The 130,390-nt window shown below is 60.4% G+C and overlaps 14 protein-coding genes across 21 annotated transcripts in view; 7 read left to right on the forward strand and 7 right to left on the reverse strand.

Moving 5' to 3' along the window:
* Positions 1 to 5,433: 5,433 nt before the first annotated feature.
* On the forward strand, positions 5,434 to 21,930 carry CPLX2 (complexin 2). 2 transcript variants are annotated; one of them, XM_063349448.1, is made up of 5 exons: positions 5,434 to 5,588; positions 10,245 to 10,343; positions 19,506 to 19,613; positions 20,107 to 20,282; positions 20,446 to 21,930. In XM_063349448.1, exons 3-5 carry the CDS (start codon positions 19,583 to 19,585, stop codon positions 20,641 to 20,643), a joined length of 405 nt encoding a protein of 134 aa, XP_063205518.1. In that variant the 5' UTR covers positions 5,434 to 5,588; positions 10,245 to 10,343; positions 19,506 to 19,582; the 3' UTR covers positions 20,644 to 21,930. The 2 variants fall into 2 exon arrangements, with proteins under 2 accessions (XP_063205518.1, XP_063205519.1); XM_063349449.1 differs by lacking the exons at positions 5,434 to 5,588; positions 10,245 to 10,343 and adding an exon at positions 17,122 to 17,246.
* A 1,287-nt stretch (positions 21,931 to 23,217) lies between these two features.
* Positions 23,218 to 27,079, reverse strand: THOC3 (THO complex subunit 3). Of its 2 annotated transcripts, none has more exons than XM_063349439.1 (6): positions 26,588 to 27,079; positions 25,991 to 26,147; positions 24,928 to 25,132; positions 24,431 to 24,592; positions 24,240 to 24,340; positions 23,218 to 23,890 (listed from the first exon to the last, which is right to left on the reverse strand). In XM_063349439.1, exons 1-6 carry the CDS (start codon positions 26,792 to 26,794, stop codon positions 23,727 to 23,729), a joined length of 996 nt encoding a protein of 331 aa, XP_063205509.1. In that variant the 5' UTR covers positions 26,795 to 27,079; the 3' UTR covers positions 23,218 to 23,726. The 2 variants fall into 2 exon arrangements, with proteins under 2 accessions (XP_063205509.1, XP_063205510.1); XM_063349440.1 differs by having other exon boundaries at positions 23,225 to 23,890; positions 26,612 to 27,073.
* Positions 26,920 to 35,039, forward strand: SIMC1 (SUMO interacting motifs containing 1). Of its 3 annotated transcripts, none has more exons than XM_063349434.1 (11): positions 26,922 to 27,054; positions 27,805 to 28,020; positions 28,582 to 29,319; positions 29,564 to 29,784; positions 30,514 to 30,583; positions 30,988 to 31,133; positions 31,578 to 31,757; positions 32,211 to 32,339; positions 33,308 to 33,464; positions 33,546 to 33,630; positions 34,591 to 35,039. In XM_063349434.1, the coding sequence occupies exons 1-11, from the start codon at positions 26,932 to 26,934 to the stop codon at positions 34,809 to 34,811; spliced, it is 2,286 nt and encodes a 761-aa protein (XP_063205504.1). In that variant the 5' UTR covers positions 26,922 to 26,931; the 3' UTR covers positions 34,812 to 35,039. The 3 variants fall into 3 exon arrangements, with proteins under 3 accessions (XP_063205507.1, XP_063205504.1, XP_063205506.1); XM_063349436.1 differs by having other exon boundaries at positions 34,388 to 34,734; XM_063349437.1 differs by lacking the exon at positions 27,805 to 28,020 and having other exon boundaries at positions 26,920 to 27,054.
* A 1,817-nt stretch (positions 35,040 to 36,856) lies between these two features.
* KIAA1191 (KIAA1191 ortholog) lies at positions 36,857 to 44,644 on the reverse strand. Its single transcript, XM_063349441.1, has 7 exons — positions 44,444 to 44,644; positions 44,171 to 44,361; positions 42,735 to 42,861; positions 41,003 to 41,127; positions 39,585 to 39,691; positions 39,129 to 39,265; positions 36,857 to 38,691 (listed from the first exon to the last, which is right to left on the reverse strand). Exons 1-7 carry the CDS (start codon positions 44,469 to 44,471, stop codon positions 38,483 to 38,485), a joined length of 924 nt encoding a protein of 307 aa, XP_063205511.1. The 5' UTR covers positions 44,472 to 44,644; the 3' UTR covers positions 36,857 to 38,482.
* A 355-nt stretch (positions 44,645 to 44,999) lies between these two features.
* Positions 45,000 to 48,150, forward strand: ARL10 (ADP ribosylation factor like GTPase 10). 2 transcript variants are annotated; one of them, XM_063349446.1, is made up of 4 exons: positions 45,000 to 45,481; positions 46,042 to 46,204; positions 46,411 to 46,586; positions 47,055 to 48,150. In XM_063349446.1, exons 1-4 carry the CDS (start codon positions 45,266 to 45,268, stop codon positions 47,229 to 47,231), a joined length of 732 nt encoding a protein of 243 aa, XP_063205516.1. In that variant the 5' UTR covers positions 45,000 to 45,265; the 3' UTR covers positions 47,232 to 48,150. The 2 variants fall into 2 exon arrangements, with proteins under 2 accessions (XP_063205516.1, XP_063205515.1); XM_063349445.1 differs by having other exon boundaries at positions 45,350 to 45,481; positions 46,016 to 46,204.
* A 272-nt stretch (positions 48,151 to 48,422) lies between these two features.
* On the reverse strand, positions 48,423 to 51,187 carry NOP16 (NOP16 nucleolar protein). Its single transcript, XM_063349447.1, has 5 exons — positions 51,028 to 51,187; positions 50,714 to 50,828; positions 49,955 to 50,024; positions 49,141 to 49,247; positions 48,423 to 48,871 (listed from the first exon to the last, which is right to left on the reverse strand). The coding sequence occupies exons 1-5, from the start codon at positions 51,132 to 51,134 to the stop codon at positions 48,728 to 48,730; spliced, it is 543 nt and encodes a 180-aa protein (XP_063205517.1). The 5' UTR covers positions 51,135 to 51,187; the 3' UTR covers positions 48,423 to 48,727.
* A 117-nt stretch (positions 51,188 to 51,304) lies between these two features.
* On the forward strand, positions 51,305 to 52,486 carry HIGD2A (HIG1 hypoxia inducible domain family member 2A). The gene is made up of 2 exons (XM_063349450.1): positions 51,305 to 51,494; positions 51,795 to 52,486. Exons 1-2 carry the CDS (start codon positions 51,380 to 51,382, stop codon positions 51,959 to 51,961), a joined length of 282 nt encoding a protein of 93 aa, XP_063205520.1. The 5' UTR covers positions 51,305 to 51,379; the 3' UTR covers positions 51,962 to 52,486.
* A 1,717-nt stretch (positions 52,487 to 54,203) lies between these two features.
* On the reverse strand, positions 54,204 to 61,094 carry CLTB (clathrin light chain B). Of its 2 annotated transcripts, XM_063349442.1 has the most exons (6): positions 60,898 to 61,094; positions 59,148 to 59,194; positions 57,712 to 57,829; positions 57,305 to 57,416; positions 56,830 to 56,883; positions 54,204 to 56,334 (listed from the first exon to the last, which is right to left on the reverse strand). In XM_063349442.1, exons 1-6 carry the CDS (start codon positions 61,079 to 61,081, stop codon positions 56,163 to 56,165), a joined length of 687 nt encoding a protein of 228 aa, XP_063205512.1. In that variant the 5' UTR covers positions 61,082 to 61,094; the 3' UTR covers positions 54,204 to 56,162. The 2 variants fall into 2 exon arrangements, with proteins under 2 accessions (XP_063205512.1, XP_063205513.1); XM_063349443.1 differs by lacking the exon at positions 56,830 to 56,883.
* A 667-nt stretch (positions 61,095 to 61,761) lies between these two features.
* On the forward strand, positions 61,762 to 78,636 carry FAF2 (Fas associated factor family member 2). The gene is made up of 11 exons (XM_063349438.1): positions 61,762 to 62,003; positions 69,450 to 69,518; positions 69,954 to 70,088; positions 70,798 to 70,874; positions 72,033 to 72,171; positions 73,502 to 73,587; positions 73,668 to 73,759; positions 75,207 to 75,384; positions 76,859 to 77,030; positions 77,251 to 77,394; positions 77,848 to 78,636. The coding sequence occupies exons 1-11, from the start codon at positions 61,941 to 61,943 to the stop codon at positions 78,028 to 78,030; spliced, it is 1,338 nt and encodes a 445-aa protein (XP_063205508.1). The 5' UTR covers positions 61,762 to 61,940; the 3' UTR covers positions 78,031 to 78,636.
* Positions 78,637 to 79,910: 1,274 nt separating this feature from the next.
* On the reverse strand, positions 79,911 to 89,552 carry RNF44 (ring finger protein 44). The gene is given in 13 exon segments (XM_063349199.1): positions 79,911 to 82,949; positions 83,235 to 83,334; positions 83,418 to 83,539; positions 83,682 to 83,769; positions 83,941 to 84,065; positions 84,149 to 84,310; positions 84,516 to 84,692; positions 84,878 to 85,045; positions 85,592 to 85,808; positions 86,195 to 86,375; positions 89,129 to 89,258; positions 89,261 to 89,440; positions 89,442 to 89,552. Coding segments are annotated over 13 exon segments (1,824 nt in total). The 3' UTR covers positions 79,911 to 82,886.
* A 9,881-nt stretch (positions 89,553 to 99,433) lies between these two features.
* CDHR2 (cadherin related family member 2) lies at positions 99,434 to 110,193 on the forward strand. The gene is made up of 33 exons (XM_063349466.1): positions 99,434 to 99,488; positions 99,803 to 99,880; positions 100,342 to 100,400; positions 100,817 to 100,882; positions 100,975 to 101,108; positions 101,380 to 101,433; positions 101,671 to 101,760; positions 102,368 to 102,457; positions 103,013 to 103,135; positions 103,213 to 103,356; positions 103,499 to 103,574; positions 103,736 to 103,842; positions 103,922 to 104,152; positions 104,244 to 104,399; positions 104,607 to 104,774; positions 105,040 to 105,101; positions 105,195 to 105,435; positions 105,541 to 105,777; positions 106,039 to 106,108; positions 106,196 to 106,807; positions 107,057 to 107,128; positions 107,413 to 107,462; positions 107,577 to 107,728; positions 107,941 to 108,043; positions 108,125 to 108,213; positions 108,447 to 108,521; positions 108,640 to 108,717; positions 108,803 to 108,863; positions 108,971 to 109,095; positions 109,256 to 109,369; positions 109,538 to 109,615; positions 109,721 to 109,781; positions 109,986 to 110,193. The coding sequence occupies exons 3-33, from the start codon at positions 100,355 to 100,357 to the stop codon at positions 110,103 to 110,105; spliced, it is 3,885 nt and encodes a 1,294-aa protein (XP_063205536.1). The 5' UTR covers positions 99,434 to 99,488; positions 99,803 to 99,880; positions 100,342 to 100,354; the 3' UTR covers positions 110,106 to 110,193.
* A 2,083-nt stretch (positions 110,194 to 112,276) lies between these two features.
* On the reverse strand, positions 112,277 to 115,153 carry GPRIN1 (G protein regulated inducer of neurite outgrowth 1). Its single transcript, XM_063349528.1, has 3 exons — positions 115,114 to 115,153; positions 113,903 to 113,999; positions 112,277 to 113,712 (listed from the first exon to the last, which is right to left on the reverse strand). The coding sequence occupies exon 3, from the start codon at positions 113,670 to 113,672 to the stop codon at positions 112,293 to 112,295; it is 1,380 nt and encodes a 459-aa protein (XP_063205598.1). The 5' UTR covers positions 113,673 to 113,712; positions 113,903 to 113,999; positions 115,114 to 115,153; the 3' UTR covers positions 112,277 to 112,292.
* Positions 115,154 to 119,275: 4,122 nt separating this feature from the next.
* LOC134521892 (glutamate dehydrogenase 1, mitochondrial-like) lies at positions 119,276 to 126,349 on the forward strand. The gene is made up of 11 exons (XM_063348981.1): positions 119,276 to 119,315; positions 119,814 to 119,869; positions 120,349 to 120,412; positions 121,048 to 121,142; positions 121,349 to 121,528; positions 123,127 to 123,264; positions 123,437 to 123,574; positions 124,268 to 124,348; positions 124,873 to 125,088; positions 125,460 to 125,522; positions 126,196 to 126,349. The coding sequence occupies exons 1-11, from the start codon at positions 119,291 to 119,293 to the stop codon at positions 126,310 to 126,312; spliced, it is 1,173 nt and encodes a 390-aa protein (XP_063205051.1). The 5' UTR covers positions 119,276 to 119,290; the 3' UTR covers positions 126,313 to 126,349.
* A 1,387-nt stretch (positions 126,350 to 127,736) lies between these two features.
* SNCB (synuclein beta) overlaps positions 127,737 to 130,390 on the reverse strand; it is a 4,287-nt gene continuing 1,633 nt past the window's right edge. For both annotated transcript variants that reach the window (XM_063348991.1, XM_063348992.1), the window contains 4 exons: positions 130,101 to 130,139; positions 129,643 to 129,761; positions 128,722 to 128,811; positions 127,737 to 128,498 (listed from right to left, as the gene is read on the reverse strand). In XM_063348991.1, coding sequence (XP_063205061.1) covers positions 128,466 to 128,498; positions 128,722 to 128,811; positions 129,643 to 129,761; positions 130,101 to 130,139 — 281 coding nt within the window. In that variant the 3' untranslated portion in view covers positions 127,737 to 128,465. The remainder of the gene's footprint in view (positions 128,499 to 128,721; positions 128,812 to 129,642; positions 129,762 to 130,100; positions 130,140 to 130,390) is intronic.

Here is a 130,390-nt window from a genome sequence, read left to right on the forward strand (position 1 = left end):
AATTGTCTAATTTGGAGCACACCATTTATCCCTGATGTGCACTTGAGCCGCCAGATTTTGTTTTCAGGTGCGTAATTAATTTTTTTTAACGTGATTTCTCTCCTAGGAAACTGCAAACAAACAGTTTTGGCTTTCAGGGCTGGGCGGCTCGGGTGAGCGTCAGGGCAGGGAACGGGCAGGCGAGGAGCCGAAGCCGGATCCTAGAGGACGCGAGGAGCTTGGGGTTTGCAGCAGCTCCCCGTCCTTCTGCTTTCCAGCTGGAGCCACATCCTTCGGCGCAGGCCTCTGCCTCCTCCGACACCGCCACGCTCCCCTCAGGCACCGGCATGGACTTGGGAGGGGAAGCGACAACCACTCCCCGTTCCCAACTCTATCTGCTGGGAATTACCACTTTTATTAAGACCTAACATGTCCTTGGCCGCAAGGAATGTGATTTGCTCCTGGAATGAGATTACAGCAGCTCCTGGGGAGCCCGTATCGGCATCCGCCTCACCATGATGATGCTCCCATCCCCGGTCGGAGCCGCTTCCACCGTCGGGTGCTCCCCGTTGTTATACGATTTTTACCGCTGGTTTTCCAGATGAAAGGAGGTGAAAATCACCCACCCACCCCCCCCCCCGCCCCGGGTTCGTTAGCTGGCCAGAGGCAGGCCGGAGGATCTACGGAGAGAGCGCTTTCGGAGCTGACTCTCCGCAGGTCCCAACCCCCTTGCCCCGCCAGATCCCCCGGGCGTGGGGTAGCAGTTTGGGGGCGCGTGAGATGCTGCTGTGCCACCCCCATGAAGGGACTCGGGCTGGGGGGCCGACGCTGCGGGAGTTTGGGGGCGGCTGGTGCAGAGCAGCCGTACGGCTGCTCTGCACCAGCCGCCCCCAAACTCCCGCAGCGTCGGCCCCGAGGATGCTCTACGTTGTGCGGGCTCAGCCAGCAGCAAGGCTGGGGGTGGGGGGAGTGGGGCCACAGCTTGTGACACCCCCGCGACAGGTCCCCTGCGCTCCTCTGCTTGCTGGCCCAAGCTGCTTGCGAAATAAAGCCACTGCTGCATCCCTCCCCCCCAGAAAAAATGATCATCTGGCAGCGCTTCCCCTCCAGCAGCGGATGCCACCGCGGCCACCGTGACATGGGCAATGACCTGCCGAGGGGGGATGCCACCGCCCGGACCCCCAGGACCACGAGCCAGGCTCCTGGGGATTTCTTTTCCTGCATTTTTAATTCTCTGTTGTTACTTTTGGGGAAGGACGGTGCGGTCCCCGGGGGGCCACGGGAGGGGGCTGAGCGCTCTGCTCCCGCATCCCGCTGCCCTTCGTGCTTTGAAACTGCCTTCCAAGGAGCCGCTTAGCATTCGGAGCAGGCACCCGCGCCGTTTCAGGGCAAAAGCTCCCGTTTGCCTTCAAAAACACATCGATCTTCTGCCGTCTGCCACCAAAACGGGACAGCGGGCACGTGAGGGCCTGGCTTGGCTTTCCCAAGGGCAGATGGGATGGAGGGACCCTGCTCCGTGCCCTGCCCCCCAGCAGCACCCTGCCGTCACACCGGAGCTCCTCGCCCCTCGCCGCGCTCGGCTCTGCAAGCCCATGGGTTCAAAGGGAAAGGCATCAAAGCCCTGATTTCTTTGATTTCCCTTTGCTCTTTTTTTCCCCCATCCTCCCCTGGAGGAGTTCAGCTCCCAGGTGCTACCCATGCAGGAGCAGGGATGAAAATCCCCGGGAACTGCTGCTGTCCCTGGGAAATTCCTGGCAGGGGTCCTGGCAGCTGAGGTGACGCCAGCTGCGTTTTGCCGCTGGCAGGACCGTGGGCAGGTTCCATCCTGGCTGCTCCCCCCCCCACCGGTGTCCCCTCCGTCACCTTCTGACTGGGAACCGGCACCTTTTCCTGCAAGATTTGGTGCCACGTGAGTGTTAAAGGCTCATCTGCCTAATGGGCACGGCTGATTTATCTGCCTTCCCTCTCCTGATAAGGGCCCGGCTGCAGGCTCTCCAGGCGGAGGAGGTAACGCTTAAATAGCTTCTTTTCTTACACTTTACGTGGGGATTATTACGCCTGACTTAAGTCCCCCCTCCTCTGCTGCCAGCACAGGAAAAATCCCCGTGGTGGCACTGTCAGCAGCGCTGCCACCAGGCAGGATGGGACCATGTCCCCTGGCACCGCAGCCCAGCACCAGCTCCGTGGGCTTCCCTCTCCCACCCGTGCACAGCGGGTACATCCTGCCGGACACCCGCGGTGGCACAGGCAGAGCCGTGGAGCTGAGTATCTCCTCCTGCATCGCATGCACCTGCGCAGCCAGCGCCAGCTGCCATGAAGGGTGAAACCTGTCACCGCAGGGAGCAAATTTTCTGCACACCACGAGCCCGGGGATCTTTGCTCCAAAGTGTTTGCTTGTGAGTAATCGCGGTTACCCCAGCCAGGGACCGGTGCCGGCCGTCCCTGCGGCCTCGGCAGAGCCGTCGGGCCCCGGTGCCCAGCTGCAAAGCTCCAGGCTGCGGCACACACCACGGCTCTTGGAGATCATAACCCTGCAAACGCGAAGGAGAAGGAGGATGCGCTCCAGCCTGCCCATGGCTGGCTCCTCACGGCTGCTCCGGGGAAATGACAGGACCGGTGGCTCCCATTAGCAGGGCGAAGGCTGGGGAGAAAAACGGCTATTGATCGCCCCTGCGAGTTCAGCAGTGAGGCACGCACAGCCCACGGCTGTGATCGATAGTGCCAGGGAGACATTTGCTCTTGCTCTCGCTGTGGTCTGTGTCTCTATCCGGGGCTCCGGGAGGGAGCCTGTGCCACACCATCATCCGGCACAGCTCCTGCGAGGGTGCATCCTCTGCTGGGCTCTCTGAGCCGGTATTTCCATCCGTAGGAGGCAGGAGAGCAGGGATGCTCACTGGCGCATGGCAGGGGTGAGCAGGCAAAGCAGCGGTTCCATGGCCAGAGCCTCTCCATCCCCTCGGTTCCCAAGCTGGTGACAGAGAGACAGCCCCGGGGACCCTCTGCCAAGGGATGTGGCGGCAGGCAGGGCTTCCTCGGTGTGAAGCCACCCTCACGCTCTCAGCCCCTGCCCCGTGCGGTCCCTTCTCAGCCAGGCATGCCCCACGCACGCAGGCTCCCATCGGAGCCACGCTCCTGGCCCGCTTCCCATCCCCAGGACCGGCTGCCCTGGTGCCCCACGGGACACACAGCCTTGGTGTGACAGGCGGAACAGGGTGAAAATCGGACATTTCTGTCCCTCCAGGAGCCGCTGTCGGCAGGGAAGGCAGAACTACACTTCCCAGAGTGCTCCTGGCCCTGCCTGCCGCCCGGGGAAAGGCTGAGGGACCCGGCCACCAGCTCCTCCCTGCTCCTAAATTATTCTCCTTATTATTTATTTGTGGTTTTTCTGCACTTAACTGTCTGCCTCGTCCACTTAATCGGGGGATTATTGCCACTACCTGCCCGTCCGCCAGAGCTCAACTCATTAGTGGGGCTTATTTATTAGCAGCGAGGCAGTAGAAATGCACCCTGCAGCTCGCTCTCCTCCGGCGCAGGCAGCTGGAGGCAATGGAGGAAAACGAGCAGGAGCCAGGACAGGGACAGTGACAGCGGGCACGGTTTGGCCAGGTCTGGGTCAGAACCAGCCTCTGCCGGCATGGAGGCATCACAGCAGCCTCCTCCCGTGGCTGGCATCAGCCCGGGACACCGCTGCTCCTGGCAAAGCACAGGAGGAGCAGCGAGAGCCTGGCTGCTCCTTAAAAGTGCTTCCTGAGCTCGGGAAAGGTCAGTCGCACAGTGCCGTCCTGCTCACAGCGAGGGACCTCATCTCCTCGGCACAGCGCAGGAGTGACAGCCGCACGGCAGGGCGACGCCAACCGCTCGTGGGAGCCCACCGTGGGGAAGCGAAGGGGACGGTGCCCCCCGGGCCCGGGAGGAGCCGGCAGCACCCCGTGGCCCCTCTCCAAACTGCTGCTTCCATTTCCAGGCAGGAGAATCCAGGAAAAATGTGGGACAGCGGGAGCGAGCCTGCATATCGAGCGCTTTGATAAATAAAACATGGCGAGAAGGCAATCAGAGCTGCCCACTTGGCTGCAGGCGGCTCTGTCTGCGGCGGCTGCATGGGGGGAATTCACAAGTGGTGCCACCCCGGCCGTCAGGCCGCCGGCCCCGGCGCTGCTCCTCCTTTTGCATCCAAGTTTTGCTGCCTCAGCACCGAGGGGGATTGATTTATTCATCAGCCTCTCCATCCCGCAGCAGCTCTGCAAGGAGGAGCGGTGCAGTGAGCTGCTGTGCGATGTGACGAGCGGCACGGCAGCGAGCAGGGTGGGCTGACCCCCGGAGGTGGCTCCCGGCTGGCCCGCATCCCACCTGCCATGATGCCTGGTGGAGAAGGGCGTCCCCAGGGTGGGAAACATGAGCAGCAAACTCCCCCGGGGCCACGCTGCTGTGCCCTCCTCAGGCACTGAGGCACGGCCGTCCTGCACCCCCCTTTCAGGACAGAGAGGCAGGACCCCATTTTTCCGGAGATCGGATCCCAATGGCCAAACCTATCGCAAAGACGAGTTGCAAAGCGAGGAGCTGACCCCAGAAAGCTCGGCAGGAGCCATTCCATGCACCCACAAACCCAAAGCAAAACCCAGGGAAAGGAGTGCTCTGCCAGGGCAGCGAGGGCAGCAGCAGCCTGCGGAGAGGGGCTGGGCAGGGGGAGGACGAGCCCCAGCCCCCCAGGCCAGTGGGGCTCTCAGGAGCCTCTGGGCCATGCCCAGCCCTCCATGTCCCATCCTGGGGACACCCCACAAGAGACCCCGGGCAAGGGCTTTGGCAGGTGCAACAGGGGCCTCTGATTTGAGGACCGTGGCTGGCACCCCGAGACACCCAGAGATGTCCTGTCTAGAGACCCCTCCTCCGGCGGGGGGCTGGCAGTGCCGTGGGAGGGGAATCACTGACTCTGGGGGAGAGAAGTGCCGGGCCCTGGGAGGCGGGGGGGAGGAAGAATATTGGAGGGAATTGCCAGATGGGGGGGAATGGCACGCAGGGGGTGGACAGGTACTGAGGGGAATTGCTGGGTACCGGGGAAAGGGGGGGGGGACCAAGAAATGGGGGGTACTGGGAGGCATGGCCCGGTGCTGGGGGGTGGCTCTTACGGGCACTGGAGGTGCACCCAGGGGCACGACCGGGTGCTGGGAGGGATGCCCGGGTACTGGGGGGCAATTGCTGGGTGCAGGGGGGCATAGCTGGGTACCGGAGGGATGGCTGGATAGCAGGGGGGCAACTGCGGAGTACCGAGGGGGGCGGCTAGGTACCGCGGGGGGGGGGGGGGGGGGGGTAATTACCGTGAACAGAGGGGACCCGCGGGGGGCAATCGCCGGGTACCGGAGGGGAATTACCGGCTGCGGGGACGGCAGGCCGAGGCCGGGGGGCTGCCGCCGGGGGCGCGGGGCGGGCCGGGGGCGGTGCGCGGAGCCGGCCCCGCCCGGGAGGCCGTGCGGCGGAGGGGGAGCCAGCACCGGGTGTCCCCCCCCCCCACCTCCTGCCCGTACCGTTACGGCTCCCGCCTCCCTTCCGGCGGCGGCTCCTTCCCTGCGCCGGGGGCGGACGGGGCGGACCGGAGCCGCGCCGAGCCCAGCCAGGTGGGTGCGGGGCCGGGGCCGGGGCCGGGGCCGGGGCCGGGGCCGGGGCGGGCCCGCCGTGCCGCAGAGCCCGGGGGGGGGCCGGGTACGGGCACGGGGACCGACCCGCCGAGCCTCCCGGGGCCGCCGGCTTATGTAACGGGGCGGCGGCCGCCGGGATGCGGCATGCGGGATGCGGGATGCGGGGAAGGATGCGGGGCGGGATGCAGGATGCAAGGTGCGGGATGCGGGTGGCAAGATGCAGGGCTGAGCGGTGCGGCCCCGGACTGGTCCCCCCACCCCCCTCTCTCCCCCCGCAGGGCTGGGATGGCGGGGGGACGCCGATGCGGAGGGGATGGCGGGAGGAGGGATGTCACCCCCGGACTATGCTTTGTATTCCCCCTTCCAGCCCCTCCGTGCCTGGCCATCCCCTGCGGGGGGCGATCTGCAGCGTGGGGCCGTGAGCAGGGAGAGGAGACGACCTGCTCCCCCCACCACCCCCTGCCTCCACCCGGGGGGGGCTCCACGCAGCCTTCTGCTGTGGGGAGCTCCTGGTACCCACCGGGCTCTTCCCACGCCTGCCCATCACCGGCTGCCTCCTCCATCCTGCTCTCCACCGCTAAGTCCAACCACTCGTGGAGCATCCCTGCTGCACAGTTCCCCGGGCTCCAAACCCTCTCCCTGCTGTACCACCCTTACGAGGTCCCTCCCATGCCCCACACTGCAGCCCCTCTCCTTGCCATGCCCCCAGCGCCATGGCTGCAGCACACGGGGCAGGTGGCTGCTGCGATCCAGGCCTGGCAGCACACGGTGGCACTGCCACCCGCGTGGCACGAGCGTGACCGGGCAGCCGCTGCCCGAGGCAGGCAGTGCGGTGAGTCAGAGCAGTGAAGCCGGGCTGGCACCTTCACTCAGGATGGGGCTGATGGCTCAGGGCTTCTCCATGCCACCAGCCGAGCTCTGCGGGTAGTGGTAGCTGCTGGCTGAGGTTGGTGAAGGAGCCGGAGTGATTTGAGTCAAGCCGAGGTGCTGGGTTTGGCAAATAGAGGATGAGGAAGGATGGGCCGGGCTCAGAGTGCAGAGAGGTGTCCTCCCTGCCAAACCTTCCCTTCTCCCCCCCCAAGGCCGCAGGACCCCAAGGGTTGGCAGGACAGACTCCAGCGTGGCCGGGAAAAACCGGGATCTCAGCCCCTGGCCCACGGCACTGCTCCAGGTGTCTCCGACCCCCACCATCCTGGGGAAACTGGTGACAGCTCAGCTGAGACAAACCAGCACAGAAAAATGTCTCAAAGTCTCCCTTGGCTATGGGCCGAGTGTTTGTTTCTTCGATTGCCTTGCGTGATAACATTAGTATTGAAATGACCCCAACCAGACAGATCTATTAACACCTCCCAGCGCTGGAGGATGATTGTGATTCGCACCTTCGCTCTTCCCCGGGTTTCTGCAGACGCTGCTGCCAGGCACAGCCCTCCCAGGCCCGGTGCTGTGTGTCGGGAGCCGAGGGGGGCCGCATTGAGTTGCCCGGCACGGTTTAAGCGCCAGAGCTGAGAGGTCCCAGCACATGTCCGGTACTGCAGAGAAACCCTCTGGGGAAGAGACAGTGACCACTGGCAGCATGGCACGTCTCCGTTCCCACCACTGGGCACCAATGTGCCCCCATGAGCTCGAGAGGTCTGGTCTGGCAGGTGGGCACGGTCACTGCAGCCCAGGCTGACGCCCTTCCCACCGAGCCCAAGCCCGTCATGCGCTGCCCGAACAGCCAGAGCCGGACCAGACCCCCTGCCCAGAGAGGACCTTCCCGGCAGCTGGAGGATCTCTGCTCTCACCCACAGCCTCCGCATGTTCCTGGCCAGAGCTCCCCGTTTGTTCTTACGCCAGCATCATCCTCGAGTTTAAACGATCCTTCTCCCTCCCCGGTGTTTACTCGCCGGGTGTATTTATAGAGAGCAATCAGGCCTGCTCAGCCAGGGTAAACAAGCCGCGCTCCTGCGGGCTGCTCTCGCGTGAGTGCTCTCTGCTCGCTCGTCCCAGGAGCTTTCCCCTCCGCCTCTCCCGGCTACGCGGAGCCTTCCTGGCCGTGGAGACCTGGACCATCTGCCTTGTCCAGCCGTGGGCTCTCCGGGACGTGCCTCCAGTCTCCAGTGTCTCTCTAGGTCGCCCGGTGCCTCACCAGGAGCCACTGTCACCTTTCCCGTGCCATTCTGCACCGCAGGTGCCTGCTCCTCCTGTAAGCAGCCAGGCCGGCAGGTCCGTCCCCCCCTAGCTGGTGTCGCAGCTCCTGCTGTAACACTCACCAGAGGTTCAGAAATATCGCTCATCTCAGACAAATCCCAGAGCCCCGTGATGGTGTGACCCAGAACTGCGCTGGCCCATGGCAAGATGAAGTCCGCAAGAGGCGCTGAGATTTTTGAGGCTGAGGGTCTGCTATTTGAAGGCAAGGCAGGTTGGCTGGGGTCCAGGACCCCAGCTGGGAAGTGCCTGCGGGGGCTGGCCAGTGCAGCGTGGCACCCCGAGCCCTTTGCATCCCTGTGCGAGAGCCAGGACGGCAGACTGCCAGCACTGAGTCCGGTTTGATGATATTTTCCCCAAGCATTGTGGCTCTGAGCCTCCCTTCTCGTCCCGGTGCCCGGCCACGAACTGATGCCAGCCCCGAGGCAGATCACAAGAGCATCTCCCTGAGACAGGAGAAACACTTTGAGATGTGGCCCAGAGTTTCCCAGCCCGCGCACCCCGCTGCTTCCCTTCCCCAGCCCACCCTCCTCTGCAGACGTTTGGATGAGCCCAGCTATAAAAGCAGGGTGCCAAGAGCCAGAGGTGCCAAAGCAGAAGAGCTGTGGACTCACTAACGGTCTCTTCTCGAGCATTAAGTTTTCTGTGGATACTGTGTCTTGTGTCCGGAGCCCCAGCTGGACGAAAGCAGCCCTGCCAGCGCCTGGGGGCACCGCAGTCCCCGGAGCTGGGGGTGTCCTGGCACTGTCACCCTGCTCTGCTCTTCCCTATCCTCTGCTTTTGGCTGCGGTTGGTGTCTGGTTGCCTGGACAGACAGGCAGAGAGGCTGAGCCAGCACAGCTGTCCAGGTGAGATGCATCTTCGTGATGCTGGTTGCAAAAGCAGGAAAAAAAAGGAAAAAAAAAAACAACACACTTTGGTCTGGCCCAGAAAAAAAATATCCTGCAGGGATGGGAGCAGCACCCCCAAGGACCCTCTGCACCTTCTTGGGTACCTGAGCAGGGAGTCCCCGCTCTTCCCATCCTCTGGGGTTTCAGCAAAGAACGGCTGATTTGCGCCCCAGGACATGGCCGACAAAGCAGGGGACTAATCCTGCTCATCTCCTCGGCGCTGAGCTGTCTGGAAACCAGCCGCCCCCAGGCATGCGTCCCCGCAGCACTCTGCAGCCCGTCTTACCCCGTTCCCGAGCCTTCCCACATCCCGGAGGAGGCAGCGGTTGTCCCCAGCAAAGGTCACCTTCACGCTGCTGCCGAGCCCTTTCCAGGCTGCGCTTTTAGCGCTGCGTTTCCCAGCGAAGCAGGTGCCTTTCTGGGGTCTCCTCGGGGGTCCCGCCGGGGACCCTCTGCCCCTTCCCTGCAGACCCCAGAGCTCGGGGTCCCCGGGGTGAGCCCGCACCCTCCCCAAACCCAGCGCTGCGCCCGGGGGCTGGCAGCGTCTCCTGCCCCCAGGGCTGGGACGAGGCATCCCAGCTCCTGTAATGCTTTTAAAAACGCAGGTTCCGTCCGTGCCAGCCCCTGCTCCTCCAGCGTCGCTGTTTGCCTGTGTTTCCCCCAGCTCCCCTGGGTCATATATTTGTCTCCAATTTGCCAAAGCCTCCCTCCTTCCCCAGGGTGGAGGAAAAGCCTTTGCTCGAAGTCAAGATGAATTTGTAACTTCCCCAGGAACCCGTTCCTCGAGTCGCAGAGCACAAATCACACTCGTGGCACCAGCCACACCATGGGGACGGACCACCCCAGACACTGCCAGCGTGGCACCCAGCACCCTGGTACCTGGGTCTCCGCGCAGCCCCTGCCCAGGCCAGCAGCTCCCCGAGCATCACAGAGGGATTTCAAGGACGTTCAGGGAAGGGACAAGATCCCTGGGCAGAAGCTTCCTGAGGTCGCAGGAGTGGGGAGCCGGAGCGGGGCCGGGCTTTCTCAAATTGTAAAGTCTGAGCAAGGGCCTTTGTTTGGCAGCTTGTTTTAACTTGTCGTTATGTTCTCCAAAGAAGAAATTCGTCATTTGCAAGCTGAGGAAGGCAGAGTTAATGTGAAATTTTAAAACCCTCAAAGAGTTGAGAGCCCTCTAAATATTTAATGAAGGCATCCAAACTGCTGGGTTCTGCAGAGGCGGCCAGGAGCCCTCAGCCAGCAGCGGAGGTGGTGTCCCTGATCCAGGAGAGGACCAAAGACCCCGACGGGCTGCCACCTCGTGCAGCCTGACGCCCTCTGCGCGCCCCGCTGGGCTCCCACTTACGGGGCGATGGTGGCTCTTGGTAGCAGGTTGCTCCCACCCTTGGAGGTCGGGATGCGGGGGGGTGCACAGACCCACCCTGGGCCCCCCAGGTAGGGGGAGAGGGCAGTGGTGTGCTCCGTCCATCCTCCAGCAAGCGATCCCAGTTTGTCCATGCCATCCGGTCCCGGGTCCCCACCGCGGAGCTGATCCTCTCGCTGTCGGTGTCTCCCACAGGCCCCGCTCTCCCTGCGATGCCCAGCCGCCCCCGCGAGGTCCTCGTCCCCCTGTGTTAGGTGCCGAAGCCTGCGGACGCCCGGCGCTGCACACACCAAGGTAGGCAGCACTGCCCCGGCTCCGCGCACCACGGCTCCTGGGGGGCCACCTCCCTCCCCACGGTACGGGGGGCAGAGTGCAGCCGGGGGATGGATGGGGGGGGGCAGAGGTACCACCTGGGGCTGCCTCAGCAGAGCCAGTTGGGTCCCCCAGGATGGGGGGGGTCCATCATGGGCATCCTGATGAGACCCCGGTGCGGGACAAGAGGCGTCCGGACCAGCTCAGGACCAGGCTGAGGCCACGGGAGTGGGGAACAGCTCGGACTCTGGGGCGGATGCTGGGCACGGTCCTGCCTGGGGACCATGGCAGGTGACGGTGACTGTGGAGCTGGCACAGGGCCAGCGTGGGGTTTTTTTTTTTCTTTCTTTCTTTTTTTTTCTTTTTTTTTTTTTTTTTTTTTTGCCTTTGAAAGCCCCCAGATGGGAAAGGTACGAGCCAAACCCCACTGAAAGCAGCCAAGAATGAATTTTCTGGCCAGAGCCCCAGCAGCTCTTGGAGCGGCGCCGTGCCCGTCCGGCGTCACGCCGCAGCGGAAACCCCGAGCGCAGGCAGGCTGGGGGGGGGCTTAACTGGGGTGGGCAGCAAGCCCCCCACCCATCCCAGCTGCCCCCCGGTGTGAGGGTCTCACCCCTCCCTGCACCCCAAGCTGAGGCAGCACAGGCTCATCCCGCTCCCACCGAGCTGCAGCTTGGCAGGAGCCCAGACACCCAGATGTACCCCCCCACGCTGCCACGGAGCCCCCCACCGTGCAGCCATCTGCTGCCGTCGGAGGACAGGGTGTCCCCAGCGTTGTAGCCCTCAGGCAGCTCTGTTGCCCAGGGCACGGGGCATCTCGGCTCCCAAAACTCCCCTCCTATAGGATGCGATGGGAAGGATGCTCCCCCGGCAAGGCAGATGCTCTCCCAGAGCCGGGCTGGGAGTTTGGGTAGAGCAGGACCAGCCATGACGGCATCCCCGCTCCCCTCTTCCTCCTGCTCCCCAGCCTCGGCGGTGCAGGGGGGCAAAGCACCCCAGGCTCCCTGCCCTCCTCTCGGGAGCCCCCCAGAGCTTGCAGGGTCTTTGCAAAACCAAGACCTGTACCGGCACAAGGCTGAACCCCAGGGGAGCAGCACCCGGGGGCTCAGTTTTGAGGGCACTTTTCCTGGAGGGGGGACAAGGGGGTGCTGCCACTGCTCTGCTGTGATCTGGGTGCCCGGTCGTGAGCTAATCGTGCCCTTGTCCTTCCACGCCTTTCCCCTGACGGTGAAGTGCGGGTGGGTTATAACCCCTCCGAGGCTTTCTGCAGGGAGCAGGTGCCCAAATCTCATCCTGACACAGAGCCAGGAGGGGGCCGTCGGGCATCTGCTCCCCGCACAGTCCCAACCGCCTCCGTCATCAGCGCCTGCACGGGGCCTGCCTGTCCCTGCCAGGGCGGCGGGGATGGAAATCAGTATGTGCACAGGCTGGCTCCTTCCCTAAAGGCAACGTCTGGGGCGATGGGGAGGGACGGGGAGGCAGCGCAGGGGCTCGGGGGGGGCTTTTGTCTGCCCCCGGAGTAGTGCCTGGTGCGCGGCGCCCAGCCCCGCTCCGCACCGGCCCCTGCAGAGCTGTGCGGGTGTGCGTGCCTGCCATAAATATTGATGGGGTGGACTCCGCGCAAGTGTGCCTGTATAGACGGCGATTGGGATGTAAATGCTGTGAGTACCTGCTGTGTAGGCAGGAGAGAGCCGGGTAGGTGACAGCACCAGGGCTGAATGCACAGTGGATTTTTACAGGCAGGTGGGATCCGTCCTGCGTGGGGTGGGGAGGTGGGAAGCGGCCGGGTGAGTAACCCCAGGGGTCATAAACCTGTTTGGGGAATCGGCCAGACCCGCAGCAAGCCGAAATCTTCCGGCTGAGATTGCAGCGAGCCACAGCGGCTCCCGCAGCCCGCTGCCCGCACAGCCAGGCCGGGATAAACAGCGAGGGGCTGCAGCGCCTCTGTTTAATAATGCGTGGCACAGAGGCACCGGACGCACGCCGAGAGCCGCGGGGACACGGAGTCGCCACTGCAGCACTCGACCGGTGGGGTCCATCCCGGCGTCCCCCGGCACTCACGGGACATGGACGTCTCTGGGTGGCCCTGAGACTGGGGCCGGGTGAGCAGAGGTCCCCGTCGCAGGGGACAAGGCAAGGCGCTCAGTTGCGCAGTGGCTGACATCCCGGCCGCGCCGGATGATCCTTAGCTGGAGCCTGGAGCTGGGTCCCTGTCCCCTTGTCGCTGGGAGATTCAACCCTACTGCCACTCTTGTACAGATGTAGGCATAGGTGGTCTTTCTGGGGAGTTCTGCGGGGCTGAGCAGCGCTGGGAGCACCGCTCCCTCTCTGGCATCCTCCCGGGACGCTGCCATGCTGGGAACAGCTGGAAGCCGTGGGCTCGGTCCCCTCCTCGCCCCATCCCTCCTTCAGCCGCACTGGCTGCCGTGCCCGGGATGAGCAGACGCGTGCCAGGGCCCCGCGGGCACCGGTTCACAACCAGCTCCTGCAAACGGCCCCCCCGGGGGACGCACGCGTCCCTCATTGTGTGCGGTGCCGGGATCCAGCCCCGCCGACCATCTGCCTCGGCAGCTCCCCCCACCACCCACTCCCCGTCCCACGCTGTGCCCCACGGCATCGAGCTGGGCAGGGACGCGCTGGAGGTGCCCAGTGCACCCCCCCCCGCCCCACGGGCAGGAGCCCGGCAGGAGGAGGCAGATGGGTTTGGAGGAGCGGTGCCGACGGGGCCGTGGCGGCAATGCAGATGGGTCTGCAACACTGATGCCGAGGGGGCTGTGGTATTAATGCAGACGGGCCCGTGACAGCGATGCGGGAGAGGGGGAAAAGCCGCAGCATCAGCCCGGAGCCCCTCCGGCTGCAGGGGTGCTTTGCTGTGCCCATGGGGAGCAGGGCACGGGGAGGGCAGCAGGCAGCAGCCTCCCCCCGCCCATCCGGAGCTGGGGAGACCCTCAGGGCATTGGGCCAGCAGAAGTTATCCTGTGAGGGTGGCTCCTGGGGTGGATTTGGCCCATTTTTCTCTGTCCCTCTCTGGTGAGCTCAGGGGGGGCTGCCACCCCTGGTGCCCCGCCGCAGAGCTGCTCCCACAGTCGGGCAGAGCATGACGGCAGAGCCGGGGTCAAGCCGTGGCACAAGCCCACCTCCCTCCGCGCCAGCCCCAGGGCTCGTGGCGCGCTCCCACGCCGGCCCCGCGGTGAGACCAGCGTTCACACCCCGTGCCTGGGATGGGGGGATGCTGGGGGGGCACCCACGTGTGCTGGGGGGGACAGGGGTGACTTGCTGCAGGGACAGAGCGGTGGCCCCGCTGTCGCCAGGGGCTGGCCCCCAGGCACCGCACACTCGCCCTGCGCACGGCGTAACACGGTGACCCCGGGGTCCCCTCGCCTCGCGCGGTGTCACCGGCAGCAGGGACAGCAGGGGTGGCGGGGGCTGTCCCCGCAGCCTGTGCTCAGCCGCCACGCTGGAGGGTCCGGCTCCCGCCTGGTGCTACAGCCCGCTGGTGCCTGTCCCCATCCCCGTCCCTGTCCCCGCCGGGTGCCAGCCCCAAGGGGCTGGGGCTGCTCTTCAGAGGCTGCAGCTGCTGCGTGTTTTGTGCTGCCTCTTCCCCTTCTCCCCGCTGCTGTTTTTGTTTTGTTTAAGAGGCTGGGTTACGAATTTTAAACAGGCTCCTGAAAAACCCAATTACCTCCAGAAGACAACCTGATAAAAGCTGCCTAAGTGGCACTGTGGAAATCGCCTTGCGCAGCAGCCGAGGGAAAACCAACATAACAAAGCCTTTGGAAATGGAGTTAACCACTTTTAATCCCTCGTGCGATGAGGAGGACCAATAATTATTTTCTGCAGAGATGGGGGGGGGGGATAAGTGAAATAACTGTCCTGTGCTAATGGGTGGCGGTGGCAGCAGGCTGGGCTGGCGGCGCTGCAGGGATGGGTGCAGGGATTCAGGCACCTGCTTTCCCTCTGCCCGGGAGCTTTGCAAGGGCCCGCAGAGGCTTGTGACCTTGCAGGGTCCCCATGCGGCTGCGGGGCCTGGGGACGATGCTGGCAGCGGGGCGGGCAGGTGCCACCCGGGGGACGCTGTGGGCCATGCGGCAGTGGCTGCCAGCCCCGTGCCCTTTCCCCAGGCGCTGGCGGGGAGCGGAGCGAGGCGCTGCCGGGGCCCTGGCACCCGCTCTGGCTCCGTCCCTGCCACGCTTCCCCCGCGAGCCGGCACGGAGGCAACTTGCAAGGACTTGGCAGCGCTGAGAGCTTCCTCCTCCATCTGGCCACGGCGCTGCCCCCCCCAGTCCTCCCCATCCCTCCCTGTCCCTTCCCTTCCTGCCTCCCCCAGCAGCTCCAGGCAGCCACCGGGCAGGTGACACTGCCCAGGACGATGCCAGGGGACAGCTGTGCCTGAGGAGTGCCCATGCCAGGCACAAGCAATCTCCCAGCACCAGGAATCATCCTCCAAACGCCTGCCAGAGCCAGCTCGGCTCTGGGACTGCGGGGGTCCCCTGGGACCGTCCCCATCCCGGGAGCAGTGTGTCCGCAGGGGCGTGTGGGGCAGGAGGACGGAGGCGATGCCCAGGGCTGGTGACGAGCCCGCGGCTGCCCTTCCCATGGGAGCCCGGCCGGCAGGGCAGAGCTGGGTGCCCGCCAGCCCGTCGGCTGCGGTTGTGCTGCCGGCACCGGCAGCTGGAGTGCCGGGGCGGTTGGCCACAGCTCACACGAGCCTCGTGCTTCCCGCGGCAGCAGGGAGGGGGGCTGCTTCGCCCACCTCCCCCCAGCCACCCCGCGCCCCGCGTGGGGTCCCACGCTTGGGGACAGCACTCCAGGCCACCGAGCCCCAAGGAGGGCAAGCCCGGCTTAGTGCTGGGTGCTGACAGAAGGGACGGCCCTGTTGGCTTGGCCACAGCCCATACTGGGAGCAGGCCCTGGGCACACTGGGAGCTACTGGGGGAGGATGCACTTAATGAGCTGAGGCATCTCCAAAGATTGAAAGACTCAAGGACCCATCCCAGGAACAAAAGGAGGCGTTTGTCAGGCGCTGAGAGACGGGCTCGTTAATTCCTCCTGGCTGTCACACTTATCTGTAATGAATTTGTGCTCCGCTGTATTATTTTTAATACAATAGGAGCGGTGCCGCCCGCCCACCGCCCGGCTGCCGGGAGCGCTGACGTCAGCGCCCGGAGCAGGGCTGCCGCAGGACAGACGGACGGACGGACGGATGGGCCAAGCGCAGGCCTGTCTTGCCGCCCACGCGCCCGTCCCACCAGCTGCCAGCGGGCAGAGAGGGGCCGGGCGCAAGGGCAGGAGGCATTTTTTCCATGGAGGTGGAAAAAGGAGTTGTTGGTCTATGCCACGGTGGAAGGAGGCTGAGGAGACAGGGTGCAACCGAGGGGGATTTTGGGGAGTGGTGAGAGGGGCTGAACAAGAGGGTCATGTCCTTGATGTGTTGTCCCCGTGCTGACCCATGGTGGTGGCCATGCGTCAGGGCAGGAGCTGACAGTGGGTGCACACACAGGGGTCTGTTGGTGCCGCGTCCTTGTGGAGGTGCTGGGCTGGCATTGCGTGCTGGCCTCCGGCCCCCCCGGGCTGCGGGATGGCTCCCCACTGCTGCCCCACATCCTGCATCTCCCCCGTCCTCCCTACGGCAGCCCCGGCAGTGCCCACCAGCACCTGCAGCATCTCCGCATCCCGCACCGCCGGGCTTGTGGGGGCAGCAGCAGCCTGTCCCAGCTCCCCTCAGCCTCCCACGTGCAGAGGTGGGGGGTCCCTGAAAAGCCCCTGCAGCACCCGGACCCTCTCCAGCGCTTTTCTGTGCCGTAGCCGCAAGATTCCCCGCAGGGCTGCTCCTCCAGAGCCTCACCATTAAACACCAGCTCTCCCCAAAGCCTGGCTCAGAGCACCACTAATCTGATTTGCAAAGGGCTCGTCTCGTTTCTAATAACCCAGGGCTGGATTAATTAGGAGGCGCCGGCTGCCCCTCTGCGGGGTGGCAGGGCTGGCGGTGGGGCACGCGCCTGTCCCCAGCGCCTCTCCGTGTACCGGGACGAGGATGGGACACCCGGGAGAGCATGGGACACCCGGGAGAGCCCCGTCCTGCAGCCGGGGGGGGGCGGGCGGGGCAGGAGGGGCCGCAGGAGCCCGTCTCCCTTCGAGCAGGTGCGGGGGGGGGGGGGGTGGACAGGGTGATGCCCCCCATTTCCTGCCCACCCCCCCCCCCCGCTGAAGTCCTGAGCAATGCGTGTGTCGTGGCCTCGATGCCCCTCGCAGCATTCCCTGCCAGAGCACCCCCCCGCGGTGGGACACCCCCCCCGCCCCGAGGCGGGGGACAGCACCAAAAATCCAAAGCTGGGGCCTCCGAGCGGCGGCGGCGGCTGGCGCTGGGGCCAAAGTCATTTATCGGGGACTTTAATTAAATTCCCGCAGCCGCCCCGCACCGCTGCGGAGGGGGCCGGGGTGCCGCGGATCGGGGTGCCGGGTGAGGGAGCACGGGCGGGGGTGCGGAATTGGCGGGGGGGGGGGGGGGGCAGCGCCCCGGTGGCTCCGGCTGATTAACGCCTCGTTTCGCCCATTAATTGCCGCGGAGGTGAATCATTAACCCCGCGCAGGACGCGCTCCCCCCATCCCCATCCCTCGGAGGGGTTCGGGTAGGGGGGGGGGCCCGTCCGCATCCTGAGGAGCGGTGCGGGGCTCCCCGGGCACCGGGGTCGTGCGGCGTTTCTCCGGTGTGGGGGTCCCGCATCCCCCCCTCCCAGTGCGGGGCCGGGCTGCGCGGTGTCGGGGCGGGGGGGTGTCGCCCCGGGCGGGCCCACGCGTGCCGGCGGGGGCGGGCGGGGGCCGGGCCGCGGCGGGGCGGGGCGGGGCGGGAGGGCGGAGCGGCGGCAGCGGAGAGCGGCGGCGGAGCCGGTGAGTGCCGCGCCGCGCCGGTGCTGAAGGGACAGCGCCGCCGCTGCGGCACCGGGCGGCACCGGGCGGCGGGCGGGGCCCCGCGCCGCAGACACCGCGGGGGGGAGGCGGGGGGGGGGGGGACACGAGATACCGGGGCGGGGGGGGGGGATGGCGGCGGGTCCCCGCGGCACCGCGTCCCCTGCGCGACCCCCACCCCCCCGCCACCGCGGCTCCCGCCCTTCCCGTGTCCCAGCGCCCCCCCCGTCTCCCTGCGCCCCCCCCTTCCTCAGCGTCCCCCGTGTCCCCTGAGCCCCCGGTGCGTGTCCCCCGCCCTGTGTCACCCCCCCGCGTTCTCCGTCCCCCCCGCGTTCTCCCCCCCCCCCGCCCCCCCCACGTTGCGTCCCCCCGGGTTCTGCAGCCCCCTGCGGTCCCGCTGTCCCCCGCATGCCGGGTGTCCCCTACGTCCCGTGTCCCCGCTGTCCCCCGCCCTCCCGGCGCCCCCCCGTCTCCCCTGCGTCGCTGCAGCCCCTGCGGCCCCGGTGTCCCGGCGCTTGACGGTGCCTCCCCCCCCGGCTGCTGTGTCCCCCCGCGTCGCTTGTGTCCCTGCACCCCCCGCTGTCCCCCGCGTACTCCAGTGTCGCTGTGCCCCCCACCAAGCGCGCCCCGTGTTCCGGTGCCCCCCCGTGTCTCAACGGCCCCTGGCGTCCCCTGCACTCTTCCCTGCGGCCCCGGTGTCCCCCGGTGTTCCCGCATTCCCGGTGTCCCCCCCCCTACAGCCCCGGGACTCTGTGCCGTACCTCCTGGAGGAGGCCCCCCCCCACGGTGCCGCAGGGTGCCCGGGGGCTGGGAGCAACAAACTTCCCGGGGTCTCGGTTCATGGAGCCCCCGCGCTGCCCGGCCAGGTCCCAGGGAGTCGGGGTGGGGGGGACCCGCAAGGCTGCGGCACCCACACACATCCACACACATCCACACACATGCACACACGTGCACACACGCTACAAACCGCACACCCAGGCTGTGAGCACAGCCTGCAGCCCCCCACCACACACACACAGGGCACACCGGGGACACGGGGACACACACCCACATACACACACCCCCCTGCAGTCCCCCTCCGGCACACACACACACACACACACACAGAGCATGCAAACAGCCTGCAACACCCCCACACATACACACGCGGCACAGCCTGCAAATTTGTGTGCAGAAACCCCCCCCATACAGCCTGCAAACCCACGGACCTGCACACACAGCCCCACACACACTAACACAGCCTGCACACCCCCCCCCCAAGTGTGCAAACACATACACGCAGCACAATCGCACCCAGCGCACACAAACACAGCCCGCCAAGCCGTCTGCGCACACACGCACCCGTGCAAGCCCTTGCACGCACATCCGCAGAGCTTGCAACCCCCAAAACTCAGGCACGCACGCGCTCAAAGCTTGCAAACAGGCTGCAAACCCGCACACCGTGCGGGCACACGCAGCTCGCAGCCCCACAAAGTTACACACACACGCGCACGCACAGCCCCCCGTGCAAACACAGCCTGCAGCCACCCGCAAACACACCTCTTGACCAAACACAGCCCGCACATATGGCTGGCACACGCACACGGCGCACGCAAATGCAGCCGGCCACACGCAGGGTGTGCACACACGCACTCCGTCCCACACACGCAGTGCCCCTGCATGCTGTCACCCATCCCCAGCACCCCGCAGGGGTCACACACACGGCCGCAGGCTGCTGCCTGCAACCCCTACAGCCCCCAAACGCTGTCACAACCTGCCAACAGCCTCTTCTCCATCCCTCTGCAGAGCACATGCACTGCGACAGACACACACGCACACACACAGCACCCCGTGTCCAGCTGCGCCGCACTGGCATCCCCAGGCAGGGTCTGTGTCTCCCCTAACGAAGCCGGGACACGTGGTGGGTCCCCATCCCGCCAGCCCCCAGGCAGCGCTGTGGGGCTCCCGGGCTCCTGCTGCCCCACCGAGGGCAGCGCTGGGGTGGGAAGTCCCTCCGCAGGTCCCCACGGCCAGCGAGGATGTGGGGAGGGTGCCGAGGGGAGGAGGTGCTGCCGGCAGGCAGATCTGCCCACCCTCTGCCTGCAGATCCCAAAAGCTCCCTCTGCCCATCCTGGGAGGCATTTGGGGCTGGAGACGCAGAGGGTACATCCTGCAGCCCGAGGGAACGTCCCGGCCCTCCCACCTGGGTGGTGGGCACCCTGCGCACGGTGTCCCTGACCGTGTCCCTCTCTGCCCACGCAGGTGGCCCTGGTCGGCGAGCCCGGACAGCAGTGGATGAGCGCTGGGCACTGGCCTAGCCACACGCACACACCGGCACCATGGACTTCGTCATGAAGCAAGCGTTGGGCGGTGAGTGGGTGCTGTCCCTCATCATAGTCCACCCTCCGGGAGCGATGCCGGCCCGGCACCACAGGGAGCGCGGTGGGAGAGACATGGCGGGGGGTCCGAGCTGTGGGGAGAGCCACCGGTGGCGGGGAGCTCCTGCCGGAGCCCTCCGGGGCTCCCGTTCCCAGCGCCAGCAGCGCCTGGCTGGGGAATCCCGGCTCTCCTGACGCTAAGTGGGATTCCCCGGCGGGTCCCCTGGGTGCCAGCGCCGAAGGAGCTGCTGGCGTCTCCCCCGGCTGACGCTGAACTAGGACAGCGCAGCCAGCCTGCGGCATTCCCCATCCCCGCAGCCTCCGGAGCCCGTCTGCAGCCAGCCCTGATGAGGGTGGCCCTGGGGACATCCCGGGTCGTCCCTGCCCGAGGGGCTCCGGGTCATCCCTGCCTCTGCTGGGGCTTCGGCAGCCAGCGCCGGGCTTCAGCGCCCTTGGGGACCGGCCGATGGTCTTGTGCTGCACAGGGGCCACCAAGGACATGGGGAAGATGCTGGGGGGCGAGGAGGAGAAGGACCCCGACGCGCAGAAGAAGGAGGAGGAGAGGCAGGAGGCCCTGCGCCAGCAGGAGGAGGAGCGGAAAGCCAAGCACGCCCGCATGGAAGCCGAGCGGGAGAAAGTCCGGCAGCAGATCCGTGACAAGGTGGGCACACGCTTCCCCTGCGCCCAGCCCTGCCCGCAGCACCCAGCGTGGGGCTGGGACAGGGAGCCGGCATGGCCGGGGAGGAGGGCGGCCCGAGGCGGTGGTGATGGGCACGGGGCGCAGCACCCGCTGCCTGCCCTGCTGAGGGCCTGTGTCCTCGCAGTACGGGCTGAAGAAGAAGGAGGAGAAGGAGGCGGAGGAGAAAGCCGCGCTGGAGCAGCCGTGTGAGGGCAGCCTGACGCGCCCCAAGAAGGCGATCCCGGCGGGCTGCGGGGACGAGGAGGAGGAGGAGGAGGAGAGCATCCTGGACACCGTCCTCAAGTACCTGCCCGGCCCGCTGCAGGATATGTTCAAGAAGTAACAGCACCGCCAACCCTGCCATGGGGTGCTGGGGCACGGGCGCCCTCTCCCTTCCGACCCCTCCATCAGTTCCCTTGGCCCCGGGGGGGGTCCCCGCACCCCCTCCCCACCCCCTCCTGCCCTCCGCCCCCGACCAGACCAAAAACCCGCCCCGTCCCGTCCAGGCAGGGCCCCCCCACCACGCCGTGCCAAAGGGGAGCGGCCCTGGCCGGACAGGGCAAACCGGGACCAAATGCACTGATGTAACCTCGCGGCAGGCTGGGGGCACCCCAAGCCCTACCGGCCCCCCCCGGGGTGGCTCCCCGTGCCCCCTGCCCTGCCCTTCTTGCCCTCCCGGGGGACCCTGGCAGGCCTCCGCTCGCCTGCCCCCGTCCCCAGCACTGCCATCCCCCTGCCCCATCCCACCCCGGGCCAAGCCCGAAGCACAAAGCCAGGCGCCCTGCCCGCAGCTCCCCCATCCCCGCTCCCCGGGCACGGGGGTCCCCCGGGGCTGCCCGCTGTGCCCCAGCATCGGGGGGTTGGAGGGGACCCCCCCCACCCCTTTCTCCCCTCCCCGCATCTCTGGCCCCATAGTTAAAGCCATATCAGTTAGACTGCAATACTTCAGCACCGGGAGGAGCGGGCGCCGCGCTCCGCCGACCGTGTACAAAGGCGCGTGCGGGGCAGGGACACCCCCTGCCTCGTCCCCCCCGCCCCGTCCCCACCGCTCGCTCGTCCGTGTCTCGGCCCCCGCTGGCCCCCCGTTCTCGCATTAGTGTGTCTGTGCCAGGGTGCGTCCCGTCGCTCCATGCGTCCTCGTGTCCGCTGCTCACGCTCCCGCCCGCCCCGAGTCCCCGCTGTCCCCCGGGGGCTGCCCACGGCGTTGTGCCGAGAGCCCCCCGACACGCTGCCGGGGTCCCCCCGCTCTGTCCCCTGCAATAAAGCCAGTGCGGGGCCGAGAGCTGCTGGGCCAGTCCCAGGCTGGGAGCGCCTGGTTGCCCCCCGCCGAAGCTGGACACACTGGCCCCCCCGGGCCTGGGAAGGGATCCCTGGGCAAGCGCCCTGGGCATGTCCCAGGAGATGCTGCTTGCACCCCAAGGGGGGGACGCGGGGGCATGCCATTGCCCTGTCCCATCCCTTGCCGCACCGTGCTCCCCTCTCCCCGTGCTTCCTCCGCCACCACCCCCAGCCGCTCACCAGGGCCCTTCCCAGGAGGCGGTGGGCAGCTCGGGGCCCCGCAGACATGCTGTGACCATCCTGCTCGAACTAGTCTTTGACAAACTAATAAAATAAAGGGATTTGTACATTGCTCCAGCCTCTTCTCAACCATTGCTTCCCTGGGGCCCCGCGCCAGCTCCCTCACCCCTCCATCCCCCTCAGCGCTGAGACCTGGCAGCTCATCACACCAGGGCTCACCCCAGACGGCACCCAAAAGCACCCAAGGTGAATGGAGAGGCCAGACGTGGCTCACAGAGCTCTGCTCAGTCCAGCTGCCTCCCCACACCCCTGTGCCCACCCTAGAGGCGCCCTCTCTGGGGTTGAGGACAAAGTAAAACGCATGGGTGCGGGTGGGCGCCCGTCCCATGGACATCGCAGGGGCGCTTCTGCCCCTTCCCCCTGACTCTGGGACTCCCCTCACAGAACGACTGGGGATATCTCTGGGCTACAAGGGCTGTTTCTGGTGGGTCACAGCCTTCTGCCCCAATAAGAGCAGGGGCACGAGGCAACAGGCAGGCCCTGGGCAATGGGGTACCTCACGCGCCCCTCGCCAGGCAGGGCCCCTGGCAGTGCCTGGGCTTGGCACAGCCCTGGAGGCCTCCGTCAGAGTCAGCCTCAGCTTCGACTGATTTGCCATCATTTACCAGCAAAGAGCTCAGCTGTTACCCAGGCGGCATCAGCAGAGCAGTCACCTGGAAAAGCCTCTGTCAGAAGAAAATATTGGGGTAGGAAATGATAGAGATCTTGCAGGCAAGGTCTCCATCGCAGGCAGGCTGCGCCCACACCTCCTCCGCAGCGACTATCTTCCCTGTGACCCAGCACGCCGGGGGGGGTCAGAGCCCCATGGCTCTCCCTGGGGAGCGAGGATGGGGGAGGCATGACTCGTCACCCCGGCAGGGGTGCAGGGAAGGGCTGTGCCCGGGGCCGGTGGCCGTGGTGTGGGACAGGTGGCATCTTCTGCTGGAGCCACGGCCCTGCTCCATCCCTGCGGGGTGCTGCCAGGCGGGAGAGGGGTTACAGGAGTGGGACAGGTCCCTGCGGCTGTCCCCATCCTCTGTGCGGCTGTCCCCATCCTCTGTGCGCCCTCCTTGGTGTCACTTGTCCCCAGCGTGGGGGCGCAGCGCCCCCTGGTGGGGCGACAGCGCAGGACACTGGGGACAGGCAGCGGGGACAAGGGGGACGGCCCCTCGACACAGACCCCTCAGCCAGGGCCCTGCCATAGCCAAGGGGAAGGAGAAAGGAGAAGGGAGAGGAGCTCAGCACCCCCCTTCCGCCCGCACAGCAGCCACAGGCACCTTCATTATGGAAGAGGATTTATCAAAATTAGAAAAAACAACCACACATACAAAAAAAAGAAAGGAAAAAAAAAAAAAAGCCCCAGCTGGGGAAACATCCCCCAACTTGCATCCCCCCACCCCTCCCCTCACTGCCCCAGTGCGGGGAAGGGACACCGGGACACTGGGAGGGGAAGGGGCAGGCTGTGCTCCTGGGGCCGCCCTCGCCACCAGGCCATGCGGCAGAAGGGGACGGTCACGCAGCTTATCAGTGCTGGGGAGCCTGGAGCTCCTCTCTGGGGAGCCACCTTCAGTGACTGACTTTCTTTGGCTACTTGCCTTTGGAACAAGCCCCCCATGCCCCACAGAGGAGGCGGCGGCAGCCCTGAAACAGCGAGGGGGGCTCTGCTCGCATCACCTCCCCTCCTCCGCGGCACACAAGCTGCTTCTGTTATAAATGCTCCTGAAAGCAGCGCGCACAGAGCTGAGCCAAAGGTCGCAGCACTGCCAAGCGGGCAAGGAGGGGGGCCATGTCCTTACCCTGTCCTACACTAACTAAGCATTCTCCCATCCCCGAGAGCAGGGAAGCGTTGCCTCCCCCGGTGTGGTTTCATTAGGAGTCATTGGGGAGCCCAAAGAGCTTGACAGTGCCTGCCTCCCGGCTGCTGTCGTATTTGCCATCTTTGTCATCACAGGCGAAGGCCAGCAGCGGCCTCTTCGGGTGCCAGGCCACTGTGAAGGTGGGGGACTCGCACTGCACCTCCCAGAGCTTCTCTCCTGCATGGAAAGAGGGCCACATCAGCCTCTGCCCCATAGCACGCCCCTGCCACGTCAGCACGCTGCCCCGCAGTGCGCACCAGAGCCCAGCACCTGCTTCTTCTCTCCTGCGTAGGGCAGAGGATGAACACACACTGCTTCAGCGCCTTTTAATCACCTGGTGACAAGGCACAGACATGACAGGCACGTCTACCGCAGACTAACGAGCCAGAGGCTCCCCCTCATGGCGCTCTGCTCTGCACAGCCAAGCGGTTCCTTAGTAAACCAATACTCCCAGTGCCCTCCCAGCTCCACCAGCACTTCTCCCTCCAATTCCCTCCTTGCTGTTCCCCAAAAGCAAAACCGTTACCTGTCTCCACCTCTGCAATATCAATGAAGTGATCTTCCGATGCTGATGCCAGCATCTTCCCATCGTGGCTGAAGCTCAGTGTTCGCACAGGCCAGTCAAGCCTGCAGCAACAGAGCGAAGCAGACGGTGAGCCATCTCCCGCACGGTCACCGGAGAGGGGAGGAAAACAACTTCGGGACAGCACTACTTACCTTGAGAAGCACCTCACACACACCAGTTCATCCACGTCCCAGAGGCTGACTAACGCGTCAGCACTACCCGTGGCAAAGTACTTCCCCATGGGATCGAACTTGATGCAGATGCAGTTTGAAGGATGGGCATTGATGGACTGAATGGGTTTCAGCTCTGGGTAGCTGTGGAGATGAAGGGAGAGGGCAGGACGCAGTGAGGAGAAGAGCGTAGGATTCACCGGCAGGTCAGACTGGGGCTGTGAGAACCAAGCTGGTGCAAGGCCAGGCTCTTGGAAACCTTGAGCATTGAGTGACCGAGGCAAAGCATCAGGGTCACTCCTGGAGCCCAGCCCAGAACTGGGGCAACCTCAGCTCCACGCAAGTTCATTCCCACCAGAGGGCTGGGAATCACTGGGGTGTGGGACTCAGGTTCCCGAAAAGCAGCAAAGGGGCTGGCAGACTGATGTCTGCCGCAGCCAGCTCAGCTACCCTGCCCACCCACTGCCACAGGCGCCTACCTGAGGATGTTGATGCAGCCGTTCCCATTAGTGAGGAAGAACATGTTGTTATCGTTGTTCCAGGAGATCTCATTCACCTCAAACTTGAACTGCTCCTCAGCTTTGGAGCGATGTGTCTTGGCATCAATGAAAGTGACCACGTCATCCTTGTTCCCCACCGCAATGGTCTGTCCATCAGGGCTCCAACAGATGTTGATGTTCTCCCCTGGAGGGACAGAAAGGCAGCAGGTCCTGTTTCCACCCAACAACCCACAGCAGCCACAAATTAAGCAGACAGGCAGCTTTTAATCCTGATCCAAGGCCACAAACTGCTCCGTTAACTCCAAACCACTCCCAAAGGGGAAAGACTGCCAGGTCTGCAGTCTAACGCACAAACCCTATACAGCAACTGTCCAGCAAATACATACAGTTATTGAAAACTGAAGAGGTTCAAGCCCAGATGACTACATCACTGCTCTTCCCATTTCAGCTAAGATGGGACCACAGCAACCACCAAACAAGATCAGCTCAAAGATCCTCTAAACCCAGTGATCTTCAAGATCCAGAAAAACCAGAAGCCAACAATAAATACATATGAATAACAGTAAGAACAAGGCAGGTTTCTGTTTGCCATCTTACAATGCCATTTCCAGCCCTGACAATTAAAAATTGGAGATTTCCAAGGGCAAAGATGGTATCTGGGTTAACCAGCCAATGAATTCGAATAATCGCTTTCTGAATCCACGCAAACTTTTACTTCCACCATGGCTCTCTGAAAACATGACTTTCGCCAGTCTCCAGCCTTGCAGCCCACAGACTCCAGATACAAGTACACAAGACGTTTTAACAGTCAGCATCATATTTCAGTAGTTTCTCCAGTCCTGACAGCAGAGTAAATCAGCCCTCACGTTCACTGCTGCTCCTTACAGATGAGTGCAACACAAAGATAAACGCAATCAGCAAAGATGCCCCCATCGCCAACACCTAGAAGAAGGATCCAAGGCGCTGTGCTACTGCAGCTGGGTCCCACGCAGCAGAAGTTCTGCCAGGACCCAACAGCCCTCCCGGGAAGGCGGGGACTCACCTTTGGTATTGACAGTGGCAATGCACTTGGTGGTGCGGACGTCCCAGATGCGGATGGTTTTGTCCCCCGACGCCGTGACGAAGAGGTCAGGGTTGCTGGGGTGCCAGCAGAGCTGATCCACGCTGTCCCCATGGCCCCGGTAGTTGTTCTCCTTCACCTGGAGGGAGAGGACAGCCATTCAGGGAGGGATGAGCCCAGCTCTACCCGCCTCCTGCCCCGGATCCCGGTATGCTGCACCCTGCTCCGCTGTCGGTTACCGGATGGGGCAGGAGCCCAGCCCAGCGCCCCACCACCATTTCAGTCACGCTTCCCACCGGCCTAGAGGAGCCCCCCCGCCTCCCCAGCCAGGCACCAGCTCCAGCCCCGGCTCCCCGGCCCCGGCCGGTGGGCTCCTCTTCCCGGTACAGTCCCCGTTTCCAGGCCTAGTACCGACCACCGGGGCCCACTCCCGGTTCGAGCCACCCGTCTGAGCATCTAGACCCGGGAGAGGTCTTTGGTACCGGCCCGAATCACCAGTCCCAGCCCAAGGGTTCCCTGCGTGCCCCGGTACCGGCCCGAGTGGCCGCTCCAGGTGTCCCCCGGTGCCCGGTAACGAACCGCGCGGTGCCGGGAGGAGCTCACCAGCCGGTCCTTCTCCAGCAGGAAGACGCTGGCGGTCTTGTCGAAGGAACCGGAGGCGAGGCGGCGGCCGCAGCAGCTCCAGGCCACCGAGTGCACCTTGGCGCCGTGCGCCGGGAACTCGCGGCTCCGCGTGTTGGCGCGGAACAGCTCCTGCATGGCCTGCACGTAGGGCGACAGCGCCATGGCGGCGGCGCCGGGGCCGCCACCGCCGCCGCCACTGACGCAGTTTCCGCCGCGCCGCTAGGCCCGACCCGGCCCCCGGACCGAGCGCTGCCCCCCCCCGCCGCCGCCAGCCCGTGGGGGGCGGAGCTGCCGCCAAGATGGCCGACAGCGTCGTCCTCATAAGCGACTCGGAGGCTGAGGGCGGCCGCTCGCCACCGCCGCACCGGCGTCGCTGCCGTCGCCACCCGTCGCCGCGGCGGAGCGCGGTGCCGCCCCCCGCGGTGAGTCGGCGGCCCCCGGGGCGGGGCGGGGCGGCGGGGCCTCCCGCCGGGGGGCGCGGCACCGCCTGCCCCTCACAAAGATGGCGGCGCTTCCGTCGCGGCCGGGGAACGGGAGCCGCGCCGGGACATGAAGCCTCGAGGGCCGTGGAGGGGCGTAGCGTGTGTCGCAGAGCCGCGGCCGTGTGTTCCCGGGCAGCCCGGTCCCCTCCGTCACCTCCCTCCTGGCCCTAAGGAGGGCTCGGGTCCCCCCGGCCACGTCCCACCAGCAGAGGCCTGGTCCCCAAGCGTGTCCCCCTGGGGGTCCCAGCCGTCTTGGCCACAGCCCCCCGCCATGGAGCGTCTTGGTCCGAGGAGGGTCCCAGCCGGCCAGGACTCAGCCCCTCGGTGGGGATCCAGCCCTGGGCCATGGTGGGGCGGCCACTGTCCCCCTCACCTGGGCCACCCTGTGGACAGGGCGACGATGGGCTGGTGTGGTGGTGGTTCAGGGCACATTTTCCGTTGGCCCCAGTTATGATGCAAGTCTCTAACACCGGCAGTTCCGTGGCGTCCGGGGCAGCCCCCGGCCCTCCAGGGCTCCACCGGCATCCCGGAGCACGCCGGGCCTGCTGGGTTTTGTCACTTCCCCAGGCTACACATGGCCTCTCCTCGGGAAAGGCAGCAGGGCTGAGTCAGGGGAAGAAAAAAAGGATTTAAATTGTCCGCAAAACATGTTCCTCCTTTAAGACGCTGAGGGGTTTGTTTTTTTTCAAGAGCAAACAGGCTCTCACCCCTCCTGGGCACGTCGAGATCCCGAGAAGTGCCGTGTCCTGCCTGCCGGAGGTGCGGACACAGCTGCCTTCCCCTGCCCGCCCCTCGGACAGGCGCGTCCTTGGAGCTCCGGGTGCTGCATCACCCGGCGAGGCCCGGATGGGAGACCCCAAAGTCTCGGGGCTGCCTCAGCTCTGGCCTGGTGCCGTGGATGTGAAGGTAGCTCTGTTCCCGGCCGCTCGGGTCCGTGCAGTGGGTGAGGCTGTGCCGCAGGGGCGGGGGTGACGAGATTCGGATCCTGCGCTGCTCCTGCCAGGAGCCCCTGGGGATGGGGGATGGCAGCGCTCGCAGGGCTCCCCTTGCCCTCCCTGCGCACCGCAGCAGGGACGGCTTTTCCCCATCCTGGGAGGAAGCTGAGCGGGCAGCCAGGCGCGCTGCAGGCCAAGGTGAGAGGTGTTTGGAGCAGAAGACACAGCCATTTGCTGTAAGGAACCCAGGGGGAGCCGGGGTTTGTCTCTGCCGGGAGCTGGGAAGAAGAGCCCGGGCTGGGCGCAGCCATGCCGCCAGGGGAGGCCAACGCTAGAGCTCGGGCTGCTGCCTCACAGACTGCCCCGTCCCCTCAGCCGGGCAGCAGCGTGTTTGTCCCTGGTTTCTTGGTCTGCTGCCAATGGGCCCCTTTTCCCCCTTGGGCTGGGTTGTCAGTGCCATCGCAGCAGAGATCCCTGGCAGGGGAGGACCGAGACACCATCACTGACAGCGCTGGCCCTTCTGTCCCCACAGGAGATTATCGATCTGACCTGTGAGGACACGAGCACAGACCCGTCACCGTGGAGCAGCCTCACCATCATCGACCTGACGGAGGACACATGCAGCCCCCCCACCACTGGCTGGGCTGACCAGGGCCCCGGGCAGGCTCCTGCTGCCCCAGCAGCACACACGTCCCATCCCCAGCTCTGCTCCACCACAAAGCAAGAAATAGAGGCAACATCGGGGCCGAGCCCTGCTGCACCCTCGCACGATGCTCCCACGGAGCCCAGCGCCACCACGGACATGGCAGAAAGCGCAGAGAACTGGAGATGCTTCTCTCCCATCTCCAGCTGCCACAGCTGCTCCTGCAGCCCGGAGCAGAACTGCAGCACTACCACTTTTAACAGTGACTTGGGCTCCCTGGCCAGCATGCAGCTGGGCTCGGACCTGCTGTCCCCGTCCCCCTCCAGCCGGGACAGCAGCAGGAGCTGGAGATCCTGTAGCCCAGAGGAAGAGCCTCCCCACCTCGGCCAGCAAAGGGAGCTGCCCCCAAGGCTGAGCCCTGCCCCAGCCATCCCCCCAACGCCAGTGAAGGCCCAAGAGCCTTTGCTGGAACCAGGTGACTTACAACACGGAGCAATCCAGCAAGTGATCCCAGCCAGGTCCAAGGCTGACAGCAAAGCCTGGCTGAACAAACTGCAGTATTTCAGGAGGAGCGGAGTCCAGCACCTCTTCCTCCAAGGCATAGCACCCAACAGGGAAACACAGCAGGTAAACAGGGTTCAGAGTAGCCACTGCCAAGCCTGGCTGGAGCCTGCTCAGAGCAGCCCCTGCAGTAGAGGACGGAGCAGGGAAAGCTCCTGCTCTGCTTCCCATTTCGGGGGAAGCTTTGCCAGGCAGTTGGGATCTCTGGTTATTGCAGTTCCCTTCGCGGTGGGCCCCACATCACAGCTGGGTTCCTCTGTGTTGGGGAGAGCTGGTTTTCACCCATTGCCTTGCCTTGCCTTGCACGCAGCGGAAGCCTGACCTCATCCCCAGCGGGAAGCTGAGCATGGTGCGCACCACCATGGAGGAGAACTTCCTGGAGGGCACCTTGCATTTCCTGGGCGAGTTCGTCTCCTGCCAGCACCGTCCCCCCAAAGAAATCATCTCCCACCTGATCAGACAGATCCTGTTGAACCCCCACCAAGGGGAGATCCTGAAGGACACCTACATGCTGCTGATGAAGATCCAAATGTACGTGTTCCTTTTGCAATGGTGCCCTGGGGCTGTCTAGGTGCTCCGGGGGGCCTGCCCAGCATAAAGGTTATTCTTCCTGGTCCTCACCCATGCAACAGGCAGCGATTTCCCCTGTAACCCAGGATGATCCTCCTGTGACCAGCACAGGCACACCCCGGGCTAAGGGTGGGTCAGGACCATTGCTGGCCCAGACAGCAGCAGCTAAACCCCTGAGTGGATGGAGGAATGGGGGCGGTGAGAGAGGCAGGGGATGCTGAGACAAGAGGGAAAGCAGCTCCAACTATATCATGAGCATGCTTTAATCCTTTAGTAGCAAGCCCACACAGTGCAGGGACAGCCTGTGACACTAGGGAGCATGTTTGCCTTGCTCCTGAAGAGATCTCGTTCTTCTCTGCTGTGACATGGCAAAAATGCCTTCCCTGGGCTGCAGCAGGGGCCATGGGCTGGAGCGGTTCCCCTGCCGCCCTCAGGGTTCCTGCAGAGAGGCCCAATGTTTTGTGAGGCCACAGGCCCAGGAGTGTCGATGTTCTCCATGGAATACCGCCCCAGTCAGGTGCTTCTGAAAAATGAATGTAGTCAGGGGAGGAGAAAGGGAGAGGGCAAAGGTGGAGAGGAGAAGGCAGGGCAGGCCCCTGAGCGAGAGGGCTGGGGAAGGGCCAGGGGCTGCCGTGCTTCCAGGCAGGTGGTTGGGCAGTTCAGCACAAATGGACAGTGCTGTCCTTGCAGGCTCCATCCAGCCAACGTCGCCACGGTGGGATGGGACTGGACGCTGCTGAAATACATCATGGAGGACCAGGTACTTGGCACCGCGTGTGTCACACAGGGCAGGGATCATCCAGTATGCGGCGCCTGAGGGTAAGCGTTGCCCCAGGGCCTCATGGCCATGCCCTGCTGCAGAATGGGCCAATGCAACACGCAGTTTTATTGCGGCCGCTGAGGGCAGCGAATGCTTAGTCTGCTGCGCAGCTGTAGGCACATTGTGTCATCTGAAGAAGACACAGCAGCAGAAAAGGCCTCATTGCCCCAGTGCAATGGTACAACAGGTCCAGCCAAGCCCCTGGAGCACGGCCTGATCCAGGCAGCCCCTCCTAGAGCTATTCCTCGGTCATGTAAATCAGCCCATTCTTGAGACAGCCAAATTCCCAGATGCTTCTTGCCCTGCTGCTCTGCCAGGCTCATACCGTCTCCATCTGCCCTCAGGAGAAGCCCCCTGGCTGGCTCCTCTTCCTGCAGTACGTGGTGCAGACCCTGGAGGACGACTTCCAGGAGAACCTGAGGTTGCGCCTGCTGCAGAAGTCAATTGCCAAGAAAGTGCTTTCGTGTGACACGTGCTTCAACAACGTCAAGTAAGGGATGCCTCGTCCACCCCTATTCTCTAACCAGATGCTGACAGGCAGGGGCTCAGGGAACACTTGTTGAGACTCCAGGTTAGACTTTCCAGGAAACCAGCTTGGGAGACAGAGGGAGGTGTAGGGGCCAAACATAAAGAACAGGAACAGGTTTACAAAAACAAACCCCCAGAGATAACGCAAGACATTTGTGGCCACAGCCTAGTGGGCTTTTCCCAGAAACAAGGTCATATTTGCATTGCTCAGGACAGGACTGAGGAGGAGGCAGTCCTGTTGACAACTGCATAAATCTGCTGCTCAACAGAGCTGCTCTCTAGCCTCTCCAAGCAGATGAAGAATGCATCCCACCCTCGGGGTCTTTCCTTGAACTCCAGGTGGATCTATTGGTCAGAATGCAGCAAACCAGGCCTGTCCCTGCTAACGTTCCTGTTTCTGTCACAGGGAGGTGGTCGAATGGTTGATCACAGCAGTGACAGGAGTCGGGTTCTCCCAGCCCCAGGAGCAGCCACAAGAAATTACATCCTCTTCAACAGAAGCAAGGGCTGAACACAGCTCATCTGCACCATGTCTGGCCAGCACTGACCAGGCAGAGGTGGCTCCACCAGCTTTCTTTGCCCAGAGGTAAGCCCCAGAAGTCCTGGCTGCTTGCTGTCAGTATCGTGGGGCCCAAGTCAGGGAGAAGCCAGAGTCTCTCCCTGTCAGGTCAGGGAAGCCAGGCTGAATGTAAAGTTCTCCTTTGAGGTAGACGTACGCTCGGTGAGCAAGAGACTTCCTCACCTGGTAGGAAACTCTCAGTGAATGTCCTCCTCTTACATGTAGCATAAGACTGGAGCTCTTGGCCCACCGCCCAGGCTGCCTCATGCTTCTCCACCAACACCCAAGGGCCCACCTGGGGATTAGCTCTGCTTCCAAAAGCATCAGATTCAAAAGCCACCAAGAGACACCAAATCTAGCCTGCTACGTTCCCCTGCGTCTTTCCCTGCAAGGCGTGAGGCTGAACTAGGTGCCATCCCCACTGCTTTACTTTGCAAGCCGAGGGTAGTGTCTCCTGGTGCTGACTGTCTCTCTAACTAGGGTGATGCTCCTGCTCCAGCGGATGTTGTCCATCGCAGTGGAAGTGGACAGATCTCCCAACTGCAGCTCCTGTAAGATCGCAGATGTGATATTCCCATTTATACTGAGTATTCCCCTGAGGAGCCAAAGGTGAGACAAACATGTACAAGGCAGCATCTGCCTGTGTCAGCAATAGTCTTACTCCTGATCTACATCCAAGTCTGGATGCATAAAATACCAGAGGGTGTAGAAAGACAGGCTCATTTATGACTAGCCAAACACATGGTTGTTGGACTGACAGATCCCATGGAGAAAGAACATCACCAGCTGAAAACATCTCCCCAGCTTGTGTGTTTCTGAGAAAAGTTGATTCTCCCACTTGTTAAAGTTGCAGGACCTTAAAACAGTAAAGTCGGTCTGAAAAGCAGTACTCTGCATCAGCATGGTCACGTACTGGCAAACTCAGCACTGATTCCCAGGGACAACTGAGAAGCTCACCAAAAATATGATGCAGTTCCTGCAGCTTTGCCTTGACATGCTTTTGTTTGCTTTTCTGAGAAACACAGTATTTGAAGCCAAAGCACAAGGGCCTGACTGACTCTAGCATAGACGTGAGACCACTAGACCCAGAGACGTTTCAAACCTACGCTTGCCAGCCCCAGCAGGCAGCCCTTTCGGACCCTTTTAGCAGAACTCTGAGCACTCTGGGTCTAACCAAGACAAACTGACTCTAAACAAGCTATTGCTCCTACCAGGACAGATCTCCTAGATCCGGCTGGCTGCTGACCCCACTTCACACTTGCTTGGCTGTGCTCCCTGCAAGTCAGCAGGAATGGGTAACTTGTGCACAGGCTGCCGGGCAGGGTGAAGCGAAGCAGCTAAGCTTGCTTCACAGACTGTACCGACCTCGAGTTGCCACAGGTCAGACCCAGTGACGTAAACATGCCCGTGGCCAAGCTGCATAACAAATGTCGCCCTATCACATCTAGTGATTTTCCTTCCACTGCACTGCTGAGCACCACCAGACCAGCACCACTGGGACACCAGGAACATGCTACAGCAGTTGTCCCTGGTCAGGCTGTGCTGTCTCACTCAGAGTAAATCCCTTTATCTTCCAGGGAAGCTTTCTTAAACACCATGGAGAGTCACCTCCTGCGCTGTAAACTGCTAGAGCTGCTGTTCCAGCATAGTTGCGATGTACCCACAACCTTGCCCTTGTCTCTGGCCAAGATCCTGTACTTCCTGAGCCACTCCTCTGTGCTGCTGCAATACCAGGTATCCAGTCCAACCTCTCCTTTGCCTTATTTTCTCCTGAGAAAACCTCTTCTAATAACCAAATACTGTTTCCTGTCATAGGATGAAACAGCAACATGGCAAAGATGGGATGAGATGCTGCAGTACCTGAGTTTGCTGCTGATGAGTTACCAAAACGTAATACTGGGTAAGCAGCCTGTTCTGGCCTTGATAAACACAATCTCATCAAGACGCTGCAGTAAAACAGCCAAAGTACCCTTCCTCCTCTCTTCTCATAATTCTTGAACTCCTGGCCACTGAGTCTTAGAAGGATAGTGTGCCTTCATCCACGCCAGTAACTATTCCCAGCAGTCAGAGCAAAGAGCGATGTTGCATCAAGCAGAGCACCCAACCTGCTTTGGGAAGTTTAGCCCCTAAAAAATAACCTGCTTCCTAAAGGATCAATCCCAGCAAGTACACATGGGGGTGCGTTGTACCCACTGTTGTCTAAGTTGCACACCCAGTGGGTGGAAGAATAGGGTGGTTTAGGAGGAAAAGCAGAAGTCAAAGGCATGGTAAAGCCAGGACACACTTAGCAGACCGGGCAAGGAGCACCACCCACAGTAGCCATGGAAGGAGCAGTATTTCTGACCCCAGGAGAGCAGCACAGTCACAGAATACTCCCTAAACTCCCTAAAGTTGTTTTACCAGAAAATTCTTAAAGTCCCTTCCCTACTTCAGCTGCTTTAGCCCAGGGTTAAGGCTCTCGTGGAGGAATGTAGAGGACAACCCACCATCGCACATGCACAGAGTTTTATTCTCCCTGAAGCCCTAGATGATCACTGTTGTTAAGCTCTTTGGAGACACTCCTTTGCAGCTGGAAAGCTGTCCAGTCTGCCACTAGCACAGCAGAAGAGGATGCTACAAGCCCTGCCCCCTCCCCATTTCTTGGGCTCTCTCCACAGGCAGACCAAGCTCCAGGAGGGGAAAGTACCTTCTTCCACCAGGCTAGTCTTGGGCAGCAGCAGCAAGGAAACCATGAGAGGATCAGCACAGTTCCCAACCGCTCCTCACCACGGTGCTGCCCATGGCATGCTGCGATCTGTCCCTGAACAGGTCAGGCAGCCCACTGTGTGTTGCCTCTCCACACCAACATTTCCTCTTGCAGGGCACTTGCGGAGCTCACTCAACGACCGGATGGACTTGATCATTCAGAAAGCCAAGCCCAAGCTCCAGGACAGCGATGACATCAGCCATCTGGATGTTCAGCTGAAGATAGAGGACTTCATCAGCCGAATGCAGGAGGCCCTGGGGCAGCCTTTTCCCTGGCAGATCATGGAGAAACTGTGCATGCTTCGGGAGTTGTTCCTTATTGTCACTGCTACCTGATGGAGACAACCACTGCGGCAGGGGGCACACAGAATTTCATGTTTCCTCTATAAAACCCCATCAGAACCCCCATCTCATGCTGCAGTTGCAAGTGTCATACATCTCATGGGTTTGTTGATACATTTCTTCAGAAAAATGCCTGGTTTACACGGTCCCAGAATTGCTTCATTCTAGTTTTACAAGGAACTTTGTACACTTTTAAAAAAATAAATTATTTTCGTATTTGCCGAGACTCTTCCATCTTGGTGACAGCCCTGCCCAAGGGAAGCACAGAGCTCTCAGTGTACCTTGGGATAGCATTACACAAACACAGCCATAAACTGACAATAGTTTGTACAGCCAGCAAAATGCCAAAATACCTGTTCAATATTTAGGGAAAGGTGATAATATTTAAGAAAAAGAGCAGGTGTGGGCTGCAGTGAGGGCATTCACAGTGCAGAGATCCTCAAGCTGTGCTAATCAGGAGAGGAACATCTCTGTTCCAAATCCAATACATCTACATGACTTTGCCCAAGGTGATTAGCACGTCAAGAGGGAGGACTGGATAGCAGCATCAGCTGAAAAGGCTGCGCCTCTTCCAGAATGCACTGAAGTGTCTGCAGTGCGGACAAGCATGCGTGTTATGATGGAGATGAATGTTCAATGCAAATACACTGCCATCAACTCCAATCACAGCTGAGGCCAGAGCACAATTAGGCATTTCTATAGAAAGCCTGCTCAGGCAGTTCAGAAGCAACAGAGGCTGGGAGAGGAGAAAGACTCCTGTAGCTGCCCCACCACCCCTTTATCTGCCTCTGTGGCAGGCAGCCCTTGGCAGGGTCCTACTGAGGAGACCAGAACCTAGGAGCATCGAGCAGCACAGTCACGGCCAGGAATGGAGCAGTCCTGATGTTAGTGCTGCACACACTGAAGACCCAGCAGCTGCTGCACAGCGAGACCTCCTCCAGCAGCCTGGCTTCAGTGAGCCCAGAACTGTTTGGAAGGATCTGACCTGGGACTCTCAGGTTTGCTCCTTGTTCTTTAAGGAAGCCTCTTCCCAACTGCCAGATGTAGAACAAACCACTCATCTGCATGACATTGCTCCTAATCCAGGAATAAGCCATCCAGGGAAAAATGACGTCTATTTTGTGCGTAGTAGCCAGAAGCATTCCCAACAAGTACTCCCTGCTCTACAAAGCTGCTCTTCCTGCATGGTATGCTCACCCAGGTATGTTCTCCAGTTAAGTCCTTTTAACTGGATTAGATTTGTCATTAGATTAGAAAAGAAGCTGCAATCCAGCAAGAGGTCCAGAGTTATGGATGTTATTTTGTGATATGTTGGTCATATCCCCAAGAATGATGTTGGAGTAAAATACAGAAAGTAAAATGAAATTATCACACTAAGAGGCCGCACTTTAACCCAGCCCTTCCAAACTAAACCATGAGATTAGCCTGTGTCACCAAGACCTGCAGCAGTAGCCTGTACCAGAGTACTTGGGTGCTGCAGGATCCGTTTCATCCCTTTTAGTTCTGCTAACGCTCTAGAAGCACAGGAAACACCAGTGTTCAGCTCAGGCATCCCCAGCCCAGGAGAACGGTGTGCTCTATCAGCAGTACTTTGGCAGCTACAAGTGCTACCGCAGCACTCAAACCAGAACTTTTCAGAGGAAGGCAAAGCAGAGACGGCCACACCACTGGGACCTGGGCACCTCTAGGCAAACAGCAGCCTGGCTCTCACACCCATGCCCACCTCCACAGTACGGGTGCAAACACAGCACACACGCTGCAAGAGAGGCAACCTCACGAACATGAAGAACACCACTGGAATAGCTCAAGAAAAGACAAAGACTGCATGTTTAGTTTCATCTGCACAAGCACTAAGACAGGACTGAGTCCGGCTTTAAACCCAGTCTCCCTGTCAAAAGGGAGTTTCAGAGAGCTAACATTTTACCCTAGTGCAAGTGCTGCCAGAGCCTTGTTAGGCAGAACCTTGACCCCACACTCAACTGGACAGCCCCACGTTTCTTCCACAGCTGCTTTGCCAGCGCTAACGCACACCAAGGACCTCCATTCACAACGATTTTATTTTCTTGTAACAAACAAACAAAAAAATCATACACATTAGAGACATGAATACAGACAACAAATAAATTAATGTCAAATGACAGACTGATTGCCAAGGTGCAAATGAGCAGTGACAGTGAGAACTGCTGGGTTGGGTGGGAGACTTTCAACACAACACACCATTGGCAGTTCTGTTGAAGCTTGAGAGGAAGCAGAGCCACAAAACGTGCTGCTTCAGAGGGGAGAGCAACTAGCCAAGCGAGCCAACCCTGCCTCACCCTCCAGGAGGAATGTTTGGTTTAAGGCAGAAACCCCAGAGCTCAATGGTTACCAGCTGTTAAATAACCTCTGTATAGTGTCCTGGCAACAGAGAAGCTTCCAGTACCAGATGCAAGGCTGCTGCTGCCACCTCGCCACTAGAGAAAGCCTGCTGCTGGCCGAGGGAGCTCTGCAACACAATCGTGAGATCAAGAGAGAGGAGACCTGTTTGCCACAGGACAGGTGAAGGTTACAGAGCAACACTGCCTATAATGCTTAAGGGATTAGATGTGGAAGTTCCTTCCACTTTTCATGAAAGCAAGTTTTATCTGTTCCCAGTAACTGGTTCTGACTTGGCCAACAATTACATACAGCTGTACCACAGCAGGGGGGAATGTTTAGCCTTGATCTGCCCTCAGTCCTCCCCCAGCCCTGCAAAATGCATTTAATGATGATAAAGAAAACCCAACTATTTGAGAAGTGCCTCTGGTGTCCAATACACTTCTACATGATTCAGAAAAGATACTAGAAAAAAAAAAACAAATTAAAGCAGCACCCAGAGTGCCAGAACATCAGTAAGTCTGTTGTCTAGGAGAAGGCAGGACAGTGTTGTTTTGCAAAAAGAACAGAGGAGGATTACTTGGTTCAAGCCACATCAGCTCTGGTCATTTCCACCTTTTTGGAGGAACAGGAAGAGTTGGAGGAGAAGCAATTCTTCCTTGTTACTGCCAAGCCCCATTAGATTCTGCTCCCTGCCTTTCTAATACGAGCATCTTAGAATGGTCACTGCTCCATTTTTCCTTTAAAAATATCCAAGAACAAAGACGTACTAGGTGTTGAACTATAAGGTCACACTGGATACTAAGGGAGCACCACATTTAAAACTGACCCACTGCATTCCCAGAGCAACTTCTTTCTGGCAGTTAATGGTCCAGTTGCTTGTTTTCATCATTTTCTGCTGGCGTTCTGTATATGCCAGACAGAACCACGGTCCTCCTGAGGATACTGCAGCACTGAGCAGGACAAGACAATCAGACTACAGGCAGACAGGCCAACCTGCTTGCACACCACATGCAGTCCTGTCCACAAAACATGGTTCAAGGTTTCACTGTGGTGTAGTGTACCGGGAAACACATCTAGTGCAGCCTAGCAGACCGAACTGGTGCAGTGCAGCAGACAGGATGGTTTACATTGGTTTAGTACTAGTGCAGGAGTTTTTCCAAGACTGGCTTTAGGAGGACAGTCACAGCTGTGTCCTTTTGAGATGAACAGCTGGAAGGGAGACTTTCCTATTTTACTGCAGCACAATGGGACAGGGAAGCAGAGCCTAAGACACCCTGTAGCCCGCTAAAGACACCAGAAGCTTCTTCTCAGAACCCGGTGGGAGTGAGCACATTCAGATCCCGAGGTTTGATATTATGGGACCGTGGAGATTGTTTCCTCCCTTCTGTGATTGGAATGTCCATTTTGGGTGGCTTGAAGGTGACTGGATCCTCTGGCATCCTAGTAGCCTGAGCACGCATCAGCTCCATTGGGGATGGCTTCTGGGCACCCTTATAGGATTGGATGGTAAATCCTCCTGATGAAAAAAATCACAGCAAGTAAGACCTAGGAAAAGCCGCCAAGTCCCTTTTTCTGCTGCTGCCAGGAGTGAGCTGTGTCACTGATGTTCAACACTGCAGAAAGCCTGTGCAAGACCCAGCAGCTTCATGTCATCTAAAGCCTATTCCACATCAGTGGCTGGCACTTCCAGTTGTGGTTCCAGACAGCAAAGACAGAGTGAAAATCTGTCACCTTCACACCCTGCCCTTCCACTGCAGCTCAGTGCTAGTTATGGCTACTTTCAGATCCTTGGCATACGTTTTACCTAACTGCTTTATATTTAGGCACAGCAATTATATGAATAGCACGCATTCACAAGGCAAGCAGGATAAGACTCCAGAAATGGCTGGCAAGTTTGCTCTGTGACAATTCTCCCATAGCTCTTGCAGGGCAGAAGATTTTTAGAGGACATACCTGGATCATTGGTGGATTTCTGGATGGCTTTGGGTCCAAAAAAGCTCCATCTTTCAGATGGCAATTTGTCCCCACCAGCTTCCATGGCAAAGTCTGGGCCAGTGACAGAAGTAGAGGATCCCTGACTAAACCAACCCCTAGGAAAGAATCATTGAGATGTAGAAAACATGAGAATAAATACTTCAAGTGGCCCCACTGTGCCAGGAACTTTACATATAGTTATCAGGGGCAATTTAAACAATCTTAATAGGTTTGTTACCACCCAGGATGAAGATATGTATGCCCAAGTTCCACAAGCTTTCCAACATTTGGATCTATCCAACACAAATCCACAGCAGGGGCTGAATTTCACCCCTCAGACAGTCCCTCACTGGTAAGAATGTTATTTGTAGCAGCTCCCACCTCAGCAGCCTGTAGGAAACCAAAGGCGGCAGTGGTCTGCCAGGAACAGAGTACCTGCTTTTATGCTTGGGAGAGGAGTGGGGGGTGCTGCTTGGAGTGGACTGCGCAGAAGAAGCCTGTTTGTCATCTTTTGTTGTCTCTCCACTCTGCATTTTTAGCTTCTGTTAGGAGAGGCAAGAGAAACACAGAAGCAACAGAGCTTAAATACAAGACATAAGGAACAAACAGCAAGTTTTATTGTCAAAACTGGACTATTGTTTATATCACAGGTGATAAAAGATTTCAGTGTCACTTCACCTAAAGATAACCCAGTATTATAATACTTGCATGCACCCCTCAAGCTTCTTTCCAGATCAGATATGAGCATTTCAGAAGTGCACTACACTCAAGACATCCTCCAGACTAGAGGAAGGAAAATCACACCCATAGCTCACTCTGCAATTCAGAGTCGCCACCCAGCAGTAACGCGCTGCCTCAACACCAGCATTCACGGGGAGGTTGTAGACGTAGCAGAGCTACCTTACGCATTAGTTCTGGTACCTGCTAACAAGCCTAAATGCCACAGCCACCATTTGTCCGCAGCACTTTTCAGAGCAACAAAGCTTCCAGGCACACAAGTTCTTTAATGAAGGTGAGACCGGACCTCGTACAGAAGTCTCGAAGCACTAGACCCTGAGAAGTAACTCACTACAACAGGATGGGAACACTGCTCTAGAACACAGCGCTGAACTGCACTGGGAGAGTACGCCTGGTCATGAAATAAACAGGAACTGGGTGTATGGGAGCCAGGTTATTACAAGTCAGACCGTACAAACTGAACTTTGAAGAAGTCACTTGAAGGGCAGTTATAGTTCAAACACCAACCACAGGCACCTTCTCAGAATGTTTCCTGTGCCTATCCACGCCATGCTAATGCAATTCACCAACACTGTTATTGAAACTTTGACCTTGTGGGAGTACACTCAGAGTTCACTATTCAACTCCAGCTGCAAGATTACTGTGGGCAACTGAGCTCACCAGAAACATGTTGATTCAAGACCTTTGTCTTTATTTCCAGTAAAAGGCAAGCCCATTTCATCTTTCATCTGGGAACTTCCACATCAGAAATGCAGGGTTTACAAGTTCTCTTGGAACAAACAGTTACAGCAGTCAACTGCACAGCACCATGCAAAGGTACAGCAAGAAACTAGATTCTGGGTAGGGTTGTCCCCACTTGCAAAGACGACTGTGATAGTCTGGCATGACTGTGCAATGTGACAGATTTCAGAAAAAAGTTTGTTTCAAAACTATAAAAGGCAAACACTAACTTTAAAATACAAGAGAGTAACCTTTGTTACACAGTAAGCTAAAAGCCTTCAGAGGAAGCACTTTATGGAGAGTCCTAGCAACATGCTCCAAAAGTTATGTCACCAGATAAGTGTTAAGCTAGTACACAACCTACATGGAGAAAGGCAATGCAAAACAAGCCTTACGTGAACTGCCTCTGCCACTCGGTGATACTTGGTCTCCTCCGTAGTGAGGCCTTTGTGGGGAGTGTAGCCAGCATCTCTCAGGCCTGCCTGCTGCTCAAAGCGCTGAATGCTCTCCTGAGTCTGCTCTGGAAAGGACAAGAGCACATCTTCACACAGAAATGCCACCACAAGGAGTTCTGGCAAACAAAGGCAACTTCAGCAACCAAATGCAAGGCCTTTTTTTCATCATTCATACCGAGATATTGTGGCAAGTTGACAGAGGCAGCAAAATGAAGCTAATGAGATATTTTGACTTGAAAACTATCCTGAGTCATAGAGCTAAATCAGATGAACAGCGATTTGTCCTAAATCACCAGATGTATTACAAATGCAAAACCTGCAATTAAACCCATCTTGCCCCAGAAGCTGCACTCCTAATTACAGCTTCCTAAATCCAGGAGACCCCAATAAGCTGGACATTTTAAGTGGCCCTCTAGATTCAAGGGAGGGTTTTTTTGGCCAACAAAAAAAAAAATGAAGTCTTCTGAAAAGACTGACCAGACTTGGCTAATCTGACAATCACAGCCTTGCAGAACAGCTGGTAAAGACTCCCAGTGATTCTAGATAGGTAAAATTAGCTATTTCAGCCAAATACAGAGCCAGCATCTAATACACAGATATCAATTTCAGTTATGAAATATATAAGCACTTCCACCCCCCGGCATAAGATGCTCACTCCCTAGTGAAACTAAGAAAAAAGTCAAAAGGAATTCAGGCACAAAAAGATTACTGGAAAAGCTCAATGACTTCTCTAAAACAGATAACACTTCCCATGTTAATGTTAAATTATTTTCAGGGATAGTGCACTGTATGTATGAGAAAACTAGAAGACCTTTGTCTGTTTATTTCCAACTTGTGACTGAATGTTTTCCTGGGAGGTGGAGGTTGGGGCTCCTGACTTCTTACTGCAGAAGAACATTTTCAGGCCATCATGGTTTTAACTAGATTAGCATTTTATCATTAGACTACAACAGGAGCTGCTTTTTCCAGAAGAAAGTCCGTATTCCTGAAAATCTATAAGCCTTTGGAAGCATTGCTTGGATGAAGCTCAGATCCCAGCTGCTAGAAGAGGAGGCAGCAGGGACAGATTAACACAGGAATAATTCCTCTTGCTGCAAATGGGCATGTCTTCTCTGCAAACGTAACTGACCCAATTTGATTTTAAAGCATCATGATCTACGAGGTTTGTTTTTTAAAAAAGTGTTACGGTTAGCAAGACAGCTGCTGCTGCTATTAACTAACACAAATGCCAGCAAGTGCTCCATTAGCACAGTATATCAGCTCTCCACACCACTCCGGTTAATTTTTAGAGCTTTACCTGTCATTCAGAAATACCAAGTTAATAAGCAAACAGAGTAGCAGCAGCTGCCTCTGCACTCCAGCAACAAGGTGGCGTGGACTGCAGTGTCCTATCAGCAGGTAACATACCCTACACACCTCCCTCCCTCCTCACACACCTCCAGCACCCACCCACCTCTGTGGAAACGCAGAAGCAGTAACTGCGGCCTATTCCCTAATTCCTTGCTCCTTCTAGAAGCATCCTCCAAATAAGCCTCATACAGCTCAAGAGCAGAGTCTGAACCCACGAGCTGTCCAGAAACTCTGGCAGTTACCTTGAGGCATTACCAAGCCAGAGCACACTCGTGTGGCCACACACCCCATTAGCCACCACATCAGAGGTGAGAGCTCTTACTTGTAATGAGAGAGTTCATGATGATGTGAGTGGCCTTGGCCTTCACCACAGGTACCTTGTTCACACTTTCAGTAGACGATGAAGGAGTTATGACGGGTGCATTCATGTTAGCATCCCCTTCCTCAATCTGTGGAGAAGCAGCAGGGTACAGTTGAAGACAAGAAAGTATGTCAGCACCTTGCCAGGACACATCGCTACTCAAATGAGACACAAGGCCAAGCTGCTCTAGCAGCTAGCCTTCATCTCATGGGAGGAACCCATACACTATTCTCACTACAGCCCAGGAACGTTTAGAGCTTGAACCTTACAATTCTTAGCAATGAACAAGCAACTTGCATCAAACATTTGAAAACCTACCAGGCTCAGAGCCAACAAGTTGTTAGTCTAAGTACAAAAAGGTGAACAGGAAAGAAAACAGAACTTATCTACTTCCATTCTTAGAACTGCAAATTGGACTTCAAGGTCAACTGGGCAAACGCACCCTTCCACAGACAGCTCAGAAACACAAACTATTTACAGAATGGCAGTCACACAGATTAGAGGCTGCTGTTTAGACCTTGTTTTCCCCCCTCATTTGTTCTATCAGTTTCTTTCTCAGTGGTTATAGCTCTAACACTGATGATGAGACCCTAGCAACAAAGAACCAAATAATAAATGCTAGAAAACAAGAAATCCTGTGAAACACAGACTTCCTCCCTCCTAACACCAGAGTTACTGTTCCCTGACCGGACAGTTCGCTTTTTGTGCCAAACCACAACTTTAGGTTTTCTTCCACGAGAAAGATTTTAAAAGAAAATGAGGTGAAAAGTAGAGGTTAAGCTGAAAGGGACGCAGAGCTATTTACTTCCATTCAACAACATTTAACTTCACTTCAAACTTAGACTGTAAATTTAAAAGAGTTGGTCCTGCACTCAAAGCATCCCTGTAGTCATTTCGCAGAACAGTTTGGGTTGAAGGGACCTTCAAAGATCATCTAGTCCAGCCCCGCTGCTGCAGGCAGGGACATCTTTCACTAGACCAGGTTGTTCAAAGCCTCCTCCCATCTGACTTCGGACACTTCCAGGCATGGGGCACCCACAGCTTCTCTGGGCGACGGGTTCCAATGTCTCACGACCCTCACAGTAAAGAATTTGCATCCAACTGAAAACTACCTTTTTGCTCTGATGTCATTACACCTGGCAACGGCTTTTTTTACCCATAAACGCCTCCTGTAAGCAAGGAGACTCCTAGAACACACCTATCTCAACCATGCCCCGGTGTTCCCTCAACAGAGCCAGGCAGCAAAGCCGGTCCCTTGTCCCCAGCACCTCCCCCGGGCTCCCGGGGGGGGCGGTTGTGCCGGTGCGGTGCCTCGGCCAGGCCCGAGGGCCGCCCTACAGCCACAGGCAGGAGGCAGGCCTGGGACAGTGCCACCGCGGCAACCGGCCAGCCCGTACCTTCGAGAGCTCCTGGTACTTGCGCTCGGGGATGACCGGCTGCTTCCAGAGGACGTTGGCGCACAGGTCGGCGGGCGGCGGCGTCATGGGCGCCGTGTCCTCCAGAGCGTCGTCGTAGCTGAAGGCCCGCCGCGGCACGCCGAGGGGCAGCGACATCTTGCCCGGGCGGGCCCCGCCGCCCTGCTCCAGCGCTGCGGACAGAGAGGGCAGCGCTCAGCGCCGCGGCCTACCCGGGCCCGCGGGGGCGGAGGTGGGGAGGGGTGGCGGCCTTACCGGGAGCGTCCGGCTGCCGCGAGCTCATGGCGGCGCGGCTGAGGCTGGCTGAGGCTAGCGGGGCTCGGCGGGGGGAGGCGGGCCGGGGGCCGGTGGGCCGGGCGGCACCATGGCGGACCCGCACGGGACACACCGACACCGCCGCCGCCGCCAGCGGAGGGAATCACAACCCCCCGGGAGCGTTCTTATAGGCGCGCAGATCTCGCGAGAGCTGGCGGTGGCGCGCGGGGCACGCTGGGAGCTGTAGTTCAGCCCTCGATGGGGCACGGTCAGCCGGGAGGGCGTGGCTTAGTGGAGGGGGCGTGGCCGGGCGATTTGCCGCTGGGGGGGCCCGCCGGGTCCGGACCCGGCGGGGTTTGGGGCACGGGCCGGGCCGGGCCGCCGGTCCCTGCCCGTCCTGGTACACCCGCCGCCTGCTCCCGCCCGACCACGCTCCGGCCCCCCGGCAGGGGTGCCCAGCCCGTCCACCGCCCCGGCAGCGGGGCTGGAGGCCGCGCACGGCGGCTCCAGGGAAGGCCCCGCAGCCGCTCCCGGTGGAGGGATGGGTTGCGCCACCGGGCAGGATTGCCGGCACAAACGAGTCGCGTGGGTGCCGGGCTGGCGTGGCGCCCCGGGGCGGCTCACGCGTCCGTGCACCGGCTGGGCGGGCCCTGCTGCCTCCCGCCCCGCCTCCCTCCCATCCATACAGCCCTCCGTCTCTCCCCCACCCTCCCCGCCGTCGGAGCGGCCCCTTTAAGCGCGGCGGTGACGTCAGGGGCGGGCACAGCTGGCGCTGGCGCGCGGCCCGCGGGCACAGCTGGCGGGGGCAGCTGCCGGTGCGGCATGGGTCCGCCCGGCGCGCTGCGGGAGCTGACGCTGGCCCTGGGGGCCGCCGTGGCCGCCCTCGGCTCCCTCCTCTTCATCGCCGTGAAGATCTACTTCCGCGGCACCGGCACCGGCACCGGCACCGGCACCGGCACCGGCACCGGCACCGGCTGGGGCGGATGGTGGGAGCGGGAGCTGCGGGAGCTGCGGGACCGAGCGCCCCCCGGCGACGCGGTAAGCGGCGGGACAGACCCTCGCCGGGATTCCCGGCCACAGGGCCGGGATCTCCCCGGGATCCCCGATACCAGGAGCCCATTACCGGGATCTCAGGGCGGGGATGGGGCAGGGGGTCGGGATTCCTCCGGGTTCTTCAGATCCCCGAGACCGTCCAGCTGGGGACGGGGCAGGGGGTCGGGGTCGTCCCGGTGATCAGCCGGCTGGGGAAGCCCGTGGATCGCCAGCGGGATCCCTCAGAGCACGTGGGGCTGGGAAAGAGGGAGTGGGGTCAGGACCCCCGTGGGATCTCTCACCAGGATCCCCCTGGAGCTGGTCACACTGGATTCCCCAGGATATTCCGCAGGATGACAGCTCTCGGGGACCTTCCTGCAGCCCGTCCTGATGGGAAAGGGGCTCCCGGTCTGAACCACCCCTGGAGCCCACCGGGATGGAGATGGGGGCACGGGGGCTGGGGGGACTGTCAGGACCCCTTGCTCCAGGCTGGTCCCTCAAACAGCTGCCTGAACGTGGGGCTCGGGGTGCCGGGACCAGCCCCACACCCTCCTGTGTCCCCACAGCTGGACTGGCGGCAGGTCCTGGTGCTGGGGCTGGATGGGGCCGGGAAGAGCAGCGTCCTGCACTACATCTGCAGCCAGAAGGCCAGGGACCGCATCGCACCCACCCACGGCTTCAACTCTGCCCAGCTCTTTGTCGAGGGGATGGAGATGGACCTGCTGGAGGGTAAGGCTGGCATGGCCCTAAAGTGGCCTCAAGGTGGCCCCAAGGGCTGAGCCCACACGGCCCAGAGGGTCCCCTTACCCGCTGGCACCAGGCTGGGGACACCGGGCATCCCGGGCAGTGGGAGGTCTGGTTCCCTGGGGTGCTCTGGGGAGGCAGCAGCCCCGCGTGCCCCCACGCCGGTGCCTGATCCTGCCCGTCTCCCGCAGTGGGTGGCAGCCAGAACCTGCGATCCTACTGGCCCCACTACCTGAGCGAGGCCCATGTGCTGGTGTTCGTGGTGGACTCGGTGGACAGGTCGCGCCTGCTGACGGCGCGCCAGGAGCTGCACGCACTGCTGGCTGCCGAGCCCCGGCTGCCACTGGTTGTGCTGGCCAACAAGCAGGTGGGTGTCCATCTGTCCATCCAGCCCTTCAGCTGCCCCCAGAGCTGTTTCCAGTGAAAGTGTCCCTCCCCAGGGCCCCGAGGGGAAATCCTGACACCTAAAATTCACCAGCACTTGTAAAATCTCATTTCTGGGGGCCCGTCTCCTGCAGTCTTCATCAGGAGGCGTGGCTGCCGTTACCAGTGCCCCGGCAAATGAGTTTCAGGAGAGCACCCAGGCGGCAGCATGCAAAATCGCTGAGGGGAAATACATTCCCAAGGCAGGCGGCCAAACGCGTGCCTGGTGCTGCTTCCCCTGAGCGTGTGCCAAAGCGACTCCAGTGCAGCAGCGAGGCAGCCCTGCCTGCGCACCATCCCCGCCAGGACGGGGCTCCTGCCAGCCGGCAGCACGGCTCCCAGCACTGCAGCCCCCAGCACTGCGGCCCCCGGCACCGCTCCCCTCCTGAGCGGCCGCCTCTCTCCCTCGCAGGACAAGAGCGATGCCCTGAGCACGGCAGAGCTACAGGAGGAGCTGGCCCTGCACACCCTCAGCGGGCAGCGGGAGCTCTTCCTCCTGCCCACCAGCGCGACCTGGGACAGCCTGAGCACCGCCACCAGCGTCCTCCACGTGAAGAGCCTGCTGGTCACCCTGCTGTCCCAGCCCTGAGCCCACGGCAGGGGCAGACAGGCTCCCACCCCGGTCACGGCTCCTCTTCGGGCTCTGTGGAGGCGGCTGGGTGGGTGCCGCCGGAGCTCAGACTCGCTGGTAGCAAGTTGCCAGTCCTGGGGCGTTCACTGCACCCCACCAGGTTTGGGGTTGAGCTGCCGCACGGCTGCCCTCGGGGAACACGAGCAGCAGGCTCTGCTCTCTGCTGCGGGGAGAGGGCAGCCGCCTCCCCCAGTTCAGGGATGAAATCTCCCTTGGGCTGGAGGCACAAGCACGGCTCTTACCTCCTGGTGAGCGGGTGAGCGGGAACGTGCAGCACAGGGCAGGGCCCTGCACCTTCATGGAAGCCCTGCGGGATATTTAAATGAACGGGGCCGGACAAGCGAGGTAGCCCTCTTGCCCACTGGCATCCCAGGAGATGGGCTCTCCTTCCCAAAAAACACGCGGAGTTACTGCTGGCGAGCCCTGCCAGTATGGTGCACACCAGTGGGATTAACCCAGGCTGTCCCTCACCGGGGCTGAGCACAGCTCTCAACTCCCCCAACTGTATTTAAAGCCCTGTCTAGGAGATGAAGGCAGGTTTTGGGCAGCCCTGCACTTCCCCATCACCCTCAACAGGGCTAAAGACGGGCTGTTTGATAGGAGCTGCACTCAGCAGGCGTTTGCCCCCTGCCTGGTCTCCCTCCCTCTCAGCTGCCCCGGGGAGAAGGGGAAGGAGCCAGGCTCGGGGCCGCAGGAAGCCCTGCCTGCAGGCGGGAGAATGCTGGGTCCGGCCACGGGATACCAGCTCCTGGAAAACCCATTGGGGAAGCTGGGGAGCGCATCAGGGAAAAGGGAGCACAGGCCGGCCGGTCCCTGCTGCAAAACCTTTTGTACAGTCGCTGCTTCCTTTTATCAATAAAAGAGACTGCTCACTCTGCGCTGCCCTCCAGCTCCTTGGCGGGGAAGGAACCTCCAGCCCGGTCTCCCAGGCTGCAGGCAGGAAGGTCGCTTGTGGGGGAAGGAAGCAACACGTGGCCCCGCTCCAACCTCTGCTGCCTACAGGGAAATCAGCAAAGGCCCAAGCGCCGCCCCCAGCCCCGTTGCTGCAGAGGGTGACATGCACCCCATGCCTGTGTCCCGCGGGTCGGCACCGGGAGCTCTCCGAAGCGGGACTGTGCCAAGCAAGAGCCCACGGGCAAGACACTCACACCAGCTTGAGAGAGCAATTTATTTTAACAAGGCAAAAGAAGTGCTGCCTGCCGCACAGAAAGGGAGCGGCCCAGCGGCCCAGCACGTTCGGTCCCAGCGCCATAAGCCACAGCCAAGAGTCTTTCACGCCTCCTTATTACTGTCTCTGTCTGATAAAGGTCTTTCCTCATCACCAGAGCTTTTGTGTAGCTCAGCTTGCTGGTGCTGAGCCTGTAACTGTCACCTGTTTGTCAGTCCCCGCTCAGTTCAGAATATGGTCACATCAAGCTTGCACTTGCAGGCAAACCTGAAAAAAAAACCGGCAGTCACTGCACATCCATCTTTTCCTGCTTGAGTGATGCAACGAAATCCTTGTACTCCTCGGGATAGAAATTCTTGTACACGTTGATCTTTCTCTTAATCTGCTTGGGAGTATCCTGGTAGTAGTTCTTCTCGTCTCGAGCCATTTCCTGTGACGAAGGAGAGGGTAAGTCAGAGGAGCGGCCCCAAGAGCAAACACCAAACCAGCCCGGCCACGCTCCAAAGGCCCACCCAGGCCGGCTGCGATCACTGCCTGAGTCAGACAGGGATCTGGACAAGGTTCAAAGTGCCACTTCTTAACAATCTGCTGACTGCAAAACAGGATCCAGGACAGAGAGGATCAGCAATTCCCATCCTGCAGAAGAGCCAGGGGTGAATCGCTCCGGGTGCTCCTCTCTCTGGGACAGCCAGTACTCACCTTGTAGTTCTCCCCATGGTTCTGTATCATGTACCGCACGTAGTCAATGAGGTCTCGTGAGAGTGTGTTTGACTTCTTCTCGGGGAGACTGGCCTCATATTCCATCTCTAGGCAGAGGACAGAGACACCATGAAGCAGGGAGGGAAGCAAGCAGCACCTCAGAGGTCCCCAGCCTCCTCCCAAGATCAAGCCCTGCCAGTGCTGCAGAAAGGAGGTGACTCCATCTGCACAGCTCCACAGCTCGCACGCGCAGGGCTGCTTCCCAGGAAAACGAACAAGACAAGAGCCCTCCACGTAGGCTGCAGGCATGCAGGCCACTGCGAGGAGTGGAGCCTTTCCGCCCGGGCTGCAGAGCGTGACTCTTCAGAGCTGCCCAACCCACCACTAAAACATGCAGGGTACTGCAGCCACAGTTTCTTGTCACCCTGGTGCCTGGTTTCAGAGTGACAAGAGCCCCCTTGGGGCTGCAGGCAGAAATGCTGCGAAAAAAGCAGCACAGGAGACAGAGGATACACAGCAACAGCAGAGCTGCTGTTCTGGCTCCCGGCACAGCTCCGGCCTGGCTGGGAACCCCCAGCTGACTGCTGCCAGTGGGGTACTGCTCTACAAGCCCACCAGCCTGGAGAGAAAGCGCGCCCTCCCTGCCCCTGGCGCAGCACAGCCGCTAAGGACAGTCTGGCAGCACAGAAATGAGTGACAAAATAACCCACAGGGCCTTGGGAGAACCCCAAATGCAATGGCAGCGGTGCGGTTCATCAGGAAACCTGCCAAGGCTGGTGAAGCGCTCCCTGGGGAGGACGGAAGTGGCACTGACCGTTCACCACGTAGGGCTTCCGCACTATTTTTTTTCCTTGCCCTCGTCCATCGCTTTCCACCTCCATCCCCTGTGTTAAATGAGAGAGAAGGCAACTTAAGAAAAGCATGTTCAGAAGAGAGACATGTCCCCATATATTGCTCCCAAAACTGCAAACAGCTTACACAACGTCTGCAAGGACCAAAACACCTCAGCTGGCTTTAAGCAGAGCCTTATTTGCGCCATTAAGCTAGCCCATGGGCAAACCTGTTGCACGAGCAATACTGTGTGAACCGAGACAAGTGACAAACAAGGTCACGCCTGTTTTTTTTCCATGAGTGTGATGTTTCACGGGGCCACCTTTCGCAGTACCCACCAACGCAGGCAGGCTGGGCTGGCGCCGCTGTGCACAAAGAAGCTTTCTTTGTTATCAGAAGCAACTGGGCTGCCGCGTTCCCAGCCCCACCTCTCTCTGGCAAGTCCCAAGAGAATGACTGATGTTATTTATACTTGTTCTAAAATCCATTATTCCTCCGTGACACTGCAGCTCGTTCCCACGCTTGCATCTTGGCGACAAAAGCGTATTGATAAAGATAGGAGGCCCATCCGCCTACAGAGGCTGATCCAGAGCCACCTGATCCACGCTCCAAGGCGGGCTGCTCTCCACGCTGCTTTTCCCCAGCCTGTCCTGGGGAAGGGCCTGGCCTCCCACCCCCCCGAGAGGAGCAGCCGCGGCCGAGCCCCCCCTGCCCTTCCCCGGCGGGCCACGGCCACACTTACCAGCAGCTTCTTCTTGGGGATGGGGACGGCCTTGTTGGGATCCTCGGCCAGGCCCATCTCGGCCAGGTTCTGCGCCACCGACTTGGTGGGGTCCCAGGCATGGCGGATGTGCGAGCTGCGCGGGGAGAGGCACCGGCATCACGGTCACCCTCCCCGCGCGGCGGGGGGTCCCCCGTCCCCACAGCCCCCACCCAGACGTGCGGCAGGTGCCCCCCACCCGCACCCCGGGGCACCCGCTCCCACACGGCGTGGCGGGCCCACGCCCGGCCCCGCGTCCCCCCGCGTGCCCACCCACGCGCCCTCCGCCGCCTCACCAGGCGATGCGCGGGGCGGCGCGGCGGCGGGCGCTGCGGTAGAGCCGCTTGCGGTTGAGATTGTAGGAGTATTTCTGCCGCCGGCTCTTCCCCTTGGCCTTCGGCATGGCGGCACCACGCTGCTGCTGCCGAGCGCCGGGCCGGGCCGCGCCGCGGGGCACCACGGGAAGTGTAGTCCCGCTCCCGCAGCACCGCCCTGAGGGTCGGCCCACCGTGGACTACAGCCCCCGGCATGCCTCGCGGCGGGCTACTGGGAGCTCCCCCCCCCCCGCGTCCATTGGCCGTGCGGCGCTTCCTGGCTACGGCAGCCGGGGAGGGCCGCGGGTGGTCACCTTCGCTGCCGGCCGCAGTCATGGCGGCCGGGCCTCCCCCGCCGCTGGAGCCCAGCCCGCTGCCCGTGTTCAGCGAGGAGGGCTTCGGGGACAAGTTCCTGCGCAAGACCCGCGAGAACCCCCTGGTGCCGCTCGGTGAGGGGGCAGGGCCGGGGGGGGGAGGATGATGGGGAAGGGCCGGGGCGATGGGGGCTGGCGACGGGGGAGGGCAGCGAACAGCGGGTCGGCTCCTCTTGGGCCCAAACCCGAGGGGCTGCCCTCGGGGGGGACATGTCCCTGCTTTGAGGGTGTTGTCTCACAAGCCAGCAGTGCTCAGGTGCGGGGGGATGTGGGGGGAGATGTGGGGGGGGGATGTGGGGTCAAGATGGAGGTGTGGGCCTCACCTCGCAGCCCCAGCCCTGCTCCGCTGAGCCCTCTCTCCGTCCTTCTCTGCAGGCTGCCTCTGCACGGTGGGCGTCCTGACCTACGGACTGATCAGCTTCAAGAGAGGCAACACCCGTCGGTCCCAGCTGATGATGCGGGCACGTATCCTGGCCCAGGGCTTCACCTTCGCGGCCCTCCTGGGAGGCATGGTGGTCACAGCCATGAAATCTAAAAACTGAAATCAGGGAAGAGAGAAGCTGCGGCCGCAGGTGTGTGCCTGCTAGCCTGTGCCGCAGCTGGCAGGGTGGATTCTGGCTGCGGATGGAGTTTTCCCAGAGACAGTTGTGGTGCCTCGGTGGAGCTCAGAGAGGCTCAGTGTTCCAGAGCACTAGAAATGCAGCTAATACACCTCTGTGATTTAACCTGAAATTTGGGCTGTGGCATTTTTTGATTCTCTGAGAGCTTATCCTCCTGCGACACCAGAGGCTGCGCCTCACTAAGGCTCTCCACCCCTGTCAGACCTCTTGGTATTGTCACAGTCTGTTAAAATTGTGTCCTGTGGGTCATGGTCTGCACTGAGGTGTGGCTTTAGTCAGGCCGCGCACCAGCATTTGAGAAATGATCTGGCTGCGTAGGAAGGAACAGCTCTGTTTATGGCTTGATCCTGGCAGGACAGAGTTCATAAGCAGCGGGTGAGTTGTTTGGGGAGAATATGTAATCTGTTCAGTTGCAACCGGTGAGTAATAAAGTGAATTGCAGCGAGATTCTAACTGATGCTGGATTGCAGAGCATTGAGAAGCCAGAAGAGTAAATAGTGTAGGAAGGAAAGGGAGCGGGCACGGCTGCCTTGAAGCTGTGGTGGTGCAAGCAGGACACAAGAGATGTGACTCCCTGCAAAAACAAGTTGGGAACTCACATTTGCAAAACAGGCCCTGGCTGCGTTCTCTGGGACGCGCTGCTGCTTCAGCTGCCTTTGCTGGCAAGTTGGTTCCTGCGCAGCTCGCTGCTTTTTGTGAGTTGGAACTGGCTGCTGAGCAAGTGTCCTCTTCCCGAAGGGAGCTGCAATGCCTGTGTGTCGTGACAAACATCATCATGGGCAGCTCTGAGTCCTGCTGTTGGCATTGGACCATTTGGGTCATACCGGGGGTGTTTGGTGGGCAAGGGGGCTTTGCTCTCCCACGTCAGGGCTGCACAGCAGGGAGGAAGTGGGGCCGTTGGATCTGTTTGCTGTGTGGCTGCAGCAGCTTGTACCTGCCTGGATGAGGAGAAGAAGCTGGGCTCCGCACAATTCAATGTGAATCAAGAGAAGCCACTTTAATGCATTTTAACCTGTTCTTTTATACATTATGACTAAGTGTTCACGCGCTTTAGCAATCTCCGATTGGTTTCAAGCCTTGTTCATGCAGCAAGCATGTGAGCCTAGGCGGGAGCTGGTTGGTGCACTCAGATCCTGTTGACCCTGTCTGGGTCTCATCGTGTTCCCTTTATGCCGGTGAAGCCAGCGCTTTTCTTCCTCTTTTTGCTCTCCCAGGGTGACCTTAACTGGCCTTTGTTGGGGTCATTGTTCAGTCCAGGCTTTCATATGGCTGGCTCACATGGCCGTTTTCTTCTAGATACAATCCCACACCTGCAGGCAGAGAGTATCTCTGCAGGGGAAGGGGGCTAACGATGCTGCGATGCCTCCTCACTTTGAGCTGCCCGGGGCGTTTCCAGGCTTTGCCCTCTGGGTGTCTTCATGTTGGAGCCTCTGCCCTGGCCCTCCCTGGCCTGCGGTGGCTTTGCAGCCGGCCACCTGGCAGCTGGCTTGTGCCGCTTTGCCCTTACAAGCAGCTCTGTGGGACAGGGTGAGGAGTAAACTCACTCTGCCCATGAACGAGTGCTTGGTTTTTCCCATCTGGGGAATCATGGTGCCGGTGGCCCTTGACAAGGAGAAGGGGAAGGCTCTCACCCACCAGAGCTGATTTCTGAAACGTGAGGGTGGGGACAAGCCATCGCCGGTGCTCAGCAGGGTGAGCTCCACCTCTGCACCAGGGAGCCCAGGGCTCTGCCAGCTGCAGGGCCGTCCGCATTCCCCGTTTGGCTGCCTGCTCAGCACGTCTTTCCCAGAAGAAGCCGCTTTTGGCTCCTTCGCTAGCACTTCCAGCCCAGGACAGGGCTGCGGGAGGCAGCTGGTGGGCAGATCGACCAGTGCAATCCCTTGGCAGCCCAGGGACGGGCGCGGTGAGCTGGGGAGTAGCTCAGGCCACCTGGACAAGCACGAGCTCACGATTCCTGGGGGCACAGCAGAGCCCCCCAGTCCTGCTGCCACCACTTCTGCCCCAGCCTAGCGCAAACCCTCTGGCCCTTCCCCTCCCTATTTTTTTGCTGTAGGATGTGGTTCTCCTCCAGCCCCATCCTTTCCACAGAAGGCTTCATGGCTGTGGGTTCTCCTAAACACACACCCGTGTGTTGCTGAAGTGGAAAGACGACAGTGCCCTGTGGGATTGTAGATGTGGTTTATTGTCACAGGTAATTTGAACAGTCACAGATACCAAAGCCGAGGGGATGTAGAACAGCTGTGGGCACGGCTCCTCGGGAGCTGGCTGCCCCTGCCTGACATGAGGGGCACAGCAGCTGGGGGACCCAGGGGCTCAGCTGCCTGCGGAGCCAGAGGGACAGAGCGCGAGGGGCGCTCCTACCCCCAGCGCTTCCCGTTGCTCTGCAGTGAAAGGGAGAGGCAGGCAGCCAAATCCCGAGGTATCCTGCATTGGCGTCCATCCTGCGCTGCAGCAGAGCTGCCTATGCGTGCTGGAGCGCAGGGGGACAGCGTAGGAGTGATCAGCCCTACAGACAAGGGGGCGCGATCCCAGCACACAACACCAAGTGACTCCCCACGCACCCATTTCCCTTTCCAGCCCGCTGCTGAGCCCCTGCCCCAGAGCACCCCGCGAGGGCTGCAGCAGCAGGGCAGGTGACCTTCCTGACTCGCAGAGCCATAGCTGCAGGCCAGCACAGCTCTGCACACTTGCTTTATCAGCTGAGCAGGGCTCTGCAGTGAGGCTCAAGCAAATGTTTTGTGGGCTTTGCTGCATGTCCCCCCAGCGTGCTGCTGCAAGCTCTTCCCAAGCCCCCAGTGGGCCAGAAACATGGCACAGTGCACACAGGCCTCCCCCTCTCCTGCTAGCTGGAGTTCTGCATGTTTCAAGGGCTGGGACTCCGAGCCAGAGGGGCTGGTTGCTGGTCCCACCAAGCAAAAGAGAGAAAGCTGGTGTTTGGGCAAGAAAGCTTGTGCCTTGTAGGGCAGGGAGCGCAACTGCGGCATCTCACCACACTGCCTTAGGTGTGCAAATCCAGCAGGGACCAGAGAGGAGCCCACAGAGCAGCTGCAGACAGACGCGCGGCTTGTTGTCCAGGGACGGCACAAACCCCAGCACCAGAACTGCCCAATCCTGCTCTGGGCCCCTGGGTTAGGGAGCCGGAGGCTCAACCTGCCCCACAGCAGCTGGACCTTCCTACCTGCTTCCCTGCAAGCACACAGCCTCTGCCTCCCATCCTAGTAGCAGGGAAAGGAGCAGAGCAGAGCCAAGGGCCCCCAAAGTCTGGCACCCCACATTCCCAACTGCTGGTGGCCTTGGGGGAGGGACAGAAAACATCCTGCACACTCACCCCATGGCCCCTCCTGGTGCCCTGCATCACCATGCTGCCTGGCACCAGCAGTCCCACAGGACAGACGGGACACAGACACTGCTACTGCTGCTCGGAGCCCTGACAGCTTTTCAGAGTGTGCAGCCAGGCTGGGGAGAGTCCTGCTGGGCTTGGGGCAACCGCTGGCAGTCCCGGCCCAGCCTGGCTGCCTGCACTTGCATTCCTCAGGCCCTGCAGCCGCGCTCCCTGCAGGACCTTGTGATGCGGAGCTGAGTCAGGGCTGTTCCTCTGCCCTCCCAGCCCCGCAGCCAGCTCTGCTCTAAACCCCGCCAGAAAGGCAGACGGGTGCCAGGGGTCCCACTAGGATCACTGCCCTGTGGCTAAGACCCAGGCCCAGACGCGGGGCTGCCATGCCTACACTCACCCAGCACCAGGACAGGCGCAGGCAGGTTTATTCCCAGCACAGGGATGAGGTGGGGAACAGCGGGCGCTGTGTTCCCCCTCTCACCCAGCCAGGCGCCCGGGCACAACCTCTCGCAGAGCCCAGGCTGGGGGCTCTCCCCCGAACTCAGCTCTGCCACCCAGTGTCGCTTCCCGGGAAATGCCACAGTAATAAATAAGTGTAGAAAGAGACTGATGCACCTTTTAAGCAAAGGAAAACCATGGGGAGAGTTACAACCAGTGACTCGAGTGCAGCCGAGGCACACACCAGGGAGAAGGGGGCAGGCAGGGTGAGGCCCCTCATGGGCTGGCCCCACGAAGCCGCCGGTGAGCCTGGCTTTGCCCCGCTGCGCTCCAGGCCGTGACAGGCGGCAACTAGCGGGACAGGGGCGTCTGTTTGAGGGAGATGAGCACCGAGCGCATCCGCGAGACATCCTTGCTCTGCTTGCTGCTCTTGGGGTTGAAATCACAGAGCTGGGCCACCTTCTCCCACTCAGAGCCCGGGGTTTCCTCCTTGGACTCCTTCAGAAATGCTTCCTCTGAGGCCCTGTGGAGACATTGAAGGTTGTCACTGGCAGAACCCTTTCCAAGGAGACCCTCCCCTCTGCCTGGGAACCTTTCATGTCCCTGCTTTGTGTCCCCGCTTTCTGTCCCCTTGCTCCAGCCAATGAGCTCGGCGTCCTCTGGGATCCAGAGACACACGATGCTCAAGGCTGCGCTCACCCAAGACATCATTTGTCCAGGGGCACTGGGGTGTCTGCCTGCTCCCAAGACTTCTCCACCCCCAGAGCTATGCCCCAAAAGGCACAAAACCCCACGGCTTTGCCTCTTCAACCAGCCCCCACGGGGGCATTTCCAGGAGCTCCATTTGCCTCCTAAGACTCCACCATTTGGAGACGTTCAGTTGCATCGTCCTCCCTCCAGGACCTCACCAGGGCCCAGGACCTCCCAGCATCCCCCCTCCCCTTGGCTGGACAGCCCGTTCTGGGGCCAGGACCCCCAGACCCTGCGGGGCAGGATATGGTCTGTAAGTGGCACATACACATAGCCAATCACATCGGCGTCCGGCTGCTGGTAAAAGGCTTTGTCAGCGATCCTAGCCCCCGAGGCACAGACAAGAGAGAGAGCGCAGAGCAGACAGGCAGGCAGAGGGTTAGGAAGAGAGAAACAGAGAGGGGGTTAGCGTCCTCCCGCAGAGCGTGACCCACTCACCACACCAGGAAAACCTGCCCATGATGGCAGGGCTGCACAGACAGTGCCCCAACCCTGCCCCGATGTGAGGCCCACGCGGGGGGCAGCAGGCAGTGAGATCCCAGGGTGGTCCCAGCCAGGGCGGCTCTGCACAGCCACCAGAGCCACTAGAAGCCCTGGAGCCTCTCCCCTTGCCTGGCAAAGCTCTGGCCCTGTAGGGCTGGGCCCCACTGTGGGGAAAGAGGCTCCCAGACATCCCAGGAAGGCAGATCTGGCTGTACAGCAGCTCCTGTCGTAGCCCTCATGGCCACGCTACCCCGACATACCTGTTGTTTGCCCGGTTCTTCTCCATCTGCTCATTCTGACGCAGGTTCCACTCCTCCAGGTCCTTCTTGGCCTTCTCACGCCATTCCTGCTCAGTCACCTTCGATGCTGCATCTAAGGCCAGAGCAAGACAGACCCCATCAGCCAGACTGGCACCCACTGGGTCTGCTGGGCAACCCCTCAGCAGGCAGGACAGCTGCAGCGCCCCAGGCCTGTCTAGTACTGTCTGAAAGGCACCACTGCCCCAAGGACAGCAGATCTTTGGCAGGGAACCCATGCAATGCAGCCTGGGGCATGAGACACCTCTCTGGGATGCAGCAGGGTCACTGCCAGATGAGAGACCCCAAGAGGCCCAACTGCCACATCGCAAGGTGCCACGGGTGTGGCCACACATGGCCTTGGGTCTCACCCAGCTCCTCCAGGCGCTTCTTCTGCTCCTCCCTCCACTTGCGGATGCTCTCAGGTTCCTGGGTCAGCCGGTCAGCCTTGGCTATGGCTGCGTAGGCATCTGTGGGGCCGTTGGACTCCTGCAGGAGATGAGCACCTCGCCATCAGCACCAGCTCCTCCCACAGCCCAGCTCAGCCACCTGGAAGGGCTGGCAGCGCAGGGCAGGACTCCACGCTCCCAGCACTCACACAAGCCAAGATAGGAGGTAGGGAGGATGACACAATGGGACATCTGGGACAGTGCTGCTTAAGCTGCTGTCCCAGCTCCAGATCCTGTCACCCAGAAAGAATTCCCAGTGTTCCTCTCCTTGACTTGCTGCTCACTGCCAACACAGCTCTCGCACCCTCTGGGCAGCCCCACAGCAGAGGACAGCCACCGTTTTTGTGACGTGCTCCCCAACAGCACTGGGCTTCCCTGGCCCTGACTGGGGCTGAGGCAGCCCCAGGACTCTGCGTTGTTACAGGCTTGGCCCCAACAGACGGGGAGAGCCCAGGCAGCACCCAAGGGAGGTACCACACTCTCCACGGACACCAGCCTGCAGGCAAGAGCCTCCCTTGCTCCTCTGAGCCGAGCTGCCTGTACAGCTCCCGTCAGATCCAGCACTACGCTGGCTCAGCGCCGCTCCTAACACCCTCCACTGGCCGGGATGCCCAGCCCGACACCAAGCTCAGCAATGGGATTAAGGCTTTCCTCCGAGATCCCCAATCTAATTAAGTCTGTCCCGTTTCTGATGTGATTATCATCCCGCAAACTAGGCACAGGCAATGCACATGCCACACTGCTGGGCACTGAGCGGGGTGAAGCGGCGGGGGGCACTCAGACACAAGCTGTGCATCCTTGTCAGATGCATGCACAGCTTCTCCTGTAGACAGCAGAGCTGGCCTTCGAGCTTTCAGAAGGAGCTGAGACCCAGGTGGGTGGCCCCCACGAAACACCCTTGGCCATGGGGCAAGTGAGTTTAATGGAGATGCTGCAGAGTCAGCAAAGCGAGTGTCCCACGGCAGCCATGTCCTCACTCCTGCCTCTGCCAAGAGATGCTCCTGACTGCCCCGAAGGACTCCAGGAGCTACCCAGGCTGGAGAGAGGGGGCTTCTGTAAGGGATGGAGGATTTGTCATCTGCTTTTAGGGCCTAGTCATTTGTTCAGGGCACAGGCCACCTGCAAACAGATCTGGGACAGGTCTTGAGAGGCAGGACCAATCTTCTTTGAGCGGGGGTGAGAATGGGGCAGCCAGGACTCTCACCCGAGCCCCAGGCCTTTCCAGGGGCACCATAGCTGTTCTGCAGCTGGATAGCAAACTCCAGTCAATCCTGGACGCAGAGCAGAGGAGTGCTGGCTCCATATCCACCCAGTCTCCCTTAGCACCACTGGGACAGGATAAGGGACTGAGCTCTCACCTGAAAGACATCTCCATTGACAGTGGCTCCTCCATTCTGGAAACCAGCTAGAGAAAAAGTAAGAGAGAAAGAAAAACACAACTATGGCAGCTGCAAGTAATCCTAGAGGGGCTGCTGTTCACGAAACAGAAGCAAATCAGTTCCTGAGATTTTGGCTGTGCCATTTCCAGCCCAGCACACCCATCCACCACAGCCTCACATACATGGGCCAGGCCCAGTGGTCTCCTGTCCTTGGTGGGATTCAGCCAGCACCTCTCTCTCTCCTAGACAAGCCTCTCCAGGCACTTATGTCTTTATGGTGTTTTCACTGGTGTTTTATCTTATCTGAAGACTAAGGAAACTGTTCCAGGCATGAGGCCGGACACAGGCAGGCACGCTGATTGTAGAAAGACAACCTGACCAACGCCAACCAGCAGGAAGCCAGGCAGAGGCTGCCGATGGACACAGCCAGCTGACCCAGAAGCTGTCGGCCCAGTGCCCAGCAGTGCAGGGCTGTGAAGGGAAGGCAACCCTGCCAGGGACAGAGCCCACAGGAACACTGCAGTGTGCTCCGCCAGGAGAGGAGGGCTGGCGTGTGCACCGAGGTTCTCGAGAGCCCACCTGGGGGGATGCCCCTAGGACAATCTGCAAGGTTAGGGCCGGGAATGAGGCACCACTGACACCCACAGCTGGGGTACAGCTCATCTCCCCCCCAGCCCCACAGAACTCTGAGAGCTGGCCACCAGGCCAGCCCCGTGCAGAGGTCCCCGCTGCTGGGAGAGAAGAGGCTTTGAAGGAGGCATACTGCAGGCCCTGAGCTCTCCCCAGTGACAACCACACGGCTTTTACCAGCCGGCTAGCTGCGGGCACGGGCAGCCGCACAGCCACGGCACAGCTCAAACAAGCACCATCCCCACAGTGCTCGCCCCCACAGTGCAGTTCCGACTACACCCAGCTCCAGCCTGTCTGACTGCATTTATCACCATGGCTGTCAACACTTCTCCAGGCCCAGATCTGCTTTTGCGGCCCTGCGTATGGAGAGGTGAAACCACTGCTGCATGGAGAGCACAAGGCGTCCCTGCAGGCCTGGGTTATGGGAAGGAGCCAGAGTATTGTGGCAGCAGTGTCCCTACGTCCATGCAGAGAGCAGACCCTGCCCTGAAGATCAGGATTAGCACATTCTACCTGCAGGGCCTGGGACCACAATGCCACAGTGGAAATGCCTTCCATTTTGCACCCCAAAGGGCTCTCCTGCCTGTGTGGACAGTGACAGGGCTGTCAGTGCTCCTTAGCTCCGCCTGGATGCCTCTCACACTGACCTAGCTGGGGGCACTCAGACATGGAGATGGGAGTCCATCCAACTGAGGGAACCCAGCCTGAGCACACAGGGGGAGAAATCACCCCACAGCTGTCATGTCCCAGCTCAGGATTCACCCCACATCCTGAGGCTTGAGAGGGAACCCCAACATCAAGCCCTTTATCACCAAGCACAGGCCCCGGATAGTCCTTACGGGAAGGCAGGCCTGATCCACTGGGGAAACCCTGCTGCCCGCCCACTGGGGGTGCAGCATGGACCCCATCACCCACTGGGGATGCAGGGCATCCCGCGGGGAACCCCAGCCCCGCGGGGAGGGGAGCCTGGAGGGGAACCCCTGCCTGCCGTGGGTACAAAGTCCTCCTTTACACCCATGGGGGTGGCACGACAGCCCGCTCCGTGCCCGCCGGGCGCGCAGCCAGCGGACCCCCCGGGCAGGCCCGGCGCGGCGCTCACCCGGTTCCGGCGGGGCCGCCTGCCCGGCCGGGGCGGTGGCCGATTCGCCGTCGGTCGGCCCGAACCCCTCGTCGTTCTCGATGACGGCGATCTCGCTCTCCTGCTGGGCCAGGAAGGCGGCGGCCGGGTCCTCCTCGGCGCCGGCCCCCTCGGACGAGGAAAAGAAGCCGAAGTCGTCGGCCATGGCCCGGCCCGTCCGCCGCGCTCCCGCTCCGGCTGCTCGGCTGGGCTGGGCCCGAGTGGGCCCGGGCGGAGCTGTCACTGCGGCGGCGGGCGGGGCGGCCGCCTTGACATCAGCGACGGGGCGGCCCCGCCGGCCGCGTCCCGCTTCCCCGCCTCCCGGCGCAGCGCCAGGCCGGGAGTCGGTCGCAGCTCGCTCTCCGCATCGCCGCTGCCGGGACGGGACGGGCGCGGCCCCACCGCGGGCATGGAGGGCCGGGGCTGCTCGGCCGCCTCCCCTCGCGCTCGCCGGGCCGTGGTCCCGGGGCACCGTCCCCACCCGCGCGTGTACTCGTAGCGCTGCGGGGTGGGAGCGGGCGGCCCCTCACTGCCACCATCTTGAGTGGCGGCCGCCATCTTGGGTGGAGCCGCCGCCGCTGGACGGGCGACGCGGCGGGACGGGAGGTGGCCGGGGCAGCACCCACCCAGTGGCGGACAGGCCACTCCGGTGACAAGCAACTCCCGAGGGGCTCCGGTCCGCCTCCCCCCTCCCGCGGGGCCCGCTCCCACAGCCAAAGGCAGCCCCCCCTCCACCCCGGCCAGCTCCGGAAACGCCCGAGCGGCTTTCGGCACACTTCGGAACTCTTCGGAGCGCCAAGCCCCGCCGATGAGACTCGGGTATTTCCGGAACGGCCCGAGAGCGCTTCGGCTCTTTACGGAGCGCGGTCGGGCATTTCCGGTGGCGGCCGATAAACGGCCGTCGGCTTCGTAACGGCGCCTCGTGCGCGCGCGCTCGCCCGCGCCCTGGAGCTGGGGCAGGAAGTGCGGGTGGGAGACGTCAGTTCCGGAGAGTGACGGAGCGGCGGGTCAGAGGCGGCAGCAAAATGGCGGCGCCTGAGGAGCGGGAGCTGACGGCGGAGCAGACCGAGAAGCTGCTGCAGTTCCAGGTGCCGCCTCGGCGGGGGGGCCGTGCCGGCCGGCGGGAGCGGAGGAGGCGGCATGCCGGCTCGGAACGGGTTGGACTGGGCCCGCCCCGCCGGCCTGCGGCGGGCCGGGGGTACGGGGTTCACTGAGAGCTGGGGCAGGCCTCGCCTGGAGCGGGCCCGGCGGTGGGGGGCGAGAGGAGAGACCCCTGTGGTCCTGGCCCTGGCGGGGGCAAGAGCGCTCTCCGCGGGGGCGAGTGAAGCTGCTCCGTGGGGCTTGGGCTCCCCGGGCTTCGGGCTCTCTCGGGCTGGGGCCTCGCTGAGGGGCCGGCCGGTGCTGTGCGTGCCCGGAGCGCTTCGTTAGGAATGGTGTTCTGTCATCGCTAATTGGGGAGGCAGGAAGTGACTGTTGAATAAACCCCATTATAATGCACACGGGAAAAAACTCCTTGGTAAGACGTGGCCGTTTTAATTAAGTAGTCTGAAAAATTCCCTTTCTCGTTATTAGCAGTGAATGGGAGAGGCTTTCCTGGCATCTTGGAAGGGTTAGCCAGTGGGTTTTTATGGGACGTGGTTTCTCAGAAAGTTGTTTCTAACCCTCATGGTTTGGTAATGCCTACTGGGGGGAGGCCACTGGGGATTTTAATGATCTAATCTTGCTGTCTGCTACATAACATGGGCTGGGTCTGTTAACCTTTGGTTTGCCGGAGCACTGGGGTTGTGCAGCAGTTGATTAATTAAAAAAAATAATCTGCAGATGTGGTTTATTAGGGAGGAAATAGTGCTGTGGAGTTAAAATACTTAGGGCTGCTCAGTGAGAAGTAATCAAGCATGCTGGCCAATGAAAATTGTCTTCAGGTGTCTTGGATTTGTTGCTGAATTGTAGGGCATCATGTGGTGTTCCTTGGATTGCAGAGTTCTTTTACAAATACGGTATTTTCTCTCAAAAGTGCTTTGTTGTTTCATGGTCATTTTTTTAGGCTGTGCTCTGTGTTTTTTGATGTGATGTAACTGTAGAATTATAGGGCTTAAAGGGACTTCAGAAGCATCCAGCCCTGCCTTCCAGAGCTGAGAGGGGTGCAGGTGTTGCTCATCATTCCAGACAGATATTTGCCAAACCTTTACCTCTGAGCCAGAGGGATTCAACAACCTCCTGAAGTAATTAATGTGCTGCAGTGTTAGCAGCACTATAGTTAAGAAAAAACTTTTTTACATATATCCCCTCTAAATCTTTACTGCAAATTAAGCTTGTTGGGCAGTCTTACAGACAAAGGAGGCAGAGCAATGTTAACAATTGCTTTCTCAATGCTACCATTTCCCTGGTAAGTATGTGAGGTTTAAGCCATTGTTTATGCTGCACACATATATATGTGTAAAAGGCTGTCCTCCAGCTCCCATTCTCTTGCTGTAAGATATCGTAGTACTTATTAATCTACTGAATCTGGACAGATAGGACCAGCTGCACTCATCAGTGTCCCTGTTGCTATTTTCAAAACCCTGTGGGCAGCTGTGAAACTAAAGAATCCTGTTTCCTAGTGCTACCTGGTGTTGCTATGGCTGGTAGACTGGGGGCTGGAGGGGAAGGAGTCAGAAGGAGGGATTGGGGTTTTAGTCCAGCTTCCTGTTCAGCCCTGGTGTGAAGTGAAGGGAAATGCTCTTTAGACTATAAAGGGGAGAATTTTTTTCAGATAGAAGACAGCTGCTGTCCAGAGGCCTGGTGTGAAAGCTGTGGTCCAGAAGGCTTTGATACCAGGGTACTCTCATTCTTCTGTCCCCTGGGGTATATGGGATTAGCTTTTCACCAGGGCTGGGCCAGTGATAGACTTCATTGGTGATTCCTTCTCCTTTGGTACTTGACACCTGGCTGAAAGGAGCTCAGGTGTGCAGTCCTGCTTGTTTCTTTGAAATGAGATAGAGTAAATTAGTCCACCTGGAAAAGTTTTTTTTTTTTCTTGTTTGCTTTAGCTGGACTCTGTTAAAGAGCATTTGCTGTTTGGAGAGGATGGCAAAGTCTCACTAAAATCATTTGTATGTTGCTATTGCTGCAAAGTACTGCTACAGTTAGCTTGTAAACTTTTCGGGGCTTCCTGCTGTCTTTGCAGGGAACACTCAAATGTTTTCAAAGATAACTTTACACTTTTGTTGTTATGCACTGTCATAACTAATTTGTACAATATTCATTTTGTGGTGGCAGAGCATTGTACTTCCACAGAAGGTGGCATGCCACTGCCGCGTGAATAAAGCAGGAGAGCAGACTACGAAAGAAGGGAGTGTGTATAACAGATGAGGCAAGCAATAGCAGAAAGCCTTCAGTAGTGTTACAGTTAAATGGAGAGCCATAAGGGAAGCATTGAGCAAGAGCTGTAGGCTGCCATTCACCCAGCAAACAGCAGTTCTGGGTGAAGAAGCTGTTGTCCTACCCTGTTTATCCTACTTCTGCTGGAAATGCCTCCTTCCAAGATAGAGACATGAACGCCTGTTGTTGTGTTTGTGGGCCAAGGTGTTGGGGTTACAGTTTAAATACATGCTTTGCATTAATTCCACTGATGTTTGCTTGATGTGCTTTGATAGTGGTCATATAAACAGCTGTGCTGGCAGAATGGTGGAAGTAGCAGCTCTCTTCCTATGGACAGGCCTGGAATAAACAGTTGTCTGCTACACTGCTATGGCAGGTTAATGGAGTGGAAGGAAAAAAAAGTGCCAATATGGAGAGATAATTGGGATAAACTTGACATAACAGCAAAAAAAGCACTCTTAGGTGCTTTTGGCCTCCCATTTACTGCAGAAGCATTGGCTAATGTAAATGAATAAAAGCATACAGATTATTTGCCTGTTGAGACTTTGCTGTCTTGACATTTGTAGAGAGAAACTTGCTTTGAACAGGTTAAGAAAGCTGTGGAGATACAGTTCCATTTGGAAGATGGAAGAAACAGCCAAGCAGCTTTTGTAGGATCTTGTTATTGATCTGTGCCCATTACACTTGGGCTGATGTCTAACATAGTTATAATATGCCAGTGCAAAGTAATGGAGTGTACTCACAAAGAAAAAAGGTAGCACTCATGATACCATCTCTAGCTTCAATTGGGGAAAACAAAATGTTCAGGACTGAAAACATCTCTTGCTTAAAGAGGAAGGAGGAAACAAGAAACTCCAGGCATCTTTCCTATTCGGTGCATTGCGTATTGATCAAAACCCTCTTAAAAGCATTTGCTGTAATATGCAAAGAGAAACTCTCTTGGTAAAGGCTTTTTTTGCTGCCTGAAGTCAGATGTTCTTTGCTCTTGGAAACATAATTCTCTGGAATTTGGCAGTGGGTTCGGAGCTAAGAGCAGTGCCAGTTACAGTCCTGTGGATTTGCATCTCTGTGTTTCAACACACGAGTGTATCAGCAGAGGGGAACAATTTCGTAAGTCCAGTTTACAACCTTTGTCCACTCAGGAGTATTCCTTCTGCATTTGAAGCATGGAATTGCATTTTTCCACTACTTCAGTACTGAGAAGATTTTATCATTCTAGACAGTCTCAAAGGTAAGAGATGCAAATAACTATATCCAACAGCAGCTTTGGTATGTTTTAGGACAGTGCTGTGCTTTGAGGAGTTTGAGAGGCAATGTTGAACTTCCCTGGCTTTTGTGGTACTGAGTATTTTGTTTTCTAGATGTTATCCACTGCCACTGTCTTGAGCTTGGATCTACATTTATTGAAGGTTTGAGGGTGCTAGTTTAATGGGATTAATTTTATTTTTAAGAGGGGGCCTTATCTTTTTATTACTCACTATGTCTGTGTAAGATGTATGCTCTCTGAGGCACCTAATAAGAGACAGAGTAGCAAACTAGTAGTTGGTGACTGATTTGAAGGTAGTGTTTGTTGTCTTCCCTTAATGATGCTAAGGTATAATACATGCTGCTTTGTCTGGCATATGAATAGTGCAGTTGGCAGCTAGCCATGAGATTCACCAGAAACGCTGTAACTGGTGCAGTGGAAATGATGTGGTGGTTCAAGTTTGTGATCTGTTCCTGTGACTAAGGTGAAGCAGTAGCTGTAGAAGGTACTGAGATAATAGTAGAAATGGTCATTGGGAGTGATAATGAACAGTATCAGTGTTTACCAGCAAGTGTTGTCTAAACTGACAGTTGAACTGTCTTCCTGTGGTTCCTTTACATTGAGAGCAAGTTGTTCTGAACCCATGTGTGTTTTCCAGAACATCCTGGAACTGGAGTGTGTCTGTCTCATGGAGTGTGTCAAAGTAACATTCAAAAAGGTGTTCAGTTTTTAAAGCTGCCTTTACACGGGCAATTTCTTTTCCCTGCAATGTTTCATTGTGTAGTTTCATTGATCACAAGAGTGATGGGAGCACTAGGCACAGTGCTACTGGGGTGGTTTTGTCACTTCTGTTTCATGTTGAAAGCCACTGTATTAAGATGCTAAGAGGAAAAAAAAAAAAGTAGCTTCACCTCCAAGGAGAAGTGCTGTTGTAAGAAGACTCCGAGATCTGACAACAGCATGCCTGTTGCTGTAATGGTGGTCGGGAAGGGGTGAAGTTAGCCAGCCTGTCATCTGTCTCTGTGGAGCTCAGTAGGTCTTGCAAATGCGGCAGTGATTCAGTGCTTATTGAATGCTTTTTCATAGTTCTGCATGGCTGTTACTTTGGTGCTGCTTTCTGACCTAAAACTGCTAAAGCATTTTGCATAATTTGAAAAGGAGAGAATGTTTGGTTGTGAAGGTCTGTTATTAGCGATGAGCGATAATCCAGATGTCTAGAGACAAAGGTGTGAATGAGTTTGAGTCTTGTAAATTTTGCAAACAGCAGCAGAATTTTCAGGGTGTTAAAGAATGGTGATCAGAAGACTTTCAAGGCTTTAAAATACACATGTTGTTGTAAAATCAAATAATTGAGTAAGTTGCAGATGCCTTTTAAGATGTCCTTGTAGAAGGACAATGAAGTGCCTTCTGTAAGATTTGGGGGTGAAAAGATCAGAATACAAAACCTAAATTTTACTCAGTGAAACAAATCTTTAAAGATGGTTAAATGAAAACACTAAATTGTGAAGTAAGTGATTAAGGTGTTCTGGCAGCAACAGCTGAGTTCACTGAGCTTCACTTCTTCTAGGAAATTAACTGCTGTAGTGCTCCCCTGCAAGGCTTGCTGCAGACTTACTTTTTAATAACTATACATCAATGAGCAGTGACTTGAAGTGCTTTTTTTCTAAGTAACTGCAATCACATAGTTAATGTCAGCAAGCTTTGAACAGTCTGGTTCTGTACGGCAGAATGAAACAATGATTTTTTGCACAGTAGATTAGGGAGAAGGTAGAGGTCTGTGGAGACTTCATGAGAAAGGAGACAAGAAATGCTCAAAGTTTGAACTCAGCCCAGAAATTGAATAGGGCATTTGTCCACAGTGTGACTCAGGTGGAAATAGCATGTGGAATGTATGAATGGGGGCAGGGAAGGGAATAGATGCACCATCCTTATAGTGATAGGGTGAGGGGCAATGTTTTCAAACTAGAGCAGGGTAGGTTTAGATTGGATATTAGGAAGAAGCTCTTTACACGGAGGGTGGTGAGACACTGGAACAGGTTGCCCAGAGAGGTGGTGGAGGCCCCTTCCCTGGAGATATTCAAGGCCAGGCTTGATGAGGCTCTGAGCAACCTGATCTAAAGATGGCCCTGCTTACTGCAGGGGGGTTGGACTAGATGGCCTTTAAAGGTCCCTTCTAACTCGACCCGATTCTATGATCCTTTTCCAGTAAAACCCCAATTCAGTGTGTTCTTAAATGGTCAGCTTGTCAAGACTGCATCAGGGGCTTTTAGATGAGGCAAGAAATGGGGGAGATGACAAGCAGAATTAAATAGGATTGATAACAATGGATTGGATCACAAGGTGTAATAGAAACAACGCACAAGGATTTATCTCAAGTCACTGCTCTGTGTTTGCAATCATCATAGGCTGCCTCTTGCAGAAAAGCTGTGTTCTGCTGTATGACAGACACAGGGAGCAAAAGTTTCCTGCTCTTTGCCAAACTCCTGCATGGCTGAGATCTTAGGTGTGGCAGAGAAGAGTGCGTGGCGCTGGTGGGCAGAAGACAGGCAAGGCTCTCGTGTAGTTCAGCTCACACAACCTCTGCAGGTCAGCGGGCTCCATCTCTCACAGTGCAGAGCAGCCCACTTCACTACTCAGCAAGGTCCCTGAGCCACCCAGGGAGGTGCATCCTCTGTGGGGTTACAGCCTGGCTAGGGAGGTGTCTGGAGAGAAATCACCAGGTGACAACATGAAGCATTAAGAAATCTGTGGAGTTCTATTGTCAAGAATGGCCTGGCTGGAGAAGCTGTCATATTTTAAGTCTCCTTATATCACCAGCTTTAATGTTGAATTTGTTACACTGCTTATGGCAATTATTGTCATTGCTTCTGCCATCATGTATCCAAGCTAAATAATTGTGGCTGAAGGTATAACTGCTTTCTTGGCTTTCTGTAGCCCTGTTATAGAAAATCTTTTTACTCCTTTTAATTTTAAAATAACAGTAGTTTCCTTCAAAATTGCCAGCATTGTTAATGGTGTGACATGTAATGATCTTTCACTGACTGATTCAAAGGATTGTTGTTAAAAGGTTAGCAGCAGCACATTTGTGGCTTTGTGCTTTCTTGTGAAAGTGCCTGCTTGGCTCTGTGGTGGTAGGTGCGGTGCACAATCCTGGACTGTCTACTCAAACACCTTACAGCGAGTGGTGTGGGGAGAGATGTGTTTGTGGCACAGTGACAGGGATGTTTGCTTCAGTGAAGATTCGTCTTCATTCAAGAGGTGCTGACGTGGCTTCCTGTAATAACAAATACTGTTGTTTGATCTCTTGTGCAGAAGTTCTGACTGGCACAGGGTTAAAATATGCCTTCCAGACATTGGTGTGAGAGCCCAGTGGCTTTGAGGTCTGCCGGTGTGTTTGGACTATGTTTTCTGTTTTGGCTCCTGTTTGTGTTGGACTGGATTTTTTTTACTATAGAATCCCCTGTGATGCTGGAAAACGCTACCTTCATTAGTGCCCGGCTCATTTTGGTTTTAGTCTGTTTATGCTTGCAGTGAGTGAAGTAATGGTTGTCCTGGGTTTTCAGAAATGCTTTGCCTGTCCTTTAAGTTGATGCTTTGAGGTGATGTTTGAGGGCATTGGTCTGGCATGTCCTTCCAGAGTGAAATTTATGGGCAATATTATGTTAGACTCTTAACTGGGCTGAGTGCAGTTGTAGTTATGGGCCGTGGGCACTGGTGAGAATGGGCTAATGCTGGAAGAGTGCAAAGGCCTGTTTGAGGCCTCCTGTGTGTTTACGGATTTGGGCTAGCTCAGATTGCTCTGCTCTTAAACTGAGAGCAGAGGACTTTAAAAAAATGTTGTGGTAACTCCTGTCAATGCTCACATGTTGCAAAGAACAGTAAAAATGTAGCACTCTCCTGACACTCATCTGCTTTTATTCTTCTTTAGGACTTGACTGGCATAGAGTCCATGGACCAATGTCGTCACACACTGGAGCAGCACAACTGGAACATAGAGGTACCACTGCAAATAAGATTTGTAGCAGTTTCCAAGTACCTGGATTAAGCAGAGTACCCTGTGGGGAGGGGAGGTCCTACCAGTAGGATTTAATGTGCCAACCCCTGAATTTACACTAGTAGTTCTTTATAACAGTGTCTTGATATTGCTGGAGAGCTGCTTCCAGAAGTATACAGCGGAGTTGTTACAACTGAACAATCACTTGTCTGGCACGTTGTGTAACTTCCCATAGTGCATGTGTGCAGGCAGCCATGGAGAAGGCTTTCTGTACAGAAGAGGGTATTGGTGGTTACGGTTTGTAATAAGTCGTGCTTATCGCGTGCTCTGGGGCTGTAGACAAATAATACCTACTGTTAGTGTCCAAAGTATAAAAAAAGACATCTTCTGCTATCCTTGAATGTCTAAAACCTCCCTTTGCTCTTTCTTTTGTCAAAGGCAGCTGTACAGGACCGACTGAATGAGCAAGAGGGTGTCCCAAGTGTGTTTAATCCTCCTCCATCGCGGCCGTTGCAGGTCAATACAGCCGACCACAGGATCTACAGCTATGTTGTTTCAAGGCCACAGCCAAGGGCAAGTTATCTTACAGTGGATTTTTGTCCTGCTTCTTGGGTGACTGTTTGTGAACAACAGAACTTGCAGGCAGGGAAAGGAATTGTTTCTTTGTATGCTGTTATCTCCTTTCTAAATATTTTATCTTCTGAAAACAAAATGTAGACCTGTTCCTTCAGCGTGTATTATTACTGTGGATATTTTCTCTGTGGTGTGATTCACAGTATGAGACAGCCTTATTTGGCATAGAATGTCTTGCTGTGGTGTAGAAAAGCTTTTTGATCAGTTGGAAAAGAGAACTGTCTGCTCCTTATGGCAAAGTGATATTTTTTCTCTTAAGAGCCCCCCTAAAATTTATATCAAGTTGAATACAGAATCAATGACTTGCACTAATGTTCTGCAAACAAATTTGCTTGAGCACCTGTAAGACTCGGTGCTGTTAATCCCTTTGTACAGTTAAGAAAACTAGCACAGAGCAAAAGCATTGCTGCTTGAATAGTCAGTGATGCCGGTTTTCAGACGTGTCATGTTGAATTCTGACTGAACCATGCTAGTCACTTAAATTTGATTTGATATGTCCGAAGCCATGAAATATTGCTGAGCTTTTTTGCAGTGGTTAGAACACTGATAGTCCTGTGTGTGCCTCTAAGCTTGATGCTGGTGGCCGCTTTGCTTTAGCAGGTCTGTTCCTGGGATGGAGACTGTTCTAATGCCTTGTTTGTAATTGCAGGGCCTGTTAGGATGGGGTTACTACTTCATAATGCTTCCATTCCGATTTACCTATTACACATTACTTGATATATTTAGGTAAGTACTTTTTTTGTGCTGACTCATGTATTGACTGCATCAAGGCACATTCTAGCTTAGATTTGGCTGTACCTCTGTCACTTGGATCTTTAATGTCAGACTTTCCATTTATTTGCTGAACTGGCTTAATCTGTATCCTGGTAAAGTTCCTGTGCTGTTTAGTAAGAAATAAATCTTATTGCAGACAAAAAGAGCATCGTGCAGCTCTGTAAAGGAAATATTTAATTGGAGTTCTAACTCAGCACAGCTTTACAGTTTGAGTGCCACACAAAGGGGATGCAAAACAGTGTGAAACTGTCTGGTATTCTTGGACAAACACCTTGATCAGAATTGTGTCCCATTGGGCTGGGCTGCAGGTTAACATGCCCTAATACCTGTATATTACTTGGCAAAACCCAAACTGTAAACACCTCTGCTTTTTCCCCTTTGGTGTCTGTTGCCTCTCCTCCCTTTAGTACCCTGAGGGGCTAGTTCATCTTGCCTCCTTAACAGCATTGATAGAGAGAAAAGGGAGTATTGAAATGTGGTAAATATCCAGCAGTCCTGCTATCTGTATTGTTTTGGCAGCTTATCCTTTGAGTTACTCCCGCCCCTTAAAGACTTTTTCAAAGTTCAGTGTAACTTCTGTGCATCAATAGAACTAAACAACATTAATGTCTGTCTTGCAGTTAAGTTTTTTCAGCCTCAGAGGAATGGCTGTTTATTCTGTCTTCATTGGACTCCTAGTGTAATGTTCTCTTTCTGTAGCTCTTTGCACTGTGGAACTGTTAGTCTTGGAATAGCAGTAATGCAGTTTTCAAAGTTATCTGGACGAAACTGTGTGGCTTTTAACAGCCTGTCTTTGACTAAATTCCTCAAACCTCATACTGTTGGTGTGGCTTATGCCTGATGCTTCAGAGGAAGTCAAAACTGTTAATCACACAGAATTCAGATACTTGCTGATGCCTGGCATGAGATATTATTTGACTGGGGGGAGTTCTGTAGGAATGGTATCAGTTTGGAGCAGGTGGCAGTTTAGGTTGTGATTAGAAATGTTCAAGGGTCTCAGCTGTGACTTTTTTCCTCCTTATGAATACCAGTGACTGTCTGTGCAAAAGAAAACCTGTTCTTCAGAAAGTCAGTAAGCTGCATTTCCAGTGTCCTGTGCTTCCTTTCTAGGTTTGCTCTGCGTTTTATACGCCCTGATCCTCGTAGTCGGGTCACTGACCCAGTGGGTGACATTATTTCGTTTATTCATATGTTTGAGGAAAAATATGGGAGGATACACCCTGTCTTCTACCAGGGAACCTACAGCCAGGTCAGTGTCACACCTTGGTGCGTAGATGCTGGGGAGATGGAGAGTGGGGATTTTGCCAGATGGTGTCAGGGCCTACATGGCAAAATCACGTTTCATTTAAAAGCTCAGTGTTTGTCCCCAAACTCTCTAACAGGGTAATGGAGAGCTAGTGAACAAGTGTGTTGGAAAACCAGTGGCTGCCAGGCTTGATGATATGCCAAGCCTGCAAAGTTGGAAAGCAAAGCTGCTCTGACTGTTCCTCGACCGTCTGTATGGCTCTGTAGCCAACAGCTATTCTTTGTAATCCTGCCTTTGTTTTTATAAACTGATGCGGTATGCCAGAATCTGTCCTTCTGTTCACCAAATTGGGATTGACTGCCTGGGCTTGTATTATAATGAAACTCCAGAACTTGGTGTGGGATCTCAAAATTGAGAGAGGGAGTCCCTGAAGAAATTACGTGAGGTGAGCGATCTGTATATTAGATCTGGGCTGATGGTGCTCTCTGTAAAAGTGGGACGTCCCAACGGGTGCTGCCTCTTCTGCAGCTTCTCTCGGACTAGCCAAGGGAAGGGCCTCCTGCAGTGTGTCCCAGCAGGCAGTTGGATCAGCGCTGCTTCCTGAGTGCCAGAGAAGAATGTGGAGTCTGTATCTGCTCCACGCTGCACAGTGATGGAGCTCGCCACCTCCACAGCTCTTCTGGGCCCCTCTGTCTTTCCTGGAATCCAAACTCAAATAACCATGTAATGGTTAGGCTACCAAAATTCAGTGCCTGTAAAACAGAGAGCCTATTATGCACTTATCCTGTGGTCTTGCTAAGAAATGCTCTTGGGTGGGTGGAATCCAGAGGCTGTAGATGCAAAAAGGGGTTTTTGTTGTTGGTTGGTTGGTTTTTGTTTTGTCGGGGCCTGCAGCATTATTGAGTTATCTTTTTTTTTTGTAGTGTTTTCACTTGATGTGGTCTGAAGGTTGTGTCCTGTACAGGCTAGATTGGAAAGCTCAGCCTTGGCTGCTGGGAGTCTGAGGGATGAAGGAGGGCTCTTCACTGCCAGCTGGGTCTGGCGGGGTGGTGGGGGGTGTTGATCTGCGTAGTTGTCTACCTGCCTTCTCCCCGAGTTCAGTGTTCTCCAAAGCCTCAAAGTCCTGAAAGGAGTGTGAAAGAACAGCACTAAATGAGGGTTTAGTCAGAAGCTTTGACAGGTTCGTCTCTGCTGCTGCTTTATTAAAGCCATGCTAGTGGCAGAGTAGTGGGCTGGGTAAATGTTGCTGAGCTGTGTTGCGTAAGTCTTGTGGGTGCTGCTTTCCCCTTGCCTAGAGACCCTGTAACTTAACTTCCTCTGCTCTTATGCCAAGGCACTGAATGATGCCAAGCGGGAACTGCGCTTCCTGTTGGTTTATCTTCATGGAGATGACCACCAAGACACAGATGAATTCTGCCGGTAGGTAGGAGAGTTTTTCAAATAGTTATCTTTGCACTTTTAACGCAGCTTCGTTCACACAATCTCTTCTCGTTCCCTAGCAATACGCTGTGTGTACCTGAGGTGATCACCCTCATAAACACTAGAATGCTCTTCTGGGCTTGCTCGACCAATAAACCAGAGGGATACAGAGGTGAGTATGTCCCTCCTGGCCTTTACCAGGACAAACTTATGTGTTTGTTCTCTGGGACAAACTTTTAAAGTTTGTTTAAAACTTATGTGTTTTGTTTTTATGCAAGGAGACAAGAGATTTCTGGATTGCAGGGGGAAATACATGTTGTTTTTCGTGTAGTATCTCAGAGGGCCTGTTTGGATGCCAGAGAGATACCTTCTGTTGTTAACCTCTACTGTTCTGTGTCTTGCTGGGCACTCCTGGTTGTGTGCTCTTTGCTGTGGGCATTCAGGCTGCTTTTAGTGCCTTGTTAATGGGAGTTGGTGGGTGTGTGCTGAGGATTAAACTGAGTGCAGAAACAAGTATCTAACTAGCTGTGCCCTTAACGCTGGTTCGTATTATGCCTGAGGCCAGGAGTGACTTGTTAGGTGCATTCTTTCCCTTTCTGAGACAGCCATCTTCACTCCACGCCCAGTCCCTCTTTCTCCTTGAAAGTCCACAGTGAGGTCTTTTAAGTACAGTCTTTCCAGAGCTGTTGATACGTGGCCTGTCAGCGTTTTGGTAGGGTTTTGCTGCAAATAGGGGCTTTTCCCAAAGTTCTGTTCATGCATCCTGTGTCTTTTCCGAGCCTTGTTTCATGGCAGGAGAGACCAGGAGTTCTGGCTCTAAATCTAGGTCATTCCTGGCTTCATAATTCAGCTACCAGCTATTGGCACCTTGAAAGAATGGCTTTCTAAGGAGACATTCTTCTACTTATTGCAGTTTCATTGCTGCAGTGCTTTGGGAGTCACAGCCTAGAAAGCAGAGCTGGAAGGGATCGTGGGCCTTCATTTAATCCATAGGTTGCTCTGATTTGGTTTGGAGGGTTCCTTTGGTAATGACCGTTCCAAGCTGAGTGATATGCTGTGCACGTCTTGAGGAGGAGGTAGCAGTCAGTCACAGGTGAACAGTAACTTAAAAAACCCTGATCTGCTTCATTCCCTGCTTCAAGACAGAGCCTGCCACTGGCAGAAACAATTTAATTTTGTTCCGAAATGTCCAGGATGGACAGTCTGCTATCTTCCCTATGACAGTATCTTTCAGAGTCTGGCCGTTCCTAAAATTAGCAAGTGTTTCCCTGTGTTTGACCTTTTTTCTCTTCCTGCAGTTTAAACCCAGGGGTTTTTGTCCCATTCTGAATGGACATTTAGAGCAATTTACTTCCTGCTTGAATTCAAGAACCTTTTTCGTTATTTGAAATCTTGTTTGTTCCCCCCCAGTCTCTATGCTCCAAGCCATTTTCTCCAATTCCTAGTTTATAAGCTGTAGTTTGACAAAATGGAGGCTGAGGCCTTTTCTGCCTTGGAAGAGACAGTGGCTGTGGAAGCTGCTTTCCTAGGCCCTTAGTGATGGAGAGCCTTTGGGCTGTACCTCCTGGCTCACCCTTCTGGATGGGGCAGTTATGGTGATGTTTGTGCCTGTTTCACAGTCTCCCAGGCTCTGCGAGAGAACACATACCCGTTCCTGGCTGTGATTATGCTGAAGGATCGCAGAATGACGGTAGTTGGGCGGCTAGAAGGCCTCATCCAGGCTGATGACCTCATTAATCAACTGATGTTCATCATGGATGCCAACCAGACATACCTGGTGTCCGAACGCCTGGAAAGGTATGATGGGACCTGAGCTCCAGCAATGCAGACCTTGTGGAGGCAGGCTCTGCCCTGCTCCCCTCCTCCCTCCAGACACTATGTGTAGGCAGGTAGGTTGGCATCTCCTGTTCTGTAACAGAGACCATGGGTTCTCCTCTTCCCAGTGGGATTGTTGGTCCATAAATTCAGGCCAACCTATAGCCAAGGAGCTGGATGTGTTGCCCATACAGACCCACTACTAAAAGGTGGGTGTGAGTGCTCTACTGGTTTCCGCAGTTGGAGCACATCCGTAGTGTGCTGGAGCTTTGCAGGTAAAGCTTGGACAATAGCCAGGAGGAGCCGAGTTGGGAGCAAAGGCATCACAGGCAGGAGGAGAGCTGGTGTCTGCAGCCAGTTGGTGGGCGAGTGTTGCAGCCTGACCTGGCTGTCCTGAATTTTGACTGTGGTGCTGGTAGCGCCTTGTGAGCACGAGCTCTGTAGGGACTCGCGGGCTGTGTCTGAAGTAGATGCCACCTTCTGGTCTTCTGCCTGCCCCTCCACTGCCCCATTGTCCCCCTGTTCTCAGCACTGGTGAGGCCGTACCTTGAATACTGCATTCAGTTTTGGGCCCCTCACTACAAGAGAGACACTGAGGTGCTGGAGCGAGCCCAAAGAAGGGCAATAAAGCTGGTGAAAGGGCTAAATAATAAGTCTTATGAGGAGCAGCTGAGAGAACTGAGATTGCTTAGCCTGGAGGAAAGAAGGTTGAGGAGAGACCTCATTGCTCTCTTCAACTGCCTGAAAGGAGGTTGTAGTGAGGCGGGGGTTGGTCTCTTCTCCCAAATAACAGGAGATAGGAGAAGAGGAAATGGTGTCAAGTTGCACCAGGGAAGGTTAGATTGGATATTAGGAAAAATTCTTTGTTGAAAGGGTCATCAAGCATTGGAACAGGCTGCCCAGGGAGGTGGTTGAGTCACCATCCCTGGAGGTATTTAAAAGACCTGTCGATGTGGTGCTGAGGGACACGGGTTAGTGGTGGACTTGGCGCAGTGTTAGGTTAATGGTTGGACTCGATGATCTTAAAGGTCCTTTCCAACCTAAATGAGTCTATGGTTCTGTGGTTTCTGCGGGGGACTCAGTAACACATTTTGATGCCTCTGGTTTCTAAAATGCACAAGGAATTATCGGAAGGAGGTAAAACTGTGCAGAGTCTGAGGAATGAGGCAGAAATCCTGGGCATTGCTTGTGTGCTGTCTGTCCACTCTGTCAGGCTGCAGTGGGTGAGAAATCTTTTGTGTTCAGTTCACTTCCACTCAACCTAGGGAAACCATTGGTGTGCTAGGGACTGTGGAGACTCAGCTGGACTTCTAGGAGCTTGTGGTACTCAGCCCTCTAAATGAGGTGTTAACTGATGTGCGATGAGCTTGCGGCTGTACCTGCACCCTCAGGTCTGCCTGCTGTGCCTTCACTTTGGGGCCTGCTAGCCCTGACCGCTCCCTGCTTACGCTTGCAGGGAAGAGAGGAACCAAACCCAAGTTCTGAGGCAGCAGCAGGACGAGGCATATCTGGCATCCTTGCGTGCAGACCAGGAAAAAGAGCGCAAGAAGAAGGAAGAACGGGAGAGGAAGAAGAAGAAGGAGGAAGAAGTGCAGCAGCAAAAACTAGCAGAGGAGAGACGGCGACAGGTGAGAGCAAACTGACTGTTGGAGAGGCTGCTGTGCCCTCCAGGATGCTGAGGTTGTGTAGGAGCAGTGCCTGCACAGGGCTGTCTTGTTGGATTGGAGCTGCCTTCTCTTGCTTGGGGCCTGAGTGTCCTCCGAGGCTCCTGGAGCAGCTGCGCTGCAAGGGACAAGCATAAAGGTCAGTTCAGCGCATGCCCCTTGCTCCTGCTCCTTTACTTTGCAGACGCTGCAGGAGGAGAAGGAGCGGAAATCCGAATGCCTTCCTCCTGAACCACATCCCGATGACCCAGAGAGCGTTAAGATCATTTTCAAGCTGCCTAACGATTCCAGAGTGGAGCGGCGATTCCACTTCACACAGTCATTGACGGTGAGCTTGGGGCAGAGCTGATGGGCTTCCCAGAGTAAGAGAGGGGTCAAGAGGTTCTCCAGGTGGCTCCGCAAAGCTGTGGTTCCATTGGACTTTGCCAAAGGGTGACCTTTGCTGAGAGCCTTAGCAGGCAGGGTTGTTCCTGGGTAAGGAGGATGTCTTGGCGCCTGGTCCCACCAGTTTAGGAGTTTAGAGCGGGGGGAAAAATGGAAGAAGCCTTTTCTTCTCCTGAAAAAGAAGTCCTGAGTCTCTTGTTGCTCCCTGTTAAATAAGAGCTCTGGACTCCCCAGGTACTCTGTCACAAGTCCATTTTCGTGCACGCTAAGAAAATGGTTGTCTTGTGTCCACAACACAGTTACGGTGCAAATCTGGTAACCTGTGAGATGCCATGGATATGTTCTGGCTGTGTCATTGCTCCCCCCGCTGGCAGTTATTTCTGTGCTGCTTTCCCAGGTGATCCACGACTTCTTGTTCTCCTTGAAAGAAAGCCCTGAAAAGTTCCAGATTGAGGCCAACTTCCCTCGCCGTGTCCTGCCCTGCCTCCCTACAGAGGAGTGGCCCAACCCGCCCACGCTGCAGGAGGCCGGACTCAGCCACACGGAAGTCCTCTTTGTGCAGGACCTCACGGACGATTGACACTTTTCCAGAAGACACAAAATGGAAAGAGAAATTCATATTATTATTATAATACAATATTTTTTTTAAAAGACTGCGTACAAACGAGGGATCAGAGACCACATTGCCTGTGCCAGCTGTGCTGTGTGTGTGCACTGGCGAGAGGAGGTGTGTGCACGTCCTCACACCCCCGTGTACACAGCCATCCCCTACACTTGGAGGGCAGAGAGGGAGGGGAGCTGGTGTTGCCCCTCCGCCCTCCCTGGGGAGGAACAGGAATGGCAGCTCTCGGTAATTATTGCTTTTATTGACGACAATAATAATAAAACCCCAACAACCTGACATCTTGTGAAGATTTGATACTCTGCTGCTCCTGACAGCCAGAAGACCGGGCACCTGAATGTGCTGGGAGAGGGTGGGGAGGGAAGGGCTGGACAGAATCTCTTCACCTTCCCTCTGTGTATAAATACCTTTCTTCTAATATTTCTCTTGCTTTGTAATGACCAAAGGAGAATGGGGTTGACTATAGTATTAACTTTTTGATAAAGAGCTGGTTCGATTCTTACCTGTGTGGGGTCTTGCCCAGGGTTCTTAGCCTGCGTAGTGTAATAAACTCTGCCTCTAGCATGTCTGTGCCGATGCTTTCTGCCTGGGCCCCTGCCACAGCCCAGCACTGGGGAGGGGCTGCCAGCAGCTGGGGCTCTACAGCAAGTTACTGCTCATGGCATCCTGGGTTCGCTTAACTTCTGGCCTTGGATTGGTAATTCTGTGCCAGCGGAGCTGCTGCTGTGAGAGGAACACGAGTGTGCAGACCCTGGGGGGAAGCGGGGCTGGGGGTGCTGCCTGCTTGCAGCAGGAGCTTGGGGCTCAGGCTGGGTCGGAGGGAGGTGGCCCTTCCTTGAGCCCTCCTGTGTCAAGTTAGAAGTGGAGGAAGAAAAAAAAAAAAAAAGGACAACCAGAAGGACACCCAGGAGGAAGGTGGGGGTAAGTCTCTGCGCTCCCCCAGAGGCTTGGCCATGGCTGGGGCGTGGTGCTGTTGGCTCCTGCCCAAAGTGGGAGGGGTGGGAGCCTGCTCCTTCCCTACCTGCTCCTCCCCTCCCTGGGCAGGTTCCCCTTGCTCACTTGCCTGTACCAAGCACAGAAGGGAGCAGGGATGTCTCTGCCCCACCATTTCTGAAGCCTGCAAGCTTATAGTAAACCAGCCCCTTTTCCTGGTGGCTCCAGGGCCTGGTGTGGCTTTCTCAACAGGGAGAAGAGATCCCTCATTTTCCTCCCAAAGGAAGAGCTGTTCCCTCTCTGGCCAGAGAGCCTTCTGCAGCAGCATGGTTTGGGGAGCAGCAACCTGCTCGTACCCCTGCCCTCTGTCGTGTGTAGGGTGGATGTGTCTGTTCTGCTCAGCTTGAAGTGCCCAGCCTGGGGCTACTGAGGTCGCCTGGGGCTGGGCTGGTCTCCTGCCAGCCAGGGGAGCACAGGGATTGCCTCTTCCCTGGCTGGGCATGGCCATGCTGGAGGGTTGGGCTGTAGGAGAGGTTGAAGCTGCCCCCCTGGTGCTGCTGGAGCCACCTGGAAGGATGTGCTGTCCCAGGGTGGCATCCAAGAGGACTTCCCATCTCAGTGCAAGCTGTGAAGGATCTCCAGGTGGGAGTAAGGGGGGTCTGTGGTGCTGCTGGGTCACAGACCCCGCTGGGGTAGAAGACCTCCCTACAGCTCTTGCTTCCCCCCGTAGGGTCTCCTAGTCTCCTCCAAGTCTATATCTGGGGTTCTTCCAGCCTCCGCACCCTCCCTCCACCTGCTGGGTGGCGACCTGGGGACACCATCCCTGCCCAGAGTGCTGGCCCGGCCTCAGGGCCACCCTGGGGACCCGGTGGGGCCACCCCGGCCCCCCTCGAGACAAGAGCCGGGGCACAGCGCGTTGGTATACATCATACATTTATTAGTGAATATCCCTCTCAAAATCAGCCACAACATTAAAAAAAATAATGATTGCACTACTTGGTCAAGCAGAACTAGCAACTTTCATTTTAAAAAAAGTACAAATCTGTTAAAAATTTCAATCAGTATAATACACATATATATAATACAACATACTAGTTATGTTAAATGCTACAAAACCAATATGATTCCAATGGAATGGAAAAAAAACAAACACTTTTAGAGCTTTAAGAACCTTTTTTTTTCTATATATTAGCCTTTTTTCAAATACATACATGGGAAAAATGAGGTAACTGTAAAATGTGCAAGTAACAGAGCAAAAAAAATTATATATATATATTTATATATATATATATATATATATAAAAACTTTCTAACACAGAACACACGTCCTAGCACCTTCCGGGGAGCCGCGGGGGCCGCGGGGGTCCCACCGGAGGGCCCGGGGACTGGTATAATAGAACAGTAAACAGTCCACTATCCCACCACAGGAAATCATTGGTAAACAGTGGTATCTACAGCGCAGTCAGCAATCACAAACACCCTAAATAATTGTTTTTTAGTAATTTTTTTTTTTTTTTGTAATTTTTTCTTTTTGTTAATTTTTTTTTTTTTAAATGATACTTTTTAGCTGCTCATTGGAATAAATTCTGCAGCACACGAGCTGTGAGCTTTCGAGTCGCCGTCAAAGGACCGTAAGGCTTTCCTGGCTCCCTGGGCACCGCGAGGGCGGGAGGGGAGGAGGGGGGGTTGGGTGGGGTGGCGGGGGCGTCTCCGGGGGCGCGAGGCCGCCGCGCGGCACGGGGACTCCTTTGGTTATCTGTCACTGAGCGAGGGATGGGGAAGGGGGCCGGGGTCCTGCCCGAGGGGCACCGAGCCCAGCGGTGCCAGCGCCATGGCGGAGCTGGTGGTGCCGGGCCGGGAGCCCTCGGCCTCGACGCTTGGCAGGGAAAAGGCGGCAAAGGGTGAGCCGGCCAATAGCGCCGCGCCGCTCGCTGCTCCCCTGCGCCTGATTGGCTGGGTGGAGAGCGGGGGGCCGGGAGAGGCGGTGCATGGCCAATCGGGAGCGGGGTTACCTCAGCACCCCGGTGATTGGCACCGGCCCCCGCTGACCTATGGCGTGGCAGCACGGGCAGCATCACCCCGCCCACCCACCTGCCGGGCGCGGCCCCTTGCCTCACACCCGGCCCCAACATGGCGGCCAGGGCCACTGCAGGGGGCCAGCCCCGCCGCCTGCCCCCCGCCCCGCGGGGAGCCGCCTTCCCCCTCCACGCACCCTCCCACCCCACCCCCCAGGCCCCTTGCACACGCCGCCGCCGCGGGCGCCCCTCACCCCGGCCGCCGCCTCCCGCTCGGAGGGGCGCAGAGCCCGCGGGGACGGCCCTGAAAAGTCTCACGGTCCTGCTGTGGCGTTGCGGACATGTGCAGTACAGTGCATGGCAGTATCAGCTGAGCACAAAAACCCCCATCTCCCCACCCCCCCTCACCCCACAGCCGGCTAGACGTAGCCAAGACCACGTTCCAAGCTGGTCAGACATGCATGCATATTTTGTGAACATTTACATAGGGCTGGCGTCCGCTCGGAGGCTCCCAGGCGTCAGCAACACGTGCCGCGAGGGGAGGGTGGTCCCTCTCACCACCACCACCGCCGCCGCTGCCTCCCGTCACCCTCCTGGCTAATTAATCATGCAAAACAACGGCCACGCGGGATTGCTGGAGCCGGGCGGCGGCGTGGCGGCAGCTTCGCTCCTGGTCCAGGCGCGGGCATGGGGGGGGGGGATATGGCGGCGAGGGGCTGCTCACAGCTCCCCCCGCCCCGCGCCAGGGCCAGGGTAGCACTGAAAATACACCATGAGGTGATGGATAAACCCCCCCTCCCCTGCTCTGGGGGACAGGGGGGCACCCGCCGCAGCACGGCTGGCCACCCCTGCTGCCCATCGGCCGGGGGCACCGCGCCGTGCCGTCCAGCCAGCAGGACGGGGGCGCGGGGCTATGTCGATTCATGGCGGCGGGCCAGAAAAACAGCGGGAGCCGGGCGGCACACCGCATGCCCATGGCCGCCGGGACAGGGCTGGGCCCCCACCCCAGGCCTGGGCTGCCCCGCGGGACATCACATGGCCCGGCCCCGGGAGCTGCGCCGGGCGGGCACGGGGGAACGAACGGGGAGAGGGGCCGGGGCCGCACCGTCCTCCCACCAGGGAAAGACCCCAAGCAGCCATAACCCTCTGGGGCTTCCCAGGGCAGCCAAGGCGGGAGAGGGGCCGCGCCGGGCTGTGTGCGGGAGCGGGGACGGCAGCGTTCCTGCCCCCGCCACGCCGCGGGGTTGCTGGTGTCCCACCTTGGCCGCGCGCCACCGGCCACCTCCTCCGGCTGCCCCCCGGGCCGGCTCGGGGTGCTGCCGGCATCAAACCCACGGCGCTCCCTCCTCTCTCCTCCCCGCGTCCTCCGCGAGCAACGCCGAGGGGAGGTGCCGCCTGCGCACCAGTGGGTCAAACGGCCACGGAACCAAAAACGCGACGGAAAAGGAAAGGAAACAAGGGGAGGGAAAAAACAACAAACCACTCTACCATGAAAAAAAAAAAAAAAAAAGTGACAAAGGGAAAAAACACTAATTCCCTAGTGGAGTATAAAGACCTGGAAAGTGATGGAGCAACAACAGCGTCTTTGGAGCGTGGAGGGCACGGCCACACGCCTCCCGCCTCCAGCACAACACGATTCGGGGCCCGGGGAGCGCAGCGGGCAGGCGTCCGGCCGAGTCCGTGCCCCAGCGGGGAGGAGGAGGGCTGGCCGGGAGCCCGGACTGCTCAATGCTCACCACATCCGAGGAGAGGCTTTGGGGAGGGGGGGTAAGCACAGGGTCAGGCCCTAGCAGCGGGCAGCGGCCCCCGCCCCTGGCCCGGCGTCCTCGTCCTCTAGCGAATTGTGCGGCACAGCGCCCGCCAGCCTCAGTCCGCCTCCCGCTGCACCTCCGACGCGTCCGCCCGGCAGATGGGGCACGTGCGGTTCGCCTGCGGGCAAGGAGAGACGGGGGCAAGTGAGTGGGCATCCCATGGCATCAGCTGCACCCAGGGTCCCCCCCGCAGAGCCCAGCGCCAAGGGGTGGAAGCACCCCACAGTGCGCCACATCCTGGGATTCCCTGACCCGTCCCAGCACGGTGCTTGGCCCCTGCTCCCAGCGCATCCCGTGTTGCATGGCACCGAGGCCACCCGAAAGGCAGTGACACCCCAAGAAGCCGCCCCGCTCCCCACCCCCCGCTCCCCACCCCCCGTTCCCCGACAGGCACGGGCAGTACCTTTAACCATTTGTCGACACACTTGGCGTGGAACTCGTGGTTGCAGGGCAGGACGCGGAGAAGCTGCCGGGCCTCGAAGTCGCTGAAGCACACGACGCACCTGGGGGAAGCAGCTGTCAGTATGGCCCCGCTGCGCAGCCATGGCCCCCCCATCCCCCCCGACGGTGCCCCGGGCTCACTCACAGGGTCTGCTCAGACTGGTGGCTCTCGGGGTTGAAGCGGTAGGACGGGAGGTGCTCGATGTCTGCTTTGGTGAGTCCCCGCGGCTTGGCCTCCCCCAGCCGCTCGGCCAGGTTCAGCAGTGCCTGGAGGGAGACGCAGAGGCCGGCTCAGCTCAGCTCACGCCCCGGCACAGCACCCCTCCAGGCTCTCCCCACCCCGGCAGAGCGATCCCCAAGCCCCTCCCCAGCTCCCCCATTCCGTCACCCTAAAGCAGAGCTGACGCACCTCGTAATTCTCCATCTCCACATCGTCCACGTCCAGGTCTAGGCTGATCGTGGGCCCCACGGCCGTCGGCGACACGGGAAGCATAGAGCTGGGTTGGGGGGGAAGGACAGGGGGGTTGGCCACAAACCCCAACCTCCACCCTGGCATCCCCAGGGGGGCAGAGCCACCTGTGCCAACGCCACGATGCTGTGCCCCCTATCTGTGGTGCCACCCCTGCCCCACACGTCCCCCTCTATCCCCCCCCCGCCCCGGTACTCACAGGAAATAGGGCAGGAAGCTCGGGTAGTACGGGGGGGGCGGCGGAGGGGGCGGTGGGGGGGGCAGCGCCTGCTGCAGCCGGTACCGCTGGGTGTTCAGCCGCCGGGGCATCATGTGGGGGTATGGCTGCGGAGAGAGACGGGGTGCTCAGAGCTGTGCCAGCCCCACGGCGTCCCCCCCACCCCCCACCCCCCACGATGGGGACTCACCACGCCGAATGGCAGTTCTTGGTGCAGCGGGTCATGGGGGAGGTAATGCAGCGGCACGGAGGGGGACAGGGTGGGAGCGTGGTGGGATGGGGGGTACGTGAAGCCCGCGATGGGGTGCTGCTCCCCTCGCAGGTCCACGTCATTGTCTATCCTCTGCAGAGGCTGTGGGGGGAAACAGTTAGGCTGGAAGGGGCGTCCCAAATTACACCCCCCTGACACTGGCAGGACAGAGGCACCCTGGGCATCCCACCCATCACCCCCAGGTCAGACCCACAGGACAGGGTGCAGAAGGACAAGACCCCAAGGTGGTCTTCGTTGGGCCATGGGGCGTGTTGTGTCCACAGCCCGTACCCCCACCCCAACTCACCATGCGCGGGTGCTGGGCTTGGAGAGGTACGAACTGCCCCAGGGGGGCCATGTGGGGCGGCTGGTGGGGGGGCACTGGTGGCGGAGGGGGGTGCAGGATGTAATGGTCGCTGGAGATGATGGGGGGGAACGTCTGGTAGGAGACGGGGAGCTGTTGCATGGCGCATGCCTGGATCAGCTGTGGGGGAAGAGAGAGAAAAACAGGGATCAGACACCCAGTGTGGGCATGGGTGCAGCCCTGCCCCCTCCCAGGGCCTCCAACAGACCCCGTGCCCCCAGAAACTTGCACTCCAGTGGGCCTGGGCACCCACGGCCCAGGCTGTCCCCAGGCATCCCCTGTGGGTGTCCCCCGCCGTGACTCACCGGGGGCGGGAGGCAGCAGAGCGGGTAGTGCTGTCCACTGAACATCACTGAGCATGCTGGGAGCTGCTGGGTGCTGCACCCAGGGATGTGCTGGCCGGCGTGGATGGGGAAGCCTTGCGTTGTGACGGTGGTAACCGTGTAAGAGAGAGGGACGGGTCCCTGGTGCACCTGAGGACGAGGCGCCGAGGGCACAGTCAGGGTACAGCCCCGGCCGAGCTGTCCCCGTCCCGGCAGGGTGGCAGCAGGGCGCTGAGCATCCAGCACTGAGACGCAGCCGCCTGGCACCTCCATCTCACTGGTGTGGCCAGAGGAGGGGGACTGAGTGCAGGATGGGTTCGGGGGAGGGTTTGGACCCCTCTTTGCTCCCCTCAGTCAGCTGGCATGGCCTCCAACCCAGCACCGCCACCACGGACACTGGTGACAGTTGTGACATGAACAACCCTATGAGGGGACTGTCCCCAGCCCCTGGGGGCAGGGACCACCCTGGGCACACCCAGGCTGGCAGGGGGACCCCAGGGTTTACGTGCTTGGAGGACAAGAGCCCTGGCAGCCTCAGGGCTGGGTGCTTCCAGCAGCAAGAGACTGGCCAGAGGGGACGCAGGGGCATGTCTCGGGACCGCTGCCCAAGACACCAGCCCGGGCCCACCCTCAGGTAGCCCACCCCCACCCACACCTTAGCCCCCCCCACCTGAGGCTGGGGGCTGCAGCACCTACCTGGTCATGCAGATCCACCATGAATGGGTTCTGGTGGGGCGGGTGAGCGGCCGGGTGAAGCATTCGTGGCGGCGTGCTGGGGAGAGCGTAGGCGCGGGGCTCATCTACAGGGATGTGCGGCTGCTGGGGGAAGGCAGGGTGCAGCTGGGGCTCATCCTGGCCCAGCAGGGTTGCCAGAGGTCGGTCGCGTCGTCCCCACTGACGCCTGGCAGGGGGGCTGCGGGGCCACCGCAGGAGAGAAACAGAGCAGGAGTGACCCCTGGGCCAGGGGCACCACAGCCCCGGGCAAGGTGGCTGCAGGCAGGTCAGTGCCAGCCCGGCTCCCAGGACGAGATGCTCAGGGCATCATGCCAGGCCAGGCTCCTCCTCTGGCTGGGGAGCTCCAGAACTGGTTCCTCCTCTCACCCTGCATGTGTCCCCCCGCCATGTCCCCAGCCCTGCTCCCGGGGCACCCATCGGCTGGGCCAGGTAGACACGGTTCCCTGCTGCGATCTCCCCGCAAGGCCCCCAGGAGAGTGGCTTGCCCCAGCAGGACCATGGAATCAGCCCCGTGTCCCCACGCACCATGGGTGACAGGGCCCCGCACTGCCCTGCGCCCCGTACCTTCGCCGGAGGTGGTCAGGGCTGCTGCAGGGTCCCCCCGAGAAACGGCGCTGGTTAAAAGGGGCAGAGGGTGGCCGCCTATTCACTGCCAGTTCCCATGGTCGCATTGGTGACGTCGGGAGGCGGATGGGCACACGGGACCTCAGGCTCCAGGCAGGGCGAGACACCAGCACCTTGGATCCTGCGAGAAGGACAGCGGGTCACGGCACCCCAACCCTGGGGGCTGGGTGAGCCCCGAACCCTCCCCGCGCCCCAGGCCTGGGCAGCACCGCCCCAGCCCCTGCCCCCGCCGCCTGCTTTGGGAGAGGGATGGGGGGAGAGGCATGGAGCGAGGCCAGGGCAGCCGCTGCACCTGCAAACATGCTGGGAGGGGTTGCAGCCCACCTGACTCCTGCCCGGGCCCCCTCTGCATTGGGATCCAGGTCACCTTTCCCATGCCCAGCCCTGTCACCCGCACAAGTGACTCTGGGCCACTCCAGCACCACTGTCCCCGCACGGCTCAGCCTGCTGCTCCCTCCCCACAGTGACGGTAACGGCAATGACCCCTTGCTTCTCCAGGACCTAGACCTATGCCCACCCCACCTCCTGGGGCTGGATGCAGCCCTGGGTGGGGGGGCGGTGAGGCAGGAAGAGCCCGTCCCCCTCCCAGTTACCCTGTTACTGTCCCTCCATTGCATGGCCAGAGCCACCCCCCCATGCAAGACACGGACACCGAATGAGAGAGAAGCACTTGTTTTTGGCACAGAGAAAAGCAAGCGGCGAAGGGCCCTGTGGCTGCGGCAGTGTCCCAGGCTGCTGGCCGGGGAGCCTGAGCCCTGGCGTGGGGGGGGTTCCAGCGTGTCCGTGGCCAAGACAGGCTCCGCTGCTGCTCTAGGGGCGGCTCTCTCTCGCTGGGCTCCTGCACGTCCTACTCTGGACTGACGCTGCCGCCCCAGTGACAGGCGCGGGTGGCTGGCAGGGGACAGCAGGGCTCACGGCCCCGCTCCGGCTCAGCCTGTGCAGTCAACTCTCCGCAGCATACGGGGCACGACCGCACGTCCCCATGAAGGGGCGGACAGGCATGGGCAGCTCTGCTCCCCGCTCCGCCCCACAGGCAGGGGGTCAGTGGGAACACATCCCCAGGCCTGCCCCACCTCTCCTCCCGCGCCCAGCCTGGCCGGTGTCCCCATGTCAGAGCCCCACATTTCGCCCCCCCAGCCCCAGTGAAGCTTGGGCACTGCACAGAGGAGACATCTGCACGTGGGGCTGCGCTTTCGCAGGCTCTGGCTCCCCTGGCCCCAAAAGGGCTTTCCCCTGCCTCCATGTGTGTTCAACCCCCCCCGCCTCCCCCTAAGAGGCCTCCCCCGGGCACCCTCCAGCCCCTCTGCCAGCCTCCCTCACCCTCCATAGCCACGGCCAGCAAGCGGGAGCAGCCATGGCCTCGGCACTGCACCCCACGTGCCCCTAAATCCATCTCACTTGCAGGCTGATGGTGCGTGTGTCCCCCTCAAAGCAGCTCCTTCAGCCCTACCTCCTCCTCCTGCTCCTCGATGCCCGTGGCAGAGGCACGCCGGGGCCAGGAAGGGCACCCCGAGCCAGGGAGCACTGCCCAGCCCCAGGAGGAGCCCCCCAGGGGTCTCACCGCAGCAGGGAGAAGGTGCAATGTCACGCCTGGGTGACAGACATCACCAACCGTGGCGGGAAGTCACCGGGGCGAGCCCTGTGCCACACACAGGTCTCCTCTTAACCTCACCCCCATCTACCATACCATTTCAGAAGCTGAAAGCAAATTTCTCTCTGTTTTGGGGGCAAAAGGAAAGAAGAAAAACCCCAAAGCCACAGGCTGAGCCTACCAGGAGCCCGTCTGTGGCTGCCGCCGGGGAAGGGGCCGTGCCCAAGGACAGGGGTTTGTCCCCGGGGCGTTCTATCCTGCTCCCGAGCCTCTGCCCGGGTGTCCCCGCCAGCGGGCTGGGGCGCAGTGGTGGCCCGGGGGTGTCACTGCCTCCCACTCACTCTCGGTGCACACGTGCTGCAAGGGCCCTGCGTGACCCGGCGGGCACCTTCCAGACCAGACACCCCAGCAATGGGCTCGGGGACGGGGACACTAAAGCCACGCAGGGGCTCTCCTGTTGGCGGGACCCCCGGAGCCGGGGCGGGGGGGCGCTGCCCGGGCTCCCGACACCCCGAGGACACGTCTCCCAGCGCGGGATGGTGGTGACCGAGGGGCACGGGGCTGGCATGGTCCCCCCGTCCTGCCACAACCAGCACCCCCCCGAGGCACTCATCCTCCTGTCCCACCCCGGGCAGGGTCACCGTGACCCCGCGGGGGCCACCGGAGCGCAGGGGACCCCGCGCCCCTCGGTGGGGCGAGGCAGCTGCCGGGCCCCGCCGAGAACAAAGTTAGCAGCGCGCCAGCGCTCACGCCCGGTGCCATCTGCTCGGGCAGAGCCGGGCTCCGGGGCCGCCGGGGGAGCCGCCCGCCCCGCCGCCGCCTCCGCGGGGGTCCTGCCACCCCGCTGCCACCCCTCGCCGGCTCCGCTCCGGCACCCCGGGCTCCCCCGCCGCCCCCACGGGAGCGCCGCCAACTCCCCCGGGAGCGGGGTCACCGCTGGCCCCGCGGCCCCGTCGGAGGGCCGACCCTGACCCCAAACCCGAGCCCAGCCCCGGGGCTCTCCGGGACGGCGGAGCACCCCGCCGGGGCACCCCCAACCCCGCAGCCCCCCATCCCCCGCGGGTGCACCGCCCGCCCGGCAGCCCGCGCCCCCCGCCGGTGCCGGGCGCGGAGCTGTGGCTTTAAGAGCGGCCGCTCCGGGGCCATGTGCTCGGCGCCAAACAAAAGCAATAACAAAGGCGGCCGCCGGGCCCCGCCGCCGCCGCCCGGGGCAGGTGCCGGCGGGGCTCCGGGGGGCGGCCCCCACCCCGCTCCCGCCCCCGCCCCCACCCCCCCGCACTTACCTGCACCGATGGCCTAGGCCGCCGCTCCGGTGCCGCTGCGGCGCCCCCGCCCCCTCCCGCCGCTCTTTGTTCGCCGACGCCGGGCCCGGGCCTGCCCCCCCGCCCGCCCGCCGCCGGCCCTCCCTCCCGCCCGCCTCCCGCCTCCCGCCCCCCGCCGGGACGGCCCCCTCCCCGCCGCCGCTGTTTCCGGTGCCTCTTTGTTTTCCGCCGCGGCGGGCCGGGGGGAAGGGGGGGGGCGCGCGGGGGGGGTGCCTGCCCCTTTAAGAACCGGCGGCGGCAGCGGGACGCGCCGGACCGAGTCACAACACTCGGGAGGCCCCGGGGGCGCGCGCGACCGGGGGGGGGGGGGGGGGCGGGAGTGAGGGGGGGACGGCGCGGCGCGCGCGCGCCCCACGTGACCAGGCGTGTCACGCTCCGCAGCCATCTTGGAGGCGCGGGGCCGGGCCGCCACGCGGGGCAGCGCCGGCCCCCCTCGCCCTCGCCACCCCCCCCCCGCCCCGGGGGGCGGTGTCCTAGCAACGGTCTCCATGGAGGGGGGGCCCTAGCAACGGGGCCCGCGGGCACCGGACGCCCCGCCGCCCTCAAGGGGCCCGGTACCGGACGGGCCGAGCTGGCACTTTACCTGCGGCTCTGCCCGCCGGTCCCGGCCCGACAGGCCCAAGCCGGCCGGGCCGGCAGCTCCGTGAGGGCGGTGGACCGTGGGGGACGGCGGCACCGCGTGTCCCGGCATTGCCGGCCGTGCCGCCGCGCTCCCGCTGCCCGGGCGGCCGAAAAGCTCCGGGCAAGGGGGAAGGTGAAGGCAAGAGCCGGGCTCCCCGCCACCCTCCCGCGACGGGACGGGCGAGAGGCTGCGCCCCTCCCGCACCGACGGCCTGCCCGGCACGGACAGCTCTCCCAGGGCATCGCTACCCAGTCCTAATCTCCAGGCACCAGAAAAGCTCCTTTTGCTTCAGAAAAGCCTCCTGCTCTCTCCCCTCGATTAAACACGGAGCAGGAACTCCTCAGAACATCTCCCGCAGGTCAGCCCAGCAAGCAGCCCGGCTGGTGGCTAATGCCACAGCGAGAGGCCGTGCCACCGGCTCCCCGCGTGCCCCCGGCAGCACCATCCATTGCCGGTCAAAGCCCTGTGCGCAGGAGAGTGCATCGGAGCAGCCTTGCTGAAAGCCAGATGCTGCATCCAAGCCCAACTTCCCCGGGTTACAACACACGCTTAGAAATTCCCAGGTAGGCGAGCGAGCCAGCCGGCAGCCCTGATGTAATGCCTATAAACCAGCCCTCCCCTGACAGGCTTTAAAGTGCTAACAACCAAAAGGGAGCTAATTAATTTGCAACATCACCCCTTTTAAAGAAGACCTCAGATCAGTGGCAACGATTTAACGATTAAGGTTCATCATTGCGACGAGCAGTCGGATTCAGTTTTGCCTCATCCCAGCCCCGTGCCCAGCTCCCTCAAGCCCCCTCTCAAGGCCAGTTTGCCATGTCTCATCTCCTCACCCCTACTCCAGGCATACAGGAGGAACCACACCAGCCTCGAGGATCCTCCAGCACATGGAGCATCCTGGGGGAAAGCTCCACAGCCAGCTGTTTCTGCCCCCATGGTATGGGACACATGGGACAGGAAAGCAGCAGGGCAGGGGGCAGACCTGCGACGGGATCAGACCTGTCACCCCAGGAGGGTGTCAAACGACTGAATCGTCAGCGCAGGCCTGAACAATCACCCTCAAGGTCTGCTCCACTACAGCCTCTTTGCTTCAAGAGCTGGGGACCAGAGGGAAGAGGAGGAAAACAGCACTCTGCACTTCGACCTTGCCACTATTTGCAGGCAGAGGCAGCACTACACCTTTACAAGGCTGGCAGGACATGCTCTCATCGGGGGCAGACCACCGCAGCAGGCAGAGGCCACAGATGGTGGATATCTGTGCAGACACTCCCTGATGACCCGCTCCAGCGTCACCAGCTCCCCCCCAGCCAGCAGCTATCGATGTCCTGGGGACAGCATCGGGAGCAGCCATCAATGGAGCATGGCTCGCTGGTGAGGCACTGCTCATGCTCCCTGCCCAGCCAGGCTGGACGGTTCCCGTGGCAAAGCCAGGTCCAGCCACGCCATGTGCGGCCGTGCTGAGCCTGCCCAGCCAGCTCCCGTGAGGACAGGCATCGTGTGTCCAGTCACAGGGTTAGAGCATGTGGAAGCGGCTCAGCCCACACCTGCACCACACCGTCTCAGGAACACAGCCACACACACAGCCACCAACATCACGCTGCCCCAGGTCCAGGAGCTCTGCCTCAAAGAGCCCTGTGCTCTGATGCTACAGCAAGGCTGGCCACAGACAGCAGCACAGGTCAGTAGTGCTCCTGGGCCAGGACAAGGGGTCCCCAGTCCAGCCACCAACACCTGCGACACCCCAGGTGAGCGGGACCCCCTGTGCCAGGCAGCAGCCTTAGAAAGCTGCGAGGGCTGCTCAGGCTGAACTTGGCTGTTCCATAGCCAACAGGCAGCCCATCCTCTCCCTCATGAGAGCCAGGGGCCAGCAGAACCAAAGCCTCCGCGAGCCCAGGCTCTTTAAGACACCATCTGCTGCCACAGACGTGCCGCCTCCCTTGCCCCATATATAGGTCAGGTCTGTCACAGGATTAGCCGGGGTGATTCGAGTGGTGTGAGCACGTCTCCCACTGGAGGTGTGCCCTGCCCCATCCTCTACCCAACACCCAGCGTGCCAACGGCTCGCCTCCACACTCTCCCCAGCCTCTCCCCCAAGTCCAGGGAGAGGGAGAGGCCCCAGATCCTTCTCTCCCCTCCCCAGTGCCTGCAAAACAAGTGGGAAGAAACCAACACTAAGCACCCAGAAGCTCTGAGGCTGCAGGGGGAGCAGCAGGAGTGTCCCCACCCTACCCAAGGCCCAACAGAAGCACCGGGGGACATGGGACACCCCATCAGGAGCAGCTACCGCAGGGTGAAGTGCATCTCCACTGGGGAGACGGGGGGGTGAGGAGCTCCTTCCCTGCTCCGCACATCCCAGTGGAGCCGAGTTCGCTGGCAGTGGAGGCAGGACGCCTCTGCTGCGATCACACGCCACCCACTCACACCCCCGGACTGACAGCACTCCCATCAAACGCCTCCAGCCACACACACGTGGAGAATGCTGACATGAGGAGCGAGTAGCTGCACAGGCAGCGGAACTGATAACGCCCGGTTTCCTGTCGATCTCTCCCACGTGGATTCTCTGATGTCTAATAGCAAGGCAGAGCTGCACTGCAGAGGGAGAACTAGCAGCATCTTCCTCCCCACAAGCCAGAGCCTGTAGCAAGCTGAGACCTTTGAGACAGCTACCACACCTGACACCTACCACAACTGACACCAACCAGCAAGTTCAAAGTGGAGAGGAGAAGACTCGCAAATAAACAGTAAGCTTGCACAAGCCTTCACTTCCTCAGGACAGGGGAAAAAATCTGCAGAGATATCTCCACCTTCCTTCATTTGCCCTAGAAACACCGGCACGACCTGAATAACACGACCAGAAGGCTGCTGGTGCAGCAGCCAGGTCCAGCTCAGGTACCTCAGTAGCTCAGCAGCATCAAGCAATCAATGGGTCGTGCCCTCCGCTCTTCTGGGTGGACTCTTCTCCCCTGGACAGAAGCACTTTGAACCGCGCTCACCTCTGTCTCTCCTGGTGTCCTGCAGCAGCCAGTTCCACAGCTCAGTTGCACATGGGTGGAGAGAGAAGAGCAAACGCCACCACGTCCGTCCCCAACCTGCTGCCTGGGCAGCCTCCCCAGCCCTCCCCTTCCTTCCTACCACAAGACACCGTGGCTCAGGACTCCATACTCCTCCGCCCTTCACATTTTAGTTCTCTTTTCAGACAGCTCTTTCCTAAAACAGACCCAATCTCTCCTTGGGCAGCACCAGCCCAGAGAGCAGGGATTCCAGCCCTCCTCCCCATCCCCACACAGCATCCCTGGGAGTCCCCAGCTCACCTGCCACCACTCCACAAGCATCCTTCCGAGTCCAGCCCGCTCTCTACATGCTGTGCACAGTGTTAATAGCGTCTGCCAAACGAGCGGTCGAGGGCAGAAGGGGCTGGGTTCCAGACACCTTCCCCACTGCTCGGCCGGCTTGGCTTAGGCTGGACCCCTCCGCCTCCCCTCCCCGCTGCCCTTCTGCTGCCGGTGCGCAGGAGGCAGAGCGGCAGCGTCTGGTGTCGTGGCTCCAGCGAAAGGATACGGGCAGAGCCAGAAGCTGGTGGACGGCGAAAAGCAATTTCGTTACCGCTCAGCAAAACGAAGCGTCTCTTGAAAGCGCTAGTGACAGTCAGGAAGTTGGGTTGGGTGTTTTGTTTTGCATTTTAAGAAGCCTGCAGGGACACTGACAACCTGCAACGATCATTTTCAGAAAGGAGCCCAGAGAAATTCATGGTTTTCAACAATCATTTACCCTCTTTTGTCCTTGATTTAAAATTTGCCACGAGGCTGCTTGCAAGATGCACCTAAACAGGCAGGGACCACTGCCTTAAGCGTGAAGGAGGTTTGCTGCAATACCTCCCCAGTACATCACTCACAGAGAACCCCACACCAGTGCCTGGGGATGGTTTTAAAAGCAAAAACATGACTTCCAAGCTGACAGCCCCTGTGCACAAAGCGCAACTGTGCGGTGACAACAGAGCAGCCTGGGGCACAGGAGCTGGCTGACCTCTGCTACAGCTCTCGCCGGCAGATTTTTATTGTTCACCGCTTTCCCCAAACACAGGCGCAGAGAGAAAAGCAACTCAGACACTCGGCTCAAAATGCAAATGCAGCCAGGGAGCCCCACCAGCACAGCGGGGAAAAGACAACCTGCTGGAGGGGACCGACGCTCGGCGCTGCCAGGCTGGGGGGAGGAAGGACCAGAGCACGGGCCCTCCCTTCCCAGGGGTGACAGTGAGAGGTGCTGGAGCCCTCGGTCACCAGCACAGAGGTTCACCCAAGAGGAAGCAGCTCCTAGCACACGACATCGCAGGCCAGTCCTCCGCTCTGCACGGTCAAGCTGAAATCCCTTCTCCTGCTTTCTAGGGTAGCCAAGGAAAGCCCACAGCTACAGCTCTGCAGCCAGCGAGGCCAGGTCTCCAGGGACTGGGCTGCAGCTGGAAAATAATATTCCCAAGGCCTGTCACAAGTGCTGCTTGCTGGGGACAGTGCTCGCCTCACCCTCTGCCATGCAGGCAGTGAAGTGGGGAGCACTCCCAAACCACCCCGCTCCAGAAAACTCAGATACCCGGCATTTGACACAGGCCCCCATGGGCTGCTTGTGCCCTCCAGGACACAGCTCCTGCTCTGAAAGGCTGAGGACTTGCAGGTGCAAGGGCAAAGATAAGCACCCTGGTGTGGCTCTGCTGCCCAGAGCTGGCAGGCTGGCTTCTCCCAGCACCCTCGTGAACCAACAGCACGGATCCACACAGCTCCTCACCAGAACTGACCTGTCCCGGGCAGCCACGCAACATCTTCTTGCAGCTCGGTGACCGCAGGGCTCAGGGCCTGGCTCTCCCGAGTTGCTGCCAGGCCAGTGTCACAGGGCCTCTGGAACGGGTCCCCAGCACCAGCAGCTTCCTCGGACATTTTAGCAGCTTCTAACACACCAAACCGGCACCCTATGTTCTGTGCCTGCCTGGTGGGTATGCAAATCCCTTGGCCAACCATTCACCTACACAGGGCAGGCGACAAACCACGTTTCTCCAGCTCACCCTGAGCAGGGAGCTAAGGGATAGCAGAAAAATGCCATGCATCAGCTCATCGATTCAGAGATGAAAAACAAAAGCATCCAAAAGCTCCATGTTTTTCTGCCGAAAACCAGTGGCATGCAGCTCGCCGCTGGCTGCCCAGCCACCACCTCCCCAGCCGTGCCCCGCGGCCAGCCTCACGTGACGGTGAAGTGGATGCACACAGTAGGAGTGGCTGTAGTGACAGCGTTACAGCTTGTGTCCGACACACAGCTAAGCCCAGCAAATCCCAGCGCTCTGCAGCTCTCATTTACAAACCCCACACGCTCTGCGCAGGTACGCAGGCTTCAGTGAGAGCTCGGTGCCCATGGCCCCGGGGAAACGACACCTGGGGGTGACAGCCCAGTGAGCAGGGGGCTTCCAAACTCTCCGAGGTCCACCAGTGTAAGGACAGGCCCACACCAAGCCTCAGGGACAAGAAGACCTCCTCCTTGGAGCTCGCCTCCCCAAGGCCAGCGCCTCTGCTATTTCAGCGCAGATACGCCCACCAGGGAAGCAGGAACACCTGGGCAGGACAACCAGCACTTCGTCCCGTCCTGCTCTGCTCCCAGTGACTTTGCTTCGTTCCCCACTGCTGCCCCAGGCTGGCAAGACTTTGCCATCTCTGCACACACCTGGAATAAGTGCTGCGAGCCAAAGCCTGGGCCCTACCTGCTGGCTGTTATTTCATTCCTCTAACAGGTCCATAAAACAGGGATAATTAAATCTCCCCTAAACTCTCTTCCATTTAAAATAAAAATCTATAGTCCCTATTTCATTAGCTGGCTCTGGGTTTTACAGCTTGATCAATTCCCCTTGCAGAGCCCTGGTCCCAGGCAGGCAGACACAAACACACAGCAGGCAGCTCCCACGGTGCAAATCAATGGGGATTCACAAAGTCTCCTCTCCCCGTTCTTTGTTCCTCGCTCACCAACAGGGAGCCACACGGTGCAGGTAGGGGCAGCGTGTTTCACTGCTCAAGGGAATGTCACTGCCACACATGGCTTCAGAGGTCAGATTTAGCGCCTGGCAAGAGCGGAGGCAGCGGCAATGCTCCCCCTCCAGCGAGGAGAGAGCCCAGCACAGGGCCCCAAAAATGCAACCTCAATGCTAAAGGCAAGGCAGCCCAGCACGCAGGTGGGGTGACGCCTCTCCGCTCACTCCAAAGTGAAGAGGGACGAGGCTCAGCTCTCACGGCCACAGTCAGAGCCTTCCACAAGCATCAAATGGGAACCAAGAGCCGCCGACATCACTCTGACCTCCCCACACACAAAGCAGAAGAGACTCATCGCGGAGACTCGAGCGCAGACTCCTGCCCTTCTGCCGCTGCCCTGCCACACACCACCTTCCCCCCGCCAGCGTGCCAGGCCGGTGGCTGGAGCTGCCGGGGCTCCAGATGGCTCTCACCACCCCTGCAAGCCTCTCCCTCTGCTGCAGTGGGGAGCTACCAGATGGAGGGACCACAGCAGCAGTGAGAGCTGCACAGACAGCGGATGGACAGGGCGCCTGCCTGCCCATGGAGCAGAGATCCGCACCCCCCGCAGCCCTTGCCCCGGGTCAGCGCCCAGGTGCCACCCAGCGCCCATCACACCATTTCCCTCCGCTCCAAACACGCACTCCTCCCACCCGCCTTTGCTCAGACAGAAAGCAGCGAGATGCCACGGTCCCCGTCCTGCCTGTGCCAGGACATGCCGCAGAGGCAACCCCGGAGGGAAATCCCAGCAGCCCTGGCCGCACAATGCCAGCGACCGACAGACCGCACTGCCTGGGCCTGAACCCCAATCTCCACCAACCCGCCTGCAGGCAGGCCAGCATGCTGGGACCTTCCAGGGGACATCAGGGCAGGTCGCTGGGACACGGGAACAGCCACATATCAGAGCGCCTGGTTCCAAGCAAGGCTGGGGGGGACAAAGCCCCGCCACCCCACCACAACTCCCTGCATGGCTGCCTGCAAGGGGGTGACACCGGAGCCTCCCAAACGCACCGAGGTGGCTCCCATCTCACCTCCCATGCCGACACCTGCTCTGCTGGTACCACTGCCCAAGCGCAGGGGTGCGCAGGGGTCACAAGTCACCTGCAAAACCAAACCCACCACCCGAGGGGCGTGACACCGCAGAGCGTGGCTCCCGCCACCCGTCCAGCCTCAAAGCAAACACCCAAAGGTGACAAACAAAGGCACCCGGCAGGCACTCCGCATTAGCAGTATTTTTAGACACTGCTATGGAGCCGGCCTTATTATTTTCATTGCAACGTGCATAATTACCCACCATGCACCGCAGTGACATCAGACGCAGCCTGCTCCCCTCTGACAGCCGGAGAGGCCGGCGCCTGCTCTTCCTCCTGGGTCTCACAGCCTCGGGGACTAACCTGTCCCCCTGGGCTCTGCCCGGCGCATCTCCCCAGGGCACAGGGGGACGTGGGGTCCCAGTGAGTCAGAGCCGGCAGCGGAGCCAAAATGGGTGCAGGTGGCAGAGGGACTGAGCGAGGTGGTGACACGGGATGGCGAGGAGGGGAGCACGGGGACAAGCTCCAGAGCTGCAAGGCTGTGCCGGAGCACGGGGCCAGTGCAGAGCTTGTGGCCAAGATGCCAGCACAAACTCGAGCCATGCTGGTGGGAAGAGGGACTGTGCCCACAGGGAGGGACAGCCCCCACCTGGCCACAAGCTGCCCGCGGGGCTCAACCCCTACCCGGGGAAGCAAGCCCCGGCACACACCCCGGCTGCCCGCACCCCGGTCCCACGCATCCTCTGCGGGACGGGGCTGCCACCGGCCCCGCTCGCAGCCCGCGCTGTCGGCACACACCCCGCAGGGTCGGTGGCACGGCCTGTCCCACGGCCACGGCCACTGCCACCACCACCCGGTCACTCGGGGCTTGTTTGTTTCCCACCTCTTCCCCATTTACAACTTTCTCAAGAGTTTCGCCACTTCCCCTCCCATCCCCTCTCACACGCCCCGAGCCGGGCCCACCTTACCGACCCCGGGTCGGGCAGCGGGGCCCCGGGGCTCCGGCAGCAGCGGTGGAACATCCCCGGGGTGTCCAGCGACACAGAACCGACCTCGGCAGCAGCCACCGGCCGGGGACGCGGGAGCCCCCCGCCCCCGAGAAGGGGCTACCGCCGGAGCAGCCCCCGCTCCACCGGTCAGGCCCTGAGGGGCGGCAGGGCTCCGGCTCCGCCGCCCTCCCCGATGCCCGCGGCTCCCCCCTCCCTGAAAACCGGGGGCTCCTCCCGCCGCCGTGCGGCTGCCGGTGCGCCGGGCCCTGCCGCCCTTTGCGGCCACCACCCCCGCGCACCGGGCCCTGCGCTCGGCCCCGGTGCGCCAGGCCCCCGCCCCCTCCAAGCCACCGCGCACCGGGCTGGGCCCGGCCGCCCCCCGCCGCGCACCGGGCCCAGCTCGCTCCTTCTCCCGTCGCACCGGGATTCGCCGGCCCGTGCATCCTCTCCCCTCGCACCGGGCCCTGCCTGCCGCCCTCCCCGCTGCACCGAGGCCGGCCTCCCCGCCCCCCCTGCACCGGCCCTACCTACCTCCTTTCCCCGCTGCACCGGGGCCTGCCCTCCCCAAGCCCCGGGCCCTGCCCGCCGCCCTCTCCCGGTGCACCGGCCCTGCCCAGCGCAGCCCGGGCCCGCCGCCGCTGCGCCCCGCACCTACCGGAGGCGCGCCCCCGGCGCTCAGCGAGCCTCTCGGTGCCTGCCCCGGCCCTGCCCGCCGCTCAGCCCGCTCGCATGGCGCGGCGGCCGGGCCCGCCGGGCTCGGTGTCCGTCCCGGTGCCGCTCCCGCTCCGGCCTCGGCCCGGCCTCAGCCCCGCCTCATGGCTCCCCCGCGCTCGCCTCCCCGATGGAACCGGCCGCTCCGCACCGCCCTCCCCCCCCGCGTCCCGCCGATGGGCGCGCCCGCCGTACTGCGCGCAAGAGCGGCGCCGCTGGAACCGCGCGTCGGGGCGCTCCGGCCGTAATGGTGCGAGTGGCGGCGCGTCCGAACGCTGGTCTCGGGGGAGAAGTTCCCGGACAGCCCTTGGGAGATGTGGGGCGGTCCCGGGGCAGCCAGAGGCAGCGTGCAGAGGGGTGTCCAGCACCAGCCCCGGAGGGCTCTGGGGGGGCTCCTCCTGAGTCAGCTCTGGGGGGCTCCAGGGGTACCCCCGGGCAGCCGCGGGGTGTCTGTGGGGGTGTCCCGGGGCAGCCCTTGCAGGAGCTGGGGGGATCCTGGACCAGCCCTGCAGCGGTTTGCCGGGGTCGGGGGTCCCAGGCTGGCCCCTGTAGCTCCTTCTCCGGGAGCCCCTGACCCAGGTGTGGGGTGAGATGGGGACCTCGGAGTAGGCTGAGGGTTCAGGGGGACCCCAGAGCTGCCTGGGTGCCCGGACCCCACAGGTTTCCAGGGGAATAGGGACAAAGGGGGCCAGGGCCACAGAGATGGGGGTCCCGCGGGCCCGGGGATGTCTGTGTTTCCCCCTGGCCTCCCAGCCCTCTTCTGCTTGAGCGGAGTGGCACAATCCGCCCTTGTCCCCAGCGGGTCTGAAGTAGGTCAGGGAGGCTGGACCAAGCCCCTGAGGAGGGGAGCGGGTGACAGGAGGGTGCAGAGGGCCCCAGGCACCCGTCCTGATAGCCACACCACTGGGTTGGTGCCCATCCCCTGTCCTGGTGAGACCCCGGTGTCCTCAGCTCAGGGGATGCTGGGTGTTTTCCCAGCCCCTCGCTGGTCCCCTGGGGTGTTTCGGGATCCTGCTGCGTCCCTGCAGGCTCTGCATCCCTCCTGGGAGCCGGAGTCCTATGGGTGCAGGTTGGGGTGGCTGAATCCTGGGGGATGGCACCCAGCGTGGGGTCCTGGGGGTCTGGGGTTGGGGGGCAAGCGTGGGGCTGAATCCTGGGAGATGAGCACAACAAATAAGGACAATGAGAGAGGGATTTCTCACTCCTTAATTGCAGTTAATAATTGATGAATGTGTTTACTGCAGGAGGCAAAGGTCTCTGGTGGTGTCAGTGTGCAAGCGCAGAGCAGCCGGCCGGCAGCATCCCCAGTGACGTGGCCACAGGTAAGGGACATCAGCCCCCGTCCTGTCCCCCATGGGCACCGCAGCCCATCGCAGGGGGAGGCGGGGGTGTCTGTCAGCTGTGGGGCTACCCACAGACCGTGGCACCACGGTGGTGTCACAGATTGCTCCTGAGCTCCAAGTGCTGCTTGGGGTGGCCCTGTTGAGCCCAAGTGATGGAGCGTCTAGCCATGCCCAGGAGAGGTTCCTGGGGTCCCCAAGCACCCCCATGGTCTCCAGCACCAGGAGGCCAACCCTGTCCTCCCATGCTGTGTCCCCAGAGAGCCTGTGCCTGGGGCTGTGGGCTGGAGCCTGCTGCTTCACCAGCCCAGCTCAGTGGAGGGGACTGTCCCCACCAGAGCCCTTCCTGCTCTGGGGGCTGCTCCCCAGGAGGGATTTGGAGTGGCCGGTGGGAACAGGCAGCCATTAGCCCCAGGTGTTATTTCTCTGGTGTGTTTCCATAGGCTTGCTGGCAGGATGGCATGGCGCTTGCTGGTGCTGGTCCCCTTCCTCCTGACAGCAGGTGAGGACTTTGCTCGGTGACTGTCACAGATGGGTGTGAGACATTGGAGGTGCTTTCAGCCCCCAACACTCTTTCCAAATTCCCTGAGGGCAGCTGGGACTCCCAAAACAGCTGCCCACCCCATTGGAGACCCAACAACAAACCTTGCTGCTCCATGGCAAGGCAGAGCGGGCAGGGGGCTGGGCAGCGGGGATAGCATCCAGCACCGGTGCTGCAGCTGGAGGTCAAGCATGATCTGGAGGTGGGAGGTGTGGGATGAGCATGAGGAAGGTGAGGGGTGGTGGGTTCTCCTGCCTCCCCCAGAGACCCAAACCATGGCCAGGAGCTGGGACTGGAGCTCGGTAGGTGCTGCTGGCTGTGGGGGTGCAGGCAGAGCCTATCACAGGGGTGGTGCTCAGCACATCTCCTCCTTTTAGTTTCAGGCAACACAGCCCCATTTTTCAACATGACCGTCGTCTACGTGCCTGAAGACCTGGAGCTGGGTGAGTCGGGCAGCTTCAGGGAGTCCCTGGGGTGCAGGGGGAGCAGCCATGGCAGGGAGCCGAGCAGGGGCTGATGTTACCACTCTCCCCAGGCCAGTATGCTTTCCAGCTGCAGGCTACTGACTTAGACGGGGACAAGCTCACCTACAGCATCGGCGAGACCTTCTACTTCTCTGTCAATAGCCAGACAGGCAATGTGACGCTGAGGAACTATCTGGACCGTGAGGTGAGGGCAGAGACTGGGGCAGATGTCCCTGCCCAAGCTGGGGGGGTCTGGGGTGATGGAGATGGAGGGCAGAGCCGTGAGTCCTGGGGGAGAGCTGCTCACGGCGGTACTGTGGGGTCGCTCACTGGCCCTGAAGCCCGGCTCCTTGTGGGAGAGCCGTCTGGGAGGATCATCCCGCCCAAGGGTGGTGAGTGGAAGGGTGCTGGGGCTCAGCCATCCAAGGATCAAGCTCTGCCTAGCCCTAACCAAGTCCCGCCTTGTGTCCCCCCAGACCCTGCCCAGGTTCACCGTAGCGGTCAGCGTGTTCGATGGGGTAAACGAGCCGGTGAGTGCTGGGGCATGGGCTGGGTGGCTGTAGCGGGTGGTGGGGATGGGAGCAGGGTGTCAGCGGGGCTGTGGATGAGGCTCAGTGAGGAAAGGGGCTGGAGGGGGCTTTGCCCAGGGGTGGGTGATGCTAAGGGCTGGCTGTGGAGCTAGGCGGGTGCCCGGTGACGGAGCTACACCCAGCTCTGCTGGGCACCATCTCCCGTACTCACCCTGCGCCCTCCCTGGCACCTGGTAGGTCTCCAGACAGCTTACAGTCATCGTGGAGGACCGTAACGACAACGCCCCAGTCTTCCAGGGCCTGCCGTATCAAGCCTCCATTCCTGAGGTACCTCCCCAAGACCTCCTGGCCCTGTGGGCAGTAGGGAGGGGCACTGGGTGGCTCCTGTGGCATGGGTGTGCCGTCAGCAGGACAACAGTGCACTTGGAACAGGGTGACCCCACGCCTGGGCATGCAGTGACAGTGTGCCTGGGTGTGGGCTGACGGCGCAGCCGGCACAGCTGACCTGGGAGCACTCTGTGCTGGGGGCAGTTCCCAGCGGGCACCTCTGTCCCAGTCCAGCGTGCGTGGCTGGGACTCTGCCCTCGCGATGAGTTTCTGATCAGGAAGTGCCCGAGCTCAGCCTGGGTCCGGGTGAGGCTGGAGCAGGGTGCAGACGGGGTGTGGGGCTGATCCCAATCCCTCTTGGGCATCCCCCGGGGCTGGGGTGCAGCCCCTGCTCCCAGGGAGCCCCGAGGAGGGTGGCAGGGGGCATCTGGCTTCTGCCCGGTGTCAACAAGGGCAGCAGCTCATCCCTGCGTGGCCCATGGTACTGGGCGGCCCCTGGAGCCCTGTGGGGCCAGAGCACCCCAGAGCAGGGCTGGCAGGGGCTGGGCCCAGCACCACCATCCCGGCTCTCCCGGGCGATGCCACCAACACCCCTCTGTGTGCCCAGAACATGACGCTCAACAGCACCGTCTTCACCGTGTTTGCCAACGACAGCGACACTGGGGATGCCTCCAAAGTCAGCTACAGCATCAGGGAGGTGAGCACAGGGCTGAGCCCCAACATCGTGGGCATTGCCCTGGCCAGGACCTCAGTGTGCTGGGTGTGGGCGGCCAGGAGGACGTTGGGGGTCCCAGGACCTCCCCAGCAAGCACTCTGCCAACGGGAAGACGACGTGGCTCGACCATATGAGCCAGGGCAGACTGTGGCATCTCCCCTGGCTGAGCTTGCCCGCTCCCTGGCACCACGGAGGGGTTCATGCCTGCTCGAGTGTACTCCCAAGTGGGGCATACCATATCCGAAACCCTCCCCTGAGTCATCTCTGTGGGGCAGAGGTGCTGGGGGATACAAGTAGGGTCAGCCCCATGGCTCTGGGGGAGCAAGGGCATGTGTTGCGTCAGAAGGGCTGGCTCTGCACCCACTGGGCAGTGGGTGCAAGGCGCTGAACAGTTGCAAGTTGGGGAGAAGTCAGGTGGTAGGGGGTCCCCACAGCCTATGGACCAAGCCTGGCAGAAGGATGGGGGTTAAGCCCCCATCTCTTCTGGGGCACCTCTGCTCCCTGCCTTGGTGACACGGGGTGATGTCCCTTGCCCAGGTGATCCCAGACAGCAAGAATAATCTCTGGCTCTTCTACATCCTGCCCAACGGGAAAGTGGTGCTCAATGGCTCACTGGACTATGCCAGGAACACCTTCTACCAGCTCAAGATCTTTGCCAAGGTGGGGGCCAGCTGGGCCAGGGGTGCGGGGCTGCCAGGTAAGAGTGCTGTAGGACTAATGGGTGCTCTGCTCCCCAGGACGGTGGAGGGTTGCTGCACAACAAGCTGGTCTTCCAGGAAAGCTGGACCTACCTGTCCCTGACTATTCTTGACTTGCCCAACCTGGACCCACAGTTCCTCAACGAGCCCTACTCCGGCTCTGTGCCTGAGAACTGTGACCTGGTAAGGAGACCACCTGCCCCAGCAGCACGTCCCTACCCCCGGCCCTCCCTGGGAGCTCTGACAACCTAGGCTGTCTGGGTCATGAGGCATGGGGGTGGCTGGAGGCGTCATGGGTCCTGTCCTGATGGCTGCATCCCCACAGGGCACCACTGTGCTGACCGTCACCGCCATGGACAGAGACACGGGGGTGAATGATGAAATCTCCTACAGCATCGCCAGTGAGTGAGGGGGCAGGGTGGGATGGGTGTGGGGGGGTGATCAGGCAGCAAAGGGCACCATGGGGACTGGTATTGGGCTCTCAGGTGCTGCCAGTGGGAGAGAGGGCCAGGCCTGCATTTTCCAGTGGCTGCAGCTGGTTCCTGCTGTCCCCTTGCCCTAGATGCCAGCATCCCCTTTGCTATTGATCCTAAGACGGGCACCATCACTGTGAGTGAGCCCCTGGACCGTGAGCAGCTGCCAAGTGAGAAGGTGCTGCTGGAAGTCAAGGTGAGTAGGAGGCAGCAAGGGGAACCTCATCCTCTTCCTCTCCTCGGGCCCCTCTGACCCACTCTCTCCTCCTGCTCAGGCACGTGAGGAGAACATGGACATCCATGGCAAGGTGGCCCAGGCTAGCACCCTCGTGACAGTCCTGGTGACTGATGTCAATGACAACAAGCCCCAGTTCTACCACTGCTCCCTTCCCAGCTGCAACTTCTCCACCAGTGCCCAGAACAACTTCAGGGGCAGCATCATAGAGCATTCCTCCTCCAGACTGCCCGTGTCCAACCTCAGCATCGTCGCACACGACCCGGACGAGGTGGGAGCTTGTCCAGGGGGCTGGGCTGGAGTGCAGGAACCTGTCCTGGTTGCACCACCCACCCTCACTCTTGTGCATCTCCCCCTGGCAGGGCATCAACAGCAGCTATGAGCTGCACCTGCAGGGTCCGAATGCCAGTGCCTTCACTGTCTCCCCACCAAAGATCGCGGGCACAGGGGAGGTCCAGCTCTTGGTGCAAAACCCAGCCGCTGTGGACTACGAGATAAGCCATGTCATGATGGTGCAGGTTCGCTGTGGGGACAGTCCCTGCTCCCTGCGTATGCTGGGGCACAGGGGTGACACAGCTTTTCTCCTGCAGGGTTCAACAGCCAAAGCAGAACATTGCTCTGCCCTGGCAGCTTGTTTGGTGCAGGGAAGCTGGGCTGGAATGTGACAGGTCTCTTTCTCATGTTTGGGGACCTGTGTGAGACACTGTCCCTTCTCCGTTCTGCAGATCGTTGCTAATGACACAGGGAACCCCACGGACTGCTGCTCCACGGCCACTGTAACCATCGATCTCATTGACAGCAACGACCACATCCCTGAGTTCCCTCAGAGCACCTACAACCTGAACGTGATGGAGAACTGCCCCGATGGCACCATCATCGCCCCAAACATCACGGTCAGGCGCTGGGCAGGGAGTGGGCACAGCTTATGTCCCCAAGCAGGGCGCTGGGCACGGCTGACGCTGCTGGTGCGGCTTGCGTTGAAGGCACTGGTCTCTGTGCACACAGGAAGGAGACGGTGCCAGCAGGCAAACAGGGTGTGGGACCCTCTGCCCATCAGGGCCACATTTTTGGGGTGCTCAGTGCCAGCAGCCGGTGCCCCAGACTCATCACTGCCCTGGGGGCTGAGGTGGATTGACCAAACGCTTCTTTCTGTTCTAGGCCTATGACCCGGACAGCGGTGTCCTGGGTGAGATCACCTACCAGCTGCTGCCGGAGACCATGTATGTAGGGGCCCAGCCAGGCACGACCGGGGCGTTGTCCCGCTGAGGGGACTCCAGGCCTGAGCCCTGGTGACATCTCCATGTGTGCCATAGCCATACAATCTTCACGGTGAATGCCACGACTGGGACAGTGCTGGTGCAGAATGGGAGCTTGCTGGACCGTGAGACTCGCTCCATCTATTACGCCAACCTCCAGGCCAAGGATGGGGGCAACCTGGTGGGCACCACTGTGCTGGAGATCACCGTGCTGGATGCCAACGACATGGTGCCCATCGTCACCGGCTCCTACTTCATCTCGGTGGAAGAGGGGCAGAACATCAGTACGCAGATCCGGGTATGCACCAATGGAGGTGGAGGGGGCGACAAGGGGTTGTCAGAGAGGAACAGGGACTGTCCCTGAGGTGCCGGACGGCCCCATTCCAACCCATGACCTTCTCAGGCCATTGACAACGATGAGCCTGGCAGCCCAAACAGCAACTTGGGCTTCAGGATCCTACCAGGACCGTTCAGCGAAAACTTCACCATCAACGAGACCACAGGTGAGATGCACAGCAAGGAGCCACTGGACCGTGAGGCCTTGGAAGATGAGCAGGGTCGGATGGTGGTGACAGTGTTGGTGTACGACCACGGTGTACCACAGCTCAACACCTCGGCGAACGTCACCATCACTGTGGGGGTGAGCCCTGGGCACAAGTGGGGACGCACCGGGGCAGGCAGTGGCTTGGAGCTGGGATGCAAGGGCAAGGACGGGACGTGGGATCCCTGGCCGCAGCTGGCTTTCTGTGGGGGCAGAGGGAATAGTTGATGCAGGGAGGCAGAAGAGGGTTTGTGTGCCTCCTGCCTGTGGAATGGCAGGTGTCCACACTCCTGTCCCCAGCCTGCTCTGGGGGACCCTGTTTCCTGGAGCAGCTACAACCATGGACTTCATCTCCTGCAGGACTTAAACGACAATGCACCCGTGTTCCTCAATCAGTCCTATGAGTTCTCAGTCTTTGAAGACTCCCCAGGTAGAAGCCGCGTGGCCAGACTGGTGGGACCAGCGGTGTTACGGAGTCAGTGCCCACTGGCCACTGATTATCTGTCTCCACCTGCAGGGTCCTTTGTGGGTCAGGTGCAGGCCACAGACGCTGACCGGACGGAGATCAATTACCGCATTTCCTTCCTACTTCAGAGGGGCAGCGGCTCCAGCAACTTCTTGATCCGCTCGTCCCGGCTGGGGCTAGGGCACTATGGTGGGCAGCTGTCTGTGGACCCCGACATGTCCCTGGACTACGACTCCATGCAGCAGAAGTTCTTCTCCTTGGTGGTGCAGGCAGAGAACACGGCAGCAGACGTGGGGGACACTGCCGATGTCTCGGTGGTGGTCCACATCCTAGACGTCAATGACGAGCCCCCCAGTGTCCTGCTTCCCTCTCCAGGCAACGTACACGTGAGCGAGAACAACACGCAGCAGGGTCTGGTCCTCACACTGGTCGCCTCTGACGCAGACACCAACCACTCGCTGGTCTTTGAGGAGCTGGAGGTTGCCTGCTTCAAGGGGACGATCAGCGCTGGGGAGGTGTGCTGGGACTGGTTCGTGCTGGCACCCAATGGCTCGGTGCTGGTGAACAGCTCGGACATTGACTACGAGCTGTGCGACGTGGTGGAGCTCACACTGCGGGCTGAAGACCTGTACACCGAGAAGGGCAACCGCTACAGCCAGAACGGTACAGAACGCGCTCCCTGCTCCTGCCGCTGCCACTGGAACCTGCCTTTCCCGCCTCCCAGGAGGAGCTGTGCGGAGCAGGGCAGGAGCTGGGCAGTTTGGCAATGGATGGAGGGTGTCCCCAGCTCTTTTGGTCCCTGACACAGGGACCTGAGCCTGCTGGGAGGATGGGACTCCCAGGGGAAGCAAAGGAGGGTGCTGCAGGGCTGCTCTATTGGTGACCGACAGTCTGCTTTTGGGGCTTTTGCAGAAACCCTGAGGATCCTCATCACCGATGTGAATGACAACACGCCACTCTTCCTGCCCATCTCGGAGACCTTTGGTGAGCAGCCAGGGCTGGTGCATCCTCTGAGCTTCTTTGCACTCACGCGTGCTCTGCCACGCTCCCTGGCAGTGAGGACCTTCCTCCAGCCAGGACGGGGCTGTGGGAGTGCAGGGGCCAGGCTGGGGTTACTGGATGCTTTCCATGAAGGCTGTGGGGTCAAGAGCAGCGGGGGGGGGGGTATGTCCAGAGCTGCGCTGAGCCCTGGGGCTGTGCGGGCATGGGGCCTGCAGCAAGCCTGGCTGCACACCAGTGTGACCATGCTGTCTGTCTGTCCCTGGCAGTGGTTGTCCCTGAAGTCTCTCCTGTGGGCCTGCAAGTGGCTACGGTGAAGGTGAGGAACTGTGTGTGTGCTTCCGTCAGTCTGCAGAGCCAGGCTCACCTGTCCCTGCCGTGGGCAGGTGGTGGCCATTCCCATCCGTGTGTCTGCCACGCTTTGTCCCCCCAGGCCACAGACGCTGACTCGGGGTTGGCAGGAACCATCACCTTCTCCGTTGCCAGTGTGGTGCTCGTGGAGGACAACGGGGCCAGCCAGCTCTTAGACAGTCTCTTCAATGTGGATGCAATGAAAGAGGGGGACACCTACGTCGGGACCATCCGGTGAGGCCGCGGGTCTGGGCCAGAGTGGGGAGAACGTGGCTCAGCTCCTGCTTGCCACAAGGCAGAGGTGCAGGCAGGGCCAGGACAGGCTGGCAAGGGGACAAGGCCATCCTGGGGTCCTGCGCTGGGCATGGTGTCAGGGTGGAGCTTGGGGGATGGCAGTGCCCTCCCGGGGATGTCCCATGGGTTCGCTGTTGTCCCCGTCCTCGCAGGGTGGCCAGCAACCTCGATAGCTCGCTGAAGGGGCAGTACCAGCTGACGGTGGAGGCTCGGGACGGAGGCCTACCAGTGCACACAGCACAGACCGTGCTGAACGTGAGTGTCACCCCTGTCCCCCCCGTCCGGGGATGCCCCGCACTCTGCCCTGCCCCGCTCACCCCTGCTCTCCCCGCGCAGATCTTCGCAGTGGATCAGAGCTACCGCGTTCACCTCCAGTTCATGGAAACGGTGGATAAAGTCCAGACTAACTCCGAACGTATCAAAGCGTAAGGGACGCAGGGCTGGGCTGGGGGGGGTGCATGGCTCTGCAGCGGGCAACACAAGCGTGCAGGCCAGGACCCGCCGACCATGTCTCCCAACTTCGTGGACCGTGAAGGGGACCAAGGCAGGCAGGTCCCCACCGCAGCTGGAGGCTGCAGGGCGTCCAGCTGCTCCCCGTGCCTGTGAGCAGAGTGGCAGCACGCCTGGCCCAGCCTCCCTCCATCCCTCCTGTTCCTAGGGCCCTGACCACCGCGACTAAGGCAGGGGTCTACGTGGCAGCCATCCGGAGCACAGAGGACACCCGTGCCCCCCAGTGAGTGAAGCCATGCAGGTGGTGGGGAAGGGGATGTGGCGGTGGCATTGGAAGGGGTCTTCCTGGGGCAGGGCACGGTGCCCTGCGCCCCGCTCACCCCATCTCTTTGATCCCGCAGGGTGGAAGCCAAGTCGGTGATGGAGGCGTACTTCGTCTACAGCAATGGCACTGCCCTGGACGTCAACCAGCTGAGCGTGTGCGCGCCAGGGTGGGGGCCATGCACGGCCAGCACCACGCACCCGAACTGGCCCAGCAGCTCACCCCTCCGCTTTCCTTGGCAGGCTCATACAGACCGACCCGCAGATCCTGGCTGAGCTGGTCAACCTGGGCCTGGCCGTCATCGTGAGTGGGGCTGGGCAAGGGACACAGGGAGAGGGCAACAGCCCCGTGTGGGGCTGGAGAGGACGTCCGCTGGCCGGGGCTGTGCCCTCATCCTTCCTCTATGCCAGGGCCCCGGGGAGGTGGTAAAGCCCACCAGGGAGACAGAGCTGATCGGCATCATCGCGGGGCTGGCGGCGTTCCTGCTCATCTTCATCCTCATCGTGACCCTGGTCTTGGTTCTCACCACCAAGAGGTACTGCACTGCCCACACTCCCTCCTGCCGCCCCCCACCACCCCCATCCTCACTGGCACCCCCAGACCCATCCCTATCCTCCGTCCCGCTCCTGCCCTCCCCATCCCACAGCCCGGTTCCCCTCTGCCCCTCTCACCCACCCTGTCCCTGGGCTTTGCAGCTACAAGAGGAAGCTGAGTGCGATGAAGGCTCTGAAGGCGGCCACGACGTTCAGCCCTGCCATGGCGCAGCAGGGAGCTGGCATCCCTGGAACCAACCAGTACAATGCAGAGGGGTGAGTGGCGGGGCTCCCTGAAGCAGGAGGGGAGAGCCCAAGCTGTCCCCACACCCAGGGGCTGCAGGGCTTGCCGTCACAACCCTCCTGCCTGGGGAACACGGCTGCCCTGGGCTGACCCCGCAGCCCCACGGGATGGTCACTCACCTGCCACCCATCCCTGGCCAGGGCCAACCCCATGCTGAACCTCTCGATCGATCCCTCCCATGACCTGGGCTTCCACGAGGACTCCGTCTCTGTGGCCAGGTGAGCTCTGCAGGCAGGTCCTGAAGGCCATGGGGCCATCACCCTGCGTTCCTGCTCCGCCAGTGCCTGGGCCCTCTTCTACCCCCCACCCTTCACTTTCCACAGCATGAATTCCCTGGATGAAAACACAGTAAACGCACCTGCAGACAACAACCCTGGGGACAAGGTGAGTGTGCAAAGAGCTGCTGGTGCCCAGCAGGGTGTCCTGCCACTGCACCCCGCAGCCCCTCCTCTCTGCTGTGGTGCCCAGGCCCCGGGATCCCTCATGTCCCTTCCTCTCCATCACCTTGACGGCCCCTAGGGAAGGACGGGAGCGTTCCCGTCCTTCATCTCTGTCCCCATCTCCTCTGACCACGCTCTCCTCCTGCAGCAGGGCCAAGTGCAGCTGACAGACCCCAGTGACGAGGAGGTGCTGGTGGCCGCCCTGAATGGGAAGGAGCCCACCAAAATGGCATACATCAACACCACCTTCACCACCACCGACTTGTGAGCGGGCGTGCACAGCGCAGCGGGGCCAGAGCCGGACTCAGGCAGCTGCTTCGGTGATGTTGTGTTCAGAGGCTGGCAATAAACCTGTCCCACGGTGGTCACGGTGTCCTGTGGACATCAGCCCATTGCCTTGGGAGGCTCAGCCAGCTTGGGGTCACCTCTCCTGGCGCGAGGTGCTTGTTTCAGGCAAGGCTGGTGCCAGAGGGGAGGTGAATGCCACCCCAGGGCTTGGCCTGGCTTCTTGTCCCCAGGACGCTTCCCTGGGCTGCCCCACTGTCCCCCGGCCCCACTCAGCCCCAGGGGAAGGAGGTGCAGGCAGCCCTGCGCAGAGGTTTGTGCAAGGTTTTATTACCCAACATCCACGGTGACAGGTTGGTCCTCCCCCCCGCTTCCCTCCCCCCCACCCCCCACCCCCAAAAAAAAGAAACAAAGGGAAAAAAAGAAGAAAGGAAGAAAGTAGGTGATGAAGCCGCAGCGCTGCTGTGCCGCAGCTCTGCAGCGTGGGCCTGGAGGTGGGGGACAGCCCAGGGCAGGGGGGGATGCCCTGGGGCTCCTGGTCATCCCCGTGTGGCCGTGGCACTGCTCCCGCAGCCCAAGGCACTGAGCAGAGCTGGTTCCTGGCAAGCGCCATGGCACAGAGCGGGCACTGGCCGCAGCTGCCAGCTGGCGTTTCAGCGAGCCCTTCACAAAGCCCCCCCGGGACAAGAGACAGCCCCGCAGGGCCAAAACAAGCCCAGGATGTGCAATGGGGCTAGGGGGGGCAAGACTCACCCCTTAAAGAGGGGAAGCGGCTGCACTGGTGCCCCCTGGCACTTGGAGCCCACCTGCACCTCTGCCTGGAGGGGACGGTGCAGCTCCCCAAGCACCCCCCATTTGCAGCCTCCTGCCCATCAGGCGCTGGGCACAGGTCTGGGCCCCCCCTCGCTGCGGCACTGGGGGGGTCGGTGCTCCGCACCGGGCCAGGCTGGAGGGGCCAGGTCCTGCGTCTCCGTGGGATGCTGAGGAGCTGCCAGCCACAGGGATGCTCACCCGGTCACGGGGATGCTCGCCCCCCCTGCACGCCGACCCCGCGCTCCCGATGCTCTCCAGCCCGGCGGGGCACAGGCAACGTAGGAAAAGTGTTTGAAAAGAGGGTCACGGCCCCGCAGGCCACTGGGGAGGAGGTGGCTCCAGGCAGGACGCGCACAGCTGAAAGTGTCTCTTAAAAAGCTCCAAAAATGCAAACACGGTTCAATAAAAGCCCCCCTCCCCCCCCGGCCCTGTAAAACCCCAGCTGTAAAAAGTGGCAGCGCTTTGCAGCGGGCGCATCAACGGCTGCTGTCGGAGGAGAGCAGCCAGCGGGGCCGGAGGGACCCGCACGGGGACAAGCGCCCATGTCCCCAGCACATGGGTCCTCTCTGGCTGGATGGTCCAGGGGCAGGGCAGGCTTCATCCCCACTGCCAGCCCTGGCGAGGACGTGCCCTGGTCTCTGGTGGCCGCCCCCAGGCAGGGGGAGCTGGGGGCCATGGGGACAGACTCCCCAGGTGCCTCCAGCCACGGTGACAGGGACGAGCGGCTCTCCACCACAGGCGTGGTTGGCCCCAGGCTCTCTCATTTGAGATCTGTCCCGGTGCCCCGCGTGGCCATGTCCTCCCAGCTCCGGGGCACCCACGGCACGGCGGTGGGGCAGAGAGGACAGGGCTGTGGTGGCCATGGGCTGGTCGGAGCGTGGCTGAGCCCTGGGCCAGCGAAGCGGTGGCAGAGCGATGCACCAGCATCTTTCCAGCACGGGAAGCGACGCTGCTGCCTAGGGTACAAGCCAGGCCAAAGCTCGGGGGAGCCAGCAGTGACCTGCCCGTGCCCACCCGAGCCATCCCCAGACCTGTGCCACAAGCAGGAGACGCCAGGGAGCAGCCACCTCCGGCTGGAAGGAGCCACGTGCTTCCTCGTGCTGAAAAAAGCCACCAAGCACAGAGACCAGCCTCATGTCCCGGGGCACCTCCAGGGGCCAGGCTGGCGGGGGCACCCCGGGGTGGCAGAGGGACCCCCAGCGAAGGAGATGTCTTGCCCCAGCGTGCAGTGCTCCATCACCACCTGCCCCGGCCCCAGGAGCCCCGCACGCTGGCAGCAGGCGTCTCGGGACCCCTCCCCGCTTCCCCCCCCGAGAAGCCCCACGGCACCCCCCCCTCCGCCAGCGCGGGCAGCAGCTCACTCCATGGCGGGGCCGGCGCGGGAGCAGCACCGGGGCCGCCGGACGTTTTGCAGCAGAGCCCGAAAGATGCTGGGCTGCCTCTTGGTCTCGCCTTTGCGGGGGGCTCCCTTGATGGAGCCGGTGCGGGTGCTCTGGGGGGGGGTCACCACCTGCCGCCCGTGCTCCTCGATCTGCTTCTCCAGGTGCTTCTGGATGGCCATGCCCAGCACTTCCACCTCCATGGAGGCCCCGTACACCTCCCACGTCATCCCCTTCTCGTCCCAGCTCACCTCCCGGATGGGCTCCGGAGCCTCCTCCACCACTGTCCCCTTGACGTGCACCTCCGGGTACGAGGCCTGCGGGGACTTGGCCACCGGCGTCATGGGCCCAGTGGCCACCGAGCGGGTCTCCACGGGCATGGACACCTGCATCTCCGCATCCTTCTTGGAGGGCTCCGGGCGTGGGGGGGCAGCGGAGCCCGGCTCTCTCTTGGGGAAGGTGAAGGCAGCAGCCCCGCCTGGGGGGCTCATGGGGCTCAAGGCCACCGACACCAGGGACGCTCGGCTGTCCACTTGCGTCCCCATGTCCTGCGTCCCAGCGTCCTGCGGCGGGGTCACCTCGAAGGAGTAGGACTCGCAGAGCAGCTTGGCTGTCCGGGGCTGCTGGCTGCTCCCGGCATCCGCACCCCAGGCTGGGCGCCCCTCGGCTCTGCCCTGGCCCAGGGCGGCGGGGCTCGCCCCTGCCTCGCTTCGGCCCCCGCTCCCCACAGTGCCGGTGCCCGGGGGGTCTGCCGTGCCCCCCTGGGGGTGCTTGGGAGCCTCACTGCCCCTCAGCTGGGGCGCAGCGCCCATGGACGTCCCAGTGCCACCCTGGGGCTGCTCCTGGCTTGGAAGCTCAGCTGCTCCGGTGCCTGCAGCGGGCTCCATGAACGCCACGTGTTTGGCAGGAGCCAGCGCGCTCCCCACGTCCTTGCTGGGCGCCTTGAGGCAGGGCTCGGGCAGGGGGGGCACGGGGGCTGTGTTATCCTTCTGGGCGCCGGGGACCCCCATCTCCGCAGGACCACAGGCAGTGGCAGCGCCACTTGGTCCCCCACAGCTCCCCGTCGCTGTCGCCAGGCTTGGCTCCGCGCCGGTGTCCTGGAGAAGCGTGCTGGGAGCTGATCCCGTCGGCGACGGCACCTTCTTCTCTGCCGCTGAGCCAGCCGTGGTGCCCTGGGCCTCCGGCTCAGCCACGCAGCAGGTCCTCATGGCACGGCCCCCCGCGGCACAGCCGGAGCCAGGCAGGCACTCGCCCGCCGGCGGGCAGCCAGGGGAGCTGGCGCCGGGCTCGCAGGCGTCCTCGGCCCCGGCCTGGCGGCTCAGCAGCTGCAGCCCCTCAGGCTCCTTAGCGCTGCCCATGCCCGGGGAGGGCTTCTCCCATGCTAGTCCCGCCACGGGTCTGCAAGAGAGAGGATGGGGCAGTGAGGGGGGAGCAGCATGCAGACCCCCAGCCCCCCTCAGCTGCCAACTGTTTTTCTCCATGCCACCCATGACAACAGGTTGGGCGGCCACCTGGAGCACCCACCGTCCCCGGCACAGCCTGTGTGGTGGCACCCCACGGGAAGGGAGGAACGGTGTCGGCTGCCTACCGTAAAAGCCAGCCTTGCCCCCCAGCACGGCCGGACCGGGAGCGGGATCCAGGTGCTGCTGCAGCTGCCAAAGCAGGGGGATGTGGCGCAGGCACCCCTGCGGAGAGAGCGGCAGCTGGAGCGCGGCCCCTGGCACCCGGTTGAGAGCCTGGGGGGGCTCAGCATCCCCCCCAGACTGCGGGGAGCTGGGTGCAGCGTGGGGTGAGAGCGAGCTAGCCTGGGGGCTGAGGGGGGCTGCATGGCACGGCAGGCGTGCGGGGCAGCCTGAGCCGTTCCCTCTGCTGACTGGGACCAGCGTCCCCAGAACTGGGAGTGACATCTGTCCCCCGGCCACGGGAACCCCCAGCTCAGCGCCTACACCCCATGTCGAGGGTGCACCAAGCTCCGGCCACGCTGTGCAGAGCCGGCCACAGGCGGGCACCCCGGCACAGCACGGGGGGGGACAGCCTGGTGTCACCCGACTGGCCCCAAACCCAGCCCTGCGGGGCAGCCCTGCAGCAGGAACACGGTGGAAAGCCCCCAGCTGTCCGGGAGCCCCCCAGCTCCGTCAGCGCGTCCCTCTGGAGCTGGGAGCGCACGTGTCCGGCAGCCGTGGAGCACCCCACGCCTCTGGCCACGGCCGCTCGTGGGTCCCGGAGACGGCAGAGCCGAGCAGACGCGGCTGGAGCCGAGCGAGTCTCCCCCGGCCGAGGCAGCACCGGGGCCCCGGAGGACAATGACACCCCCACGCAGCACCCCGCTCCCGGGTGGGGTGCCGCCCTGCACCCTCTGTCCCGAGTGGGGGGGCCGTGGTCGCCCTGCCCGTCCCGGGACTGGGCGCGCTGTCCCGGTACCGCCGCTGCCCGGGGGAGCTGGGAGCCCCCGGCACACGCGTGTTCGCGGACGCGCGGGCAAAAACACGCGTGTGCACACGCACAGGCACGTGCACAGGCACGGACACGCGTGTGCACACGCACAGGCACGCACACGCCCGGCACATGGCGGCGGGCACACCCGCACGCGTGTGCGCGCCCCCATCCCGGTTCCCCGGGACGAGCCCCGGACAAAGCCGCCCCCCGCGGCAGCCCCGGACGCGGGGGGACACCGACCCCCCGACACCGACCCCGGCCCCGCCGCCCGTCCTGAGGCCCGCCGCCCCCCCCCCAACCCGCCCTGGGGGTGCCGGGGCGGGGCGGGCGGCGGCCGCAGGTGCGCCCCGGGGCCGCCGTTACCTGCGGCGGCGGCGGATCGGATCGTCCCGTCCCGTCCCGTCCCGTCCCGCTCGGCTCGGCTCGGCTCCGGCGCGGCGGCGGCGGCGAGCATGCGTGGGGCGGCGGCGGCGGCGGGGGCGGTACCGCGCCCCGGGCCGCTCCCCCCAGCTGCCGCCCGCCCCGCCACCCCCGGGCAGCGGTGGGGAGGGTGGGCTGTCGAGCGGGGCGTGGGGGTCCCGGTACAACACACACCACCACCAACCCCCCCGGTGTCATCGCTGTCACCCGCTCTGGCAGCGCTCCCAGCACCCCACAGCCCCCCGGTACCCCCCCAGCATCACCACCCCGTATCCCCCAGGGACTGTCACCCCGGCGCTCCCCGGTACACCCGGGCTTGGTGACGGCCTGGTCAGGGGGTCCCCAAGCCTTAGCGTGGGTCCCGTGGGTGGGGGGGTGACAGCGACACAGAGCCCGGTCCCCCTCCTACCTGGTGATGGAGACGGCCGCTTCCCTCCCGGGCATCACCGGGGGGTGAGGGGGTGCACCCCAACCGGCCCGAGGGACGGGGACAACGTGCCACCGCGGCGGGGATGGCGGTGGGCTCCTGCGTACCCCTCGCCCGAGGAAGGGGGGGAGCACGGGGAGGGGAGAACGTCCCCGTCTCCCTCCCAGCAGCGCTTGCCTCTGCTCCCGGGCTCAGGCTTTGTCTAACTCCTTCCCACGCACTCCCGCTCGCGCTGCGGGGGGGAAGGCGGCCTGCTCGCCTCCCCTGCATCCCCCCCCGCAAAAACCCTCCAGCATCCCCCCCCCCCCAAAAAAAAAACCCAACTGCCCCCCCACCATCACCCTATAGGGTCAGGATCCCCTCCCTGCTCCGGGGATGTCAGCACTGGGGCAGGAGCTATAGATCTATAGGGTCGGCGGGGGGGGAGGGGGGTGCTAACGTTAACCCCAAGATGGGGGTTCCTCCGTCTTGGGGTTAACGTTAGCACCCCCCCCGCACGCTGACCCTATAGATCTATAGGGTGAGGCAGGAGCATGGGAGCTGGCACACCTGGTTGCTTGGAGACAGGGGAGGTTGGAAATGCTCCTGCCAGTAAACAGCCAGGCTGGAACAAAACCCCGAAGGCTAAAAATAGGGAGTCAGGGTATGGAAATAAAATAAAAAAACCTTGCCTTCCACCCCCCCCCACCCCCCCCCATCACCCCAGGGCAGAAGGGGGCACCCCCATGTCACCACCGGGCAATCGGACGGGTGGCTGGGGTGGGTAGTTGTGGGGGTGTATCGCTGCACCCATCAGTGTTGTCCCCCCACTTCAAGGTGTGTGTCCCCACTCGTGGTCCTGTGTGCTGGTCCCAGTCCCGCAGCAGTGACTGGGCCCAGTTGCCTGCCTGCTGGGGGTCGGGGGGGCGCATGGGATATAAATACGGGTTTACATCCCCGTGTGGGATCAGACCTGAGCACAGATGCTGGGGGGGACAAGGGACACTGGGAGCAGGACCAAGTCCTGGCAGAGGAGGGGACCGAACTGTCCCCCACCCCCTGGCCGGGACTTTGCTGCAGGGCGGGGGGCTGCGGGGTCGCATCCCGCTGGCATTTGCTTCCATCTGCCACTCTCAGCTCTGCCGGCAGCCACTCTCCCCGTCCCCATTGGCATCTCTGCACCCAGCGTGTCCCCATCCCCAGGGCTGGCCGGGGGGAGGCAGGGGTCACCGGGAGCATCCTCCCCTCCCTGCCGGCAGCCTTCATCCCAGGCCAGCTGCCTCCTCCTCCTCCTCTCCCCGCCCGGGCACCTCGAGGCTGGCAGGAGAACAATAGCGAGGAGGATGAGTAAGATGGTCCCCATTGCCTTGGCAACGCACTCCCGCGCTGCCGGCGTGCGAGGAGTCAGGCAGCTGCCTGAAAAGCGCATTCTCCCTCGGCGGAGGGGGCTGCCATGCTACCTGCACCGGCAGCCCCCTCCCCGGGCGCCGCGGCCCACCTCCCACGCCGGCACGGGCAGCGCCACGTGAACGCGCCTGGCTCCCCCACAGCCGCCAGCACGCCGACGGTGCAGGCAGGCACACGCGCCCGGTGCACGGCTCGGACCAGCTTCGACTCCGTGTTGTCCGGTTCATCAGTGCCTGGTTGTGCCGGGGAGGGGTGGGATGCAGCCGAAAGGGTCTGGCTGGCACATGCGTCCCCTCCGGGGCTGCCCAGCAGGGAGGTGATGGGTTCCCCCCATGGCCGCTTGCCGTCATGCTGCCTTCTCACGCGGCTGCCCGTGTTGTCTGTGGGCAGGGAGGCCGGGCCCGGAGCTGATGGGGTGCTGGCAAATGGGAGCAGCAGAGGACACCGAGGGACGCCAGGGTCCGTCACTGACTGCAGCCACACATCCCCCGCTGCCCCCCAGGCTCCCCTCCCAGGCCAGGTCATGCTGCCGGTGGGAGGACCCGCAGGGTGCCCAGGGCTGCGAGTGTCTTGGGATGACAAGGACATCACCAGGAGATCCAAAAGCACTGAGCACCCTAAAAATAGTGCTGCCTTCCCACCCCCCTTGGTATGGAGGTGCTGGGGAGGGGGGGGAACCTGATCCCTGCCAGCACCCTCTGCCCTGAGTGCCCCGAAGCACATCCCGTGCCTGTGGTTGGCCTGCCTGGCGGGAGGGCACCGTGACCGGGACACCGCAGCCCGGTGGCCGAGCACATCGCCCTGCATGCTGCTGGATGCCCAGGGACACGGCCGCAGGGCCACCTGGGGGGCACAGGCAGGGACGGGCACACAGGGAGGCACTGCCGGGATGGCGGCGTGGGGCTGTGGGGGCCCTGGGAGCTGGGCGGGCGCCCCACGGTCCCCCTGCCCCATGGCCCAGCCCCACGGCCCCCCTGCCCCACGGCCCCGGCTCCCCCGTGCCGCCACCTGGCCACGCCCCATTTCAGACCACGCCCCATTTCAGACCACGCCCCCACGTGACCACGCCTCGTCGGACCGTCTTCTCCCTGCGCAGACCCCGCCCCTCATCTCCCCACCTCTCATTGGCCATAGAATCATCCAATCAGAAGCACCAGGCAGTGCCCGCCCCGCCCATTCCGTGCTCCACAGTGCCCCCTCCGGCTGTCTCGGCGGGGCTCAGCCAATCAGAGAGGCGTTTGTTGAAGGGCGGTCCCTCACCCGCCGGGCCGGGGGCAGCCATGTTGGGAGCAGTGAGGAGGCGGCTGGGCCCCGGCGGTGCCATGGTGGTGCCGGGGCGGTGCCGGGGCACAGCCGGCCTGGCGAGGGGCAGCCCCGACGCCCCGGGGCTGCTGGCCATGGTGGAGGCCTTCTACGGGCGGGCGGCCGCCGCGGTGGAGGCAGAGGCTGGGGCCCAGTGGGGCGGGCTGCCCTGGGTGCGCGGGCTGCTGGAGACCATCCGTCGCTGCAGCTGTGTCCTGGAGGTGGCCTTCCCCCTGCGCAGGGACAGCGGCACCTGGGAGGTGGTGCGGGGCTGGCGGGCCCAGCACAGCCAGCACCGCCTGCCCTGCAAAGGGGGTGAGGCAGGGAGGGCAGCCCCACTGCGCACCTCTCCGTCCCTACCCAGCCCTGCGCCTGGGGCTCTGCTGGGCCCACCTCAGCCTGGCGCCAGCAGCCGGAGTGGGAGACCGTGTTAGTGCAGTGGTGGTCAGGATGTGTAGAGAGGTGCCCAGGAGGACGCTCTCCGTGGGTGCTTCCCACAGGAGGCACCCGGGGGAGGCAGCTTTGCCAACCTCAGCTGCAGCCCGGCTGCTCCAGCTCGCACAGGAGCACAAGAGCAGTGTGGCTGGTGGCCACCCCTGTGTGTGTTTGACTTCTAATCAGAAACCTCAAGGCGGCGACAGTTCTGAGCCTGAGGGGGCTGGCCCACCCTCCCGTCCCCTCTCCCTTAGCCTGAGGCTTTTGCCGTGCTTTGACTGCTCTGTTTGAGGTGCTCGCCATAGCAAGGGCAGGTGTCTGTGGGACGGCCGGCTGGTAGGAAACTGCTTTCCATTCTGTGGTGATCTGGAGGAACAGGTCTAGCTGAACGATTGCTGATCACCTATTGCGACTAGATGCTGCTGTTTCAGAAGAGGCAAAGCCTTTCCTACAATGCCTCGGTGCCATTTGTGGTAAAAAGGCAGGGACTCTTCACTTCTCTTTCCTTTCCCAGGGGTTCGTTTCAGCAGCTCAATCGGCGTTGATGAAGTAAAAGCCCTGGCTGCATTAATGACATACAAATGCGCCGTAGTGGGTAAGTACAAGGGGAACGTAAAGCGCATGGTGACTTGGGCATGGGATCGGGCTGTGATACAGTGACTCAGAAAAGCTCGTTAGATGCTTTGAAATCAGAAGTGCTCCAGAAGTGCAGGATGTTCCCCTGGGCACGGATGTGCGAGGACAAGGCTTGCTGCGGCTGCAGAATACGCCACTGGCAGTCCGGGATGTTCGTGTTAATCAGGGAGCATCAAGCATTGTGCTTCTCAGATGCAGTCTCTGTGCCTGGGTTGTCATGGATTCAGCTCTGGCTGGTGGCGTTTGTGGCAGGCTCGGGGGCCGTATCCTGTCCTGCCTTTGGCTCTGCTCCACAGAGGCCGTGTGGCATTAGCGGGGAGCCGAGTGTGGCATGGGGAAGCACTGTCCCCTTGCCTGGATTCACCAAGAAGTTCATGATTGCTGTGGTCACCTCCTTCCCCTGGGAAGCAGGTAAGCTGGTAGAGAACATCTTTCTGCCTTACCTGGTCTTTTCCAGATGTTCCTTTTGGTGGTGCCATGGCAGGTGTGAGGATCGATCCAAGGAAATACTCGGTGAGTTCACTCCTTTCCTTCCCCTGACGATGGCCCATAACTCACGCTCCATTTGCACAGCCCTCCCTCTTGGTGCGTATCACAGCGATGCACTCTGACAAGCCGGGGGAGACGTTTGTAGTGAGTAACACTCACCCAGCAACTGCGAAAAGCAGCTTGGGGCGGGGGGAAGGGTGGTGAACTCTGGTTTATGGGTGAGTGCCTCTGGCCAGACACAAGCTGAAGGAGTTTGGAGTAGGGACGCTGCCTGCCGTGCTGGGGGAAGGTGCAAATCTGCGAGGGGTTGGAAGGGCAGTGAGCAAAGGGACCTGGAGTTCACATATCTCTTTTTTGATCCAGGGTTCCCAGCTGCAGTGAGTGAACTCCCTAGAGATGCCAGGGCGTGCCCTGTGCAGGCAGGGCAGGGCAGCTGCCAGATGCTGTATTGTGGTTTTTATTGGGGCCTGTAGTAACAACTGTGTTTTGTTGTTCTTGAACAGGAACATGAGCTGGAGAAAATAACGAGGCATTTTACTGTAGAGATGTCCAAGAAGGGGTTTATAGGTGAGCGTGGTTTTGTCACGGTTCTGTAAGCAGTGTGTGACTTGCAGGCAGGGGAGCGGGCAGCGGCCACCCAGCTGAGCGGGCACAGCGCTGCCGCGCACACGCTGCCTGTCAGCAGCGCTCACTGCCCTGGTGCTCTGCTGTCTGCTCACTGCTTTGCTCTGCCTGCACTGTGAATTTGGAGCAGAGGAGGCCTCGTGTGATGCTGGGCATGGTGGGGCTGGCCCAGGCTGCCTCCCAGCTACTGCTGGGCAGGGCTCTCACCTTGGCCTTACCCTCCATCCCTCTGGCCTGTGCAGTCACAGGGAGGAGTGAAGGTGTCTCCTGCCTCAGCACATAATAGAGAGCTCCATAAGTGCTAATCACAGCACAAAGACCTTTACATTCCCTCTTTACTTGAAAGTATTGGGAAGGGACATGGCAAAGACGCCGTGAAAGCCAAAGACGTTCATGCCTGAGGGAAGCTGGGGAGACCCTGGGCCATGGGCAGTACCACGCTTTGGTCAGGGGACTCCTTGGTGTGCCCGAGGATATGACAAGCCTGCAGAAATCACCTGGCTATGCACATGCCATTGGTTGGAGCAAAGCAATTGAATTGCAAAGACAGGATTTGACAGATTTTTCTACCTGCGCAGGGCCTGGGATTGACGTGCTGGCCCCTGATGTCAGTACTGGGGAGCGGGAGATGTCCTGGATAGCTGACACCTACACCCACACGCTGGGGTACCGGGTAAGCTCCGACAGTGCTGGTTTGGAGCCTGGGATGCTGTGGGCACTATGAGTGTCTGTGCCCAGAGGCCCTTGCCAGTGAATTGCTTTAGGTTTACCTGGGGCTTGGGGAAGGGCAAGGGAAGAAGAGGTTTGGGGAAAGTCTTCTCTAGAGGACGTGCAGCAGGCGAGGCCATAGCCTTTGCTCTCCCCATCCTGGCCTCACAGGACATCAACGCCCAGGCGTGTGTGACAGGAAAGCCCATCAGCCAGGGAGGCATCCTCGGGCGACACTCAGCCACCGGGCGCGGGGTCCTGCATGGCATTGAGAACTACATCACCAACACAGACTACATGGACTGCATCGGCCTGAGCCCCGGCTTCCTCGGCAAGACCTTTGTGCTGCAGGTGAGTGCTCAGCCCAGCTAGAGTTTTGAAGAGGACTCTTCCTCGGTACCTTTCTGCCCCTCCTTTTCAGGAGAGCTTTCAGTCTTGGTGCTGCCTGGACGTGATTTCCTGAATCTCTCCTCACCCTGTGGCAGCTGGCACTCCTTTGAGCAGTTTTTCAGACCTGCTGCATGCAGAGGTCCCGGGATGCCACGCTGCTCACACCACACAGGCATTCCCAGGAATTCCTTGGGAATTCCCAAGGTTTCTCTGTAGCCATCCTGTCTGAAGTCGTTCATAAAATGGAATGATTTCAGTGACTGACCCTTGTCTGCGCAGCAGGCAGAGCAGAGAGGTGGCAGGACACAGGGGCTTTGCCAGACCCCAGTGACAACGTCACGTTTCTGCCACCTGCAAACCACCCGCAGCGAGCCGTGATATTACCCATGGCAAAGGTCCTGCTTGTGTGTGCAGCCCCCATCTCTTCTGGGTGCTCTGTGGGTTTGGCCCGTGCTGGCCTCCCTGGCCCAGCGCTCTGGGAGCTCAGTGGCACCCTGAGGGTGCCAGCCCTGCCTTTTCCCCTCTCCTACCGGGAAGGACCTTCCCTTCCCTTCCCTGCAGCCCGGGGCCTGCTCGCAACTGCGGTGAGGTGCTTCCCCCTGCTGTAGCTCCAGGAACTCCTGCTCTCGCCCAGGCACTGCTGCCCCAATCCACTGCCCCCTCTGCCCGCAGCTGCCCGTTTCCTGCTGAGCCCACTGCTCTCTGCAAGGGAGAAATAAACTGGAAACCGCACAGCTGAAGTCTTGCCTGCGGCTGGCATTCCGTGCTTTCCTCCGAGCGCCCGCTCCCTGACACAGCTCCCTGCCGCAGGGAAAAGGCTTTGAACCGAGGCTTCAGCGGAGCTGCTGCCTGTGGTGCCGTTAGGAATGGCCCTGCCTTTGTTCATCCCTTTCCTTTCCGCACATCCTACTGCTTCGCTGATACGGCAGAGAACGAGAAGGATGAAGTTCTTGGATACTGTGTGTATAATTTTTCTGTGTTTGGGGGGTGTTTTTGCAGCCTCAGGAACCAGTGTTGCTTTTAGGAGCTGTACCAAGCTGGCAAGCGCTTTGGGGCAGACAGTGCAAAATCATCTGTTCCCAATAAAAGCTGAGCTATCATCATGGCCCTGCCCTGTGCCGTGGCAGCCGATCGCACCCCCTCAGTGTGATGTGCGGGAAGATTGCTCGGATTGTGCCTAGGTGCTGCGTGGTGCCCACCACGTGCTGCGTTTCTCATTGGATCTGTTTTCTACCAAGACCAGCTCTTAGAAACTGAATGGCATGCCGTGCTTGGAACATGACATCCAGGAGCTCTGGAGGTGATAAAGACAGGCTGAGCTAGAAGCCTTTATCCCACGGGCTCTGCTTTTCACATCCTTCTAACTAGCCAAGGACATCTCTGTCCTGCCAGGTCCTGGTCTCCATCCAGCCAAAACATTCACTAAGAACTGCTAGATCAGGGGTTCCTATTTGTGCTTCTTAGCTCAGCCCCCTCTTACCAGCGCAGCAGGTCAGTTTTCAGTATTTGTCCCCACAACTTCCCTCTCCCCAGCCCATCTCTGCTCTGTGTTGCCGTAGGGCTTTGGCAAAGTGGGGCTGCACACCATGAAGTACCTCCATGAGTATGGAGCCCGCTGCATCTGTGTTGGGGAGACAGACGGAGCCATTTACAATCCCAGGGGGATCGACCCCAAGGAGCTACAAGACTACGAGCAGGTGAATTGAGCCCAGCCAACCCAGCCCCTGCTCTTAGCGGGTGGTGGTCACTGCCTGTCTCTGAAACACCCACGGAGAAGGGGGCTGCCCCTCACCTTCTGCAGAGTGCAGCTCTGAGGGCAGCGCGCCATGCTGCCGGCTGGGCCCAGCAGAGTTCTCCTGCTCATTCCAGGGCCATGGCACCATAGTTGGCTTCCCAAAGGCAGAGCCCTATGATGGCAGCATCCTGGAGGTGCCCTGTGACATCCTCATCCCTGCCGCTATTGAGAAGCAGCTCACGAGGGAGAATGCACCCCGGGTGCAAGCAAAGGTACAGACCGCTCGCGCCGCACGCTCCCAACAGGCCCTGCATCAGTGCGAGTGACAACAGCCCAGACGAACCTTCGCTTTTGGCGCTCAGCACCCTGGGGAGGTGTCACATCACTGCGCTGACAACTCACCCGCTGTGCCAGAGGGACAAAGCCTGAGGCAGAGGTGGCAGGTCACATAATTCAGGGGAAGAGGAAAGTCTGAGCTCTTCCCTTTGCTGGCAGGGAGCAAGGATTGTTGGAGTGACCTTGACTGGCTCTTCTGGCATCCTTAGTCTTCATTGCTGTATCAGATCCTCCCCCCAGGGCAGAGGAGATGATATCCTCAAAGCTACTGGGTGTCACAGTGTTGACACTGAAAATCATAGACAGCAGATAAGAGTGAACAAAGTAGGGGGCTGTGGTGAATCCCAGCTTCCTCCCTTCACTGTGAGCTCTAGGGACCCAAGGGACTGGGCGTGTTGGGACCTGGGACTCTGTCACAGCCAAGGTCTTTTGCAGCCTGAGCCTTAAATCGTTCTGTGGGAAGCATCTGAGCTTTTGCTCATCCTGAACAGCTTCAGTGGGGAGGAGAGCACCCAGACCCCTGCCACCAAAAGTGGGCTGGTGGGGAGATCCAGCAGCAGGGAAAGCAGCCTGTCACTGCTTTCTTCTTTCCTTTCTTCTGCCTATCTCACCTCTGCTTGTGCTCTCAGATCATTGCAGAAGCTGCCAACGGCCCCACTACACCAGCAGCACACGAGATATTCCTGCAAAGAAACATCCTGGTTATCCCGGTATGTCCATCCCCACGCACACAGGGAGATGGTGGGCTCGCATCTATTAGGGCCACCCGCTGTTGTCAGCTGCACCGATGTGGATCCCGCTGAGCTCTGCCAGGCTCTGGGGTCAGGCAGCGTTGATGGTGCTGTCTCAGTCAGCCTGTTCCCTGCCTTACCCCCAGCTCCTGAGCACATCTCAGGTTCTGGTTTCCCTTCTGAGCGCTCCTGGCTCTTGGCTGCAGCAGCGGCAGACCACGGGGCTCCAGGCCAGCACCAGGTTGTCCTGCGGCTGCTGATGGGCCAGCAGCAAACTGCCACATCGCACCCTGTCAGAGCAGCTGGGGTCTCTGCTCAGAGGCAGTGCAGAGCCACAGTGGCTCTAGGATTCAGCCGTCCCAGTAACCTCAGGGCTGTCTCTGAGGGCAGAGCCCAGGAGTATGGGGAGGGACCCAAGGCAGAGGAGGAGAGATCCCCAGGTGGGTCATGGGTCTCAGGGTCACCCTAAGCAGCAAATCTGAAGCGTCTGCTGCCCTTGGCAGGACGTGTATGTGAATGCAGGTGGTGTGACTGTGTCCTTCTTCGAGTGGCTGAAGAACCTGAACCACGTAAGCTACGGCCGCCTCAGCTTCAAGTACGAGCGGGAATCCAGCTACTACCTCCTGCAGTCAGTGCAGCACAGCCTGGAGCAGTGGTTTGGCAAGGCCAGAGGGGAGATCCCCATCATCCCATCCCCAGAGTTCCAGGCCCGAGTGACTGTAAGTGTTCACAACCGTGCAGAGTTGTCCTGGCTCACTTCTTTCACATTCCCAGACACTCCTGTCTGCCATCCCGGTGCTGAAGGCCAAGCCTGTAGCACACAACGGAGCCCCCCATGCTATCATCACACTAGTGGAGGGGATGGAGTGGAGATACCGTGTGCGGTGGTACAGCCCTACCATCGCTGGGTGCTGCAGGGAGTCCCTTGGGAGCCAAGCCACGAGCTGGAGCCAGCTGCAGAGGTGGCAAGCCAAGCTTAGACCACCTGTGGCGGTCTTACACGGAGCAGAGGGGCTGTGTTTGATCAATGGACTGGGGGGGACAACGTCTAGCCTCTCCCACAAAGGATCCCCTTGTTTTCTTCTCTCAGGGTGCCTCAGAGAAGGACATCGTGTATTCGGGATTGGCCTACACCATGGAGCAGTCAGCCAAGGTACCTCCACGGTCTCCTGGCCTTGCCCATCCCTGCTGTCATGCCCCTCGCCTCGCTGCAGAGGCTCTGTGCTGTATTTCAGGGGTGCCCACCCACAGCACCCCATCACCACTCCCGGTGGGTCAGCACGAGGCCTGGGTTCATCTTCTCAGCGGTGGCTCTATCCGCACTTTGGGTAAAGCCTCACGCTCAGCAGCGTTCCTTTTCGCTGTTGGGTCCCTGTCCCTCTGTCCGTCCCCCTGAACATGTGTTCCCCATTTGCAGGGTTGCTTAGACGAGCCCGTGGGTGCAGGGTGGTGCCAGCACTGCTGGGTGGGGGGGGTCTCATGCCACCCCTCGGGGAAGTGGCTGCATGCCGTGCTCCGCAGTGTGAGTGGTGTGCGTGGAGCTCATCCCTGGGCGCAGGGTCTGTTGCCAGGGGCGTGCTGTGGGGCAGCAGCTGGAGAGCATCTCCAGACTCGCTGGTACATGGCTCCAGGTATTAGAGAACAGCCCACCTGGTCGTTTGGTGTGGAGGTGACCTCTTCCCCTTCCCAATTCGGGTGCTCCCAGGGCCTGGCCTGGTGCTTGCACACAAGGTGCTGCCTGCAGCCTCCTCTCCGGTCCTCTGCCCACCCCTCGCCCCCAGACCCTCCCAGCACACACTGGCCTCACAGCTCTTCTCTCTCTCTAGCAAATTATGACCATGGCTGCAAGGTACAACCTGGGCCTGGACCAGAGAACCGCTGCCTACCTGTGCGCTCTGGAGAAGGTGTTCACCGTGTACAACGAGGCCGGCTTCACCTACTGACACAGCACTCGGCAGGGCTGCCCCGGCCATCGCTGCCATCCACACGGTGAGGGTCACAGTCCCCAAGCGTCACTGCCAGCTGCACAGTGAGGGTCACAGTCCTGCTGCGCAGAAGGTGCCCAGGACACCAAGCGCAGCAGAGGGGACACCCTGGTCTCTATAAATGGTTGGTTTGAGCATGTTCTCTCCCTGCTGTCTGTTTCTCAGCTCTTCTGGGCATGGGACTGTCTTACCCCATGCTCCCGCTGCCCCAGCCCCTTTACAGACTCCTGGACACTGGAGGGAGCCATGCTGATGCTGGTTTGGGTCTGCTTGCCCATGGCTGGCAGAATTGGACAAGGGAAGGAAAAAACGCCATTAGCTGTAGGGGAGGGGATGGCCCACGGCACAGCCAGCCCCAGGAACAGCCATCTTGGTCCATTTAATAATGCACGGTGGGCGCTGCAAGCACTGCTGCAACTGGCGCAGACATGGGGAGCAGAGCCAGGGCGGGGATTTGCAGGCATCAGCAAACCTGTTGTGTGGCCGTGCTGACTGCTGCAGCTTCACTCTGCCGACAAAGCTGGCGAGCCAGCACGGGTGGGGGATTTCATCTGATATCCATGGCGGGAAGACTCAGCCCAGCGTCTCACCCCAGCCTGTGCTGCAGTCAAGGAGCTGGAGGCTGGCTGGGGACTCAGGCTGGGTTGGTGGCCCTGCCCTGGGGGAGCTGAAGGCCCAAGGACTGTGCTCTGGGGTGGGCACAGGACCCCCCGCTGTGGTGGACGTCGCTTAGTGCTGGGTGGCAGTCACCTGCCCTTGAGGTGGTCACACTGCAGCTGAGCAAGCCACGGGTGCCAGCCACCTCCCCAGCCCCCTGAGCTGGTCCCATAGGAAGGTGGGGACAGCAGAGGAGGGAGAGGCTCCCCTTTGCTCTGCGCTTCTAGCACAAGATTGGGGAGGGTCTCTAGGAGGTACCTTACAAACAGCAGCACGTCCTGCTGCAGGGAGGATCCAGGGAAGCCCATGCCCAACACCTGAACCCCCTCTGCCAGCACAGCCGGCGTCTCCTGGGAGGGAATGAGTGCTCAAGCCCAGGACTGTGGCTAGTTTCCTCCTGGCTTGGGGTCCTCAGCCCCAAAGGACCCCCTGCATTCACCTGCAGACGCAGAGCACTGCAGCCAGCACACTGGCAAGTGGCACAGGGACACTGCCTGCGCCCCAGGCCTCAGCCAGAGCGTGGCTGGAGGCCCAGGGCACGGTGACCTGCTGCTGACACAGCAGCGAGCAGACAGGAGGGCATCTTGTCCTCACGAGGACCCACTCCTTCCCACTCCCCCAGCCAGAAGGGCTCAGCCCCTCATTCCTCTTCCCCAAACTGCCCCTGCCACCAAAGCACAGGGCCACCCCTCTCCCCAGGGAGCCCACAACCAGGACCAGGGGGCTACAGACAAGAGTTGGCTTTATTCACGGACACGGGGGCAGCTGTGTCACTGGCAGCTGCCCTCGTATTGCACATCCAGCGACGGGGGCGGGGGGATATCCATGCCACGTCACAACACAGCGTCGGCACTATGGGACCTCGGGGGGGGGGGGGCGCGGGCACCATCACCACCCAGCAGGCTGGGGAGCAGGCTCGGGCGCCAAGGGTTCACAAAGGCAAAAGACCCGTCCACCCATAAATAGAGAGATATATATATAAAAAAAAAAATAGTTCCACGATGACCAGAGCAGAACCACAGGGACACGCGTGCAAGCAAAATGTACAGCAGCCCGCGAGCAGGTAAACATGCTTTGTACAGACACAGACACGCCGGGACGCAGCCAGGGTTTATGGCGCTGGGAGGGATACAGAGCGATAAACCCGGGCTTCATGGACGCACGCACGCACACACGCACACACACCAGCCCCTGCGGGCAGCGCCCAGGGCTCGGGCACCCGCCGGGGCTCGGGGGCTTGGACACGGCGGGTTTTTCTCACTGCTAGACATGGTACGGAGACACGGACACAGTCCCTTGGAACGGAACTGGAGGAAGAACTCGTGAGCGAACGGTGCAGGGCCCCCCCTGCTCCTCCCCGGCATGGAGGCACCGGCCGGGGCCGGCTGGGGAGGAGCAGGGGGCTACCAGCGGTTCGTTGTGCTGCTGGTGGAAGAGGCAAGGACGGGGGTCCATTATGCCTCTGGCTCGTATTCCTGGTATTCCTCCTGTGGGGTGGGGAAAGAAAGAGACGGTGAGAGAGCTCAGGTGGGACAGAGAGCCCCTGTCCCCCCCAGCCCCAGGCCAGCCTGCCCGCGAGGCTGCAGGGCTGCAAGCACGGGGCACCTGGGAGCAGGCGGGCTACGGACAGCGATGGCCACTGGCACTCTGAGTGCGGCACCCCGTGCCCTCCGCAGTGCCCCATGGCCCCCTGCCACCCCATTGCCTCACCTGTGGGGGCTCCTCGTAGTTCTCCCCCTCTGGCTCCAGCAGCGGCTCGACCAGCGGCTCCTCAACAGCCTCCTGGGCCACCTCCTCTGGCTGGGGGTGAAGCGGGAGGTCAGTCCCATGCACGCAGCCCCCCACAGAGCACCCACCCTCCCTGACTGGGGGGACATGGCAGAGACCAGCAAGGCACTCGGGATGCCGGGGTCCCCACGTGGGGGTCCAGCAGGGGGGTGACTGGCAAGGGCACCCCAGGCACACACCGGCCCACTGCGCTGGGAGGTGACAGGCAGGAGTCTGTGGGAGCAGGGTCTGGGTGTGAGCATCCCTGTATCACTGCCAGCCCCGGCCCCGGGCAGGTGATGGGTGCTGGCACCCTGTGGGCCCCGACGGGCTCCATGCACCGGTGGGGCCGCAGGAGCATCCTGCATCCCTGGCAGGGGAGGGCGGTGCTGGGTAACCCCTCCCCGGGGCTGGCAGAGCAGCTGGCAGGAGGGAAAGGGGGGCTGCTGGTCCCCCCGTGCGGCAGCGGTGGCGGCGGTGGCCTCATTTCTTCAGCTGATGCTATTTTGGGCTAAGCTGGAAGCCAACGGCTCATGGGGGTGGCGAGATGCGAACCCGCTGCCCCTCCCCGTCCCTCCGCTCCCGCAGCTGCCAGGTCACCTCGCAGCCGCTGGAGCGATGCGCCGCTGGCCCGCGCCGCCGGCCGCCATGCTGGAGCCCACGCACGCACACGTCCACAGCCGCCGCGCACGCAGCCGGCACACTCGGGGCAGCGACGCCTGCCCGCCCTAGGCACAGGCCGAGCAGCTGGGGACCCTCGGGGTCCCTCCCGCGGAGCTGGGAAGCTGCCGGGGGGCTCCCCGCCAAGCCTGGGAATGTGCCAGAGTCCTGCGGGCATGGCAGTGCCCGGGGGGGGAGTCTCACCTTCAGGTCCGCAGGGAACTCCTCCTTCTTCACCAGCCCGGTGGCAGCCGCGATGTTGCCAGCACCCGAGAATGCCGCTTCACCCAGCTGGGACGCCTGCTCCTTCGCTTTCTCAGCCACTGCAAGAGCCGGGGGTGCCCATCAGTGCCCCCCCGTGCCAGGGCAGCTGCGGCTCCATGCCTCGTACCACCTGGGGGGGCTGGTGGCGAGTCGCTGGGCAGGATCAGGCCCTCCCCCCCTCCCTGCCCAGGCGCTGGGGAGGGGAGGGGGCCGGGACGCTGCTCCGCAGCTGGGCAGGGAGGGTGAGCAGCCGCCGCAAATCCTTCCTTGCCCGCCCGGTTATGTAAGAGGCTTTAGCCGGGTGACATCAGCCCCTCAATTAGCCTCTGATCTCGTTAGCGCGGCCACACTCTCAGGGCCAGAGGGGTACCGCAGTGGGGAGACGGAGGGGACCATACCTGAGGTGACACCTTGCACCACGCCTTGGGTTTTACTCCCTGGGGGTAGAAAGAGAGAGACAGAGACGGGGTTAGAGAGGCTGGTGGCCAGGTTCTGCCACGCGCCGTGACCAGGACCCCGGCTGGGCTCTGTGAGCCGGGGCAGCATCCTGCCCGCACCCCAGCCCAGACAGACCGGGGCAACCGGGGGGACAAGCACCCGCCTGGCTCCCCGCGAGGCTCCTCCAGTCCCTGCAGGAGCCCGGTCTGGGGCAGCACTGGGCCACCGCTGTGTGCCAGGCAGGGCAGAG

The sequence above is a fragment of the Chroicocephalus ridibundus genome, chromosome 11, assembly GCF_963924245.1.
Source record: "Chroicocephalus ridibundus chromosome 11, bChrRid1.1, whole genome shotgun sequence".
In the NCBI taxonomy this organism is placed as follows: Eukaryota; Metazoa; Chordata; class Aves; order Charadriiformes; family Laridae; genus Chroicocephalus; species Chroicocephalus ridibundus.

Coding starts and splice junctions, on each gene's coding strand:
- CPLX2 (XM_063349448.1), top strand. CDS start 19,583: ATGGACTTCGTCATGAAGCAAGCGTTGGGCG. Junction 19,614..20,106: donor CATGAAGCAAGCGTTGGGCG/GTGAGTGGGTGC, acceptor TGTGCTGCACAG/GGGCCACCAAGGACATGGGG. Junction 20,283..20,445: donor GGCAGCAGATCCGTGACAAG/GTGGGCACACGC, acceptor GTGTCCTCGCAG/TACGGGCTGAAGAAGAAGGA.
- THOC3 (XM_063349439.1), bottom strand. CDS start 26,794: ATGGCGCTGTCGCCCTACGTGCAGGCCATGCAGGAGCTGTTCCGCGCC. Junction 25,133..25,990: donor TGCCACTGTCAATACCAAAG/GTGAGTCCCCGC, acceptor CTGTCCCTCCAG/GGGAGAACATCAACATCTGT. Junction 24,593..24,927: donor GGCTGCATCAACATCCTCAG/GTAGGCGCCTGT, acceptor TCATCTCCACAG/CTACCCAGAGCTGAAACCCA.
- SIMC1 (XM_063349434.1), top strand. CDS start 26,932: ATGGCCGACAGCGTCGTCCTCATAAGCGACTCGGAGGCTGAGGGCGGC. Junction 29,320..29,563: donor CCAACAGGGAAACACAGCAG/GTAAACAGGGTT, acceptor CCTTGCACGCAG/CGGAAGCCTGACCTCATCCC. Junction 29,785..30,513: donor CTGCTGATGAAGATCCAAAT/GTACGTGTTCCT, acceptor CTGTCCTTGCAG/GCTCCATCCAGCCAACGTCG.
- KIAA1191 (XM_063349441.1), bottom strand. CDS start 44,471: ATGAGCTCGCGGCAGCCGGACGCTCCCG. Junction 39,266..39,584: donor TCTCCCAAGCATAAAAGCAG/GTACTCTGTTCC, acceptor ATTCTTTCCTAG/GGGTTGGTTTAGTCAGGGAT. Junction 38,692..39,128: donor GAAATCCACCAATGATCCAG/GTATGTCCTCTA, acceptor TTTTTTCATCAG/GAGGATTTACCATCCAATCC.
- ARL10 (XM_063349446.1), top strand. CDS start 45,266: ATGGGTCCGCCCGGCGCGCTGCGGGAGCTGACGCTGGCCCTGGGGGCC. Junction 45,482..46,041: donor GAGCGCCCCCCGGCGACGCG/GTAAGCGGCGGG, acceptor GTGTCCCCACAG/CTGGACTGGCGGCAGGTCCT. Junction 46,205..46,410: donor GGAGATGGACCTGCTGGAGG/GTAAGGCTGGCA, acceptor CGTCTCCCGCAG/TGGGTGGCAGCCAGAACCTG.
- NOP16 (XM_063349447.1), bottom strand. CDS start 51,134: ATGCCGAAGGCCAAGGGGAAGAGCCGGCGGCAGAAATACTCCTACAAT. Junction 50,829..51,027: donor GCCGCCCCGCGCATCGCCTG/GTGAGGCGGCGG, acceptor CTCCCCGCGCAG/CTCGCACATCCGCCATGCCT. Junction 48,872..49,140: donor ACCATGGGGAGAACTACAAG/GTGAGTACTGGC, acceptor CCTTCGTCACAG/GAAATGGCTCGAGACGAGAA.
- HIGD2A (XM_063349450.1), top strand. CDS start 51,380: ATGGCGGCCGGGCCTCCCCCGCCGCTGGAGCCCAGCCCGCTGCCCGTG. Junction 51,495..51,794: donor GAACCCCCTGGTGCCGCTCG/GTGAGGGGGCAG, acceptor CCTTCTCTGCAG/GCTGCCTCTGCACGGTGGGC.
- CLTB (XM_063349442.1), bottom strand. CDS start 61,081: ATGGCCGACGACTTCGGCTTCTTTTCCTCGTCCGAGGGGGCCGGCGCC. Junction 57,417..57,711: donor GAAGCGCCTGGAGGAGCTGG/GTGAGACCCAAG, acceptor CTCTGGCCTTAG/ATGCAGCATCGAAGGTGACT. Junction 56,335..56,829: donor GCCGATGTGATTGGCTATGT/GTATGTGCCACT, acceptor ATGTCTCCACAG/GGCCTCAGAGGAAGCATTTC.
- FAF2 (XM_063349438.1), top strand. CDS start 61,941: ATGGCGGCGCCTGAGGAGCGGGAGCTGACGGCGGAGCAGACCGAGAAG. Junction 62,004..69,449: donor AGAAGCTGCTGCAGTTCCAG/GTGCCGCCTCGG, acceptor ATTCTTCTTTAG/GACTTGACTGGCATAGAGTC. Junction 77,395..77,847: donor ACTTCACACAGTCATTGACG/GTGAGCTTGGGG, acceptor CTGCTTTCCCAG/GTGATCCACGACTTCTTGTT.
- CDHR2 (XM_063349466.1), top strand. CDS start 100,355: ATGGCATGGCGCTTGCTGGTGCTGGTCCCCTTCCTCCTGACAGCAG. Junction 108,718..108,802: donor GACGTCAACCAGCTGAGCGT/GTGCGCGCCAGG, acceptor TTTCCTTGGCAG/GCTCATACAGACCGACCCGC. Junction 109,096..109,255: donor TTGGTTCTCACCACCAAGAG/GTACTGCACTGC, acceptor TGGGCTTTGCAG/CTACAAGAGGAAGCTGAGTG.
- GPRIN1 (XM_063349528.1), bottom strand. CDS start 113,672: ATGGGCAGCGCTAAGGAGCCTGAGGGGCTGCAGCTGCTGAGCCGCCAG.
- LOC134521892 (XM_063348981.1), top strand. CDS start 119,291: ATGACATACAAATGCGCCGTAGTGG. Junction 119,316..119,813: donor ATACAAATGCGCCGTAGTGG/GTAAGTACAAGG, acceptor GGTCTTTTCCAG/ATGTTCCTTTTGGTGGTGCC. Junction 120,413..121,047: donor GTCCAAGAAGGGGTTTATAG/GTGAGCGTGGTT, acceptor CTACCTGCGCAG/GGCCTGGGATTGACGTGCTG.